Source organism: Misgurnus anguillicaudatus, chromosome 24 (genome assembly GCF_027580225.2).
Source record: "Misgurnus anguillicaudatus chromosome 24, ASM2758022v2, whole genome shotgun sequence".
In the NCBI taxonomy this organism is placed as follows: Eukaryota; Metazoa; Chordata; class Actinopteri; order Cypriniformes; family Cobitidae; genus Misgurnus; species Misgurnus anguillicaudatus.
In genome coordinates, this window is record NC_073360.2 from 30,103,201 (window position 1) to 30,229,125 (window position 125,925).

At 37.6% G+C, this 125,925-nt stretch overlaps 3 protein-coding genes across 5 annotated transcripts; 2 read left to right on the forward strand and 1 right to left on the reverse strand.

Annotated features, from left to right (window-relative positions):
- Positions 1-3,560: 3,560 nt before the first annotated feature.
- Positions 3,561-69,035, reverse strand: col4a4 (collagen, type IV, alpha 4). Of its 2 annotated transcripts, XM_073863549.1 has the most exons (49): positions 68,892-69,035; positions 64,941-65,081; positions 55,162-55,319; positions 50,030-50,072; positions 42,771-42,842; positions 30,059-30,193; positions 29,916-29,960; positions 29,622-29,738; positions 28,626-28,694; positions 28,094-28,129; positions 27,916-27,978; positions 27,663-27,698; positions 27,461-27,502; positions 26,312-26,392; positions 25,874-25,918; positions 25,678-25,740; positions 23,844-23,888; positions 23,692-23,745; positions 23,506-23,566; positions 23,041-23,145; positions 22,814-22,912; positions 21,617-21,679; positions 20,305-20,394; positions 19,834-19,994; positions 19,685-19,757; positions 19,494-19,600; positions 18,573-18,756; positions 18,134-18,202; positions 17,950-18,057; positions 17,626-17,844; positions 17,377-17,538; positions 17,059-17,226; positions 16,835-16,978; positions 16,642-16,749; positions 16,201-16,382; positions 16,005-16,068; positions 15,794-15,868; positions 15,511-15,618; positions 15,043-15,150; positions 14,880-14,951; positions 14,570-14,698; positions 8,761-8,868; positions 8,531-8,686; positions 7,868-7,975; positions 7,638-7,778; positions 6,029-6,145; positions 4,636-4,824; positions 4,273-4,556; positions 3,561-4,061 (listed from the first exon to the last, which is right to left on the reverse strand). In XM_073863549.1, the coding sequence occupies exons 3-49, from the start codon at positions 55,203-55,205 to the stop codon at positions 3,801-3,803; spliced, it is 5,013 nt and encodes a 1,670-aa protein (XP_073719650.1). In that variant the 5' UTR covers positions 55,206-55,319; positions 64,941-65,081; positions 68,892-69,035; the 3' UTR covers positions 3,561-3,800. The 2 variants fall into 2 exon arrangements, with proteins under 2 accessions (XP_073719650.1, XP_055053067.2); XM_055197092.2 differs by lacking the exons at positions 64,941-65,081; positions 68,892-69,035 and adding an exon at positions 56,237-56,391.
- On the forward strand, positions 56,471-94,942 carry col4a3 (collagen, type IV, alpha 3). 2 transcript variants are annotated; one of them, XM_073863550.1, is made up of 52 exons: positions 56,471-56,715; positions 70,163-70,219; positions 71,809-71,898; positions 72,245-72,289; positions 72,391-72,435; positions 72,785-72,847; positions 73,100-73,153; positions 73,566-73,592; positions 73,797-73,880; positions 73,967-74,029; positions 74,132-74,167; positions 74,241-74,288; positions 74,450-74,524; positions 74,609-74,653; positions 74,754-74,816; positions 76,377-76,421; positions 76,592-76,645; positions 77,071-77,112; positions 77,274-77,355; positions 77,542-77,577; positions 77,672-77,836; positions 78,311-78,400; positions 78,961-79,056; positions 79,152-79,222; positions 79,361-79,549; positions 79,649-79,817; positions 79,976-80,068; positions 80,162-80,266; positions 80,384-80,478; positions 80,692-80,842; positions 80,982-81,095; positions 82,964-83,131; positions 83,227-83,316; positions 83,548-83,682; positions 84,296-84,394; positions 84,483-84,572; positions 85,023-85,162; positions 85,334-85,460; positions 85,591-85,671; positions 85,818-85,919; positions 85,998-86,045; positions 86,126-86,311; positions 86,396-86,526; positions 89,039-89,111; positions 89,197-89,268; positions 91,262-91,387; positions 91,469-91,567; positions 91,799-92,008; positions 92,121-92,298; positions 93,495-93,609; positions 93,717-93,889; positions 93,984-94,942. In XM_073863550.1, exons 1-52 carry the CDS (start codon positions 56,632-56,634, stop codon positions 94,051-94,053), a joined length of 4,989 nt encoding a protein of 1,662 aa, XP_073719651.1. In that variant the 5' UTR covers positions 56,471-56,631; the 3' UTR covers positions 94,054-94,942. The 2 variants fall into 2 exon arrangements, with proteins under 2 accessions (XP_073719651.1, XP_073719652.1); XM_073863551.1 differs by lacking the exon at positions 56,471-56,715 and adding an exon at positions 69,256-69,486.
- A 6,315-nt stretch (positions 94,943-101,257) lies between these two features.
- On the forward strand, positions 101,258-102,418 carry sst1.2 (somatostatin 1, tandem duplicate 2). Its single transcript, XM_055197091.2, has 2 exons — positions 101,258-101,629; positions 102,101-102,418. Exons 1-2 carry the CDS (start codon positions 101,480-101,482, stop codon positions 102,308-102,310), a joined length of 360 nt encoding a protein of 119 aa, XP_055053066.2. The 5' UTR covers positions 101,258-101,479; the 3' UTR covers positions 102,311-102,418.
- Positions 102,419-125,925: the final 23,507 nt, after the last annotated feature.

The window sequence follows — 125,925 nt, forward strand, 5'->3', positions numbered from 1 at the left end:
TGGTAAAACTAGAATAATTAATATATAAAAATGATGTTTACCTTATGCAAATTGTCTTACTTTAGTGGATTATTATATGTATTTTTTTCAGAATAAACTTTTATTAGACATTTAATATACAGTAAAATTGAAACCTGATAGTTAAAAGTAAAAATCAGATATATCTATGCATCCTGTTTTATTGCTGTTTATATGCATGTCTTCAATATTAGTTGATGGTACAGTACTTCAGATATTTTTTTTCAAACACAATAAACTGGATTCCTAACCAGACCAATAATAATCTTTACGTTTAAAAGGGAACAAATTACTTATTGGTTGTTAAGTTAGTTTATCCTCAAAAAATAGCACCAAGATAATCTCTAACTAAATAAATACTCTTGAAATTTAGTAAAAAATATAAAGCAAAGCTGTTTTTCTAACAGTGCAATCATATTTACATACAAATGAATATCCAATGCTCAAAACAGTAAAGGACTTCAGTTTCCATGTTATATGGACATGGACATTGGAATACTGAGGGTGTTAGTTTTCCTTAAATGGCTTATGTTAGTTAAGATAGCAAGATCTATAAATGTTTATAGAAATAAAACAAACCAATAAAGATTATCCAGTGTTCAATACGAATGACTGGGAATTCACAAATAACAAAGAAAAATGAGTATAAAGGAAAACATTGCTTGCAAATTGCTTGTCCCACTACATTAAACAGTACTTACAGAATGCCCTTCAACCAACCACATTCACAACCATATCGCTTCACTAATGAAATCTTTGCTACCTCGATAAAAAGATTTGATTCCTTTGGCATTAAATACCTGAGATGATGGTTAAGAAAACCCACTTTTGTTTTGGCTCATCTACTGTTGAACATGATGGTAACAACTAGGGATGCACGATACTAAATTTTTGAGCCAATACCGATATTTGGTTTCTTAGAATGGCATCTACTGATACCGATAAATACGATACTAAATGGCTGAGCTGATTTGTTTTTGCTTAAAGGACATCTATCGATACCGATAGTTTTTTTTACTTTTTGTTTCAAATTATTGTCATGAATCCTAGAAGTGCCAAAGTGTACAAACTGCAATTCTGTTAATCACACATTATAAGTTCTGATGTGTTTTTGCCAGGATGTAATCTGTGCAATAGTTTGAACAATTGCTTTTATTTGCCGATACCGATTATAGGCTGATTATCGGTGCATCTCTCTAGTAGCAACTGCAGGTGCTTGTAAACACTGTGGTCAATTTGGATAAATGGTTGTGAAGTAGTAATGCAATGCTTGGGTTGAAAAAATAAAACACACATTTTGGGGATTTCGTAGACAGAGGCACTGAAAGCTGTCAAACAGCTATAAAGTAACACCTGTGTTCCTGTAGCTCACTTGGTAAGTGTATTAGCAGCTCAAAGGTCATAGGTTCAATCCCAGGGAACACACATAGTACATTTACATTTATGTATTTGGCACTTTTATCCAAAACGACTTGCAGTGCATTACAAGGTATACATTTAATCATTATGCATACGTGTGTACTCTGGGATGAACCTACCATCTTTTGCGCTGCTAACAAAATGCTTGAATGCACTACAAGTTACTTTGGATAAAAGTGTCTGCCAAATGCATAAAAACATACAAACGTGCTTTTATACTGACTGTGATTAACTGGCTGTGTCTGAATTGGCAACTCTTATGGGCTGTTTATACAATGGTGTTAAGATACGTTTTGGTCAATCGTATCAAAAGTGGAAAAAAGAGACACATTCACGTTTACACCTGGTATGTAAATCGTTCTCTTTTATCCACTTTCAACCGGGGGGGTCTGCAAAATGAAAAAAAAAAGATAGAGGAGACGGAGAGCAACACACTGCAAAAAATGACTTTCTTACTTAGTATTTTTGTCTTGTTTTCAGTAGAAATATCTAAAAATTCTTAAATCAAGATGTATTTTCTTGATGAGCAAATGACCCAAGAAAATAAGTTAAACATATAAAATTTAAGTGAATTTGTGCATAAAACAACCAAAAAAAAAAAAAATATCTGCCAATGGGGAAAGCAAAAAATCTTGAAACTTTTTCTTAAACACTAAATTCAAGAAAAATTAGCCTATCCCATTGGCAGATTTTTTTGCTTGTTTTATGCACAAAATCACTACTTATTTTCTTGGGTCGTTTTGAATTTTTAGACATTTCCACTGAAAACAAGACAAAAATACCAAGATTTTTTTTCTTGAAAATCATTTTTTGCAGTGCACTAGAAAATAAGAAAATAAGTCAATTTTTTAGACAAAACATATCAAATTTAGGCGAATTTGTGCTTAAAACAAGCCAAAAACCTGCCAATGGAATAAAACATTTTTTGCTGAATTTTTCTTCTAAGAAAGTCATTTTTTGTAGTGCACATTTTTGTCTTGTTTTCAGTAAAGATATCTAAAAATTCTTAAATTAAGATTTATCTTCCCGATGAGCAAAATGACCTAGGAAAATAAGTTTAAGTCTAGTTTTTATATAATTTATATTAATTTTATACAAATAATAATAAATTAAAGCAAATTTGTGCTTAAAACAAGCAAAAAAGTTTTTTTTTTTAAATTTACTTAAAGTTTATATTTTTTTCTCTAAAAACTAGACTTATTACATCTAAATACATCTTAATTTAAGAATTTTTAGATATTTTTATCTTGTTTTTAGTAAAAGTAAGTAAGAAAGTCGTTTTTTTTGCAGTGAACTGCTTGAGTTTTATCAATGAAAGCTTAAGATAGCGTTGTGCACTGTGGGTTTGTGCTAGAAGTCATGTCCGATGTAAGATCATTGTGCTCGGTACATCACATCAGATCAATAGGCAGAAAGAAAGGCATCTTTTGTGGCTGTTCGAACACGTTTGACCACATGCGCGTCTACACAAAAGCAATCTGGTCGAATGCATTTTCGGCAACCTCTGAATGTTGTCGAAAGTGGACGAGCTCAAAGTATTTCACACCCCGGCCCGTTTACACCTATCCACTTGTTATCTGATTGACAAAAATGCATCTTAATACCAAGTGTAAACAGGCTCTTTTGTAGGCAGAGCTTGCGGGGGGGTTAAAGGACCAGGCCCCTCATTGGCTAAGAGAATTTTTATAAATTAGTTATATTCCACAACAAATATACATTTTAATTTCACTGATTATAGTATTAATATTGTTAATAAAAATAGTACAAATAACGGTCCTGATTCTTTTCTTTTAACTGTGTGTTACACAGTTACAAAAATTACCATTATCTTGTTTCATTTTCATCTAACATTCAGGCTGTTTTTTAATGTAGTCAACGAAAATGTTATTACGTTTTCAGTTAAAATCGTAGCACATGTTCCAGTATAGAATTTATGATAGACCAGTCCGGCCGCCCCAAGCTCAAATGTCAAGCTACGCCTATGGGCTGCTAAGCACCATCTGTGTCAGCGTCCCTAAAGGAAATGTTATGCTTTCGATGTGCACACAGTGTAGACGATAAAAGACGACGGGATAGTTGATACAAGAAACCAACTGAGAAATGAACACTGGTGTATAGCAATCTGTGCAAATGATTTTCTTTGTCTTTCTAGCAACAAATGTAAAGAAAATAGATTTAAAGAAGAAAACACGTCTGACTCAGCTATGTGTGGGAATAAATTCAGATAAAAGTTCACAGCCTGTAGTTCAACAAAAATGGTTGAAAACTAGGTCAATTATTTTCCTTTCCGAATAACAGAATCTCAATCCCTTGACCTCTTGATGTGCATTCTCTGTGTAGTTGACTTGTCTGGTAAGGGGTCATCATCCGTCCCTCATGCAGACGTTGCATTGGCTGACGCTACTGCGCTGTTCCGCTTCATTGTTTAGTACAGTAGTGCGTCGAATAGGGTTGAAACGGTCCGTGCCCACTTTAGTCAGCCAGAAACTGTAGATTGTAGCAAAATAATGGCATGTGCCAAGCGGACCTTGACACTCCACGAACGGCTGGCTGCGAAAGTCCCGCAAACAGCTCCCTGGTGATGTCAGAGACTGTCCGCCACCCTGGTCCCCTGATCCGGTATGCTGGAACACAGAGATGATGTCACATCATGTGATCAGATTCAAGATTAAACAAAAGTGCTAAATTTAACACAACAGTCTTCATGTAGCTCAATGGTAGAGCATTGAGTTAGCAGCGCAAAAGGTTCTGGGTTTGATCCTAGGGAACACACATGGATTTGGCTGGAGTTGTAAGTGTGCCTATGATGCCAAAAAATGCCATCTAGATTCTTACCATAAGGAATGAATATCCCGTCCAGAGACTACTCCAGCTGGGTGGACACTGTGGTGCAGATGCGTCTTGACTGTGTATTGCAATGGCTGGCGATGAGGCTTCGCATACGACACATCTGCTAATGTGTGGCCGAATTTCTGGCCCCTCCAGAGGCATGGTGGGAATGGAAGCCGTTGTAGACAGCCAATAGGATTTGTCGTTGCGGCTCGCGTAGTCGCACGATTGCATATTGCAACAGGAGAACGGCATTGTGCTGAAAATGCGCACACATGAACCTGCCTGGCCTGAGGAAGACACGCAAAGTATTTGTGTAAACTTTTGTACATGTTGTTATTCTATAACGTGTGTGTGTTAACGCCATACCCAGATCTTGTGTGTGCGCCCTCTCTTGACCCTCCAGATAAAGCAGGCTGTATCCCTCCCACAACTGGGTCAGGCCGTTGGGACAAGTAGGCACGGATTCGGACTGGCTGTGCATCACCAGAAGGAATCCAGAAGTATACCTCGGACCTGAACTAGAAGGACCCGGATCACCAGGGGGTCCTTGGAGTCCTGGAAATTAAGAAATCAATCAGATTGTGTAATAATGCGTGAGTATGAGCCATCACATGTCTGGGAAGTAGCGATTTCGGGACCAGTCCTGCGCAGTAGTGACCAGGAAGTAAAGTCGCGAAATCAAGGCCCGTCCTCGCTCTCGTAGAATGTGCATGGCACAGCTGTCAATCATGACGTCACACCACAGTTTTTATAGCATTACATCAGCGAGGTAAAAACTATAGTAAATGACAGAAACCAGCTTTGGAAAAAAGATAACAGAAGTGTAAATAAATTTAGTTGGACTCAAGTCCCATTAAATAACATGTGGGAGGCGGGGTTTATGAACTACACTAGGACCAGTCACTGGGGGGCGATCAAGACGTTTTTGCTTCACTTTTCAGTGCTTTTTGTTCAAATTTGGTATTTTTAAAGAAATATACTAAGAATTTGATAGGTGATAAAATGGTAACAAATGAAGGGAGGATAAAACTTTTTTTAAAGCAAAGGGTCTGTTCTTTCATTTGATACAACAAGAAAAATAAGTATTTGACACATCAGCATTTTTATAAGTAAGAGGATTTTAAAGTGTGTTATTGACACAAAATTTCCACCAGATGTAAGGTAGCCATCAAGCCAAATATCGAAATCCATACAGAGAAATCAGAACATTTAAGTATACAAGTTGAGTCATAATAAATAAAGTGAAATGACACAGGGAATAAGTATTGAACACATGAAGAGAACAAGGTGCAAAATGGCGTAGAAACCCAGGAGATCAACTGAAATCTGTCAGTATTGAGAGAGAAACCCTGCCCCCTATCAGTACTAATTGATATCAGCTGCTTTAGTCCTAATTGATGGCCTATAAAGGATTCTCATTACCCAGGAGGCACACATGAAAGACTTCACTAATCCACTAAGCTTTTTTTCTTCTTTGACCACTATTGTACTTCTTCATGTTTTATTGGCTGGTATCATTTAAGAGATATGTTACAGATATACTGCCACCTGCTTTACCGGAGGTGAATGCAGCAAACGTTATATACTGCCAATGGGATTTTTTATAGAAAGATTAAAAATACGGGACAGATATGGGAAAATATTTAAACGGCATGATGGTGGGATAGAAAATAAAATACGGGAGAATCCTGGGAAAAACGGGAGGGATGACAGATATGCTTTATACAAAAATGTTAAAATGTCAATTTTCTATACAGACCCTGAAAGCCTACTGGTCCTCTTGGGCCTATATCTCCGTTGCCTCCAGGTGGTCCATTCAATCCTGGTTGACCGGGTGGTCCAGAGGATCCCTGAGCCCCTGCTGATCCCTTCAAACCTTTAGCAGAAACATGTCACTTAACACACCGCCCGTCATCACAATACTTTTTTTGTATTTTGTAATCAGAACCAGTGTTGGGGGTAACGCTTTACAAGTAACGTGCATTACGTAATAATATTATTTTTCTGAAGTAACGAGTAAAGTAACACATTTATTATTTTTTAAACGTACACATTTACATTTGAGTTACTTTTTCAAAAAAGTAATGCAAGTTACTTTTTTAGTTTAATTAATTTTATTTAAAAAAATATGTACTGAATTAAACTAAACGTCGTCACATTATGCATTCTTTGCGTACACGCCTGTGTCAGAAACTGAGATGGCAGGCCAGAGCTCAGCATTTTTGTGACGAAATATGCAATTTCTGAACTTTTCAGTCATAAAAAACACCTGCAAGGCCTGAAAGAGATCAAGCCTCAACCAAGAATAAAGTAACATAAGCATTAATTGCTATAAAAAGTAACTAAGTAACACAATACGTTACTTTTTTTTGGGAGTAACTTAAAGGAATAGTCTACTCATTTTCAATATTAAAATATGTTATTACCTTAACTAAGAATTGTTGATACATCCCTCTATCATCTGTGTGCGTGCACGTAAGCGCTGGAGCGCGCTGCGACGCTTCGATAGCATTTAGCTTAGCCCCATTCATTCAATGGTACCATTTAGAGATAAAGTTAGAAGTGACCAAACACATCAACGTTTTTCCTATTTAAGACGAATAGTTATACGAGCAAGTTTGGTGGTACAAAATAAAGCGTAGCACTTTTCTAAGCGGATTTAAAAGAGGAACTATATTTTATGGCGTAATAGCACTTTTGGGAGTACTTCGACTCGCCTGAAAAGTCCGCTCCCCTTTCCACTCTCATAATGGGAGAGGGAGGGTGTTACTGCGCCGAGTCGAAGTACTCCCATAAGTGCTATTACGCCATAAAATATAGTTCCTCTTTTAAATCCGCTTAGAAAAGTGCTACGCTTTATTTTGTACCACCAAACTTGCTCGTATAACTATTCGTCTTAAATAGGAAAAACGTTGATGTGTTTGGTCACTTCTAACTTTATCTCTAAATGGTACCATTGAATGAATGGGGCTAAGCTAAATGCTATCGAAGCGTCGCAGCGCGCTCCGGCGCTTACGTGCACGCACACAGATGATAGAGGGATGTATCAACAATTCTTAGTTAAGGTAATAACATATTTTAATATTGAAAATGAGTAGACTATTCCTTTAATATTGTAATGCATTACTTTTAAAAGTAACTTTCCCCAACACTGATCAGAACTGATGTACAATAACAAAACCGTACATAAAATCATTGTACATAATGTAAAGAACTTTTTGTGAAAATGTAACCTTCATATCTTTAATATGGACTGAGTAAGGTCATGTCAACGATTGAAATTAAAGTGCCAGTCACAAATTGTTTTGCACACACAAGTGTACAGTCAAACTTATTTGAAACATGTGCACATGTGAATGTGGTTATACCTTTCGGGCCCTCTCTGCCACTTAGTCCGGGCAGACCCTGTATACCAGGCGGGCCAGGAGGCCCACGGGGACCAGTAGGTCCGCGTGGAGCAGCACAAGGAGATGTAGGAGTTTTAACAGTCCCAGGGTCTCCTTTCTGACCTACAAATGTACAATGAGAGAGAAATACTTGAATCATAAGATGGCAGTGAAATAGTATAATCAAAAATGTTTTGAGGGGTCCCACTGACCTGCATCTCCCCTGTCTCCTTTTACACCACAGGGCCCGGGGGGACCACAGCTACCCATAGGGCCAGAGGGTCCTGGAATGCCCATAGGTCCAGATTGTCCTTTTTCACCTGTGTGATTACATATAGAATGATGTATGTAATAAAGTTGCTGGAAAGTGCATGTTACCACATACTGGATAGACTGCGAGTGTATATTTAACCTCTTTCCCTGTCAGCGTTTTTTTTAAAAAGTTGCCAGCACCAGCATTTTTATTGATCTTTTAGCAAAAGTTAAATGTCTTCGAAAGAACAGACTCTCTGCTGCTTAAAAAAAAAACTTTTCATCCTATCTTCATTTGTTCTCATTTTATAACCTATCAAATATGGGTAGATTTCTTTAAAAATACAAAATTTTTGAGCAAAAAGCTGAGACAATAGCATTTTTGTAAAGGAATTTAGTTAGAGATCAGATTCAAAACGATAATCAAAAAATACACAGAGTTTTTCCTGTTTTTGGATTAGTGGATGCGTTAGTTTTTTATTGTTAGGTAAGAGTGCCACCTGGTGGATTATAGCGGAAATATGGATTGCCATAAAAACTTTTCTCTTAATTGACGAGATGACTTGTCAATGGCAGGGAAAGAGTTAACATTGCATTTTATGTGTAATATTTTTTTTAATTACCTTTTGGACCTTCTGGGCCCTGATATCCTGGGCGGCCACTGAGTCCACTGTACCCTTTAGCTCCCTTATAACCCGGTGGCCCGGGGGGGCCTGGGTCACCTTCATCACCACGAATTGTGAACACGCTGCCTGGCTCTCCCATCTCTCCGATGAGCCCTGGAATCACAAAGCTAACGTAACGCAAACATTTATTTATTTATTATAAATAATTTTACAAAAAAAAAACACACCTGGTGGTCCATCTGTTCCAGGGTAACCCGGTTCTCCATATTGTCCAGGTACATGCTTTTTACATTCCTCGCCAAGTAAACCTGGAGGACCTGTTACACCAGGGTCTCCTGTAGACACAAAGAGAAAAGTAATTATTTATTTATACATATAAAGTACTGTGCAAAACCACCATGCAATGGAATAATTACAAAACAGACAACAGCTTTTGTATTTAATGTGAGCTCCCTTAACTCTTTCACCGCCAGCATTTTTCATGATTTTCACAAAAGTTTAATGCCTTCCAGAACATGCTCCTTTTTAAATATATAAACATACAATATATGAAATAAAAGAACAGACCCTCTGCTTTCAAACAAAAAAAAATCCGTTTCATCCTACCTTCATGTGTTCTGTTTTTATCACCTCTCAAAAATTGGTAGGTTTCATCAAAAGCACCAAATTTTGAGCAAAAAGCTGAGATAATTCCATTTTTGTGAAGGACTTTTGATAGAGATCAGATGCAGAGCGATCTTTAAAACATACACGGACATACAGCTGTTTGCCCTAAGGCAATACTTCCGGTTTTTATAAGTTGCGGAAGATAATAGCGGTATTGCAGATTAACGAGATAACTCGTCAATGGCGGGGAAAGAGTTAAAGGGGACATTTCACAAGACTTTTAAGATGTAAAATAAATCTTTGGTGTCGCCAGAGTACGTATGTGAAGTTTTAGCTCAAAATACCATCTAGATGATTTATTTTAACATGCTAAATTGGTCACTTTGTAGGTATGAGCAAAACGTGGCATTTTTGGGTGTGTCCTTTTAACTCATTCACCACCATTGACGAGTTATCTCGACAATTATGTGTTAATATTTAACTAATAAATATGCCTTTCTGGACGAATTTCAAAGTGAAAGTGTAATACCGCTTTTATCCACCAGATGGCGCCAAACCAAATTTATCAAAAACGGAATTTAAAAAGATTTAATGATTGATTTTAACTGCCTTTATGTTTGATAGTCATTCTGAGTCTGATCTCTAACATAAATTCCTTTACAAAAACGCAATTTTTAAAGCTTTTTGCTCAAAATGTTGTATTTTTGAAGAGAAATATCGATATTTCAGTGGTTAAATTAAGTGGAAAAAGTAAATATATAATGAAACGTTTTTTCCCCATTTTGTTTGTTTGTTTGTTTATTGTTTGTTTGAAAGCAGAGGGTGTGTTCTTTAATTTTATATATTTGTATGTTTATATATTTATAGAAGATAATTTTTCCTGCAAGGAATTTTGTGAAACTTTTGTTAAAATCACAAAAATGCAGATGGGCAACTTTTCTCAAAAAGGCTGGCGGTGAATGAGTTAAATGCAAATGAGCTGATAAAATGCAAACACTGATTGCCATAACGGTGGTTTATTAAGTGTGCTTGCAAAAGCACACTTATTGTTCTTCTTAAGTTTTATTATTATTTTTCCCGGGTAGATTTTTTTGGCCAGCTCTAGCGACCAGACCGTTTGACGCAGAGACACCGTTCAAACTTTAAAATGTTCGGGCAGTACCGGTGTAAGTTGCTTGAGAGGATGAAGTCACAGATCCATGTCGTTCGGCCGCCATATTGGAAAGAACACAAAACCTTAAAAAAGTTTCACAGGTCACAAATTTTGTCCAAACTTCATGAAATTCCACGTACGCGATCCTTGGACCGAGCCTCACAAAAGTTACTAGAAGGATTTTTGATTTTCGGAAGCGTTTGCGCGCCACAGCCCAAACTAAATGTGCGTCAACGCCGCCAAAACAGGAAGTAGTTCAAATCTCAATATGTCTGTAACATTTATTAACCAAAATTTTTATATGAACTCTTTACTCCAATGTGAAGATGCCCAAGATAAAAAAACATTGCAGTAACATGTCTATATTATGTTATTTTCACTTTAAAATGTCCAATTAAAACCTGTGTAAAAATAAAAATGTCATTAGCCTTTACCAGTAGAGGGCAGCCTTTACGTTCAAACGTGTTTTTTAGACAGAAAGTAAAGATAGCGGCAGCCATCTTTAGAAGCTAAGCTAACAGGCTATTGCTCCGTGGAAAAGTTTGAATAACAATGGCGGGATGTAGTTTTAAGGTTTAAATGGCAAAATGGAATTTAGAAGAGCTGTTGAGAGAATCGGGTGTTCCTTTAAGAGCCACAATACAGCGAAGAGCTGAGGAAGAGAAAGCAGAGAAGCCCGGAGAAGAGGCGGCAGCCTCAGACTCTGCTGCGAGCCCTGGAGGACTCAGTAACCTCGGCTGCCACCCAAGCTTCGTATCGTATATGGACAGATTCCTGGATACATATTTTTAGAATCGTAAACTTCATCTTATTCACTATACAGTATGCGGTTTCGGACGCAAAACTGCAAATGGATTTTATATTCTGAATGCTTGAATCAACGCGAGCTCTCTGGAGAACGTGCATTTTCACATACAGGTAGGAATTATATGATTCAGACATATTTTAATCCCTTTCTTTTATTTCAGTGATATATGGCACGACAAGTTTAATTCCCCTTTTCATCAATGTAATACATTGTAAACGTATTAGTTTCGCTCGCGTCAGTATCGCGTCCTCGCTCGCGTGATCGTTTGGCTTCGGCTATATGACAGCTGCATGATTTAAATGATTGTGAATTGACGCGAAAAAGTGTCACTTTACCTTAAATCATGCATGTGATGCCAAGTGTATTTAAACAGTCATGACTTTCAGAAATGTATGACACATTTAAAAACACAGCTTTTGCCAGAAGACTGCGTATATGCCATTTACATGATCTTCAGGTAAGAAGATACATATATCTAAATCGTATGCATAGCTACTGTTGAACGGGAACACGATTGATTGCATTATGCTGTCAATCACTGAGGGAAATATTTTCTTTTATCATTAATTTCACAGTCTGGGTCGACAGAGGCGCGGGCGCCGCAAAATCTTTATTTTTCAATCACTCCGCAAAGAGACTTAGATAACTCTGCTGATTTTGGACTTACAGATATGATTTATACATCATTTAAAACGTTAAAGTGTCTAGTGTTTTTTCTGTCCACTCCCATTAAAAACAGAATGTTGTGCTTTTCGCAAAATTAAGAAAATAAACATAATGCGCGTTTGTTCTCTCTCTTAGTGACGTCCTTTCAGAAACACGTCAGAAAAATGAGCTGTAACTTAACGAATTGTTTTCATAGAAACAAAAGATAAATGTCTACATAATGCTTGGAATGTCTGCTTTTAAATGGTGTAAGTGAAATCGAAAACAAATATTGTACTTCGTTGTTAACTGTATTAAAAGAGGGAGATGTACCGTCTCTCATGTTACTGCATTATTTATAAAGAGCCACGCCCCGCTCCATTGAAGAGAAGAACAGAGATCATCCATATTCATTAGTCAACGCCACAGTCAATGGAGACTCCGTCTCTGCAGCCATTCAGTGTTGAGTTTTAATCCGAGTGCTGAAAACATCACATCTACTTGTTTACTCGGGACTGTAACTACAGTTATCTCCAGACGCGAATGTTTTCTCTGTGCTTGCTCATACAGCAAAGGCTCAAATATTATGCAAGTCATCGTTCTCACAAAAGAATGCAATTTAAACGAGTAAGTTAATCGGCCATCGCTCACAGCCCAGCACCTGCACCACTGTATGCGTATCGCGCTGACAAACATACACCTGATTTTACTGCCCTGATGAAATCTAAAAGTATAATTTCTCTTATTAGAAGCTAGCCTAATGTTTGCCAGTTATTAAGATGGCGGTTGTAGTTTAAATAAAGGGTTGTGAAATAATAAGCTTTGACAAAAAACTGCATAAAACAATTTTATGTTCCATATTATAAACTTTTGGTTATGTGTACTTAAGTGAGTAGATATGGCTCTTATTTACAATGCACTGTTGTTATGCAGTTTTAAAATACAAAATACAAACATGTCTGGATGTAGATAAAGCCTACTTGGTCATATTACAATGCACAAGTTTTGTTGTATGCAGTTTGAAAATACATGTTTGTAGAAAAAGTATATTGTACAATGCACTTATTTTGTTGTTATGCAGTTTCAAAATACAACATGAGTATGTTTAAATGTATATGTAGTCATCATCACTGATATATCTCTGGCCCTCATGACAAACTAATTGAATAGCCCTGTCGTAGACGCTCAACACACAATCATATTCATAAATAGTAAAGAAATGAAACGATATTAGGCTATCAGTGCTGCTGTCGCTCTTTCCTATCGCTTATTTTAAAAATGAGCTTATGATCAATAAAATGCAGCTTATATCTGCTGCTTTTTGTGACGTGAACTCTGGCCTACATTAAAGGTGCAGTGTGTAATTTTTAGAAGGATCTCTTGACAGAAATGCAAAATAATATACAAAACTATATTATCAGGGGTGTATAAAGACCTTTCATATGGCCGTTATGTTTTTATTACTTTAGAATGAGATGTTTTTATCTACATACACAGAGGGTCCCCTTACATGGAAGTCGGCATTTTGTGCCACCATGTTTCTACAGTCTTAATGGACAAAATCACGACATGTTTGTCCTGTGGTGGCTACCGTAGCTTCTCTATGCATTTCAAAAGCGAGGGGTGAGCTGTGAACTGAGCTTTTGGTTGCAATTTGGAACCTCACCACTAGATGCCGCTAAAATTTACACACTGCACCTTTAAGTCTCATGTTTTTAAGATTATCTTAAGTACTAAAGGATTTTTGGTATATTATGTACAAAATTAGTGTGTGAAAATATGGCACTTTAAAGGGATTGTTCACTCAAAAATTAAAATTATTTAAATTACAATTCTAAAAAAAATGTAATAAGAAAACACTGAGGGCTTGACATTAACTTTTTGAGGAACTTGTCCTTCGGACAAGTAAATTTGTGTTTCACTTGTCCATGCACAAAAGTCACTTGTCCAGGTAAAGTTTTATAATATAATGTATTTTTTGTGTTTTGCTAATCAGTGGCAGAGCAAGGGATTTTTCATAGAGGAGTCGGACAACTAATTTTTTCTTACACTTGTACTACAAAAAATCCACTTGTCCCGGACAAGCCTTAATGTCGAACCCTGAACATGTGCAGCACAGCCGTTATAGTTGGTTCTAGGCTAGCTAGCTATCCCTGTATTTACATAAAATGGTCTGTGCTAAGCCCCGGATGTCCTTAAATGCTGGAAGCACCCCTGGTTACAAGCCTGTATACATTTCTGTGTGTGTGTGTGTGTCAGGAATGCTTTCACGTATTGAAACCAAACTTTGTACATGAACTTGGGACTCCAATGCGAGGATGCACAAGATAAAAAACATTCTAAAATTTTACATTTCACAAATCACGTTAGTGACCGCACCAGAGCAAGCACACTTTTGCGGTTCCTCCGGAAGTGCATTTTCTAGTTAAAATTGAAACTCATTTGTGTCAATTAGTTTTTCTCTCTCTCTCTGCACTAAATGGCAGTGCGGTGGTTGGACAGTGCAGATTAAGGGGCGGTATTATCCCCTTCTGACATCACAAGGGGAGCCAAATTTCAATTACCTATTTTTTCACATGCTTGCAGAGAATGGTTTACCAAAACTAAGTTACTGGGTTGATCTTTTTAACATTTTCTAAGTTGATAAAAGCACTGGGGACCCAATTATAGCACTTAAACATGGAAAAATCTGATTTTCACTATATGTCCCTTATCAGTAAAACAGGCTCTCCTAAACTTAAATGGAATAAAACCCTAATCTTTCGTTTTAATCAACTGCCCTCAGTCTCCTCAAAGAGTTCAGAAGTCTATGCGCTGGACGTACCTTGAACCCCATGCTGTCCTCTAGGACCAGGGATACCTGGTTGTGATGTGCCTTGCAACCCTGGATCCCCTCGAATACCCCTATCTCCTGTTGGCCCTGTAGGTCCTTCGTCACCCTTTAAACTTAACCCTAAAAGAGAACAAAAGAGAGAGAAATAGAAGCATGAATATATTTCAAACACGTTATAACAAAACTTTACACCCTGAGCCCTGACAACACAATGCAAATATCTTCCTAATCGCAGAAGGATGCTCTTCAGCTTAAACAAGTCCCTAACCTAAACCCCTTCTCCAATGGAAATTTTACTCACCCCGGGACCCAATTTCACCCTTGATCCCCTTCAGGCCATTTAGCCCATGGAGCCCCGGTTGCCCCGAAGGTCCTGTAAGTGAACAACAGACATACAGTATTTTTATATAGTTTTAAATTAGACGCATATACAATTTGGCTGTAAATTATTTAAGTATTCAAACCTCTGAGGCCAGGGTTTCCTATGTTTCCTTTAGGGCCTGGTGCACCAGGAGGCCCCGGAGGGCCTTCCGGACCATGCTTTCCGCATGGACCTGGGGGTCCAACCACACCTAAAAGAAGTGATACCATTTGAAAAAGTGTTTTTATGACAAATACTTTCCTATCTGTAGTAAGGAAGTCTAAAGAAATGATTTTTATCATTTATTTTTTAAGTTTTAAAGGTTTAAATCAAAACAAACCAACTGCAGTTGAATTGAAATTAATTGGAATGCACAACCAAAAAACGAGATTTCTGAACAATTAAAAAAACGGTGGTTATCTCGTTTTGCAACGAAACTCTTCATATATAGATATAGATAGATGGCTATTTCGGGGACAGACCTACCATTATTTTTAAATGGTATTTTAGATTGAACCCAATATGGCTATTATTAGAGCATGGACTATTTGGTTACTGATGAATATTTCACCTGGATATCCAGCCAGACCTGTACTACCAGGTGGTCCTGCCAGACCACAGGGTCCATTTGGCCCCTGATAGCCAGGGTCTCCCGGATCTCCCTTCAGACCAGATGATGCTTTGGAGAGAAAGGTGTTTCTATTACAATACATGAAGCTTAAATCTATGATGCTTGTTTCCAAATAAAAGTAGGACAGATGAACATCAGTGCTGACCTCTACACCAATTAAACAAAGACAAACGTAATACATAAGCCGACACACATGTATATATCAAAATTAAGAAATTCACACCTGGCGATCCGTCTTCTCCAGATGGGCCTCTCGCACCGGGTGGTCCTGGTTCACCGGTGGATTCACCTTTATCACCTGCTCAGGACAGCACAGAGAGGTGTTGTACATTAGAGATTTAACATGTGCATTATATTAAATATACAAACATTGTGCATATACTACACTCTGTAACTTGATTATATACAGGCCAGGTCAGATCTGAGTATTGTACCTTTAAGTCCATCGTTTCCTGGGAAACCGGGAGTTCCAGCCATACCAGTCAATCCAGGGTCACCCTACAACATTTACATTTATGGGCTTTTCACATCATTTATTTATTATATCCGTTTCATGTACGTTATTTATTTTGTATCCACTAAAAACTCGAAAAAATAACTGATGTGACTTAAAATAAGTTATCTACTCACTGGTTCGCCGCTTTGGCCAGAATATCCCACAATGCCCGCTGGCCCAGGACGCCCGCGTCTTCCAGGCTTACCTGGCTCTCCAGGGATACCTGGTGGTCCCCGACTGCCACTTTCAAACCCAGGAGGTCCATTAAGTCCTGGATAGCCTGGCTGTCCGGGGGGACCTGGTGTACCCTTATCACCTGAAATATAAAAAAATTAAGTTCTGGTGATGGTGTGGATTATAACAACAACTTCATTTATATCTGTTCATATTCTTCATTCAATGTAGGAACAGAAATGAAAAGATTTAAAGATGCTATGCTGGTGCATCAGACCAGAACAAAACTAGCATACAAAAGTGGAAATATTCTGCTTGATGTTTGCATTTGACATCTGCTTTAAACATGACTAATTCTGTCAGATTTAGATTTTTATTACAGGTGTGATTGGTTATTTGACCTCTTTCCCCAGTGAAACCAATCCCTCCATGACGTCCTGGTGGCCCAACCGGGCCCTTCACTGGAACTGTGATGGTTTCTCCCGGAGGTCCTGGAGGTCCTATGGATCCTGCAATACACAAAAATTCAAAACACATTTGGTATACACCCTAACTTATGATCTTGGCAAAATATGGTTTTATGTTTAAAAATACCTTTCTGGCCCTTGTATCCATTTTCCCCTGGGTAACCTGGATTCCCATCGAGCCCATTTAATCCTTTTGGTCCAGGGGGCCCTGGAGGGCCAGTCATTCCTGGGTTGCCAACACAGCCATTTTGTCCGGGATATCCAGGCAAACCTTACAAGAGAACATGATGTTTATTGATCGGAATCACGTGATCCTCGGAATTCTACTTTCTAGCATCCAAAACATTTTACCCTTTACTCCATTACTTCCAGGAATTCCATCGTTCCCTGTTGGTCCTGGAGGCCCCTGAAGTCCAGGGAATCCTGGAGAGCCTGGGGTACCAGGGCAACCTGGGCGTCCTTTGGCTCCAACACCTGCAGGTCCTAATTCACCAGGTGACCCTTTTTCTCCAGGAGAGCCTAACACATGTGCACACACATGCAAAGCAACTTTATAATCCATCTCAACCAAAATCTCCCCCTAGAGTTTTGTTATCAGAAAGTGCCCCTATACCAAATTTAATTTCTTCACAGGTAAAACATTTTAGTGTTAAAGCAGCTTCTACTCACCTTGCCTGCCAGCGTACCCAGGTGGTCCGGTCTGGCCAGGTGGACCAGGGTCTCCTCCATCACATCGCTCTGGTCTGGTGCCTGGGCGACCAGGTGATCCCATTTTACCATCTAATCCCCTTGGCCCTTTTTTACCAGGAGATCCAGGAATACCCAATATACCTGCAGAAATACAAGCATTGTTATATCAATGAATTATCACAAATACCAGCATCATTTTAAACTCTGCTGTTTGGTGAAATGTTGTACCCTCCAATCCAACTGGTCCTGGTGGTCCAGGGACACCTTTGGGGCCCGGTCTTCCATCAAGCCCACGGGACCCTATTGGTCCGGGAGCCCCAACAAGTGAGTCTCCTAAAGACCCTTTAAGACCCTGGGGTCCAGGATTGCCAGGTATACCATCTGAGCCGTCAAAACTGTCACCGTCAGAGCCGGTGTCACCTGGATCTCCAATGTATCCCACTGGACCTATGAAAAACAAGATCACAATATCGGAGCTTATTTCTGCGATACATCCTGCTGCCTATACATTATCCCTCACATAAAGCATTTTGTGTTTTTCTTTATATTTACCTCTTATACCATTACTGCTATAATCTCCAGGGTCCCCTTTCTCGCCCTTGGGACCATTTGGTCCCACTTGCCCTTTAAAACCCGGATCTCCAGGCCTTCCTTTACTACCTGCAAAAACATATAAATGTTTAAAGTTCTGCCTATGATTGTTTTAATAAAAAAACAAATATTTTAAACATTATACCTGGAAAACCAAGCTGTCCTTTGTTACCACGGATTCCAGGTGGGGCACGAGCACAGGGTAGTGTGCTGCCTATTTAAAAAAAAATAGTAAGTATCCTTCAAAACGTTTTGAACAAACATCTATGCATTATTAATATAGGGGTGGGCGGGGCAAAAACTAACACGGGATTAGTTGTAACACGGATTGTTTACATTGTTGCACAAGGTTGAGCATCCAAAAGATGATGCTGAAAAGACGATCTCCCGCAAATTATTGGAAATGTATAATGTTTTTCCAGAGAGCTATTGATGAACGAGTGTTTTGGTGGCATGTAAGTAATTTTTTTCATCATATGTTTTTTTTTTTGGTTTCTAAGTTGGGTGTGTAAGATACCAAATCTAATGCTACGTTATATTAATCAGTGTTATAAGGGTTATTAATATAGCATTGTGACCCTTACCACTGGTTCCTTTAGGACCAGGGGGCCCCATTTGGCCTTCGGGCCCCGGGTCTCCCTGTTGGCCTCGACGCCCAACCGACCCCATAATACCAGGGCCAGCAGGACCAGTTTGACCTCTGGCACCCTTTGCTCCAAATAAACCTTGAAATCCTCGATCACCCGGCAAACCAAAAAGATTATCTCCCTGGAAAACCAAACGTTTTAATGACTAAGTGAATAAACAGTCTGATGTGTACAACGCTACAAAAATAACTTCACTTTCAAACCATTTTACCCACAAAAAAATAAAAAAAATTTATGCTGACAGTTATGTAAGCAGCCACTAGATGGTGCAATGGTCCCTAAATGTTAGTTTACATTAATTTTGAGTATTAGGTCACGATTGTTGAATACAATCTGTACCAAATGTATTTAAAGGAACAATAAACAACATTGCCGATGCAAAACCTAAAAAGTAGTCAGCAATATTAGGATGCTGTGGGCATTGCTATGGTAATGTACACTAAGGCACTAGATATGTTTTTAGACAGAGCATTGAGTTAGCAACACAAAGGTCCTGGGTTCGATGCAAGGAACGCACATACTGATAAAAGATATGTATTGATTAAATGCACTGTAAATAACTTTAAATAAAAGCGTCTCTAAAATGCAAAAATGTAATGGAATTGCTACAGTATATATGCACAACCTGAAAAATTATGCCATCTAGTGGATGAAAGACCAAATTGCTCTAAACACACAAGCATGAATGAATAAACTTTTTAAAATCTCATGAATATGCAAACAATGACCATTCCCTGAATTTAGGATTTTTAATGTCATCTGCCTATCAGTTCAACCTTTTACAGTATGTGCCATCATCTGTAGCACACCCATATTTTAATGTCACTGAATAATACAGAGTAACATAAGGTGACTGACCACAGGTCCAGGATCTCCAGGACTGCCCATTTTCCCATCAGCCCCTGTCTTTCCGCTATATCCTGGGTTCCCAGGCGCTCCACTAGGACCAATGTTACCCTTCTCCCCTTCGAAAAACACGCAGAAAGAATAAGTTGGACTGATGGGTGAATTCATTCAAATATTTAAAAATAACAAAAAACACATCTGACCCTTTATGTTTATCATCACAAAATCCCCTTTCTCTCCTTTTAATCCTCTGGGACCTTGGACACCTCTGGGACCCTGTCACACAGAACGAAATTTTAAGAAACGCACATAAAATGGACATATGAGCGTGCACACAAAGGGGTTTACATACTGCTGCACCATTTACACCCCTCAAGCCAAAAGGACCCGGATCACCGGTAGGACCTTGGAGGCCCGGTCTCCCGGGATTACCAGGGAGACCTGGTAATCCTGAAGGGCCAGGATCGCCAGGTTGATCACCACTGGGTTCACAAGCACAACCCCCATCTGGACCTGAAGGAACACAAAGAGGAACATACAGTAGGCACATGTGCTTCAACTTGGAGAAGACGTTTTGCTGCCTCCTAAAGGACATCAATACACACTATGCACAGCTTTCTGGATAAAAAGACACCAAAGTAATCAGAACCACGGACAGCTCCAAGCAAGACATTCCTATTATTATGAGGATTTCCACAGAAAAAATACAAAAGAATAAAAAATATTAATAAAACCACATCATACCAATATAACAAAAAATAACTATAAAACATAAAGCATATGAATACTGTATAGGATGATGTGTTCATGTGTCAAAACTCACCTTTTCGTCCCTTGACACCTTTTATCCCCGCAGGTCCTCTGTCACCAGGCCCACCCAATTCTCCTCGCTCACCAGGAATGCAAAAATGTCCTGTGATAAAGACATACAGTCTCAGCACCATGTATTGATTGTAGATATATTGTAAATTATTGTTTATTGTATTGTAATAATGGCATAACCTCACACTTAGTTATACTGTATGAGTATTTAAACATTTTGTTACACATGCTGACACAGTAATGTGCTGTATAAAAATATATTGACAGGTAAAAAGTTGTGCTCACCACAACCTGTAGACTCGACACACATGATGAGACAAACAGTGATGACACCAAACAGGTCGGACAATGACAACATAAAAGCAGGCAAACAGAAAATGATGACATGCTTTGAAAAACATAGATTGACTTCATTGATATGGACACATATGTACATTATCAATAATGTCAACACAATTAAACTAAGTTAGTAGTTCTCTACTTAACATGCAAATTGTTTTACTAATACTAATGTCAATTACAAACCAACATAAAAGACAGACAATCATAAACAAGACATCTTAAAGGTTAACAAATGCACTATGGATTAGTAAACTATGTAAGTAGTTGCCAAATCTATGAATCTTTTCCATTGGTAATCAATGGTATAGTCTTTCAATTGGATGGACATAATTTTTTTTTCATAAGTACGTACTAAAGCAATTTTTTTTTTAATTATGCAAATATCAAATACATTTTTTACATTGTGTACAAGTGACTTACAGTGCATGCGTGTTCTCTGCGAATTGAACCCATAACATTTTGCACTGCTAATACGATGGTCTACCAATTGAGCTACAAAAATACTGTGTGATGCAGCCAAACAGAACACATTTAATGTTCAACTTAATAAAGTAAAGTGATTGTCAAGTATTTTCATACTCAAAATGTGACCTCCACATTTAACACAACCCAATGAGTAGTGAACACACGCACTGCAAGTCACACAAACACACACACCGGAGCAGTGGGCACCTATAACTGCAATGTCCAGAGAGCAATGGGGGACCTGTGCCTTGCTCAAGGGCATCACAGTCGCAACCTGCTGGCCATGAGACTCAAACTAGCAACCTCAAACTAGGACTTTCTAACCAATAGGCCACAACTGCCTTGCATATATAAATATTATGCAGATTTTGGACAAATGAGATTTCAGTGTGGGCAAGGTTATCCGGTGTGATGCAGCAAGACATTTACTGAAGCTCATATTTATTACTGGTTAGGACATGATGTAAAATAAAGGGAATAAATAAAATGTAAGAGAAACTCCTCACCAGGAGGGCCAGCATTTCCTCGATTTCCTTTAGGTCCCGGAGGACCCCGTTTCCCAGGTTCCCCTGGTAGAAAAATAATAAAAATAATATTTACTTTTATTATACTGTATTGTCCCAAATAATGCATTTCAATAAATAACCCCTGATATTAAGGATGCACCAATATGATTTTTAGATTATTTTACAGATTTAAACAGACAACTATTGGCCGATACCATTATTAAACACTTGTATGCAATACTATACAGTTGGCCTATTAGCTAGTTTATTTCTGCATCAAATAATTTTTACTGAACATGGATTGGATTTAACATTCAACTGACCTAACAACATAATAATAAGAGAGGCACAAAGTAAGACAAAAATGTGACGATTTTTTCCGAGAATTTGAAAAAAGCCCAGATTGCATACATTTTCTAAAATACTTTTACTCTGACCGCATAGCTCACATGATTGAGGAATCTCTCACGTGATTAACTATGTGATTTACTTTTTTCCGCATCGCACGTCTGACAAACTATAATGGTTACATATTTTATTTTGAGAAGTACCGTATATACCCGAATATAAGACAATCCTGAATATAAGACGACCCCCAATTTCCAGACTTAATTTTGTGGAAAAAAACTGTTTTTCAACAGAAACTATTTTTTTTTTGAAAATTCTAGTGATACTTCATTGGAAAAACATTTTAACACCATTCATTAAATATTTGGATTAATTTGTCACAAAATAAAGTGCACTCGGTCAATGAATTAGTTCAGAAATTAATAAATGAGTGACAAAAATGAATAACCTTTCAACAAAAATGCAATAATTATGTAGGCCCATGTATGTATGTAACTGTGGTACTGTGAAGATAGATAGAAAATAACCATTTTCTTTAAATCAAACACATCTAATCTATCCTGTTGGCGCCCTCTACTGTTTCCATGTGATTTTGTCTATATCGCGAATATCAGACAACCCCACCATTTTTCAGTCTATGTTTAACCTTGTCTTATATTCAGGTATATACGGTATTTAATTATTTTGATAATTATTATTTTTAAAAATGCTGGATTATGCAACTTATTGCCTTCACGCAGTTAATTAATAAACAATCTGTATTGGCCTTTCACGTGCGGTTGTCGTTATGCCAATCCGGGCCTGTTTGGATTTCACAGACAGGGTCACACATATGTAGCATCTACTTACCTGGAGTGCCATCTGGAGTGTCGGAGTATATTCTTCCTCTTTCCCCTTTTTCTCCTTTGAGCCCATTGAGACCCATGCGACCCGGTTCACCCATCCCACCTAACAACAGAACAATCAATGAGAGAGAGAGCTAAGAAAATACATGGTCTATGATGGTTCAAATGTGTATATGCGATGAAGACACAACATTATTTAAAGTTAGAACAAACACATGCACAGGCACACACCTATTCCAGACAATCCAAAAACACCAGGTGGGCCGGGTATACCCATCATTCCTCTGTCACCAGGTGGTCCGGCAACACCAGGAGGGCCTGGATCTCCAAACGGTCCTAGAGCATGAATGCAAATGTGCCACAAATTAAATGTCTACAAGAGAAACAAAACCCTTTGAATCAATGTCAATGTAAACTTAAAGGAACAGTATGTAGGATTGTGGCTAAAACTGGTACTGCAATCACACAACTGGTGGCCAATACACAACATGACAACATAAACATCAGTTGAGAGCTGCAACTCCACTTTTTAAATGCCAATATCCTGGCCGGGCCACTGCTGTCAGTGATATAAGGATTTGAATGAAAATGATTTCTTAATGTCTAGTGACATATCAGGGCCATTTTATGATTAATTGATGTAAATGTCTTACATACTGTTCCTTTAAATGTCAATTCAGTAACATCCCGTTGCACCTTTTTTATTGTTGGAAAGATACTCCGGATTTCCTTTAGGTCCGGGATCACCTGGGAATCCCTGTCACACATTTAAATAAGCAGTGCGTGTAAATGAATTACTATAGACTGCAGGTATCAATATATCACTTTATGCAATGGACAAGAGTCAAAAGGTGGTACATTTCACAGAAAATTGGGTCTGACCTTTAGTCCTGGGTTGCCATAAAGACCAGGAAGACCATTTTCTCCACGCTCGCCCTGTGTAAGCAGAAAACAATTGTTTAATATTTTTATGCACACACATAGACGAGCACATACATACATACATAGAAACACACACTTGAAATAAGATTTACCTTAGGTCCTGGAATGCCTATTTGACCAGGATAACCAGGAATGCCCTATGATCATTTCAGAAAAGAAATTGCATTACAATCCTTCTACAATGTCATTTTACATAAACAACACTGATGGTAACCAGTTATGATTGGTTGGTATGGGATGTCATGATCAGACGATTTGCAACGATATGATTGGCTGGTATGAGTTGTTATTATCAGATAACTTGCAATGTTATGGTTGGCTTGTATGAGATTATATGATCTGATGATTTGAAACTTTATGATTGGTTCGCATGGAAAGTTATGATCAGATGTTTTGGAATGTTATGATTGGTTTGTATGGGATGTCATGATCAGATCATTTGCAATGTTTTGATTGGCTGGTATGGGATGTTATGATCGGATGTGTGGAATGTTATGATCGGTGGGCATGGGATGTTATGATCAGATGTTTTGGAATGTTATGATTGGCTGGGATGAGATGTTATGATCAAATAATTTGGAATGTTATGATTGGTTGGCATGCAATGCTGTGATCAGATGATATAAATTGTTATGATTGTTTACATGGGATGTTATGATGCTGGTTTAGGGTGTTATGATCAGTTGCACCTAATTGAGCTCGTTTACATGCACACCAATAATGCGATTATTTCCAATAATGCGAGTAAGGTCTTAATCGTAGTAAGAATTTTACATGACCTCTTCACTCCTGTTTACATGCAGTTTTTATTTTCGGATTATTCACACATAGCCCAATGCAGAGTACACATGATGAACTCACATATATGGTCCACTGTTTTAATTTACTTACGTTAAATTACAAACACGTTGTTATGGATGTATTTCATTATCCGGTGCCGTGATCAATATAGAAATATGACAGTGCATGTAAAGGGCATTCACATTAAAACGATATAAAAATATAGTTTTAAAAATTGTTTTATATTAAAGATAATAGCAGAGTTCACACAACAACTATAACGATAGCGATTTTGGCACATGATAACCAATAAACCATTGACAGCCAATCAAATCTATTAGAAAAGCTCATTCATTGCTGAGGTCTATAACATAAAATTACCTCAGGTATCCAGAGCTGATGCAGTTGCTGTGAAATTCATACTTAATGCTTTTTCTACCACACTGACTACGCCAAAAGTTAGATATTATTACACAACCTACTATATTCATTGTTTAGTTACGCGAAATGCAGCGAGTTGAGGACATCTGCTGGTTTCCCGCTGTGTAAATGCAAGAACAGCATACTTACATATTCAGTGACAATTTTGCAAAAAAAGTTTTTATTACAAGAAATATCCAATATTAGGTAATGCCGCGCTCGTTGAGCGAATTAGCATGAAAGTTATCATTATGATGTGGTCACTAATATATTTATCGTTATATCGTTATAATGTCCCTTAAAGGTTTTATACACTGCTGTCGTGTTATTTGAGCTGTTTCTGGATGAAGGCAGACTGCTGACAGCGAGTCGTGTTGGCAGAGTTCATGTAAAACTTCCTAATGTCAAGTTTAAAACGAATTTGTGCTTAAGGCGCGTGACTAAAACACACACACGCACTTCAGTTAGTGCGGTATAAATGCGATTAAAGCGTTTACATGGACGCATACTGCGATTATAAACGGCGTATGCCATCTCTTTTACTGCGATTATGAGCTTAATCGCATTATTTTTATCGAATTATTGCGTTTACATGAGGTAAGGTATAATCGCAGTATTGCCAAAATCCCATTATAATCGCATTATTAGGGTGCATGTAAACGAGCTCATTGTTACAGCATTTGGTTTGGAGTGGATAAGTCGATATATAATGTTAAATATTCTTACTCTTTGTCCAGGCAAACCAATAATGCCTTTCTCTCCTTTCTGTGCTGGAGGCCCAATCAGTCCCTATAATACAGAGAAATTAATATCTTGCATTATATGTACCAACATATTATATGTGGCAGCATGAAAAAGCTTGAACCTGCAAGCCTTGGTTAAGGTTTAACAAACATAGATGCACGCACACACAGATACTCACTTCTACCCCAGGTGATCCACACATTCCTTTTACCCCTTTATTCCCCTACAAGAAAACAATGAAAATTGTTCTTCAAATGCACGTACAACATAAAGCTCACAATTTTAAACATACCAATACATACAAGCCACATCTCACAAATTTCCGTGAGATAGTCACAGAGATTTTTGCTTGTTTTTCCGTGGCATTCTTGCGGATCTCCGCATTTTTCCGTGGCCCTGCCACAGACTGTCTTTTTCCGTGGCATTCTCAAAAAATGAGAAAAAAATTCTGTGACTATCCCATGGAACTTTGTGAGATCATGTTGCTACATACACATGATTATTTTTAGATTAGTATACTAAAATTATTCTCCTAAACAGTGTAGTGCACACTGGTAAGGCTTTAGTAGGCAACATAGCACCATCGCCTGCAAATGAGGCAAGTAATTTTATTTACCTTTTCCCCTTTTACATAGTCTTCTGGGTTAGGCTCAACATACTCAAAAGGACCTGGATCACCCTTAGGACCTGCCTCCCCCTATAATAGAGACAGAATCAAGCACCACATCAAACATTCATTGTAAGATTAATACTTAAAGGAACAGTATGTAAGAAATGTATATCAATTAATCATAAAATGACCCTGATATGTCACTAGACATTAAGAAATCATTTTTATTTCAAATACTTATATCACTGACAACAGTGGTCCGGCCAGGATATTGTCATTTAAAAAGTGGAGTTGCAGCCCTCAACTGATGTTTATGTTGTCATGTTGTGTATTGGCCACCAGTTGTGTGATTGCAGTACCAGTTTTGGGCACAATCGTACATACTGTTCCTTTAAAGGAATAGTCTACTCATTTTCAATATTAAAATATGTTATTACCTTAACTAAGAATTGTTAATACATCCCTCTATCATCTGTGTGCGTGCACGTAACTGCTGGAGCGCGCTGCGACGCTTCGATAGCATTTAGCTTAGCCCCATTCATTCAATGGTACCATTTAGAGATAAAGTTAGAAGTGACCAAACACATCAACGTTTTTCCTATTTAAGACGAGTAGTTATACGAGCAAGTTTGGTGGTACAAAATAAAACGTAGCACTTTTCTAAGCGAATTTAAAAGAGGAACTATATTGTATGGCGTAATAGCACTTATGGGAGTACTTCGACTCGGCGCAGTAACACCCTCCCTCTCCAATTATGAGAGTGAGAAGGGGAGCGGACTTTTCAGGCGAGTCAAAGTACTCCCAAAAGTGCTATTACGCCATAAAATATAGTTCCTCTTTTAAATCCGCTTAGAAAAGCGCTACGTTTTATTTTGTACCACCAAACTTGCTCGTATAACTACTCGTCTTAAATAGGAAAAACGTTGATGTGTTTGGTCACTTCTAACTTTATCTCTAAATGGTACCATTGAATGAATGGGGCTAAGCTAAATGCTATCGAAGCGTCGCAGCGCGCTCCAGCGCTTACGTGCACGCACACAGATGATAGAGGGATGTATCAACAATTCTTAATTAAGGTAATAACATATTTTAATATTGAAAATGAGTAGACTATTCCTTTAAACTCACAGTATGATGTAAATGTGTGTTAAGTACCTCTTCTCCTTTAGGTCCAGCCAGTGATCTTCCTGGGTCTCCCTAGAGAAACAAATTATGATGTGAATTAAAATGAAATTCATAAAGTTCAAATGAAGCATCATTTAGGGATAAATGTTATGTTTTGGTCGCTCTACAGGCCGGTTTAGGAGTTCAATCAGTGTGTTTGAATAAGGAGGTTTAAATCAGCAGGTAAACTCACCGGTATACCTCTTGGACCAATTGGACCTTGTGGACCCTGAAAGAGAGAGAAATTAAATTTTCTTTGAAAAGTTCAACTCTCACCCCCTAAATGTGTTAGGATATCAATAAAAACACATTGTGCAAAAATTTTGAATTGTTCCTACAATATCTAGAGGTCGCTAAATTTTTTTAATTTATTTATTCAAACATATTGGTGGGGTGAGAGTATGAACTTTAAATTTGACAATCTGAGGAGGACATGCTCTGCTCACCATTAAGCCTGAAGCTCCCGACGGTCCTGGATAACCTTGTGGGCCGACAATTCCATCAAATCCCTTTAATCCACATGAAAACACAAACAAAACAAGCCTATGTAATAAATAAAACAGCATAAAGATTTACCTAGCAAATATTTATAGCTAATATTAGAAGCTGCTCTGTAGTACATACTGGAGGTCCAGTAAGTCCTGGTTGTCCATCAGGACCCTGAGAATGAAAAAAATTAGCAGATTTATAAAACATAAAAAGATAAATGTACACAAACTATATAACTACAAAATTAAAATGCTCTTTATTACTTTAACAAATGTGGAAATATACATACTATCGGTCAAAAGTAAAGTATAAAAGGTCATACCCAATTAATATTTTTATACAGTTTGGAATAATAGTATTATATTTAAATAACACAATTGTAACTTTAGGGATTATTTTGTGACTGAGGAGATTTAAAATAAATTAAATCTATGTTATATTTTAGCATCTTCAAAGTACAGCTCATTGACTATAATTTGCATGCTTGTTTACTTGTCAGTTTATTACCCAGCTTATTAAAGCCTCACCGTGATATGATTTCTAAAGAGTACTGAAGGAGTATGCTCACTTATATCATTTTAAACATATCTTCAAATAAAAAAAATTTGGGAACATGAGATCCTGTTACTGATAACATTAGTGCATTATTTAATTCCATTAAACATACAGGTAGTCCAGGCGCGTATTCATTTCTATAAGCGGTGCTTCCTTTGATTCCTTTTATTCCAGGCAGCCCCTGAAAATAAGACAAAATAAGATGTTGTGAGTTGCAATGTCTGCTCCACTATATTTAACACAATGTAAACATTCATCTTGACACTCCTTGCAGCACATCGCTTAAATATTTTTTTAATTTACATCATAATTTGTTTTCAAATGGCACCTTTAAAAATAGAGGTGCATCATGATGCCATAAAGAACCATTAACATTTAAAGCTGTCGCTTAAATGTGATAAAATATCAGTGGCGGCTCGTGACTGCTCATCCGAGGGGTGAAATTCAAAATATGTGTTTGTTGCATCATGTGCCTCACATGTTTTGTCAAAATAAGTGCCTGCTGCACACACATTAAAACCGTTTATGATAAAAGAGACAAAAAACACGCAAGACACTCCTTTAACAGTAAATTCTGATTACCCATAAGATTATGCGAGTATCTGGCAAACGCAAGCGTTTCTATTATCACAAACCCTGCAGCAGGCACTTATTTTGATAAAACACGTGATGCACATAAGATCTCTCAACACGCAGAACACATATTTTGAAAAAAGGAACCACACACATGACGGGCTACAAACATGTTGTGACGCCCTTGAAAAAAGAAGTCACCGGCCGCCACTGTAAAATATGACAGTTCACTTAGTTTAAAACAGTATAAGTGCACCTTATGGAACAAAGAAGATTTCATATGCAAAAGCCGCTATACGCCACATCAGTCAAAAATGATATGATTAATCACATACTATATGTTCATTAAATACTTTCAGGTCAAATCTGCTTAATCCCGCCCTCAGGTTATTCAGAAATACAGTTTTTTTTAGGCAGAATAGGGGTTTTTGCATATGAGCTCTTCAAATGACTCCTTTAAAAATATAGGTGCTTCACGATGCCATAAAGAACCTTTATGTTTCAAGATTCTAAAAACGTAAAAAAAGAATCGAACCATCGGTCCTGGTAGGCCGGGTTGCCCCCTGTAACCGCCAAACCCAGGATCTCCTCTAGTTCCGTTACAACCATCCTTTCCTGGAAGCCCAGGAGGACCAGAAGGCCCGGGATGACCCTGGAACGCATGAAGAGATCAGACTGCACGTATTCCCATATAAACAAATTATGTTGAATAGTATGATGAAATGTATAAAATGTTTATTTGATTAATTTCAGATCCTGGTATACAGGACTGCATTTTACTGATGCACAGTGATAAACTGTATTGTGTATTCAAAGTATTGTGACTCACTGGGACACCATCTAAACCAGTATGGCCTCGAACTCCTTGAACGCCCTGTAACAAAATATTTTTTGCAACAAAATAAATACATTTTGGGTAGAGATATGAGATATATAAGAAAAGTATGTGTGCATTTTTGTGATTGTATATACCCTGTCTCCTTGAGGGCCAGCCACCCCTGGAAATCCAATTGTTCCCCGCTGACCCTTCTGACCAGGCTGTCCTTGGATGCCAGGAAACCCCGAAGGGCCCTGAGGACCCTGCTGACCTAACAAACCAGGAGGCCCCTAGAAAAGATTATATTTATTTTCATCTCATGTTTTAAACAGGAGTATGAAATGTATTTTCATACAATCAACACAAGGGGGAGACACAACATAAAGAACGTACAAATGCACACCACCACTGTGTGTCACTAGACGCTAGAGTTTGGTGGATACACACACCCTGTCCCAAATGGCACACTCCGGACTTGTGAACTTCCTCAGAGTTCACACTTTGATGACATCATGTAGTGCAGACTTTAGGCACCATTGACGCGAGTCCACGAGGGTGCATCCGAGTTGTACTTTGGGGACAGACTCGCACTTTGGGACAGTCACGCCAGAAATAGGAAGAGTCTGACTGGTCTGATTGTTCTTTTGCAAGGACTTCTGGGTTGGTAAAGGGCATAAAGATCCGAAGACCGCATCAAGGGTGCAAAGGGGGTGCTGATGAGCACACTTCGGAGCGTAAAAATGGCAGACGAGACACTCTACGAAATCGACTAAGCAGCATGCACATTTTACCGTATATAAAATACTGTATATAACCGTATATAACATGAAGTGCCCCATTTGGGACAGAGCCACAGACTGCAGTTAATTCTAGGTAACTGAGTGTGATTGGTCAGTGATGTTAAATGCTCTAATGGTGCTTGAGTGTGATTGGTCAGGAAAGTGCACACAAAAGAAATGCTTAGAATGGCAAACTAGTGTACTTCCTAGTGAATACTGTCTATATTGATAAAAAAAAGTGAAACAGTCTGCATTGTGCAACAATAAATGCTACATTTCAATTACATGCATGTTTAATTCACACGGAAATAAAAATGATGATTTGTGTTACACACAATTTTATAAGCCTAGGTGGGAGGAAAGATTCACACTACTAAGAGGTTCTTCCCACAGCTGTTCTTTAATAGTTTAAGTTTCATAACACTTAATTAAAATACCAGGATCTCTCTCTCTCTCTCTCTCTCTCTCTCTCTTTATTGGAATATAGCAGTGTTCATTATGTAATTTTATTAAATACAATTGATCAGTGTGGGTCATTATTATTTTTTAATAAACTTTAAATAAAAAAATAAAAAAAATTATTCCGCCCTCTTGCGATCATTCCCTGATGACGTCAGCTATACCGCTTGGGAGCAGAGCCCTTAAGTAACATAGTCGCGCCAACTCTGTTCATTCCAATGGAACAGTTTTTTAACAGCAATGGTGGATCATGTAGTCTCTCAATATTTCCCGGAAGTTACTGTGTTAGCCCCATATAGAGCTGCAGCAGAAAAGACTGAATGTGATGAACTTGAAAAAAGTTTTAAGACTTAACATGTTTAAAAACTAAGATTGTATATTAGCAATACATGTGAATCAAATTACTTGGATGTGGATTATTTCTCATTAACTCTTTCCCTGCCATTGACGAGTTATCTCGTCACTACTGACGAGTTTTTACGGTGATCTGTAATTTCGCTATTATCCACTAGATGGTTAATTTTTCAACATTTTAAACTCTGGGTATGTTTTGATCATCATTCTGAATCTGATGTCTAACAAAATGTCTTTACAAAAATGCAATTATCTCAGCTTTTTGCTCAAAATGTGGTTATGAAATGACATTTAGGGTTAAGTTTGTGTTAATATGATTTTAAAAAAATCTTATTAAAGATACTTCAGATCTTTAGTTCAGTTTTGAGTGAGATTTTGTGAGTACGTTTCATTTGTTTCCTTTTGTTTAGACAAAATTAGCTTTGATTTTGGACAGTATATCCAAAACAGTGTATCCATAAATAGACTGTGTTTCCTTCTCATGTTAACAAAGTCCGTCCATACCTTTGGTTACACTTTTTGGCTGTTCTGGTAGCTTTCAGTAAATTCATTTGTTCTCGATAATGATTTATAAAAGTTAGTGAGAGATCTTCACCCTCAGATCTGACAAACAGAACATAGTCAAAGCCTGAAGTTTAACCTTGTTTTATGTCCCGGTTGGTATACACATTCAAGAGACCAAAAAGACAGAAAATGTGTGCGTTATTGAATGAGGGGCATTCTGGTAAAAAATGCCATGGCTGATTTTTTGTCCCAGTCTGCCCATGCACAGCACACAGTCAATTGTAGATTATAAACATGCATAAACATTATAAGCTTACATACTACACTGTTTTATGCAAGTTGTTGGAAGCAGCGCAAAACATGTTAACAAGGCAAATACCAGCAGACCATACTAATCTTCCCATATTATGGGGTTTTATTTGTCAAAAAACATCATTGATAAACTACATAAAAATACTATCTTTACATATTGGTGTGATTTATAAATATCGTAAATCAATGCATTTCTTGAATATTAATAATTAAGAAAAAACACAGCTTTTGCCTCTAACTCAATGTTAGAGAAAATAACTGAAGTCTACCATGAATCACGTGACGGCTCTAGGCGGGAGAATCTCTTAACTCCGCCCCCTCTACCTGTCAGTCTGCCACAAGTTCTATTTCTGAATGAAACACCATCTTTTCTATATCAAATCAATTCACAGCGGAAATGTGTGATATTCCATTTGACCCAGAAAAACATCACAATACGGAAATAAAGTCGATTGCGACTTCCTTTTTACGGGGATTAAAGATTAATTTAATTTGTAACCAATAACAGATGCAAAAAGAGATTGCTTGATATTGCGACATGAGAGAATTATGTGCATGGCTGTGTGTGTGTGTGTGTGTGTGTGTGTTAGCGGTGTACACTCGGGAGTGTCAGAGAAAGATCAGTCTGTTTTGAAGGTCTCTTTCAACAAAGGCACTGACTGTGATAATTACTAAAGACCCACTGGATACAGCTGTCCACATAACACACATACACAAATGGACAAGCTTTCACATGCAAGCTCATTCAAAAATCAACACAGCAAATGCAGGAATTTATAAATTATGTTAAAAAATGACAAACTTCCGAATGGTGGTGGTATGCATTTACCGTTTCTAAACACATTTACATGTTAGAAATGTATTGCTAAAACACATTACAAAGACTTTGTGAGCTGTGTAGTAATAAAATGTGGACTTAGATTGTTAAACAGTTTTCCTTCATCTTTGAGATAAGGTTTTTTTTGAGCAGTCCTAAAATCTTGACTCGATGACGCACTGGAGCCACCGAGCATGGCCCCGCCCCTAACACAGTCGCAAGCATCCATTCAGTTTGTAGCGGTATTTGAAAATTGAGAAAGACGGCAGCTTTCCCGCAGGTGGGCGTGGTTTAACTCTGATAGGGGACACGCCCCCAGAGTTTGAGAGTAGACAATCCTCCCTGGTTTGCCAAGATTTTGATGACTTATTTTATTTGGTGGTTTTGTTTATCATTCAAATTTGTCTGGGTGGTTAGTAGTAACACATTTTATCTGCAGTCTAGGGCTGGGCAAAAAAAAGATTTTTCACTTAATCGTTTTTTTACGGTGTCGATTCGAAATCGATTCTCAAAGGCCACGAATCGATTTTTAAAAATGAAATAACCTGATCCTGTTTGATCAAGGAATGCGACTTTTCTCACTTTTTTTAGCATACATTTTTCATCTTGCATCAAAATTGTATTGTATTTAACATAATTTTATGCATTTGAAAATTAGAGAGAGGTTCTGTTTTAATGTACCCAAGTGTACCTAAAATAAAAGAGTTTAATATACAGGTCTGTGGCTTTTAATTTCTTTTGATTAATTACCCACTTGTAAACTTATGTTCACTGTACTTTTTTATAAATATAGTATTTGTATTAAATCTATATTTATTGAGAAAAAAATCGACCAGAGAATCGAAAATCGAACCAAGAATCGATTCGATAGCTTGTGAATCGAATCTATCTGGAACCTCTGAATCAATACCCAGCCCTAATGCAGTACTAATGCGTTTTCAGGTAATTCATACCTTGCATACTTCTGGCTTTACATTTGAATAGTCTTGTTAGCATGCTGTAAGCATTAGAGCGCAGCACACTATCAGAGATCTAACAATTACCCACCTCAATCCCCAGCTCCACCTGTCTAGATCAGTTACGGGATATTGTGCCTAACATTGCAAAAGCAACACCTGAAAGAGTTGTTATGCCTGAAATACATTTTAAAGCGATGTTTCCAGTGATAATTTAAACACAAAGGCATTTTCCTCTATAAAGACAGAGATAAGTCCGGCTTTTACAAGAGCCAATAAGCTCCTTCATGCACACATTCCACGGCTCAAAACCCAATAATCTCCCACATACGACTTCAGCTGTTCGTGGGACACACAGACCCGGGGCACATACTCAGACAGAAACACAACAGTTTTAAAATGAAATTCAGAGACATAAATATTTGTGATTATTTGCCAATTTTATTGTGAAATTTACTCTAAATGTGTCCTCAGCAGGTGAAATCATGTACGGTATACACACAGGCAGACACTCTTACACCTTTAATTAGGGAAAGTGCAAAAGGTTATTAATCTCAGAACCTGTGATTACTAAAACCAGAGAAAGTGTTTCACAAACACTCGAGTTTGAATACTTCAGAGGTTAAACACTACACAAGCAGACGTGCGTCCTGAGGCATGTGAACTTGTGCCGCTAACCAGAGACAAATAACACAACACAGGACACAAATTATTCTTTGTTAGTCATTTAAATGCCTTGCCCTAGGTTAGAATGTAGATTACATATACGACTCAAGGTATGTGGATGCAGTAGTTCTCAAATTTTCTGGCGTGCCCCCCTTGTGTTGAGTTCATCCCTTCACGGCCCCCCAAAGAAAAATCTTAAAATACAAACTTTTGATACAATGCTGTTGACAGAATTTATGATAAATGTATGTATTTTAAAACAGTGTATAGGTTTAAAGGATGTTGTGCTTGTGGTCTAAATCTTTAGGAGCAGAACTGTGTGTAGGGTTTGTTGCGCTTATAAATGTTTAGGGAGGTTAAATGTACGCTCGGTTATTTGTTCTTATTAACAACGAACAAATGGTGCATTCACAAGATCATGTGATCTTATAATCCTGGTTCAAATAGGGTAAACAGATTTGGCGTGGGGTACATATCTGAAATCTCAAGCAAGACACAAACTAGATTTTAATTATATCAGTAGTCTGATAAAAACCTGATTTATTTATCAGAAACAGGACAGTATCAATTAGCGTATGTGTATAATTGGTAAATCAATGTCTGTTTACTGCTTTATGTGTGACGTTTTAATTATGGAGACAACACTTTAAGAGCCTTCATCCCACTTCATTCCAGGGATTTTTATTAAGTTTGTATGTAAATACAGAGCATGAGGAAAGAATGATTAAGGCGACAACAATAACATCTTCCTCTCATCACATACTGCCATTCCTCTCTACTGCCATCACACACAACTTTAAGCAATTTTAAAGTCTTAATATGTTTACTTGAAATAAAACAAATTCAAACTTCAAAATTCATAAAAGTTGTGTTCACCTGTGAAGATTTTCTTGTTGGACAAACATGCAAATGTCATAGACATACCTGCCAACTTTTCAAAAAAGCTTGGAGTGAGATTTTGTCAGGGGTGATGGCTTAGTTGGTGGCTTAGATATCAGAGAACTGGAATTAATTTGATGTTGTATCCTGCATTCTAGAGATTTGTAGGGAGGCCCAAAGCCATTGATAGGGGTAAGCTACTGGAAATGGACAATATTGGTTACATTCTGTGAGGCAGACATAGCTGAAGGTCCACCCCAAGGAAATTTTGGATTAAGAAGATGTGATTTCCGGCATTCTAGTGGCTTTTCCTGAACTTGTTCTGATTCATGTTTGGTATCATGACATGTTGGACCTTCTAGACTTTCAACAAGAAAACTATTGTTGTGCCTAAATGACTGCCTATGTACCACAATAAAGCCCAGTTTATAGACTAGTGTTTAAGATTTAGTAGGTTGATTTTTTTTTATTAAAATGGTAAGAGCTATGTCAGCTGAGTTTATATTCACCACACTAAATGTTCACAGACACATCATTTCTTTCAAGATTTAAAAAGTACTAAATTAGACTTAGGGGCAGATTTACTAAATTGGGCAAATTAGCACGAGAGCGCAATTCCAAAAAAGCGCAGACGGGAGTGGTAATATCTGCGGGTTATTTTATTAAATAACACAGGCGCAACAGCTGATTTCCAAAATAGTCAGTGTCACAAATAAGGAGAGCTGATGAGGTGCGGGTGATTTAACGCCTGATGAGCTTGAGTTCAGCACCACCAACATCTTAGCTGAAAATTCGGGGTGAAATCCCAGCTAACGAAGCCATAGTACAACAAAAAGAAGGGTTATTTCCTCCAGCTAATAAAAAAATATTGCTTTGCAAACAATATTTTTGAATAATATGCTCCTCAGACATTCCAAATAAACTGTTACATGTTAAAAAAATCCTCTGCCTTAAACCACGCGCTCTCTGATGTCTCTCTTATTAGCAACAATTGCAGCCATTTCAAGACCAAAATGACACGCTTTTTCAGCTTTAAAGGAACAGTATGTAAGAAATTTATATCAATTAATCATAAAATGTCCCTGATATGTCACTAGACATTAAGAAATAATTTTCATTTCAAATACTTATATCACTGACAACAGTGGTTCAGCCAGGATATTGTCATTTAAAAAGTGGAGTTGCAGCCCTCAACTGATGTTTATATTGTCATTTTGTGTATTGGCCACCAGTTGTATGATTGCAGTACCAGTTTTAGCCACTAGTTTTGTTATTGCAATACCAGTTTTGGCCACAATCCTACATACTGTTCCTTTAAATAATTGCTCATACCAGTAATATCACACGCGCAAACATAAGTAAATCGCATTGCCTGAATCATTTAAAATAAAATCCTCCTATAAATTTTGTGTCTGAAAGGGAAACTCCTAGAAATGCATATGCAATAAAGTCAGTCGCAAAAATAACTAGACCACACTTTTCAGCGCTAATTATCCACTGCGCGTCTTTAGTAAATCACGACAATCGTTATTGATTATTATTACACGGCTCTCTGGAATGCTTGATTCTGATTGGTCAGTTGAGACATTTGCAGGTTCGTTCTTTTCAAATAATAACCGCTCCAAATTAATAACGCATAGCCGGACTACTTGCATGAGTAAAATCGCTCCGCGCCAATAAAGATCAATAAAGATTACTGTCTATTTGGCGCCATCTTGTGACAAACACTCGACAACCACGACAAGACACAGACAGCTTACTGAGACTGAACTTGACAAAATAGAGCATGACAGCTACGAAGCCAACACACACAAAAATACAGAATGGGGATTAAAACTTCTCAAAGACTGGCTAAAAGAGAAAAAATGGAGACAGACAAGTATGAAGCAGCGGATCTTAATAAGGTATTACGATCATTTTATGCATCTGTGCAAAGTTTCGCGGAAGGATAAATATGTTAATTTGAAACAAATATGCCAATAAAATGTTTAAAATTCATATTCATGTCCAGTTTTTTTTCTTATGTGGCAAGTAGCCGTGTAATAAGCGGGATAATGTAGAGGCAGCCGGTAGTTATTGGGAAATAAGCCCCTTCAGTGTGATACAAGATCACACTGTCGGGGCTTATTTCCCAATAACTACCGGCTGCCTCTACATTATCCCTTACGTATTAAATCGCCATCAGCTGCTTTCAGATGGAGCAGCATTTACTACCTAGCCAAAACTAGGCTTTACCGATGAAACACGCATGAGAATCGCAGGCGATTTTTTTGCACAGCCCTACTTTGCGCTGGTGCAAGCTGTAAGTAAATGTGGCCCCTAATCATCAGACTTCTCTCGTTCGCTGCGTCTGAACCGCCTACTTCCATACCTTATAGTAGGCGAAAAGCACTATAAAAGCGTTTGTCTTTCGTGGGGTATCCCTTCTTCTTTTGTCGCTAACCTCTGGGTGCAGTCAGCTACAGACGCCATCAACGCCATCTAGTACCGTTGGGGAGTTTGAAAACGAACGAATGAGTCTCGGCCCAAGATCAGATTTTTTTTTGCGCGAGTAAACAGATTTTTTTATGTACTTGCTCAACAACTAAAAGATTTTGTTTATTTTTAACCAACGCAAGCTAACAGATTGCTGCTTTTAGGGCTGTTCACATTATAACGATAACTTTTCCAATAACATGGGCTTTCACTATAACAATAAAGATACAGGAACAATATCGTCGGGGTTACTTGCTGAGCTTTTTTCCCCGACTGATAAACGATAAACCAATGACAGTTAATGAAATCTGCTTGAATCTAAAGTGCACACACATTTAAAATGGCACTGTGGAGAAGCTCATTGCTGAGGCGAATTACATAAAATGACTTCAGGTGTCTAGCGCTGTTGCAGTTGCAGTGAAATTGAAGTCATAATGTTTTATTCAACTACACTGACCATTGCACGAAAAGGTAAGATATTAGATTACAAAAACTGTTTAGAGATAAGCAAAATGCAGTGTGTTGAAGACATTGGCTGGTTATAGCCGCTGTTAGTGCAACAAGAACAGCATATTTATACATTTAATGACATGTGAACAATTACAAGCGTTTTTGTTAAAGGAAATATGCAAAATTAGTTAATGCTTTATTGATGGTAAATGTGCCTTGCAAGTAAATCAGAATAAATTTATCATCCGGTGGTGTGGACGCTAATTAGGGATGCGACAATAAATGCCGATACACAATAATAATACGTGGCCAATAACTATTCTGAATCGCACAGCCAATATTATGCACAGCTATTTCATGTACTAGGACTTTTGATCAGTAAGTCCTTATCGATCTGAAATCACTGTTAGTTTGAGTCGTTTCTAACATGCATTTGAAAAAGCAACACTCGTCAAACATAATCATTATACATATTCTTTATTATCATGAAAATACCTGAAAAGGTAAGTAGTAAAACTACTTTCGGACCATAAGCACCGTTTTTTCATAACTTGGGTGGTGCTGCGTCTTATAGTCAGGTGCGCCTTGTAAGTCAGTATGAATTAATTTTGACATTTATGAGGCAAGAGACAACATTACCGTCTATAGCCGCAAGAGTCCGCTATATGCTGCTCCTGTATTTATGTAATTCAATGGATTTAGTGATGTGGAATGACGACTTTGCCAACTTCACCCTAGTTGGCTTGTTCGGTTAATTTAGCCTATTCAACCTTCCAGGTAAGTTCTGTATGCTATGGTTTATCATTTAAATAACTGATAATATGACTTTAACGTACAGACATCTATTCAGCCTGCTGTTCTGTCTGCTATTGTTTAGTTGAATAACTTGCCTTTTCAGATTAAATGTCTGTTCTTACGCTTGGATTTTGTGAAATAATTTTCTAAATAAATGCGACATTAGTCCACTGCGACTTATATATGAAGATTTATGTTGCAAAACGAGATAACCACCGTTTTTTTAATTGTTCAGAAATCTCTTTTTTTGGTTGTGCATTACAATTAATTTCAATGCAACTGCAGTTGGTTTGTTTTGATTTAAACCTTCATAACTTAAAAAATACAGCTAAGTAGCACCATAAAACAAAATAATAACATGATAACGTAATAATAAACATGTTTTGACAAAAATGTAAAAAAATGGATTTATCTCGTTTTGCAACAAAACTCTTAATATGTTATTTCCTCTTAAAGGAATAGTCTACTCATTTTCAATATTAAACTATGTTATTACCTTAACTAAGAATTGTTGAATCATCCCTCTATCATCTGTGTGCGTGCACGTAAACGCTGGAGCGCGCTGCGACGCTTCGATAGCATTTAGCTTAGCCCCATTCATTCAATGGTACCATTTAGAGATAAAGTTAGAAGTGACCAAACACATCAACGTTTTTCCTATTTAAGACGAGTAGTTATACGAGCAAGTTTGGTGGTACAAAATAAAACGTAGCGCTTTTCTAAGCGGATTTAAAAGAGGAATTATCGAAGCGTCGCAGCGCGCTCCAGCGCCTACGTGCACGCACACAGACGACAGAGGGACGCATCAACAATTCTTAGTTAAGGTAATAACATATTTTAATATTGAAAATGAGTATACTATTCCTTTAATAACGCATTTTTGAAGGATGCGGCTTATACTCTGGAGCGACTTACAGTCCGGAAAATACGGTATATTAAGTATCTGCACGAGAGCACCCTATGGCTTTTTGGATGTAGCATAACAAGCATCATCGTCCAATTTATCGGTGCACCCCTTCTGCTAATATAGTAATTGTTATAGTTAACGTTATCGTTATAACTTGAACAGCCCTTTAATGATTTGCCTGTTTAACAAACATTTATGTTATGATAGATATTTCCAATTTACAAAATTGTATGTGTGCTTGACTCTATAATTCAAAGCATTCCCGTGTATACTCCAGAATAATCCCTAAGCAGGTGTGCACACCCTTGTAACTGCACTCATAACTGTAATTGGGTTGCTGGTCTTTATGAGGCCGCCATAAACGTGTTGGTCTTCTTTTAAAGACTATTATTATTTTGACTGACTGATCTTCCAAACAGACCCACGTTCACTCTCTCTGCCACACAGACACACAAATCTACACATTCTTGACATATCTCTATAATTACTTTTCTTTTTATCTCTTACACATTCATTTTCTTTAATCATTCATTCTCTTACACATCTACATTAACCTCAGGCCCTATTGCTGTATATTTTTGATACACTATTTCCCAATTTTAGTGAAGCATGCATACTTTAAGTGCGTTTAATTGGCAAATTCCTCATTTGTGACCCTGCTTGTGAAATTCAGGATAAAGTCTCATAATCTAATGCTTTGAAGCATTTCACTCTTGATTGATATCAATCTTTGACATGAATATTTGTCAATATTAAAGATTTTAAGGTTATACTTTCTTTATACTATGTAGAAAACAGAAAATGACTTTAGCTGGGTGTTCATTTTATGTGAACATCTGTTTCAGTCTCAGCTAACATTTTACCTAACAGCTAATGATATAAAATACTGAAAATAACATAGCAAACACATAATTATACACTACATTAAATGACATTTTTATTGGGCATAAAATATTTAAACTAGTCAAAGACTTTTATTTGCTTTACTGCAGCAGATAATCATTATTATAATTTTTGATCGTAACTGTTTGGAAATTTGAAAATGTTTGTAGTTTTTTTTTTGCAAAAAAAAAGGGGAGGGGCTGACTGAGTGACAAAGCTTAAAACTGACAGTATAATAATATTGCTGAAACATTGCTGAAATACTGACTGCACACCTGATACACACACAGACACACAGGCACACACCCTGTGTACTTAATCTAAGTGAAGTTTGCGTGCCTCTGAAATAGCTACCCATTAACACATTTAACCTTTATCCCGTTGAAAGAACTGGTTTTTGAAACAACACGCGAAGAACTGGATTGTGCCCACCCCTGGATGAAGCTGCGTGGGTACAAACATGAACAGGCCTGTGCCACGGACATGAAACTGGGTCAGTGTGCCAGTGTGTGTCTGAGACGATATGTACTAAATGTCAAAAACACAGTAAACAGGGATAGCGTCACGCTTAGTTATGAGATTAAAAAGCTCCTGTAACAGGGGGAGACTCACACCAAACACACACAGTTTCCTTATATCGGTGTGGACATCTCTAGTGTTTTGATCAGGATGATATTGATATTTATAATCTCATACCTACTACCCTAGGATCACTTACACTGTCAGAAAAAATACCTTTATGGGTATACAACACATTGAAATGTTGTACTTTTTGGGGAACAATATTATACCCTAAGGACCAATTGTGTACTTTTAAGGAACAATTTGGGACCAGTGAACAGTAATGTACCACAAAAGGTACAACAGTGCATTATGTTATGTATGCGTGTAAAGGTACAAATCGGTACTTTAGGGTACCACCCCAGCGACAAAAAAAGGTACAGTTTTGTACCTTTTGTTCTGACAGTATAGTCACTTTACTAAAATGTCCTGACACAAGTCAGTTTTGGCATGTTTTACTCATTTCATTTTCAATGCGTGCACTTTTAATCTTTGTACAGCACTTCTTGAACGTGTTAGCATTTAGACTAGCCCCATTCATTCCTATGGCTCCAAACAAAAGTTTTATTTTGTGCCACCATACTTACTCATGTAACTGCTCATGTAACAGTCTTCAAATAGGAAATACATGGAAGTGTTTGGTGGCTTCTAAATTCATCCCTGTTTGGAGCCATAGGAATGAATGGGGCTAGCCTAAATGCTAAAACATTCACAAGGCGCTGTACAAAGATGAAAAGTGCACGTATTGAAAAAAGATAGGTAGGTATTAATTCGTCTTGAACATAGTAAAATATTGAAAAAAAGTGTGTTGTTTCCTTTAAGGGTTGTACAATATAATCATGCAGATCAAGGCATTAAAATGTCCTTTATAAGCACTAATAAACAGCCAATATGTAAGCTAATAAGAAACTAGTTAAAAGTGAGAATTGTTCCCTATACTAAAGTGTTACCGCGATATCAAACTAGTCCACTAATAATAATAATATCAAAAATTAGGAAACTATTACTGTATGTATATTGTGTTGTCACAGACTATGATGTCATCATGTCAAAATGCTTTCATCAACATACCCTTTCTCCTTTAGAGGGAAAACACTGACAGACACTGCAGTCACGACCACTGCACAATTCGTTCTTGTCGCCCTGAAAAAGAAACACAAGTGTCAGACATGAGCAGAAACACAGTCACACAACCTCATACACTCACGTCTCACCATTTCTCTTTAGGCTCATGTCTATAATTTAACTATGACAGTTTAACTAAGAAGTTTTCATGCCAAAGTTTCTTGCCTGTAACTATTTAACATTGTCCTCAGATGACACATAGCAAGCACGAAATTATGGCTTAAAGGTCATCTATTATGATTTTTTTTTGTGTGTGTTGCCTGTGTGTGTACACACAACTACCCTGTAAGAATAACAAGCTGCCCACTCCTTTTTTTAATTCATGTAAAACCTCAACAGTCTCATGGGACAAGCTCTTGGTGTTTTCTAAGCACTTTGCGCAGGCCCCGCCCACAACCATTTAAAGACCACAGTTAGGTCATGATTTCTATTTTAAATCTTCCTTACATAATTTATCACCGTACGATCATTATGAGCAATGAAGTAAGGTTATTGTCTTATTAAAAACGGTTTTCAGTATAGATAACAGTAGATGGGGAGGGAAGCATGAAGCTCATTTGCATTTAAAGACACACACACAAAAACAACTTCACAGGAACATTCACGTGACACCTAGGGGTGTAAATCATTTCATTGCAATATGATACAGTATCGATCGCCCCCGCCAGCTGTGCAATAGTTGCAAATAATTGTAACATTTCTTTGATGCAATTACTATTCTATTAATTTATTGATACTATAATATTATGTGCCTAGTTAAGCAGTTATTTTTTTTTAATAACTCACGAATGCAACCAAAATATCTAACATTGAATGTTTAATTAAACTCTTTCAAAAAGGCGCAATTTCTGTCCCAATTGGGACGTTTATGCTGCGTTCGGACCAGCCATGGTAGAGGCGTCAAGTGCAAGTCATTTCAATGTTAAGTCAATGTAAAGACGCGAATGAGGTGTTTAGACGGTAGATGAGATTCCACCTCATTTTTTTGCGCGAATGCTGCAAATTGAGCGTTGCCGCGACAAACGCCGTGAGTTGAAAAATTTGAGCTTTCTCTAGTAGTGACGTGAGTACAGGAAGCGAATGGAGTCGCAGAAGCCCCTCCCATGACGCAAATTTTCGCGTGAATTTCTCGATGACTAGAATTTCACACTTGGCTTTCACGCGCAAATGAAGCAAGTCAACTTAAAATGTTCAAGCAGCAAACTAGACACGTTAGACACGAAAACCTCTTCAAACCTCTATTTATTATTGTTTGTTCATGTTTGTTAATGCACTTTAATAATGTAAACAAATACAAACTTATTGTAAAGTATTAACATGTATTTTCATACTAAACAATTATTGTTACACTTTACAAGGTTTCATTTGCTTAAATTAGTGAACTACTTTAGGTTAACATTAACTAACAATGAATAATATTTGTACAGGATCAAAAAGATCAAAAGGTGTATTCAGTAACAAGGGCTTTGTAAATTGTATTTCCATTCTTTCACTGTCTGTGCCAAACAGACTTGATATTTGATATCGAGGCCATGGGAGATCGACAGACGTACACAGGAGCAAGTACAACAGGAGGAATGTAAACACACAGATAATGAAAAAGAGACATGGAGGGCAAGCGAGCGAGCGAGCGAGAGAGAGAGAGAGAGAGAGAGAGAGAGACAGAGAGAGAAACAGAGAGACAGAGAGACAAAGACAAAAAGATAGGAGGGTTGTGGTGAAATATGTGAGGACTGTATGTACAACAGCCTGAGGAAGTTTAGATCAAACATGTTATGTCTTTTGGAGGTACTGTACTTGGCCACAAAAAGGGAGAAAGAGAGAGATAAACTGTACTCGTAATCAGACGCCATTCTTTCACAAATGTACATTTATCACGTACACGTGTGCAGCGTCTGCACTGCCTCTGTTAGGTCATATCAAAAACATCCTCCTCTAAATTAATTTAAGGGTATGAGGAAATTGGCACACTTAGGCGGTCAGGCAGCATGTTAAACTTTATCCCGAGTACAGTCACGTAAAGGATTAAAGACCAGAACACCGTAAACAGGCATAGGCTGTATGATAACAAAGTTTATTGGCATAAAGCTTCATGTGCAGAAATACTGTATGCCACAAATTCATAATCAGTGTAAGGAAAAAAACACCTGTTGGCCCAATGGAGAAAACAAATCGGCATGGCGAAAAGTCCTTGATTACTGATGCATTAGCATTACGTAATTTAGGTCATTTTATCTGACTTCAAAACATAAAATCTCGTTATTTGTAATACGAATCAAATAGATAATTGTGGAATTTGGATACATGTTTGATCATTCTATTTTAACGTATTATTATAATGACTCGTTCAATTGGTTCTCAATTGACGCTTAGAATCCTTGCATTGGCCACTGCAGGTTCTCAATCACAAACTCGACCATGCAACTAAAGGGATACTCCTTTTTTTTTGAAAATATTCTCATTTTCCAGCTCCCCTAGAGTTAAAAATTTGATTTTTATCTTTTTGGAATCCATTCAGCTGATCTCTGGGTCTGGGGGTACCACTTTTAGCATAGCTTAGCATAATCCATTGAATCTGATTAGTTTGTCATGGTGGTTCGTCAAACCATGCCAAAAGGCAGACAATATGAGACATTTCAAATGATATCAAACAAGACCAGATTCAGATTTTTGGGTATGTAGAATGTATACAGTTTAGGGGTGAGTTTTGGGGTCCTCTGAGCTTATAGGGAAAAGGAGGGGAGGGAGGTGCAGACATATCGCGGCAATTCTGCAATTTGCATGAAGGTGTGATGTTTCAAAACCAAATGTATAATATATAGACAGAAAATCTATAGAAAGTTTTGGTTAATGAGATGAGTTTTTGTGGTGTAGAGGTTTCTCTTTAGGTCTCCTTGCTGCCCTGGGCACCCATGCTAAGTTCTTTGCGGAAGGGGCTAACTTTAGTCAGGATCTGACATTAGTCTTACATCAAACATACATCTATATATGGCAATAATGAAAAAACATTAACATTAAAAACACTTCAGCTCAATGAGCATGAATAACGATGAGCAGAACTGTATCACGTTTTGCATCAAACATGGTCAGTAAGTGCCAATATCATTCCCAACAACAACCAATGCCTGTAATACATCCGTACACTATAATAATAGTCTTTCTATAACAAATTACAATATTGGTTATTATGTGGTTATAAAGTGATAAACATTTTTAATGTCTGCTGGATGCACTACTCGTAAGTAAAACCATTAGCCTGCAGCCTGCATACCTATATCCTTTATGTTGGTGTTGTGTAATCGTATATAAGTGTTTCTTTAACGCTGTCAGTACTCATGACAGCTGTTTCGAAAGCACTGCGGCCTACAGGAAAGTTAATGGTTTTGAGTGCTGGGTGATGACATCAGCCCTGAAGAGTTAAGACGGTGCATGCTGACTGTTTGACGTGCATAAAACGGCACGCTTCACTCCAAGTCAATCTGATGCTTGAGATTAGGGTGTATGGTACGAGGGTCGCTGCATGACTGAGAGACATCCCTCATTCTCTCACGTTCTCAGTCCCACATGTTACCTGCATAGGAAGTTATCTTTTGGCAATCAAAATCCTAAATTATATGAGATTCGATTACACTTAGTGTTGGCTAATTTCTGCTGGATGTTGAGTTTACTTTTACTGCCTTAAAGGGTCTATGGGGTCATTCTGCATCTCTTGTGTTCCCAGCGTTGGGTCAAAAAGGGACGAATCCAGCCCATTGGGTTGAAATTTAACCTTTGCTGCATTGTTTCAACCCAAAATGCTGGGCTCTTCTAACTCACTGTTGGGTCAAATAGGGTTCATTTAACTCAATAAATTGGGTTTGGCCATTTTTGACCCAAAGCTGGACTGACAATAACCCAGAATTTTTTAAAATGTTGGTTGCTGACTTTTTTCTTCTCCTACTGCTCTGTCCTTTAAAGGGACACTCCACTGTTTTTGAAAATAGGCTTATTTTCCAGCTCCCCTAGAGTTAAACATTTGATTTTTACCATTTTGGAACCCATTCAGCTGATCTCCGGGTCTGCCAGTACCACTTTAAGCATAGCTTAGCATAATACATTGAATCTGATTAGACCATACATGGGCAATATACGGCCCGGGGGCCGGATCCGGCCCGCATAGTGCTTCAATCCGGCCCTCGCGATGCACTCGCAATTTTGATGAAACTGTCATGGTTGCGGTGTTTCCATACATTGATTTATCAGTGACAGAATCAACACTGGCTGCCACATAGATTTTTCATGATTCCCATTTACACTTTTTTTTACCATTTAAAACGTCTTAATTCATTGCAGCCAGCGCTCAGCGTGCCCGTTCTCTCTCTCTCTCTCTCTCTCTCTCTCTCTCTCTCTCTCTCTCTCTCTCGTTACGTGCAGCGCCTCAAAAGCGCATGCCCCCTCCCCTCTCTCATGTTGCATGCAGCGCAGCTCTCTCACATAACAGTGAAAAGTATTTTAACTCCACGTTCCTGCGTGTACTTTCTTTTTCGCGTTAACGTCAACAGTCACGGATGATATAACAGAGAAGACGGCTGATCATATTCATCATGACTTAACAAAAGGTTAGCAGTAGTGTTTCCCACAAATACCCGTTCTGGTGTGAGTCTGTGTCTGAGCTCTCTCCCTACCTGCGGTATGCCCGTGCACATGTTCTGTAGTAACAGCTACCGTGTATTCTCTCATATTTTTGAATTTGCAACAAATTGTTAATTAAAACTACCACTCGTATTTAAAATAAAAAAGCGCTCATAACACAACAACACTGATGAGAAGAGCAACATTAGTCCAGCCTCAATGTATGATGATTTTTTCAGACGATGTCGCGTTTTTAGCAGCAGTTAAAGAAAGAGCTGGTTTGATTAAACAAAAATTACTGGGTCCTGTTTAGTCACTATTTTAGACAACAGAACAGATAATATGTAAAAAAATAGCATTCAGTTGTGTTAAAATGCAATATAATGTGACAAATCAAAGAGTAAAACACGACGCAATGATGTCACATATATGCTAATCGGTGTGTGACGTCATCACCGCCACAGTCTCTCAAAATCCTGTGGTTGTCAATATAAAATAAAATATAAAAGAAATAATAATAATAATAATAATATATCGTGTGTGTGTTGCTGTAGTATGAATGACAGTCCCTAAGAAATTTAACCATGGTTTTATTGTGGTAAAAGTGTAGTAACCATGTTTTTTGGTCAATTGATTACTATGAGCAAAACCATGGTTTTACTACACTAACCATAGTTTAACTATGGTTTTTGAAAACCATGGTTGTCAAAACCATGGTTATTTTGTGGTAACCATGGTTTTACTACAGTAACCATGTTTATTTTTGTCTTAACTGTAGAAAAACCATGGTTAATTTTCATAAGGACAATATGCAGGGTAGGAAATGAATCCTTGAAATTGAATCCAGTTATTGTAATGTTAGAGTAGCCTAGGTCAGACAGGCCTAGCAAAAATAAATATCAGGCCTTGAAATAGGTTGTCAAAGTAACTGTAGAGTAGCCTTAATTAATTAATTTTTACCATTTAGTCATGTAACTATGTCTAATTGCAGTTTTCCCAAGTGTGGCCCTCCGCTAACTTTGCCAAAGTAAATGTGGCCCTCAGACTAAAACTGTTGCCCACCCCTGGATTAGACCATTAGCATCACGCTCAAAAATGACCAAAGAGTTTCGATATTTTTCCTATTTAAAACTTGACTCTTCTGTAGTTACATTGTGTACTAAGACCGACAGAAAATTAAAAGTTGCTGTTTTCTAGGCTGACATGGCTATGAACTATACTCTCATTCTGGCGTAATAATCAAGGACTTTGCTGCCGTAACATGGCTGCAGAACATTTTAAAGCCTGGAAATTTACGTTACAGTTGTGCATTTCTATTCAATGCATTCAAGCTATACATTGTAATCTTCCCAGGAAATCAAACCCATGACCTTTGCATTGCCAGCACATGCTTTATCAAATGAGCTATACAGGCACTTTATGCCTTCTGAATTTACAACTAAAAAACACAACCAGGCCGTATTTTTGCATGTCTGTTCTTCAGTAAAGTTATGCAATGTTATTGATGCACAGGCATTTTAATGGGACACCATGAAGGTGTTAAAATAGTTTTCTCACTCTTTCCCCCATCCATCTGCACTTCCCTCACCTGTGCACCCGCTTCACTCATTTAACAGGATGTAGCCCAGACAGCCAATCAGAGACGGCGCAACAGATTCTCGCATTGCCGCTTATTCATTTTTGACCCCGAGCGTGTGTACGTTGAGTCTCGGATACCTGAAAGGAAGAACTAAAGGGAATGTAAAGTGGTGAGGAAGTGCAGAAATGCACATTTTTTCGTTCTTTTATGTGTGCGTGAGGAAGCACCTGCTTTGTGACACCCGGTAATTTACGTTGAGGTTTACAACGTCCCCCTGACCCGTTGAACCAGACAACCACAGGCGAACACGCAAACGCTCCCTTACTTTCACTTGTACATTACCTCACTTCTCCTTTGTCCCCAAATCTCATTTTTAAGGCTTATAGTTGGATTGTTTACATTAGTAAGATGTCTGCATTCCTGACTTTTTGAATAGATGCAAGGAGGGGCAACGATGCAGACGATGCTCTCTTATCTTTTCAGAGACTGTACCCTGCTATCGGTCTATCTAACCCTCCTCATCTTCTTCCTCTCTTCGGTGCTAGTGAGGGAACGATGGCAATCTGCATGCATCTGCAATCATAAGAAATCTTCTGTATCCATCTGTGTCTGTGGTTTCTATCAAACAACCACAGCCAGAGAGATGAGGCCTGACAATAAACTTAATGTGTGGAAGAGACAGACTACAGTATGTACATCATAGCCCACAGTCAATGTCATAACCTTATGAATTCAGTCTTAAAAAAATCTGTCAATTAAATCTGTCAATACCACCACTGTTCACCTGAATCTGTAACCTTGTAAATAGTTTTTGGAGCCCTTATGCCACCGTTGCCCCTTTGGATCATCAACAGCCATGACATAAAGTCTAAAAATGAGTGTTTGTGAAAAAAATATTGGCTTTTTGGCTCAGATTTGTATTATTTTATAAGCATTTTACCAACCTCTGCAGAATACCTTAAACTCAGCCTAAAATTAACACATAGCTGTGGTCAAACTTAGATTTCCAACTCACCCCCAAAGTTGTTTGTATCGGCATGTACGCCAATAAAAGCCACCTGCAGGAAGATAGAATGGGAAAAAAAATGAAAAACAAAAATAATGCACAAGAAATATATACACAAATATATAAATAACATACACTTCATGTCAAAAATGTGTAAATACTTGAAATAATATAGTCATTTTGGCTAAAGAGTGAGGGATAAGCTGGTGTTCAGTGTTATGGGATGCACCTTGGTTGATTGATGGCGCTTGTCTCTACATCATATCTTTGCTCTCAGTTGTGTCATTTTCACAGACTTTAGTATTAGTGTGTGTTATGTCTGAATAAAATAGTAATTGTTACTTTAATATACGAGTAATGGGTGGAGTCACGTATCGAGGATGTAGCAGGAGGAAGTGTATTTTGCAATAAGTGTATAAGGACAATGTGAGCATTAAAAGACGTTCTTCTGTTCCTGAATTGTTATGCTTGGTTATTCTTTAAAGTCCTCTGTCTAACGCAAAAGACATGATAAAGTTGCAACAAGGATGTTTGAGCCTGTGTCATCGCAAAACATCTGAGAAATTTGGATATTACACTCCAGCGCCTAAAGGAATATGGCTTATGAGGTTTTCAAGCAATCTGTTGAATATCATGTGATCGATTCTGATGGACTGCAAAAGGCACTTTCAAAAGTAAGAGCCATACTAGAGCCGCCATTTACAATTAAACATGGAACTAAAACAGGATAAAATGAATGTGATTACTACTAAAAAAAGCAAACAAGTTGTAAACAAACCCTGTAAGTACAATTAATCTTTAACCTTAGAGTTACAATAGATGTGCAAGGATTTGCGTGCACCCTGCGTCGTTACAGTTAGTTTAACAGAATTACACGTTTGCTACGTTTATTGAAGATGTGACAAATGTAAAAAAGCAATTCTTTGAAGAAAATACGCACAAACAAACACTTAAGCTGCGCATTTGGTGATGTTTGTACGCAAAAGTTGACAAAATGCAGGAAAGGCAATAATCCATTCATAATAATAATTTTTTTTTTTTTTTTTTTTTTTTTTTTCAGGCTTTTATTTAGACAGAATAGTTGAGATTAGTCAGAAAAATGTTGGGTGGAGATAGGAGAGCGGGATCGCCAAAGGACCTGGGAATCGAACTTGGGTCGCCGTGAGCACACTGGTGCTATGTGTCGCGCACTAACCACGGGGCTATCGGCGCCGACGGCAATAATCCATTCATAAACATGACTGATGTCTACACATGAAACTTGACTTGTGAAAGAAGTTCATGTTTGCTCAAACAAATTTGAACATGTAGAATTAAACCAGATAAATCTCAATTTATATTAAAGAGAATATAGGTGATGGCATAATGCGCAGCAAATAAGACATGTAGACAACACATAATCGCCATTGACAAGTTCAAGATCATCATCCAAGCACTCAGTTACAGCAAATAAGTGGCATACCCCAAAACAGTCAAAATCCGTCTCACCTGCTCCCTGTAGTTTTGTGCGCCAACGTGGTTCTACATTAACGCATAAAATAAAACACCAAAGCAGGCGATGGTTCACTCCGAAAACTTTCACATGAAGAAGCACAACTTTCTCAGCGTTGGTAATGTGATAGATCCACCAGAGATCACAGCTTTGAATGACCTAATAAACCTCACGACACCACCTATCACAGCGCGTTCACTACGCCACACCGCAAACAGTCAGGTTTGCGCTTTATTTCTGAAATGGTTGCGGGGCTGCTAAGGGTATTGGAGGTTGATTTGGAGAGTTTGTGTTAGCATGCAGGACGAGTAAAAAAGGTTTTATCCAGAGGTGACAACGGATTGGACTGACGTGCACGAGTGCACGGGTGAGAAGTGTGCGTGGGTCCGAAATCGATATGAAAATGGTTCTTGCTTATTGCGAATGATGCTGGTCGGACTTTTGTTCGGACCTACACCCGCAATGATTGATGGGGTGAGTATTGTGAATATTGTCTAAAATGTAATTAGTGACATATGTCTCGCCATCCCGAATTTAATGTCCTATAATAAACAATTGCTTATGTCATAGAGCCTAATAAATAGTACCTGTTTAAGTATTTGTCAAAAAGAAGAAAAGAAAATCACTTTGTAACAAATTTGAATCCATATTTACTTTAAAACATTGAATAATGTGCACTGTTATTTTATATTTAATACTTAATTTAATTTTGCCAAACAAATTCCCAGTTTTGAAGTAGGTCATGGTGTTTCCTGAACAACCTTTATTAAAGTTTCTGTAGTAAACATTAGATCTTTTACTTAATTAACAGGCAGTTAATCAGTATAAGAAAAGAAAAGTTTAAAATGCGACCTTACATTATGTCTACATCTGTGCAAGTAATGAACACAGTGCAGTAATATAAAGTATTCAGAAATCATAATATTAATGCTTCTACCATGTTGGGGTTATTTTCTTTCATGGACTAGGGACCCCCTAAATAACCTTGCCACCCCATTTATAAAAGGTTTAGTTATATTGACAGAGTTTGCAACTCCTCAAGTTAACATGGGATTGTCGTGTATTGTGTAAAACACTGTCCCTGAATCATTATGTCACACAACTCGTTCCGTATTTTGTGCATGAAAAAGTTACGGTGGGTATAATAATGCTTTCTTCCTCACTTACCTGTAGCTAGAATAATCATGCGCGTCTTGTTAAGAGAGCTTTGGCGTGTTGTACAAAGACAATGCAGCCTACATCAAACGCTAGCGAGTAAAGACAAAGCCAATCATAAATCAATGTGAGTTAGAAAGGCGGGACTCATTGCAGACAACGAGAGCTGTTAATCGTTTGTGTACCACATAAAGCGTTATTTTTACAGAACGGGATTGATTGTAAAAGATGTCTAATCTCATTAAAATGATTCCTAAATAAATTCATGTTATATATAATAAATAATATAGAAAACAAAAGAAACAGACAAACATCTGTGGTTATTTAAGCAATATCGGCCTATATCGTGCCTCTGGCCTAATCACAGCCGTGATGATATAGAGCTATATCACACGACTCTGAGACAATATTGCTTTTATACAACAGTTCGACGGCACACGTTTGAAAAAAGAAAACTAGAAAACAACAACGGAGTTATTTTAAAAGCCTTTTTGTTTGGGAACTATTTTCTTCCGCCACGGATTTGAGGGCGGACATAATGACAGGTAACACTTTCGGCTGCTTTGAATCTCATAACAACTCAATGGACGGAAAAGCCGTTTCTTTATATTACCGTTTCTTGGTCACAAAGTGTAGTTTTAAGATAAGTTCAGTCGAGAATGCATATGTATTCAATTTAAATCTGCAGTTGATTAGTAAATATAGCGCCTGTTTGAACGTTTGCTTAGTGAGATTCGGTGCGTATGAGAACCAAAGCATGAGCGGACGTCAGTGTTCACTCGCCCCGCTGACCACCGCCCTCTCTGGGCTACATCTCTGACAGGGATTCCCTGGCTCTCATGTTGGCCTTGTTTGTTTTTGATGGTCAACAATGAGATCAAATCAGCAGTATTTGGTGTCATGATCAAACTACTACTTGTTTTTTTATTCATATTTAGTGTCTTTTGTGTTGTTATTGTTTTGGCGCGCGGTAAAAGTGAATAAAACTATACTTATGTTAATATTGCTTTCCCATTTACTTTTAACGTGATACGAGCACTCAATTATTAAACTTTGTTCTTGTCAGTACTACATAAAACTGTTTTTTATAAGTGTCAGAGAGATGTTTTTGCATGCTGCTTATAAATATATCAGTGGCGATATCTCATAACATGTTTTAAAAGTCACGTCACGATAAAATAAATGATCAATGTCCACATTTAAAAGCTGCGGTGCTTACCTGCAGTTCCACTGTGTTTTCGCGCTCTGAGAAGAGATATTGCTCCAGAAAAAAATAGTTTACATTCCTCTTTCCAAGTGTTAATCGTCCACACGATGTGACAAGACATAACTCCCATTAAGTTTAACGTAACATCCAAGAGCGCTGATCTTTGACGGAATAATAACTTCCGATTGGTATTCACAGACTGATTTACGAGCTAGTGAACTAATGAGACACACGGAGAGTTTTTTAACATAAAAAAAAACATAATATTTCTGTATATATACTGCATTTAAATATTTGTATTTTACATAATAATAAATATAAACTGTGCATTATAAATTATTTTATAACAGTAAGTAAATATTTTCTTAACCTTATCTCAAATAACTTTTTCTATTATATGTGTCTATCTTGTCAGATGTTGTGTACCATAAAACATTCAAACATGTCTGCCTAAAGCCCCCGAGAAGGGATTTTTACATTAAAGGGGCATGGCATCTTACGCACAGAAGCCAGTGGCACGTGCCACTATGTTTAGTGGCAGTTCCGGTTTCCATTGGCTCATACCACTGTGTTTAGTGGCTTGTCGAGTGGCACTTCCAGTGTCGAGTGGCTCATACCACTCCATTAAGTGGCTCGTCCACTAACACAGGTCAGTAAAACTTAGGTCTGTTGAATTAGGCATGTGGCACTGATAGTCACCGATCAATCATTACAGACTACATTTGTCTGACCCACTAAACGGAGTGGTATGAGCCACTGGACACCGGAAGTGCTACTCGACGAGCCACTAAACACAGTGGTACGACCCAATGGAAACTGCGTAAGATGCCATGCCACTTAATGTTTAAATGGTCAGTCAGCAACACTGCCGCTGTTTATGGTTAAAGGGGACTACCCAGCTTTACTTGGATGAGAACTATAGTGCACTGATTCTAAACATTTCGGGTCGGTTTGCCATATTAGGACATTTAAGTCGTTTTTACAAACAAACCTTACAAAAAACAATAGTGATGTGCATCTTGAAACAACGTGTACCCCTTTATCAGCATGTGTGTTCTCGAGGTCTAACACACAATCTTTGCATTGCTCTACAAATTGAGTTATACAGTAGGAACAATGATATACCTAAAAGTTAGCTGATATAGCTAAAACCTTTGGTTGGCAATAAAAAGAACGATATATAAGGAAAAAGATAATAATGGTAAGGAAGGACAAAACATTGCATATGAACTATAGGAGATGATGTGTTACTGAAAATTAGGATTAATGAGAACTGCACACTCTTACCAGAAATGTAGGCGGAGCCTGGTGATCTGGAGGGGGCGTGTCATTTCAGCCGCCACTTAGGGCGTGTGCTACCTGTTGATTTTCCTCCACTGTTTCAGATTGGTGTGTGTAGTAAATGTAGTTAAATGCTCCTGAACACCTGACTGTCAACTCGCCACCTGAGAGTGTACAAAAAAAATAATGGATCATAAATGCTGGAAATGACAGCTTGCTGAACGCAGTTGGTATCTTTACATAGTTTCTCATTGAACATTCCTGCTTGCTGAGACTGTGATGGGTGATGGACACGTGGAAGAGATGGGAAAACACAGACAGAATTAATAAAATAAATGAGGCTAAGACTAAGTTTTTCTTTCTTTTCACTAACACACCAAATCAATAATGGCAAAGATCTTAAGCAAACAAACTGACACTAAAAAAAGTGGTATCGAAGTCATAAGGTAATTCATCTTTCATGGTTAATTTTGACAGTTAAACGGAACCTATAAAATGTCTAAAACAGAATAAAATTATCTAAAACACTGAAAGTTTTTTTCATTACTACTAAAAAAACTGTATCATACAGACATGTTTTATATTCTAACAAACCCGATAAGCGTAACAAATGTTTAGCCTTAGAGTTGCAATAGATGTGCAAGGATTTGCGTGCACCCTGATTCGTTACAGTTAGTTTAACAGAATTACGCATTTACTACGTTTACTGAAGATGTGACACGTAAAAAAAAACAAGAGAAAATACGCACAAACAAGCAAACACTAAAGCTGCACATTTGGCGACGTTGCGCAAAAGGTGACAAAATGCAAGAAAAGGCACTAATCCATTGATAAACATGACTGATGTCTAAACATGAAACTTGACTTGTGGAAGAAGTTAATGTTTGCTCAACCAAATTTGAACATGTAGAATTAAACCAGAAAAATACCAATTTATATAAAAGAGAATATAGGTGATGGCATAACACACAGCAAGACCTCTAGAAGACAACACATAATCACCATTGACAAGTTCAAGATCATCATCCAAGCATAATTACAGCAAAGTGGCATACCCCAAAACAGTCAAAATCCGTCTCACCTGCTCCCTGTAGTTTCGTGCGCCAACGTGGTCCTACATAAACGCGTAAAATAAAACACCAAACGCAGGCGACGGTTCACTCCGAAAACTTTACATGAACAAGCACAACTTTTTCAGCGTTGGTAATGTGATAGATCCACCAGAGATCACAGCTTTCAATGACGTAATAAACCTCACGACACCACCTATCACAGCGCGTTCACTACGCCACACCGCAAACAGTCAGGTTTGCGCTTTATTTCTGAAATGGTTGCGGGGCTGCTAAGGGTATTGGAGGTTGATTTGCAGAGTTTGCATGCAGAGCGAGTAAAAAAGGTATGATCCAGAGGTGACAACAGATTGAACAGACGCGCACGAGTGCATGGGTGAGAAGCGTGAGTGGGTCCAATATCGATATGAAAATGGCTTCTTACTTATTGCGAATGATGCTGGTCGGACTGTTCTTGTTCGCACTTCCTACACCAGCAATGACTGATGGGGTGAGTTTTGTGAATATTGTCTAAAATTATAATGTGTCAATCAATGTTTTCCATCTAAATGTTTTTGGACCTCATTTTAACTTAAACACTAAATTGTTTATGTTAAATAAATGTGCAGAGAGGTGAATTAATAGTCATTCATAATTCAACTTGACTTGTTTAAGTCTTTAGTTTTTTTACCATAACAGTAACGAAACAAAAATAGTAGAACATTACATTAAAATAATATGGTATACTAAACTATGTGCTTTTAAAAATATCCATTCTGTGCGCTTGAAATCCTCATTTCTCTTTGACACTTGTAGTTCCCTGAGGTTCCTGTAGGGGCGCTCTAATAGTGGCTTCCAATAAATTAAAGGGAAAGTTCGCCCAAAAATAAAAAATATCAGCATATATTGTGGCATTTCCGGAAATATAGGATGATATTAAAGCAAAAGATAAGTCAGACAGGAAGAAAATGAAACCTTGATGGTGTTTTGGGAACAACAGGAGCAGGGGTTATGATACTCAGGATGCTCTAAGGAATTACTGACAATTGTCACACACAAGGGACTATTCAGATACCAACGTCTTTCATTTGGTATTACTTCAGCTCCTTCGCTTTTCCAGAGGGCTATGGATCAGGTGTTAAGTGGCCTGTCAGGGGGGCAGTGCTACCTAGATGACATATTAGTGACAGGAAAAACAGAAGCATCTTAGTATCTGGATTGTACACTCCAGCACCTAAAGGAATATGGCTTAAGAGAAAGGACAAATGTGAGTTGTTTTCAAGTAGTCTGTTGAATATCCTGGACATGTGATCGATTCTGATGGACTGCAAAATGCATCTTCAAAAGTAAGAGCCGTAATAGAGGCTCCAGCACCACAGAACATCAGCCAGCTCCGCCCATTCATTGGTCTACGGTTGATTCACCAACTTCTGTGTAGTAACCAGTCATGGGAGTGGACAGAGCAATGTGAGACCACTTTTCAAGAAGCAAAGAAAGCTCTTGTTAAAGTCTGGTGTGCTGACCCATTTTGATCTAAAACTTCCCCTGCAGTTAGCTTGTGATGCATCACATTATGGTGAGGGAGCCGTGATTATCATGCCTTCAGGAGAAGAGAGGCCAATAGCATTCGTCTTGAGCACCTTGAACAAAGCAGAGTGCAGGTACTGTGTGCGCAAATCGAGGGAGAAGTTTTAGGAATCATTTTTGATATCCAGAAATTTCACCAATACCTGTATGGCAGGCAGTTTATACTGTTGACTTTATAAACAAACCTTACAAAAAACAATAGTGATGTGCATCTTGAGACAAGGTGTACCCCTTTATCATCGTGTGTGTTTCGGGGGATCTAGCCCACAACTTTATATATTGCTCTACAAATTGAGATATACAGTAAGAACAATGATATACCTAAAAGTTAGCTGATATAGCTAAAACATAACTTACTGTTTTTAGGTGGTAATAAACAATTGTTTATGTAACATCGGCATAAAAACAAGCCTTTGGTTGGCAATAAAAAGAACAATAAGGGAAAAGATAATAATGGTAATGAAGGACAAAATATTGCATATGAACTATAGGAGATGCTGTATAACTCAAAATTAGGGTTAATGTGAACTGCAGGGCACTCTTGTTAAAGAGACTCTTACCAGAAATGTAGGCGGACCCTGGTGATCTGGAGGGGGCGTGACATTTCAGCCGCCACTTAGGGCGTGTGCTACCTGTTGATCTTCCTCCACTGTTTCAGATTGGTGTGTGTAGTAAATGTAGTTAAATGCTCCTGAACACCTGACTGTCAACTCGCCACCCGAGAGTGTTAAAGAAAATAATAGGTCATAAATGCTGGAAATGACAGCTGGCTGAACGCAGTTGGTATCTTTACATAGTTTCTCATTGAACATTCCTGCTTGCTGATACTGTGATGGGTGATGGAAATGTGCAAAAGATGGGAAAAGACAGACAGAATCAATAAAATAAATGAGGTTGAGAAGAAGTTTGTCTTACTGGATGGCTTCTTTTCCCTAACACACCAAATCAACATCCAAAAAAGCAACATCCAAGATAACATAACAACATCATGAAAGATGCACATTGTCATTAACCAAAAAATGTCATTGATCTTTCATTTCATAATCTTTTTTTTGACAGTCAAACTTGGAAACAAAACACAATAAAATCATCTTAACACTGATTTTTTTATGAATGTCATTACTACTAAACAAACTGTATCCTACAGCATGTTTTATATTTTAACAAACCCTGTAAGCACAATTAATCTTTAGCCTTAGAGTTGCAATAGATGTGCAAGTATTGCGCATACATGTTGTTATAGTTTGTTTAACAGAATTACGTGTCTGGACTGCAGGCTGGCCATTTCAGTACTCAGATCCTTCTTCTACGCAGTCTTGATGTTGTAATTGATGCAGTATGTGGTCTGACATTGTCATGTTGGAAAATGCAAGGTCTTCCCTGAAAGAGACGACATCTGAATTGGATCATATGTATCTAGAACTTGGATAAACCTTTCAGCATTGATGACACCTTTCCAGATGTGTAAGCTGCCCATGCCACACGCACTCATGCAACCCCAAACCATCAGAGATGCAGGCTTCTGAAATGAGTGCTAATAACAACTTGGGATTTCTTTGTCCTCTTTAGTCCGGATGAAATGGCGTACCAGTTTTCCAAAAAGAACTTCAAATGTTGATTCGTCTGACCACAGAACAGTTTTCCACGTTTCCCAAAGTCCATTTTAAATGACCCTTGGCCCAGAGAAAACGTCTGCGTTTAGATATGGCTTCTTGTTTGACCTATAGCGTTTTAGCCGGCAACGGCGAATGGCACGGTGGATTGTGTTCACCGACAATGTTTTCTGGAAGTAATCCTGAGCCCATGTTATGATTTCCATGTGATGCAGTGCCGTCTATGGGCCCGATGATCACGGGCATCCAGTATGTTTTCCAGCCTTGACCCTTACGCACAGAGACTGTTCCAGATTCTCTGAATCTTTGGATGATATTATGCACTGTAGATGATGATAACTTCAAACTCTTTGCAATTTTTCTCTTAGAAACTCAGAAAACTATTGGTGATTCTCTGCCCATCTTGACTTCTGAGAGACACTGCCACTCTGACAGGCTTTTTTATACCCAATCATGTTGCCAATTGACCTAAGTAGTTGCAAATTAGTCCTTAAGCTGTTTCTTATATGTACATTTAACTTTTCTGGCCTCTTATTGCTACCTGTCCCAACTTTTTTTGGAATGTGTAGATCTCATGAAATCCAAAATGAGCCAATATTTGGCATGACATTTCAAAATGTCTCACTTTCAACATTTGATATGTTATTTATATTCTATTTTAAATAAGTTTATGAGATTAGTAAATGATTCCAATCCTTTTTTACTCACAATTTCTACAGTGTCCCAACTTTTTCTGATTTGGGGTTGTATTTGATTTTTTTCTATTTTATGTTCATTTTGTAAAAGTAAGAGCTTCAAATCTGCCATATCCGTTATATGCATTTTTAGTGTTGCTTGAGGTTTAGACCACGATATTACATTGTCAGGAGAGTTAGTCAAAACATGACAATGTGTTTATGTTTCAAGCAACAACAAGCTGCTGGCAGAAGACACTAAAAAGATATGTTTTCTGTGCTGACATGGAAATTCAGGAAATAATATGAGAAAAATGCCAGGAATGTTATGAAAAAGGAAATAACCAAAAACATTTCCCTAAGGGTTAAGATATAAGGAAGGAGCGATATCACGCAAGAAGCTTCTCTCATCTCGCCTCCTCTTGTCTGTTCTCCTCTGCTAAACCCTAATCCCATATCCCGCTCTAACCTGTGTGTTTTTAGTTCCTGGATTCAGCTCATTGTCCAACCGGCTTGTTGATTCAGAATCTCTCTATTCACACAAAAGCCTGTAGGATTTACTCAGACAGCATGGACCCCGACGCGTTTATCTTTCTGCATGTTTGACCAATCAAAAGGCCACAGAGCGAGCTCAGCCATTTCAACCTGCAGGAAGTCAAAGCTAATAGTGTATGTTAGTGATGTGTGTGTAGACGGGGTTACATGGATGTTGGGAAGATGGAAATGTCAGGGAGTACACCCAGCAAGAAATAGCTGTCCTTTCACCATCTAGGTTAACTATAGACCCGATATAGACCGGCTATGAGTAACCCACTTCTTCTAGCCAAAATAAACTTGACGGTTTTGCAAAAATAACTAGCGACAGGTGGAAATCCATTACATAAGCAGAGTCAACAGTGATTACAAGCTGTTTGGTTTAATTTATTCATTTTTTATATTTCATTTATTTTAGACATTATTTAATTTTCACTGACAGCCCAAATTTTGCCTTGTTTTAGCCTAGATGTCTGGGCTGTGTTTGGATTGCTATTTTTTAAAGGGCTTGGTTCGTTGCTAAAAAACAACGTTGTTTTGTGTATTTTGTATAATACAATGTGTTTGCGTGGTTTATGGTTAAAAAAACATTAATTTCCACATACCGTACATTTTTCCATACTCTTCCTGAAACGCACTGATTCATGTACAAAACTCATCGATTTGAAAAGCACTGTGTCTCTGATTGGCCAGCTAATCTGTACCTTGTGATTGGCCTGAATACCTCTGACATCAGCTGAAAAGTGATGCTTCTTTCCATGTTTGAAAGATTCGCTCACAATGCCATGCTAACAGGAGCTAACTTACAGAGTCCGAAGCGGGATGAATTATTATATCGGTCTTTACTACATCACCAATCCCAGGAAGTAAACTGTTGCCTACAATCCGTGTGTTTGTTGTAGTCCAAGAAAAGAGATTTACGTTGGAGACGATAACTCACGTCATCATTTACTTTGGGGTTTGTACCTAATTTGCATATCGTTAACATGTACTAATACACACTTACACACCAAAGGAAATAAAAAAAAACGTGAATCGGATAATTGGTGCTTTAACGTCTTTTAAAAGCAAAATTGCTTGCTGCCTGGGTATGCATGTGTTCTCTAAAATAGCTATTAAAGTGAGGCATTGATACAACTAAAATTGTAGTAAAAGTGTAGTAATGAGCTCTCACTGAGATCTTATTTGTGGCCTTGTTTTTACCTTGTTTTTAACGGTTGCAATATTCTGGAAATTTTGGAAACTTTCCATGGAAATTACACAGGAATATATGGGAATTGTGGCACATGGATGAAGACAATTCAGATGTCGAGGAAGCTAATGTTTGCATGTGCAGTTTGAAAATTACTGAAATTTTACAAAAAATTCCAATAATTTCCAACTTGGAATATTTTCAAAATTCCAGAATGGATGATCTTTCCTAAAACCCCAGTATAGACGAGGATAGTTTTCATTTTAAAACGCTGTTTTAAAATGAAAATGCTCTAGTTTAAACAGCACTTAAAGTAACATTACAAACACATTAAATGGCAAACATTTCTACTAAAGTGATTAGCATGCGGGACGAATCGTGAAAACACAGCACAATGTAAGCTCTGCTAGTTCAGGCTAGCTGAACACACCTTAATGATTGTAGAGATAAGACGACATAAAACCTAAAAACCTTTCTTAAGTTTGCTCTGCGATGTTGTACTGCACATCCAGACAATTCTTCAAACATCAACTGTAACTTTGGGCATAAAACTCAGTTTTTCTCCACCTTAAATCTCCAATACTGAAAACTGAAGAGCAGTCTTGTGTCAGGCATGGAAGTTAAGCGTGCATAGAGCCCATTTACATTTAGCTGATGCTTTAATCCAAATCAACTTAGAAATGAGAGAGCTTTTAACATTTTGTCGCAGGGGGGTAAAAAATAAACGTCGCACTTTTAAAGGGACATTCCACTTTTAAAAAAAAAATATACAAATTTTCCAGCTCCCCTAGAGTTAGATTTTTACCATTTTTGAATCCATTCAGCTGATCTCCAGGTCTGGCCGTACCACTTTTAGCATAGCTTAGCATAATCCATTGAATCTGATTAGACCATTAGCATCGCGCTAAAAATTAACGAAAGAGTTTCAATATTTTCCTATTTAAAACTTGACTCTTCTGTAGTTACAGCGTTTACTAAGACTGACAGAAAATTAAAAGTGGCAATTTTCTAGGCAGAAATGGTTAGGAACTATACTCTCATTCTGGCGTAATAATCAAGGAGTTTGCTGATGTAACATGGCTGCAGCAGGCGTAGTGATTTTACGCACTGCCTGAAAATAGTCTCCTGCCATTGAAAGTGATGTGAGTAAGTTACTAAGGGGACTATTTTCGGCTGCTGAGTAATATCATTGCGCCTCCTGCAGTCATGTTACAGCTGCAAAGTCCTTCATTATTACGCCAGAAAGAGAGTATAGTTCCTAGCCATATCTGCATAGAAAATCGCAACTCTAAATTAACTGTCGGTCTTAGTACACAATGTAACTACAGAAGAGTCAAGTTTTAAATACGAAAATATCTTAACTCTTTGGTTATTTTTAGCGCGATGCTAATGGTCTAATCAGATTCAATGGATTGTGCTAAGCTATGCTAAAAGTGGTAGCGCCAGACCCGGAGATCAGCTGAATAGATTCCAAAATGGTAAAAATCAAATGTTTAACACTTGGGGAGATGGAAAATTTGTATATTTTTTTTTAAAAGTGAAATGTCCCCTTAAGAACGGTCAGGAACAAATTTACAGTTATGTTTCCACTTGAGCCTGGTTCGGCACGGCACAGCCTGGTTATCTAAAGGGTCACTGATCTCAAGATCCCCAACATCATAATAATGACTAAGTAACTTTTTCAAAATTAAAACTTAACATGCGTAATGTGACAGAACATTGCACACTGGCAACATCTACTGGTTAAAGCGGTGAGGTAAATGCAATAATTAAAAAAAAATTAATATAATATTATTATAAAAATTTTTTAATTAAGTTTATGTATAATTGGTAAGTTTTAGTAATCTGTCTTCTTTTAGAGACTTCTTAAATCATTTATATTAATTGTTTCATCAGAGCTGCTCCAAGGGTTAAACGCTTACAAGTTTTGTCCAACAGGTTGGACAAACAAACAGCTTATTTTTTGTGATAATCCAAAAGTCTATGGGAATTTGCATTGAATCAGTATCCCGTTAACTTCCAGGTTAGCTTACAAAAAATGTCATCCCTGCTGCACTCTATTATCAGCCCCACATTGGAAAATGAAACCATATCTGTGGTGGTTCGTTCGGATCAGCACGGGTTACACAATGAGAACGGTTTGGCACGGCGGAGGAAAAGCAGCTATAGTACTAATGGAGTTAAATGGCATAGTAGCTCAGTGGGTAGCCTTACAGTAAAAAGGTCCCCGGTTCGAGCCCCGGCTAGGTCTGGTGGTCTTTCTGTCTGGAGTTTGCATGTTCTCCCTGTGTCAGTGTGGGTTTACTTTGGGTACTCCGGTTTCCTCCCACAGGCCAAAAACATTCATGTTAGGCAAATTGGAGATGTCAAATTGTCCCTCCCACAACCTGTGTCTGGAGGATTAACTTGTCTGGATAAACTTGTGTATGAATTAACCAGTTCTTGCCATGATTATAGCCACATATTCTGGAATGGCGTAAAGAAAGAAAGAAAAGAAATGGCACAGAGGCAGCGAATAATGACTGAGCAACCATCTAGAACACCATAGTAACCCAAAACACCTTAACAAATACTCTGTAGTCTGACAGATCTTAATTGTGTTACATTCTGTGTAATTGTTTTTGTCTGACTGTCAGACACCATCAGACTGTGTCTTTTGTGGGCATGCAGACACACAGTTTTACTGACAGTCTCACTGTGAATTTTACATTGTTGTTAAAAGACATTTGGCTTCAAGCTTGATCATTTTAGACAGGTAATGGATAGGTGTTAAAGAATACAACTAAAGATGCATCTGAGTTCATGTTCGCAATTGTGTTTGTCAGGGCCTGTTTTGTGGGCTGAGCTTCTTATGAATATTTTCTTTTCATCGCTACATTGCTCTTATTTGGGCTTGATTCAACTATTGCAAAATAGGGCTTTGTCACGCTCACATTTCATTTCATTACATTACATTCTTTCTTTCTTTTTTACGCGCAACTCACCTACATACCCCACATTTACATGGAGTCATTATTGTTTTGGTTTTGAGACAAAAAGTGATTTTCTGAATGATTGATGAATCAATATCTAACATGAGACATGTTTTGAGTATTTCTGTGTTTACCTGGCAGAATTTGACTTCACCTGAGCTCACCTGCATAGAGGCGGTGTGCATCTGCGACATACTGCAGGGTCTTTGAAGCATTGTGAAGCCCACAGCATTTGTGCATTTGGACTCGGGGCCGTTCTCAATCTTCAGATCTCTCAGGAGCGGCATATTTCATTACATGTGGGCCTGTGTGTAAAAGTTTGTATCGTCATGAGATGTTAGCTTCAGCATAAGCAGAGTTTATAATTATAAATTCTAGGAGTGGCAAATTTAGGTTGAAACTGACAATTGATTTATATTCTTAATAGTACTTTCTTTTAAGTATGCTTTGGGTGATGGAAGTACGATTATCAAGTTTTTAATTCTCATTAAAGTACATGAATTATTATTCCTACAGTACAGTGACTTTTACAGTATCAGGTGGTAGTTTGAATGACTGCCAAATGTATTATGTGAGTAATAAATGAGTGCCGCAGGGGTAACATATTTTTGTAGGCCAAACCCCGGAAGTTAGAGAGACACTGGTTCCTTCGCTAAAAGCCATTCATTTTCCCATAGACTTTCAGATTATTGCAACAAATAAGCTCTGTGTTTAACAGAAGTTTATGACACTTATATGTTATAAGTTAATCTTCACAGATAAAAACAACTTTTAGGAATTTTAAAGTGTAAATGCATTTACTAGAAATAAAATAAACATAATTGGACTTCAAAATTAATAAAAGTTAAAAAACCTATTAAAGGGTACCTTGACTATAAACACATATGGCGCACTGGGATTGGCTTTATAAATGTGAAATTAAAAACAAACTAGGGCTGCAAAACGATTAATAGCAATCAATGTTTTTGTTTACATCAGATATATCTGTGTATACTTTAATGAAAATTTTATGCATGGATAATTTGAAGAAAAAAATCTATTTAAATATTATTTACAATTATATATAATATAAATTATATATAAATATAAAAATGTATATAAACATGTAAATATTTTTTAAGTATATACTTGTATCTGTGTGTATTTATATATATATATATATATATATATATATATATATATATATATATATATATATATATATATATATATATATATATATATATATATATATATATATATATATATATATATATATAAAAACAATAGGAGATGCTATAGTATTTACTTTAGTAAACTGTAATATTTTGCTACAACCATTACACGACCCAGAATGCACTATGCGCAATAATGAAAATATTTAATATATTTCTATCAATACATCTTTATAAAGCAAGTGTTCATTGTCAAGGACAGGTACCCTTTTAAAATCTTTTTTAAAGGGACACTCCACTTTTATTGAAAATATGCTAATTTTCTAGCTCCTCTAGACTTAAACATTTGATTTTTACCGTTTTGGAATCCATTCAGCTGATTTCCGGGTACCACTTTTAACATAGCTTAGCATAATCCATTGAATCTGATTAGACCATTAGCATCGCTCTCAAAAATAACCAAAGAGTTTCAATATTTTTTCCCATTTAAAACTTGACTCTTTTGTAGTTACATTGTGTACTAAGACTGAAAGAAAATTAAAAGTTGTGATTTTCTAGGCAGATATAAGAACTATACTCTCATTCTGGTGTAATAATCAAGGACTTTGCTGCTGTTACATGACTGCCGGAGGCGTAATGATATTATGCAGCAGCTGAAAATAGTCCCCTTAGTAACTTTCAATGGCAGGGGACTATTTTTGGGCACTACGTAATATCCAAAACGGTAAAAATAACTAAATGGATTCCAAAAGGGTAAAAAATCTAATGTTTAACTCTAGGGGAGCTGGAAATTGAGTATATTTTCAAAAAAAGTGTGTTGTCCCTTTAAGAGTGTGGCAACGATTATGACAAGCCAAATACTCATCACTTACTCTTGGTTTCCACATCCAGTATTACAGTAACTAATATCACATAGACCAGGGTTCCTCAAATCTTACCGTGGAGGGCCGGAGCACTGCAGAGTTTAGCTCCAACCCTGATAAGGGTTGAAGCTAAACTCTGTAGTGCTTCGGCCCTCCAGGATAAGATTTGGGGGACCCTGACATAGACTGTAAAAAAATTGGTTCAACTTAAAAAGTAAGTTACCTGGTTGCCTTAAAATTTTGATTTAATTTAACTTAAATATTAGTTGACACACATTCTTTTTTTTACAGTTTTTAGTTAACTTATATTCTTAACTAATATCTTTTTTACAATTTATGATATACCAGTAAAATTTTGTATAATTTTTGTCTGAACGTGTATGAAAGATAAAACATAAACAAACAATTAATGCACCCTCAAGATTCTTTTACTGCAGGCAAGTGCAGGTCTGTATCTGATTCTGGTTATCTTGCATCTGTGCTGCTATGGCATCTGGTTCAGGACTTGATTCCACAGCACTAACTACAGATTTGTCTCAGCTGATAAGATGAACATGCACACACACAACCTCACTTACTAAAGTTCATACTTATAAATTGGTATAAATCACATGTAAGTATATGTGCAAAGACAATCAATTTCAAATTGATAAACATTATAACCCCACGACCCAGTTCATCGCATGTACCATCTAAACAGGTGAGAGCATCAATATGGTAGCATGTGTACAGTATATCTCCCTCTTTTGTTATTGTGGCATACAGGGTAGAACCCAAACAACTCGTGTACAGATAGTCTGTCACAGCTAATCTGATCACACTGTGTCTGTCTGTGTACTGTACAGACTCTCTATTCATCACAATTGACCCTCCTTACCCCCACAATGCCAGCCTGATTTTGGGTGCCTCAGTGATACGACCTTACTGAACTAAAATCCTCAGGAGACTTGTTTAGTCTTATTGTGGCGAGGGTGGGTATTCTCACATCCTACGCCACTTTGGGAATTGTACCTAAAGATTAAATTAGAATAAGACACCACAAAGGCCGCCACAGGTTTGAGTCACTCAGGGAATCAGAGACGTACAAAAATAAATTATTATTAAGATTTGACTAAACTAAACAAAAACACTCATTCCAATAGGAACATCCACTTGGTTTGGACTATGACAGATAATTTGGGCTTAAGCACAGGGAGAGAATAGATCAAATCAGTGCATTCCACTGTGGAAAAGGGATGCAAAATATTTTGGGGGGTGACATTGGAATATATTGTCACTTTTTCCGATATGAGAACTGATGGATTACATCCCCTGATGACTTGATAAGCTCTTTTTGAGAGGAAGTAACTTCTGCCTTGCATTTCTTATAGCTCTTGCAGCATGATAAAAATACTTGCAATATGACCAGATTGTGTTATTAAAACCTTCTTTGAAACTGTATTAATTGGTACCACTATGTCTTTTGCAAGGTGATATTTTACTAAATATGTAATTTTCCTTTCTCACTTAGTGTAACACTGGCAAAGGCATCCAAAATAGTTTTCCTTTTGAAAAAAATTGCTTTGCATGTTCTGCAGATGTGACATCATGATTTTGGGTGAGGAATAAAGCAGAATAATTGCGCAAAGCTCCTACATTTACCCTCAGCATGTCTAACCATGAAATACCTGAACCTGGAGACAATGGAATCAATCATCATTAATATGATGTCTTCAACCATGTTTTGCCTTTGTCTTATTTTTTAATTATGGTGTAACAATCTGTAATCATGCATGTTAGTACAGAGTCAGTAAAACCTTGGCAGCTTCGTTCAATGCAAATTGTTGATCCCTGCTTGGGCACATCTTGTGCCTTTAACCAATCAACAGAGATTTATAAGAAATCTTAATGATAAGATAATCATTTTAAATTTGATCAAAATCTTTCACCCCACAGTGGTTTTATTCTATAATGTGTGCACGTTTTCTGTAAAGAATGCTCTATATTAGTTATGCTGGTTATGATCAGACCTACAGTAAGTTGAGCGTTCACAACTGATTCACAATGGATCAGGGTGGATTGTGGGTTTGATGCAAGTGCATAGAAAGTGAGTGCTCACCATGTTTGCGTCATAAAACTGCTTTCAGAGGATGCATTTCAAGGTAGAAATGTATCAAGGGACATCTTAATCCAATGTTTACTTCACTTCCTGTCTCCTGAGTTACCTTCATCTGATGGAAGTAGAAGATGGCATAGATGTAGGGGTGTACCTGTAGTTCAATTAATAGAGCATTGCATTAGAATTGAAAAGGTTTGATAGGAAAAACAAACTGTACTGATACAATGTATAGCTTGCCTTGCATGCACTATAAATGTGTTTGCCAAATGCATTAAAAATGTTAAAAAGTAAACTTTTTTGCCTTCACGGCCTTTCTTCTGAGTCCTTTTTATCTGCGTTCACGGGAAGTAAAATGCCATTCGAGAAAGCAGTCGGGGGATAGTTTCTGTATGCATATTAGCATCATTTTAACTTTTGATTTCTTTACTACCAACCATAATACTGTAGTTTTTAAATATAAGCTCGGTTATTGCCTTGCGTGGTGGTCAACTTAAAGCTGCGCAAATGAACATACGATGACATCAACGTACTGTGGTAGCGATTCGCTCTCGCGATACTATGATGTCATGTCTGACGAGGTCCAACACTACGTAAGGTAGCGACAAAAAATGTGTTTGTACTTCACGTATATCTTAAATCGGGTGTGAAATGTAAACGTTAGAGCGAATTTTAAAAAGAAATCAGTTTGTTTATAAAGAAACAAACCAAAAACGCAGCTTCCCGGGCAGTCCAGATCCAATATGGCGGACTAGTTGACGCAGCGAGTCAGGGCTTTACGACAAATATTCATCCATGGAACACCAAACAAATAAAGAAACAAACTAATAAATAAATATCATACCTAGCTTATACCACGGTAGTGTTAAATGTTTTATTCGGTTTGGTTGAGAAATGTTTAATGGGTGTTGATTTTTTTTCTATAAAAAGCACACCTAACCTGTGTTTGTGGTGTGGTATAAAGCCGAATAATTGAATTCTGAAAATAATGCACACTCGCGGTGTAGTGTACGAAAGGTGTGCCTTATTTTCGAATATTTCAACGGCCCGTGGCCAAATATACATATCTACCAGAATAAAATTGAGATTTGATCCTATTTTTACTTGCGTCAGTGATCCATAGTAACATCGTGTATCGAGTCGTCTTGATTTATATGTTAAGCTGCATATAACTGTCCAAATATGTGTGCCATGTTGTCAAGGTCAGACTGTATGTATTTTTGTTTACCTTTCTTTCTTTATTTCATTCAGGTATTTTGTTGTTTTTCTTACAGGATTGTGTTTGCAGTGGAAAATCCCAGTGTGACTGTCACGGAATCAAAGGCAATGCGGTAACAACAATACACGCACGCACACAATACATATAATACACAAACACACACACTGCTTGATAAAAAGTCTACTCAAAGGTATCTTAAAAATGCTAAATGTTAAAATATTTTTCATATGTCTTGTTTTTCCCACTATTTCTTATTTCATGAGTTTACTGTTATTCTAAAATGTATATACACACATGACAGTACAGTACACTTGAAATATGTAAGTGCTGCCCCCATCTGGTAGCATTTAAGAAGTGATCTCAACTTGATTGCAATTTTCATAGAAGATCAAGCATTTTCTTCTATAATATTCCCAAAACCAAATGATCTTATGACTCTTTATCCACACTGTATTGTCAACAATGCTATTAATGCATTTCTGCTATAGAGAAATTTTAAACAGAGATAAAGGTGATGATCTGTTTAAATAGGACATGTCTGAGAAATCCATTGAGTCTTCTGAGCTATTATTAAAGAGTCAGAACAGCTGAAATGATTGTCATGACAACTGAAATATTTGCTCCAGTGTATTAAAAAATGCTCTTTTATGGTGTTGGGTGGCCTTGTGATTATGTCTACTTAACCCAACCGATATGAATGAATTGGCCACCCAGGTGTCCATATCAGATTAACTGCTACACTCTTGATGCTCGATGTTACAGAACATTTATCAACAATAGTCACGCATCTGCTCCTCTCTATGTCAGTCCCTGTGTATTAGAGACTCTGTGTTCCAGTTTTCTCTATACATATATGTTTGGCATACCTGTCATGGTATGTTCACTGCAATGCAGACAAAGACAGTTATACATGCGATTAGATAAGGCCTGTAAAGATATTTGGCTGACCTTTCTCTTTTTGGTCCCTGCTGTTGATGGGTTTTAATCTTGAAAATCTGATATCAAATCTAAAAATTCCATCTAAGTTCAGTCAGTTGGGTTTGTTGAGGTCATTCGGTTCTAACATACTTTTTATTGTAAAATCTGTATCCATGTAGACTTCTTCAATCACTGCAGGATAATAATGGCTGTCATTTCTTTTAAAAAGGTGTACTATAGGTCTGAAATTATTTCTAATATCATCATCAATAAATGTCGGGTGTATTAATATATTTAGGCAAGACCCAAATTAAACTGGTCTCTTAAAGTAATAATGAGTTAATTGACCTCACACATGAAAAAGAGACCTAGCTAGCATAATCTAGATCAGGGTTTCCACGATCAAGCTATATTTGTTTAATCTGCATGTCATGTGACCATAAGACAACACTACAGTATATCAGAAAAGTAAGAACTATCAAATGAACAGATACATTTAAAAAAAGAAAATTACCAGGTGAAGGACTATAACAGGTAATTATTATGTAAAATGTTACTGGTAAAAACATAAACATGCAAATGTGTTTCAAATTCGATTATTGAAATATTTACTTATAAATCAATATGTAATTCAAGCAAATAATTTAGGTCAAGGGAGTTCAGTTGAATAAACAACAACAATGTAACTTTTATTGTGTATATTTTATTGTTGTGCTTGTATTAGCAGTTTTCTAATTGACCCCTGCTAAAACAAGGCTACGATTGCTTTATCTTTCTTCTTAGGGTGATCCTGGGTTTCCTGGAATAGATGGTTCACCAGGAATCCGAGGACATCAAGGAAATGAAGGCCCTCCTGGGGAATCCGGTCCAAAAGTGTGTTATACTTCACAAAAAAAAAAAACAGAAGAATTTTTGTCATTTAGTAAAGGTGCAATGTGGGACTTTTAGGAGGATCTCTTCACAGAAATGCAATATAATATACATAACTATATTATCAGTGGTTTATATTGACCTTACGTAATGAACTGTATTGTTTTTATTACTTTAAAATGTTTTATCTACATACATTGAGGTGTATGAGGTATTGAGGTGGTTGCAAATCATAATCTTACCACTAGATGCTGCTAAAAACCCACATTACACCTTTAAGTGATTATAATGTACTGTATAGTGTATGACATTGTTTAATATTATAAACATATTTATATTTATCACATAGGGAAGTATGGGATTTCCAGGTTACGCCGGACTTAAAGGCTCTAGGGTAAGGAGTGTGTATTTGTGTGATAATGTATTCCTTGGGGCCTTTGCAGAATAACCGAAATGTATCCGAGGTCTATCTATTCATTTTGTTCTCATTATTAGGGAACTCCAGGGATTGCAGGATACTTTGGTCCACCAGGACTTCCTGTAAGTCTAAATGATTGCTAAAACGGATTATATCTGTTAATGCAGGCCACATAATTCTGAATTATTTTCTTATTAAACATGCATAGGCTATAGGAAAAATTGCACCATTTATCTGGCCATTATTATAAGACAAATATGTTTAAAAAAGAAAGATGCTGCTTTTAGTGTTTGCAAATAGGATCTTAGGATATTAAATCAATACTTTTGAGAGTTGGTATACAGTTTTGTAAAGCAGAATAAGATTATAATACATACGTAAACCTGTTTGCAGAGATGTTCCTATATGAATAATATAACCCAGTATTTGTTTTTATATGTAATTGTACATATTGTGTTTTTTTTATTTTAGGGTCATCCTGGGAAACAGGGGCCTAGGGGTCGTTCTGGTTACCCTGGATGCAATGGCACAAAGGTAATGCAAGCACAGTACAAAACCCCATTTTTATTTGTGAATAATTTGTTATTTATCAGCACTGAAATAAATAATTCAAGTCATTATTACATTACTTCACTATTAATGAAGCAGTATACATCCCCATAATATACATGCTAGACCAGTCATTTTGTCTTACTCAGTGACCTTCTCATTTGTGACCTGCACAGATTTGTAACACAGTACAGTAAGATGATTTTATCATCTGTAACTCATAGTGACTTTTTTTAGGGTGATCCTGGTATCCCAGGGTATGGAGGATTAATGGGCGCTCCGGGGCAGCGGGTGAGTACTGGATAACACATATGTACTAAATGAATACTAGGCTATTCATGAAATGTAAATAATAATAATAATATTATTATTATTATAATGAAAGGTTCAGAAAAGTTCAGAAAAGTACAAAAAATGTCAAAATAAAAGTCACTTGACAAAATAAACAGAATTTAATTTAAGGGCTCATTTCAAGAGATTGTTGCACATACATTTTTTGTCTATATCTACAACCAGCTTTATTTCATCAAGGCAACAGTAAACCAAACTTATTAATTTAAAGAGATAAAAAATCAAAAGTTTCCACAGCTGGACTGCACCAACAGAAAACATAAATTATTAAAAAAAATAAGATACTAATTTCAATATGGGTCATTTTGCCAAATGTTTTGTACTTTAAACCCAACTTCAACTTTTGTTTCAGGGAATTCCTGGGATGCAAGGACCTGAGGTGGGTTTAATTTGAATCTTAAAAGTTTTATAAAGCCTTATAACAACATTAAATAAATACAGTAAAGTTGTATATTTATATTAGGGCTGCACCGATACAAAATGTCTGTGTCTATACCGATTTTTTTTTATTAAATAATATGACAGATGGAACAGAAGTCAATGAAAAAATATGTCATTCACCAAACAATATTGTAATTGTTAGGGACATACCTTTTACTTTCCAACTCCTGAGAAAATCAATGGACCTCGTGGACTTCCTGGACGTCCTGGCAGGGATGGAGAGAAAGTAAGATCATTAATTATAAGATTCATATTAAGAAACACCGCACCCCTAGTTTTGAATGAGTTATCTGATTAGTTATGGGTCTGCAGGGTCGGCGTGGATCACCGGGGTTACCAGGACCAATTGGACCAGAAGGCCCAAAAGGCGCATATGTAAGTTATTCAGTGTTTTGTTTTTATAACATGCTCACTTTACTTTTAGATTTATTTCACCGTTCTGTTACATTTATTTAACACACTTGCAAATATCTTTAGGGATTACCTGGAATTCCCGGGCCACAAGGAGTGAAGGTTAGTTCAGAGTCCTAAAGCCAACACAATGTAGTATATTTGTGTTTATTAAACAGAATTGTGTTATGTACAGGGTACCGAGGGTCGAAGCATGGGAATACCTGGGCCCAGTGGCCCGAAGGTCAGTTTTACCATTGAACACCTGCACTTTATAGCTTAAACTGTTGTAAAACACACATGTGTCTGTCTATTACTGTCTGTAAATGTTCAGAGCAAACTAGATGCTGGTATCTCTAAAAGATGATGTCATGAGCTCTTATGTATGCTGTGGCTCTTCTGCAGGGGAACAAGGGTTTGCCTGGTATACCAGGAGATAAAGGTGTAAAGTTATTTGTAAGAGGACCAAAAGAGCCTAAGGTAACCTATAGCTATTTTGTTTGTATATGTTGTTTTGTCTGTTCTGAGAAAAATTTAATTTTGAGAAATCTTTTTGGGGTACAGGGTGACCAGGGAGATCCTGGAGACGTTGGCTGCCTTGGATTATCTGTAAGTATACAAATACACATGTAAACTTTATGTTATCCTGTGCTTAATGATTGTTGCACAAATGAAACATTTACAAAATCTTTTTTGCTGTGCTCTGCAGGGTCGTCAGGGCCTTCCTGGTCCTAAGGGAATGAAGGGGGACAGAGGGGAGCCCGGGAATCCGGTAAATAACATTAGGTTAAACAAATCCACTTCACACCAAATACACTTTTTCTGGCATTAAAACATGCACAGTGAGAATTAAACAAAGATTTAAGGTTTATTTCTGGTTATATAATGCTTTTTGAGTCAAACATATGAATCTGATTATCCCTTCCTTTCATTTTTAAAAATAATGTTTATTTGGATGCCACTCAAATGTAGATATCCAGTTTTTCTTTGTAAAGGCTGAAATTCAATCAGTTTTGAATAATCAGTGTGAATAATATATAAATATTAAAATAAAAATGTTAAATTTGTCATGGATTTCTTATGGATATTTTTCTCCAAATATCTCATATATGAGCTCTAAGAGGTCCCATGAGATCTGTATGTTTATCTAGTCAGTCGTGCAATTTTATGCAAACGTCAACCTTTGCATGAAAAGTAACATTTTTACCTAAAGTTTTAAAGTTTTTAATGCATTTTTTCCCATTTTTTTCATAGTTAAGAAAGTGCACATTTTAAAATTGTCACGTCCATAACAGAGACATCCACAATGTTGTTTCTTCCTCAAAAATGCGCACAGAACAATTAAAATAAAAGAAATATAACATTTTCTTTGAAGAAAGTATTACTGTGGCTATTTTGGTGATGTTTAATTCTAAATATTATTTTGTTTCATATAATTATTGCGTTAAATGTAACAATGCATTAAATGATTTGATTTAAATATTAAAGATCGTTTTTTAAGTTACCTTTGTGGAAATCAGTAGTATGTTTTCTGTGGTTAAATACTACTGAAGAGGGCGGTATTCACCAAGAGAGAGCAATTATCATGCGTAATTATATTTTTTTACCTTCAATAAGAAGTTTGACCATAAGATTAGGGAGGCACGTTGTATCATCTGAGGGGGCACGGACCCCTGATGTCCCCCCCGTGGCAATGGGTCTGCCCATACCCACTCAAAAATGGTAAGAAAATAGGAAAAACAATTGAGTAACCAATACGTGAAACTGACACCAAAAGAAAGTCTGTGGTACGGACACGGAAAACTACGGAGATCCGTGACAGTGACACAGATAAATTAGCAAAAATTTCTGTGACTATTTGGCTACAAGGTATGTTGTCTCCCAAAAATTGTGTCCTTTTTTGTCACATGTCGCATGTATATTTCCCTTTCACTTTTAGAACAAAAGTACAAAAATGATCACTGGGACAGTACCTTTTAAACAGTTCCTAATATTTACCATTTTGGTACAGATATGTACCTTTGAGGTACCAATGTGTACAGTACCTTTGAGATAACAGTATGCACCTTTAGGGCATTTTTGTACCACCCTAGGTAGTGCCGTGAAAACGTTTGTACCTCCTTGTACCTTTTTTTCTGAGAGTGTAGGAAAATATAAACAGATGGTTTAATATATCAGTAATAAATGCATTTGTGATAATTTACATTTGAAGTTTTGACTGCAAAAGTAATATCCATGGTGCAATTTCTATAAAGATGCTTGAAAATGACATAGTTTGAACTGAAGCGGTGTCTGATTTATAGTGCTATGCTTTTGTGTGTTTTTTTTTCAGGGTAAAGATGGTAAGGATGGGCTGCGGGGCGAGGTCGGTCAACCGGTAAGAACTCAATTAATCATTTTACCTCACCTGACAAATGCACACAGCTCATTGACAAGATGTTTAACCAGCCAATGTAGGCATTCAATAAAAAAAGGAAAGAAAGAATAAGATTTAGATGAAGCAGAAGGTTTGCAAGACAATAAGATTTTGTGATTTGTTTTTTACAGGGTGAGCGTGGAGATGTGGGGTATCAAGGAATTACTGGAATAAATGGAGAATGGGTATATTGATTGTATACATTATATCTAGCTGCTTTTAAATGGAGTTTCTCTTAAAGAGATAGTTCACCCAAAAATGAAAATTCTGTCATCATTTACACACTTTCATTTTTTTACAAACCTGTTTATAATTCATTGTTCTGATGAACACAGAGGAAGATATTTTAAAGAATGTTTGTAAACAAACCGTTCATGAGCCCCAATCACTTCCGTAGTATTCTTTGTCCTACTATGGAAGGGAATGGGGCTCATGATCGGTTTGGTTACAAACATTACTCAAAATATCTTCATTCGTGTTCATCAAAACAAAGAAATTTATATAGGTTTGTAAAAAGTGAGAAAATGATGACAGAATTTTCATTTTTGGGTAAACTATCTCTTTAAACTTTCCATAATTTATTTATCTGTTCGTATGGGTTTGGTTTTAGGGTCAGAAAGGTGACCGCGGCCCCCCTGGTCTCCCAGGAGAGGTACATCTAATTTCTTAATTATTAAGTATAAACTTTTTTTTATTTTTCTGTGATTTAACTTTCCTGGCAGTATCAAGTAATACTGTGCTTTTAGTAGCAGTTTTGAAATGATAATATGTTATTAATTTATTTCTGTTTATGATGTTGATCCTCAATATTAGGTCATTATAACAAATGGGAACGTTAAAGGTCCTAAAGGTTTTCCAGGCCCACCAGGACCTCCTGGTCTCCAAGGTAGTGAAGGTCAGTAACTGAATTTAGATGTGCAGTACATTATACATAAAAACAAATGACAGAATTGGTTAAGGTGCAAACTAGTGAGTAGCTTTTGAATACGACAGCATCATTGATGTAACTAAAGCCTAAAACTACACAAACATGGTAGCATTTACTAGCTAATGTGATTCTTTTGAAATTGTCTTTTTTAAGGTTTCATCGGCTTTCCAGGAAGTCCAGGTCCACCAGGTAATTATGTCTCTGTTTCTCTCACAAACACACATGTATACACCCAAGCATACTGTATGTTTAATTACTGTGCCTATTTACTCAAATTTGTCAGGGCCGTCTATACCGGGACCTCAAGGAAGACCAGGACCTCCAGGGTTTAGGGGTATAAAAGGGGACATGGGGGAACCTGCAGCTTACATCAGTGGACCTAAAGGATTAGATGGACCACCAGGAGAACGGGGACCCCCGGGTGACCCCGGACCTCCAGGAACTCCAAGTAACTCTTCCACATTTACATTTATGTACATTTATGGATTTGGCAGATGCTTTTATCCAAAGTGAATCAGTTTGTTTTTGTCCCTGCCACAATCTTTGCATTGCTAAAGCAATGCTCTACCATTTAAACTTATTTAAAATAGGAACTATAACTCTATTTGGAGAATTATACTTTGCAAGTTCATTAAAGAGAGGAATGAGGATGATTGTGATGTAATTTTAAATGTGCACTAGATACGTTTATTTATAAGCAACATTCCTCTCAATATTGTTTAACCTTTTAACCTTTTAACCCTGTTTTCACTGAGCAAGTTGCAAATCATTGTGGGATTGCCTACTCTGTGAAGGATACACACCTTACAAATTGCATATTGTAGGGCATTCAGTAGTCATCAGATATTACAGCACAGAAATGTAGTACAGGACATCAACTTCTACAAACATGTTTTCCTGTTTGTCTTTTTCATTTTCTCAGATGTCAAAGGCCGGTTGGGACCAAGAGGGTTAAAGGGTGAGAAAGGCCTAATAGGTCTCGAGGGTTTCCGTGGAGATGCTGGAAAACCAGGTGAGATTCACCAGCTTCATCATATTGTCAAGGCTATATTTTCTTTATCTTTTTCTGCATTAGCCTAAATGTACTGCCTGCTCGACCAAATGGTTGAGCACATTTTGAGTCCCTATATTTTATTGGGAGGAGTACCTAACTTTACTCATGCTGATTGAGGCATCTCTACTATTTGGTTGAGCTATGTTATGCCCAAAAAATCCACTAGATGTCAGAGTGTCAATCAACAGCACTTGTCACAACGCATCTTCTTAGATGGATGTCAGAAAGATATCACTCCTGCCATGTGAACTGTTTCTAGTGACATTTCGCAAGGAAAGCTTATTTTTTGACACATTACACTGTAAGAGCCCTAACTTTACAAAATTATGTTACTTGGTGCCATGAGAAAACTTTTGAATGTTTTTAACAATTTTTCCAAAACGTGCTCAACCAAACAGTTGATTAGTCACTTTATGGTAAATGTAGAAAAGCTAATGTTTTCAGATCATTCATTTCATGAATTAACGTAATGCTCGACTGACACATTCATGCGTTCACATTCTTGAATTGCATCACAGGAGAGCAAGGAGATTTGTGCAGGTTGTGTTCTTTCTTTAATGCTGACCCTGGACCTCCAGGACTACGTGGAAATCCTGGCCAGCCTGGAGAGCCAGGTGACGTCATCATTCATCCACATTACAGATGACCATTGATTAAGATTGGCAGCAATAACATGAATTAAAACTAGTAAATGCTTATAATTGTGCAGGTGGTGAGGGTGGTCAAGGTTCCAAAGGATCCCAAGGCCTTCAAGGTCCACAAGGTGCTCCTGGTAATCAGGTGCGTTTACCTGCATGCCTTCCATACTACAACTGAAAAGGCTTTGAGAATATTGAAGTGTGCATTTGTGTCTGATATATGTTGCTACAGACAGGAAATATTGTATACGTGTATAATAGGAAATGTATCTTTCCAAAGGGTTCATCAGGTTGCCCTGGCGTTCCAGGGCCCCAAGGGTCCAAAGGAGACCCAGGTTCAGTAACTGCGATTGGGGAAAAGGGCCAGGAAGGAAACTCCGGTGCAGCTGGACCAGCAGGGATACATGGGAGGGATGGCAGACCTGGCAACCCTGGCCTCAAAGGACCACCAGGAGCTAAAGGAAACCCAGTTAGTTTTCTGACAGTTTATCTGTTTTCTAAGCAGATACTGATGTAGTTAGAGGTTTAGTAAAAGGAGGTAAGTTGATTTTGAATTTTGTTCTTCCAGGGTCCTCCAGGCCTTAAAGGAAACCGTGGAGACCCGGGACTTAATGGAGAGCCTGGTCGCACAGGTCCAATGGGCATCCAGGGGGCAATGGGTGTTGGCCAACCAGGGCCACCCGGAGCAAAAGGGAGTTTGGGTCCAGTCGGCCGACCTGGAAATCCAGGAGAACCAGGTATAAATTAAAATACCATAAAGTGAGCCATGTTTAAATAAAGACAGCCGGATTTTGAAGTTCACTAAGAAAGTTTGGATGCAAATAGGAACAAATACCATACCGATAGTGGTGTAAAGAAAAAATATGGACTCATGAATTATAGTCACATCCCACAGGTGAGAAAGGATCTTCTGGATCAGTAGAAATGATCCGTGGAGACCCAGGAGAGCCCGGCCGTCATGGTCCAACTGGTCAACCAGGACTTCCAGGTAAGCAGACAAGAGACTGAGCGGATGAACAACTAGACTGAGATCTGGATATAGAATTTGAAACATTTTTGTTCATATGTGTGTTTGTTATAGGCATTAAAGGCTATATTGGGGTTCCTGGATTCCCTGGAAAAACTGGGGTTAAAGGGGATAAAGGACTGTCAATACCAGGATCTCCTGGAGGTCCTGGTCCTAAAGGTACAGCAGGTTATGGGTTTGCCCCCTAACTTGGTTTTTACAGCACAATTTAATGTTGAATGGGTCTCGTCATAGGGTGGTCCCTCTCTCTTATCTCAATTTATCTTATTGTTTCAGGTGATAAAGGTTTGAAAGGGATGTCAGGTCCACCTGCTATTGGAAGTGTAGGGCGTCCTGGCCCCCCAGGACCACCAGGACTTCCAGGCCTAAAGGTCGGTGATCAGGGGGGCATATATGTGAAAACTCAGATTTGTGATTTAAGCTAGACACTTGCTAGAGTGAAATTAACTAAATGAATGAACAAAGTCAAAGAAGGAATATCTTTTCTACTTTTTTTATTTAATATTTGTAAACTAATGTAGTTTCGCTGAAAAAAGTAGAGCGCCACTTTTTTGAAAGACAATGAACTTAAATGATATCTTTAGGGGGATAAAACATTCGGCACTCCAGGGTCCGTGGGTCGGCAGGGGATGCCAGGAGATGAAGGAAACCTTGGGGAAACGGGAGCCTTTGGTGCACCTGGATCACGTGGATGTCCAGGTCAAGGAGGAAGGGACGGGCCACCAGGAGACCCTGGTTGGTGGCTTATATGCCAACACACACCTTATCACACAAGCACAACCCTTTAAAATGGATGTATTTTTATTAATAATGTATGTCTCTCATGTACAAATACACATAAACCTCCAACCACTTCGCTTCACATTGTTGTCAGGTCAGCGGGGTTTGGATGGTGCGCCTGGAGTCGACGGTGTTCCAGGATGCTGCTCTCCAGGGGCCAAAGGTGACCAAGGGCCTCCAGGATCCAACGGAGTAGATGGACCCCCAGGTTGGAAATTTCATATTTGTTACGTCACTCTCCTAAATGATGGAGGATGTAAAACAACTTGTGTATAAATAAATTTTGAAAAAAACTATTAAATGTAGAAATAAAGGAATAATAAAAAAACTGTTTTTTAAATGTAAAAATATTTAACTAATTGTAAAAATAAATAAATAATAATAAGTAAAAATGCACAAATAAATATAAGAATAAACAAAAAATTATTAAATGTTATAATATATAAATGACTGAAGAAATAAGTAAATAATTTAATAAAGAAATACATTATTAAATGTAGAAATAAATCAAGAAATTTACAAATACAGAGATTATACTTATTATTACCAGATTAATAAACGGATGCATGGAAATGTAGGAATAAATTCAAGCCATTTAACTTTTTATACCCTTTACCACCAAAGTGTTCATATTTATTTCTACATTTTTCCATTTAAGTATGAGCAAATTGTCAAGACTTTATGACATACTGTACACAGGTGCTGTTCATATAATTAAAATATCATCAAAAGGTTGATTTATTTAACTAATTCCATTCAAAAAGTGAAACTTGTATATTATATTCATTCATGTCACACAGAATGATATATTTCAAATGTTTATTTATTTTAATTTTGATCATTATAACTGACAACTAAGGAAAATCCCAAATTCAGTTTCTCAGAAAATTTGAATATTACTTAAGACCCATACAAAGGATTTTTTGAAATCTTAAAAAAACAATTTGAACCAATTGAAAAGTATGAACTTGAAAAGTATGAGCATGTACAGCACTCAATACTTAGTTGGGGCTCCTTTTGCCTGAATTAATGCAGCAATGCGGCGTGGCATGGAGTCCATCAGTTTATGGCACTGCTCAGGTGTTATGAGAGCCCAGGTTGCTCTGATAGTGGCCTTTAGACCTTCTGCATTGTTGGGTCTGGCATATCGCATCTTCCTCTTCACAATATCCCATAGATTTTCTATGGGGTTAAGGTCAGGCGAGTTTGCTGGCCAATTAAGTACAGGGATACCATGGTCCTTAAACCAGGTACTGGTAGCTTTGGCACTGTGTGCAGGTGTCAAGTCCTGTTGGAAAATGAAATCTGCATCTCCATAAAGTTTGTCAGCAGCAGGAAGCATGAAGTGCTCTTAAACTTCCTGGTATACAGCTGCGTTGACCTTGGACCTCAGAAAACACAGTGGACCAACACCAGCAGATGACATGGCACCCCAAACCATCACTGACTGTCGAAAATTTACACTGGACCTCAACGTGGCTTGTGTGCCTCTCCTCTCTTCCTCCAGATCTGGGGCACTGATTTTCAAAGGAAATGCAAAATTTACTTTCATCAGAGAACATAACTTTGGACCACTCAGCAGCAGTCTAGTCTTTTTTGTCTTCTGACGCTGTCTGTTGTTCAAGAGTGCCTTGTGCAACAACTGAAACCCATGTCTTGCATACGTCTGTGCTTAGTGGTTCTTGAAACACTGACTCCAGCTGCAGTTCACTCTTTCAGAATCTCACCCACATTTTTGAATAGGTTTTGTTTGACAATCCTCTCCAGGGTGCAGTTATCCCTTTTGCTTGTACACTTTTTTCTACCACATCTTTTCCTTCCCTTCGCCTCTCTATTAATGTGCTTGGACACAAAGCTCTGTGAACAGCCAGCCTCTTTGCAATGACCTTTTGTGTCTTGCCCTCCTTGTGCAAGGTGTCAATGGTCATCTTTTGGACAACGGTCAAGTCAGCAGTTTTCAGTTAATTAGCTGATTAAAGTGTGGCACCAGTGGTCTTCGATATTGGACCAACTTTTTGATGATATTCTAATATTATGACCAACACCTGTATGACAAATGTAATAACTTGTTTTCAGGGCTGAGGGGCCCGAAGGGGCCACAGGGTGAAACCGGATCACCTGGGCAAGGTTTACCCGGTCCAACGGGTATCGCTGGCATACCTGGGAAAAATGGAGAGACAGGTTCCAACGGCCAACAGGGACCAAAAGGTTTCAGAGGTCGAGATGGCTTAGCAGGTTTCCCAGGTACTCTGTGTTCCTAAATACTCAAGAATAGCATACAATACTTGCATACTTGTGCATCATAGTACTTGCTTTCATACCGCTTTGTTGTGTTTCAGGTACACGGGGAAATTCTGGAATTCCTGGAAGCATTGGTTCACCTGGAGCAACTGGAAACCGTGGACAACCTGGGCCCCCTGGATCTAAAGGTTTAATTAAACACTTTACTGTAGCTCGGTGTGTATAACATTTGGTTAGCAGTGCAAGGGTCATGGTTTTTGAACCCAGAAACTCACATACTGAGAAAAAGTAAGTTGCTTTAGATAAACATGTCTGCCGAATGTATACATGTGAAACACTTAAAAACAAACATACAAAAAAAATACATGGACCATTTTTATTTTCTTTTAACTATGATAATAAAAGTGATCCCTCATCAGGTTTCATGGGTAGCAACGGAGTGCCAGGTAATAGAGGAAAATCCGGAGAATTAGGAGACAGAGGAGCCATTGGTCCCAAAGGACAACCATCAAGCATTGTCGCTCAAGGGGATCCTGGTGACCCTGGCCTACCAGGTAATATTTCAGTCTCTGGCTTCCACTTTAAAACAAGCTGTTGTCTTGTGCTACGGTGCTAACTCAACCCGCAAGTTTTTTTTTACAGCCTATGGTCTGTTGTTGAGTCTTCAAAACCTTTTGTTTCATAAAAACACTTTGAACATAAAGCTGAGAATCACATTTTTTAGTTTAAAGCGATACTCCAGCAAAGTATAAAAATTACCCATACTTTTGATATTTGGCTGTATTATCCCTTTAAAGACTTAATCCAAATCATATTCAGAATGATGACCAAGACATAGAGTAGATCGAGTCAACACCCACAGCATGCAAAGTTGTATACCTCTTTGTGGGCTCATGATTTTATTTGGTAAAATTAGACAGTTTTAATTCCTGTGCCATTAAATGTCTGTTAGTGATGTTAGGTTAACCGTGCTTAAACAACTACCTTTTGGTTTACGCAGATCTTTACATTTGTGGGTTCAGAAATTCTGTGCTCTTTCAGAAGATAAGGAACAGCGCCCCCCTACTGTACAACAATGAAAAGCAATCAAACTCTGCAAAGACGTTCTGTCATAAATGGTAGTAAATGTCATCAATGATGTAAAATATATCATACTGTGTGTTTTAGGTCTTACTGGTTTTCCTGGTTCTAAAGGAGACAAGGGAATTCCGGGCAATTATGGTAATTTTGGGAAGAATGGACTTCCTGGAAATCCTGGCCCACCAGGTAAAGGTGTCTGACTCCAGAAACACTGCTTTAAACACTTGCTGTCTATATTACAACACAGTGCATAAGTGTACACCATCTTTTTAAGGTCCTCCGGGTGACCCTGGTTTGAGAGGCAGTCCTGGAAATCCAGGTTTTGAGGGCTGCATTGGGGATCCAGGAATTGTGGGATTTCCAGGTAGGAGCAACCTTCTGATCTCTCTGATGAAGCCAATACGGAATTGACTTAAACAGCAATTCGTCGACTGGCTCCTAAAGGGAGTCATTTCTCATAGACCCCAATGTACAACTGTGAGGGGGGTGAATTGTTTTGGAAACTCATCTGTTTAAATTATATTAAGCCTTAAAGTTCTGCAAACCCACGTCCCGCCTCTTTACCCATTTTTGGTTATCCGCGAGTGATGCGCAGTGACGCACGGCCAAAATGCCGACAGCAGGCACCGCCTACTTTAAGTTTCAAAAAAGCTCTTCACAAACCTATGGGTGACGTCATGGACACTAGGTCCATATTTTTTACAGTCTATGGTTTAAACACACTCGTGTATGTACGAATTTAAACTCCTTTCTATCAGCAATGCTGCTTTTTAAAATGATTTCTTTAAACAATTTTAGTATTTTTTCGCTGCAGGTGTAAAGGGCAACAAAGGATCACCTGGAGTTCGTGGGGGGTCCGGGACTCCTGGGAACCAGGGCCAAAACGGACCAAAGGGGCTGAAAGGTGAACCCAGCCTGCCTGGACCAGGGCCTCCAGGATCACCTGGTCCAAAGGTATTAATTCACATAATTTAGTTTCTAATTTGCCAATTGCTTTTTATGCCTACTCATGTTAGCTTCATTAAACCATTAAAATATAATTTATTGGACAAAATAATTTGGCAGTAAGGAAACCACACAGATATAGCACAATTGCTTGCAACTCTCCTCTCTCTGATTCTTCAGGGTGAGCCTGGACGTCCGGGGGATGCAGGTGATAAAGGTGAAAAGGGTATATCTGGGAATCAAGGTCCACCGGGTCCAGCAGGGCGTCCTGGGGACAGAGGAGAAGCTGGAGTACCAGGAGGTCCAGGTATTCATTTGGTTATTTATTATACTTGAATCCTCAAATAATTGATATATTTTTAAATGTGCGTTTTTATCTCTTCATTTAAATAGAGTTCCATCCTCTTAATGTTTGTCTTTCTCTATTTAATTATAAGGACCCTTAGGACCTCCTGGTGAAAAGGGTTTAGATGGGCTTTCAGGTCCAGCTGGATATCCAGGGCCCAGTGGTGCACCAGGTATGATCTGGCTTTTTGAATGTTTATTAATGTAAAACCAGAAAAAGTATGTATGTTTCTTATAAAATCTGAGATTTATAAAGAATTGATTCATGATATGACCTTACATGCAGACGTGTAAGTACCGTTTGTATGTCATTCTCAAGGTGGTCCTGGTTCGGCTGGGAATCCTGGACTTCCAGGACCCCGCGGAGAACAAGGCAGGGACGGTATTCCTGGGCCAGCTGGAACAAAAGGAGACAGAGGCCGTAAGATCTCACACGCAAACATACTCGCATACATATTCCAATTAATTCCAATTAAACAATCCTCGTTTTCTTTTATAGCAACAATAAATGGGATTCCTGGTCCACCTGGTATCAAGGGTGAGAAAGGTAAGTCTAACACTTTCACATAGAGATCTTCACCACGTAACTACGCTGTTATAGTACTGTATGTATATGTATCATTTTAGGTTCTAAAGGCAATCCTGGACCCCAAGGACCATGTGGGCCACCAGGACCCTACGGGCCACCTGGAGACATCGGTCCTCCTGGTCCACCTGGAGTATCTGGACCACGTGGATGTAAAGGTGCACCTGGAATCTGCGCTGATGGTCCAAAAGGGGAGCGAGGACCCTTAGGACAATCTGGCCTTCAAGGTGATTAGTCATTTTATTTGTGTCTTGAATTTTTAAAACCCATCACATATATTCTCTGTTGATCTTATGTATATTCCAATGTAGGCCTACCGGGTCCACGTGGCCCTCCTGGTAACCCAGGTCCAGGCCTGAAGGGAGATAAAGGCATTGTTGGACCACTGGGACTTGTAGGAGGGCCTGGGAATATCGGTGAACAAGGTGTTCCAGGTGAACCAGTAAGTGGACACAATGCAAGAAGACAAAGCACACACTGGTTAACTAGAGCAAAATGGTTAATAGATCTCAAAGTATATGACATCACCATGTAAGTTTTTAGAGAAACTTAGGGGCGGCACAGTGGCTCAGTGTTGCCTCACAGCAAGAAGGTCCCCGGTTCAAGCCCCGGCTAGGTCTGGATTCTCCCTGTGTAAGCGTGGGTTTACTCCGTGTACTCTGGTTTCATGCAAGTTAGGTGAATTAGGGAGATACCAAATTGCCCATCTCCCATCTTGTGTGGATCAACTTGTGTATGGATTAACCCGTTCTCGCCATGAATATAGCCATGAAGAATCAATAAAGAAAGACTTTTCCTTGTTACTGTACGCTTGTTGATTACAGTTTTTCTCGATTGCTAAAACACTATAACCAGGCTTTTGAACTAAAATTTCAAAACCATAACGCCATTTTTCAAGAAGCACAATCATTTTAAACACTATAAACCCTACTCCCCTGTTTTAACACATGAGTCAAATTTGGTTAACTGTTAAAGGCTCGTTATAGTCGTGCGTTGGTCCTACGGCGTAGCAGCGACGGCGTAGGTTCCGCATCGGTTTTCATTTATACTTTTGCGTCGTCGTCCGCGTGGACGTGCAAGCACACGCGTGGCCGCTGGTAGGCAGTATCCACGCGTGTAACCACAGTAGCAGCACAAACGTGAAAGAAAAGAAGCCTAGCAGTTAACCCACAAAGAAAGAAGAAACAGCAACTTGTTGTGTATAATTTGAGAAGACCAGCAATGATGGAAGTAAATAAACAACGACTTTTGATGCAGTTTGAGTTAAATCACTCTTCAACTTGGCTCATCTTTGTTTTCACAGTCACAAACAGAAATACCTATGACGCAGTTTTTTTACCTGACGGGAGGGGTTCTGGTGGACCAATCACAACGCTTGCGGTTCGCGTAGATCTAACGCGCTGTTAACATTTTTGCGAGGTGCACGTCAGACTACGCAGAGCTACGCACAGGCTACGGATAGCCTACGTCGTAGCTACGGCGTAGAACCTACGCACGACTATAAATCGCCCTTTACTGCAAAACTCTACACACAAATTCCTACATTTCTCAGTGCTTACACCATGTGTTCATATGGAAAGCACTAGCATTCAATACTCCTCACTCAAGTTAGCACAGCTTGGGCTCAATTAGCAAACAATAACCAAGGTGAAAACACTAAGAGTCAAAATTGAACACACATCAATCAGATGCTTTAATAGATAGATAAAAGGGCCTGAATCAGTTTGCTGAGCTTTGGAACAATGAATCCACAGAGAAAACTTGTGCAGAACCATAAACTAACTAACTAACTAACTAAATGAAGGAATAGGTTGAGGAGAAGGAAGAGGAGGAGGAAGAGGAGGAGGAAGAGGAGGAGGAAGAGGAGGAGGAAGAGGAGGAGGGAGAGGAGGAGGGAGAGGAGGAGGGAGAGGAGGAGGGGGAGGAGGAGGGAAAGGAGGAGGGAAAGGAGGAGGGAAAGGAGGAGGTCATGGTGAAGGAGTAGGAAGAGGAGGAGGACGTGGTGAAATAGGAGGAAGAGGACATGGTGAAGGAGGAGGAAGAGGAGGAGGACGTAGGGAAAGAGGAGGAGGGAGACGAAGGGCAAGGTGACAAGCAGTCTCAGATGAAATTCGAGCCACTCTAGCTGACCATGTCCTTGTCCATGGTATGACTTTGAGGGAGGCTGAGCAATGAGTAAAGCCTAATTTGAGTCGCTTCACTGTTGCCTCCATCTTGAGAGTCTTCAGGGAGGGAAACAGATAGATGTACTTACAGTAAGACTGCTCTATACAGTAACTTTAGTGCACATACACTGTTGGACTATTCTACTGGAATAAAGAAATGCATCAAATTGCCTTCCATACAGATAGACATATCAGTAGATGAATGCCAGGGGTGGATCATGTAAGATGATTTTACCTTCGCTGTTTGGCTAGAACCAATATAATCTGTGATGTGGACGAGATTCTCTGGCCTGACCCAGAACAAAGACGGGATGTTGAGGCTGAATATTTTTATTTATTTATTTTTACAGTTGTGCTGTGTAGCACATAAATGAATACAAATTTGCTAATGCATACATTGATTGTGTCTTATTTGGTCATATGAAAAGGTTTTTAAACGGGAGAACCACAAGCAACTTACCAGTTTTGGATATATTGTTTTGAATTTATTGCACCAGTGTGTAAGACTATGTTGTAGTGTGTGTGTTTTTGAAAGCTTGTGTGTGATGTCTGAGGGAAAGATGTTGGTTTTTCAGTAAGAGTGAATGGTTTTGAGTGTAGAGCTTCATTTTGACCTGAAAATAGTATGTTTGGAGAATTGTGTGAAGCGGTATGATATCGTGTTTACTGTTTTGAGAATATGAGGCATAGTTTCAAGAAATGTGTTTAAGCAACCAAGAAAAACTGTAAACTGTTATTGCGTTTTGAGTTTGACATAAGAAGACCTGAGATCAATGTGAATGTTTTCAGGGTAGAGATGGAGATCCTGGACGCAGGGGTGCCAAAGGAGACTATGGGCCTATGGGTTTCATGGGGCCAGTTGGTAAAGAATCTTAAATAGATGTAACTTTTGTGAAAAAAAATGTGTCATTATGTGAATGGGTGAATATTATGTGCTTGTCTTACAGGGCAGAAAGGAAATTTTGGTCCTAATGGCGCTCCAGGACTAAAAGGTCATAAAGGACCTCCTGGACGTGAAGGTGATATTTTGTATACCATTGATATTTCATAAAACTAGCATTTTGACTAAATTGTATTTGAAAAGCTGTGACACTGAAGATGTCTGCAATGCAAGGTTGCTAAAAGTTGACTTTTTTACTTGGTATTTTTGTCTTGTTTTCAGTAGAAATATCTAAAAATTCTTAAATTAAGATGCTTTTTCTTCATAAGCAAAACGACCCCAAAAAATAAGTCTAGTTTTTAGACCAAAAATATCAAATTTAAGTGATTTTGTGCATAAAACAAGCAAAAAAATCTGCCAATGGTGTAAGGAAAAGAATCTTGAAATTTTTTCTTAAACTAAATTCAAAGAAAATTCAAGAAATAATTGCTTACCCCATTGGCAGATTTTTTGCTTGTTTTATGCACAAAATCACTTAAATTTGATATTTTTGGTCTAAAACTAGACTTATTTTCTTGGGTCGTTTTGCTCATCAAGAAAATGAATCTTAAAGATACAATTTGTATTTATGTGCTGCTAGATGGCGCCAGATCAAACAAAAACAATGATGTTGTTTACTGACGCTCTGAAGCAGCGTGGAATTATGGGATTTGTAGTCTTTAACTCAACCGCTGATGGCCATCAATCATATGAGAACGAGAAATCACGTTAATGGATAAGGTAATCAAGTCTTATAAATTGCGTTTGATGACATCGTTTATTTCATTATGTAAGTTTATATGTGATGTTCAAAATGAAATTGTTAGCCATATATATTACAGTATTAGTCCAAATTCGATGGTAAACAAAGCACAGAATTAAGTTTTCAACTTACAATCTACAATTATTTTTCACATAATGTATTGACAGTACAAATCTTATTGTGAAGTGTCTTAAAATGACAATTTTTATTGCTGTACAATACCTTTTGATCTGCATATCATCCACGAGAAGACGCGCTGATTACAATCTACACACTAATGTTGTGATCAATATAATAGCATACGTTTTTTGAAGGGTTACGAATCAAAACAACTCACCCATCGCGTAAAACACAAGCAGGATCAGAATCTCGGTCTAGTTAAATGTTGTCGTGAAGCTCTCTCTATCCAGATAATGCAACACCAAATTGATCCTCCCTCGTTTTGTTCCAAACTCTTCTTGGGTCGTTTGGTTGGACCGTACGCTTACAGGAGCTGACACAACAAGCGGCAGACGGTAAAGAGTTATCCATAAGTCCATAAGCAAGCGTGTAGCCTGACAGGCGCTATCGCATAGTTCCGCATTTGTCCACGACACTGGCTGCGTCCGAAAACTCAAGGCAGTGAGGACTGTGAGGACTTGTTGCCTCGCTGCCTCATGAGGAAATGACTTCGGAGGCATGAAGGCAGCTCAGAGAAAGGCTTTCCGACGGACTTCAAAGGCAGCGTGTTTGAAATATAAACATAGAGCGCCTTTGTGATAACTAATCACATATTTGAAAACTACAATACTAATTTCTCGCTAGAAATGCAATTAAAATGTGTAAAAAGTGAAAATATACGTTTATTTTCACTAAATTTGTGCTCCAGTCGCTTCCTTGACCGCCATTTTATTTTTTCGAACTCGACCACTGTTATCATGTGGTTTACGTCAGTAAAGGCGGTGACAAAGGGTCACATGGATATTTACGTCATTGACAGGAGACTGCACTGCCCCGTAACAATGGTTTGAATGGAAATTTTCTCACGATTTACAAGTAGTTGAAAACATTACAGATATTGATAGTAATCAGCTGGACAAAATATATAACACTGGCCTAGTGGTTTTTGGACATTTTACTGCAAATATCTTACAAATTGCACCTTTAATTTAGGAATTTTTAGATATTTTTACTGAAAACAAGACATAAATACTAAGTAAGAAAGTCATCTTTTGCAGTGAATACTCACAGAGCAGATTTCACGTCATTTAAGAAATGCGTGAAAAACAAGCTAACTGCGTCACATTCAATTTGCATATACAGTTACATCTTCCTCATTGTAATTATTTAGGGCCCAAAGGTTGTGATGTTGTGGCCGAGGTCATCACTACCCCAGGAGACCCTGGTTTTCCCGGAGTAGTTGGTGAAAAGGGGAGACAAGGAGAACCTGGACCTCCAGGAGGACCAGGTCCACAAGGTATGACATGCATATGAACACAGAAAATCAGAAAATTTGGTATCCGGTGATGTTTTATTAATCTGATCTAAATCCTTTCAGGAACCCAAGGGCGGAAAGGAGCCATGGGTCCAGCTGGAGCTCCTGGAGGCTCTGGAGTCCCTGGCCCGAGAGGAGACATGGGTCCACTAGGAAAGCAAGGCAAGTAAAGGGACATTATCAAATATTACAGATAAAAACAAGTCACCACAGTTCTGTTACTATGAATGATGAATACCACAACACTCAATATAGAAGTCCTGCCTCTTAATAAATCAAAAGTCGTTAAATAATTAATGATTTTCATGAGAAGGAGCTCAAGTGTGTGAAGTGGAAAGGGAAAACTTAAATTTGATTTGGTTCCCCACATACAAAACTTGTCTGCTCCTTTAGGTGATCGTGGTTTGTCAGGTGAAGTGGGTCGTAAGGGTGCGCTTGGACCACCTGGGCCACTACTGGATGCCCAAACGGATTCAATCCTTTTTACCAAGCATAGTCAAAAGATAACTGTGCCAACCTGCCCCAGTGGATCGAGACTTCTGTATGAAGGATATTCGCTACTCTTCATCAACGGCAATAACCGTGGACATGGGCAAGACCTAGGTAAGAAAACAGACTAACATACAATAGCAGCAGACTTGCAGTGGAATAAAATTATCAAAAATTATACGATAGACAGACAGAAGCACATAATAATGTGTGTGTGTTTGTGTAGGAACTCTTGGAAGCTGTATGCAAAGATTTTCCACCATGCCTTTCGTGGTGTGTAATCCCGACGACACCTGCCGCTACGCCTCTCGAAACGATTACTCCTATTGGCTGTCTACAGACAAACCGGCATCAAGCGAGACAGATCTGATCTCTGGTGAGGTACTGGAACAGTACATCAGCAGGTAAACACATTTTGCCAGTCAGATTTTGTTTATGCCTGTTGTTATGTAAGCATGAGCTGTAGTAAGTGAAAATATATTAAAGGATTAGTCCATTTTATAAAAAAATCCAGATAATTTACTCACCACCATGTCATCCAAAATGTTGATGTCTTTCTTTGTTCACTCGAGAAGAAATTATGTTTTTTGAGGAAAACATTCTAGTATTTTTTCATTTTGATGGGCCCCAACACTTAACAGTTTTGATGTAGTTTAAAATTGCAGTTTCAAACGATCCCAAACGAGGCATAAGGTTCTTATCTAGCGAAACGATTGTCTTTTTTGGCAAGAAAAATAAAAAATATGCACTTTTAAACCACAACGTCTCGTCTTCCTCCATTCGTATGATGCGCTAGCGCGACCTCATGCAAAACCTCATCACGTCAAGAGGTCATGGATGACGTATGCGAAACTACACACCAGTGTTTGCCAGTGTGGATAAAGAGGACCGTTTCGACGTTGTTGTATGTCGAATGATACAAATTAATGTCCTTGTGTCAGTTTATTGTTTAAAATGGTCTGCAAATGTGCGTTTCATATATGTAACATGTGACCTTTCGACGTCATTACGCAATTCCTTAAGGTCGCGCTGGCGCTTCACACAGCCGGAGGAAGAAGAGAAGTTGTGGATTAAAAGTGCATATTTTTTGTTTTTCTTGCCAAGAATGACAGTCGTTTCGCTGGATAGGACCCTTGTGCCTCGTATGGGATCGTTTAGAGTTCTTTGAAACTGCAATTTAAAACTGCGTTGGAACTGTTAAGTGTTGGGGTCCATTGAAGTCCATTAAAATGAGAAAAATACTGGAATGTTTTCCTCAAAAAACATTATTTCTCCTCGACTGAACAAAGAAAGACATCAACATTTTGGATGACATGGTGGTGAGAAAACTATCTGGATTATTTTTTAAGAAAATGGACTAATCCTTTAATCTATAAGGCAGCGATGAAGAAAAATGTTTGTTCCTTTAGCTCAGTATTATAGGTGGAGTGTTGCATTAGGTGCATTTAATCCCCAGGGAACGTACATGCTGATAAAAATGTATACTTTGTAATGCACTGTAGTCACTTTAGATTAAAGGATCTGCAAATTCATAAATGTAAATGTAACTTTGCTGTTCATAGTAAGAGTTGAATAGTAAAGATTAATTTTTTTCTTGAAGATGTGCAGTGTGCGAGGCGCCAGGTAATGTAATAGCAGTTCACAGCCAGACAAATCAAATCCCACAGTGCCCTGGAGGATGGAGGTCTTTGTGGCAAGGTTACTCCTTTGTAATGGTAAGAGTCAGACATTATTTACAAGCTCTATACAACCGTGAATTATACCTTAATTTCATAAATTAAAAGGAAAAGAGCGTCTTAATAACCAAAATTGTGTTCCATAGCAAACAGCTGCAGGTGCGGAAGGATCCGGGCAGCCGCTGGTCTCTCCCGGTTCGTGTTTGGAAGAATTCCGGAGGATTCCGTTTATAGAGTGTCATGGGCGTGGCACCTGTAACTTCTTCCCTGATTCCTACAGCTACTGGCTGGCATCGCTCGACCCCGACAGAATGTTCAGGTGATATAACTTTACAAAGAAGAAAAAAATGCTGTATTTCTCAAATAAGATTTGACTCCCCATTTGTAACTTTGTTTTAATTCTCACTCCTCAGTATACCGGTCCCTCAGAGAACAATACAACCTACTCTCATCAGCCGCTGTCGGGTCTGTATGAAGCTGTAACACTGAGGTCAGAGTTCACATGGCCTTTTAAAGCAACACTGTTTCTCTCCTCGATCGATCATATGAACTATGACCATTTCATTTTCAGTGGCTTGTCATCATAAAGCCTTTTTATGTTATGATATTTTATCACGATTAGGGATAAAATAATTTGCTTTAATGAAAATTGATGGTTTTACATTGGCACTTAAAGATATCTGTACCTTGTATCTTTACTTATAACTAAAAAGGAGGTTAATGGTTTCGGGTGATTAATTTCCATTTATCTAATTTGCCATTAAGACTAATTATTTAACTTTTGAAATAGCATTCATATTTTTCTCATTCACAGTTATGAATGACCTCAGTATAATTTGTGTATATGAATAGTGATTAGAAAATCCCCCTCAGACCAGTAGATGTAGATGTTTTAACACAAATGATTTTGTTATCGTGCGTTCAGCGTTCCAACTTTATAAATAGGAGTTTGGCACTTTGAGCTTGGGTTGCTCATATTGAGTAAACACAGTATATTTCTACTGTAATTTAATGTTTTAAAATTAAAGTCAATTTTTAGAGACATACACTGCTGCAAATAGTTTAAATATGTGACCCTGGACCACAAAACCAGTCATGAGGGTCAATTTTTATACATCATCTGAAATCTGGCTGATTTACGACTATTTGAAAATCTGGAATCTGAGGGTGCAAAAAATCAAAATAATGAGAAAATTGGCCTTAAAGTTGTGTGTACACATATTACTAATGATAAATAAATGTATATATTTATGCTAGGAAATGACTTTACTTAATATTCTAATGATTTTTGGCATAAATAAAATGAATAATTTTGACCCATACAATGTATTTTTAGCTACATTGTAAAAAAAATCCGTAGAAATTGCAGCTGGGTTGCCGGTAACTTACCGTAGATTTAAATTTATGTTATTTCCTGGCAACATTTTGTTCAAAGTTCTTTGTCTTTCCAGACTAAAACTAAAAAAAACAGCATCAAGCAAAACATTCTGGGAAACAAAATCTGAAGCAAAAAACAGAAAAAGGTTGATGATGATTTCTGGTTCCCAGAATGCTTTCCATGAGGCTGTTATTGTATAGTTTTATTCTGTAAAGATAAAGACTTGTTAATATTTTAAATTTATTTAACTTTGAACAAAATGTTGCCAATAAATAACATAAATTTAAATCTACGGTAAATTACCGGCAACCCAGCTGCAATAACATTATGATTTCTACGGATTTTTTTTACAGTGAATTGCTACAAATGTGCTATTTATGACTGATGTAGGGTCACATATTTTTTAGCAACGTTCTTTATTAATTGTAAATAACTAACGCTTGTTCGGTGCTTATGTCTTTCTGATTAACAATCTGTGAACGATATTATTACAAAGTGTTACTAATTTTAAACAAATAATGATAAATGAGTTGTCAGATTCCCAGGTCACTTCTTATTTTAATGGATATCTTGTAATGAATGAATCAATCCTCTAACTGAAATTCAATAGATCCCTGCTGATGTCTCATATACACATTGTTAGAAATGATCAATATAATACATGGTTTCATTTAGTAACAATGTGTTTCCTTCCTATGAAGTCTGTGCTGTAGCTATACATGTAGCTATATGACTAGATTACAAGATTACGCCTGTTCATGTTTAACTCTAATTAATAAGAGTTAATGGTGCTATTTGTCGCATGAATTAAACAAGGAGAGACTTACATTTTAAGCCATGACTATAGTGTGTTTTAGCGTATGTATGTTTATAGTATATTTATGTATTCAAGAGACACTTTTCAGGTGACACTCAATCTAACCAGGTAATGTTAAGGTTTTAATTTCTTTTAGTTTGTTGTAATATAATTAATATAAGACAGCAAGGTACCACAGACAATATTTATTTAATAATTTGCTGTAGTAAAGATCTGTCACACTAATGATTTTAGCTGTTTGTACATTTCATGTTTTTATGACGTAATAATCATTAGCAATTGCAAGGGAAATCACATAAATTGTCTTTGGTGGTCCCTAAGTGCCATTAAAATATAGAAGTTAATGTTTATCACTGCAGTGTTTATAGTGGGACCCCCTCTGCCATTTGTTATGCAAATATTGTGCATTATTTGTTTTTTGTAATTACAAAATCACATTTATTTGTAGTGTAATGTACTGTATATGTGGAATTGTGTCAGTCTCAATACAGATTTGAATTAGCCAATTGAGAATGTGTTTGTTTTTATCTTTTAACACTCCACCAGTCCATACACATTGATCATTGTGTTTAATGTATTGCACTAATTCAGTGTATATTTTTGATAACATGTGTTTTGTTTAAAATCTAAAAGATCATTATTGCATTAAGACTAGGATATGAATTACATCAGGGACACTTCAGTTCAACAGTTGCTCAGCATTGTCGCCTCATAGCAAAAAGGTCCTTAGTTCGAGTTCGGGGGATTTGTAAGTGGACTTTGCATGTCTTCCTGTGTCACTTTCGATTTACTCCAGGTACTCCGGCAGTGGCGGTTCTACACGGAGGCCAAGGGTGGCCCGTGCCTCTGTAGACATGTCACTGGCCACCCCTGTGGCCACCCCGTGCTGACCATATAAAAAAGTATAAATTTATTTTGATTTTACACGCGAGCGCCAAAAGCGGAACTAATGCGACGCAACGTTTTACACTAGCAAATTAGAGCGACGCACCCAACCACTGCACTGTTGCTGGCTGCGGGTGCTGCTCGGCGAGTGTCTCAATTTGTTCCCAATCTCCCGATGTTGTGAATGTGTATGCAGGTTCGGGCACTGGTAAGGACTCTAGCTCACTTGACACTGGGACAGTGTTGCCAGATAGAGTTGATGGTTTCCAGCCCAAAAGTGTTCCAAAACCCGCCCAAACGCACAAAAAACCGCCCAAAATATTTAAATCATCATTTTGGTTTAATTTGATTAGCATTTAGTTATTTTAACTTACACAATTAATGCAACATACTATAGCTAGCGACATTAGAACAGAACCACACTAGCAAAATGACATAACTTGTTCACAACAGCTACATTATGCTCCCTCGCCCACACGCACAATGCACTTTTACAGCGTATATTTAAGTGTTTTATGATTATTCAAATACCCAATTCGTTAATAACGTTTTTTATCTATTTATATTATTATAATGTATCTTTACTCTTGATAAATAGGTGTGTGTGAGAGAGAGATCGTAAATAGGCTTACCTTAAGCAGTAAATGCAGAACAATAATAATAGGCTGTTGGTTGTGCGTTAACTTGCAAGGAAGCTGAAGAACACTGTGAACATCTGAACTTTTCAGAACTATGTACAGTCTGGCTGAAGTTCATGGTTCCACAATTGACTAAATGACAGCCGAACATTTGGTTCTGTTCACCTGAAATGCTCCGATAATTCATCCATGGCTCAAACACGTGTAATTGATGTCCGTTTCTCACTCCAGCTGCAGCCTGCGGAGGTCGCGTATGCATGGTGCATACGTCATCAAGCCTGGTTTATTTTAGTTAACTGACCATTACATTCGCAAGGTATAAGCATATTACAACAATTTACTATTAACTAAGAATAAAAGTCAACTTTATAACTGTTAATATTCTAAAACAAGACAGTCGATGACGTATATGGAGCCTAGAAATGCGACCTCCGGAGGCTGCAGCATTCGCATTGAGACACGGCCGATGTGTGACAAGCAACGTATACGTTGCAATCCGGAGTCCGTGTTGCAGAATTTGTAGTGTTATTTTCCGATTTAAAAGGCATTATCCATTTGCTTCAGGCCCGGGTCACTCTCCAACTCCTGTCTGTAACATCTTGATTTCCCGCTGAGAGAGCTGGCTGGCTGCTATCACTTGTGATTGGCTAAACGCGGACTCATCATCGGCGTGGCGTCAACATAAAAGCAGTGGGCGTGTGTTTAGTAACGTCATGAAATACATGCACATTTGGGTTTTTTGTTAAATAATTAGCCTATAAAATGCACGTTTCAAACCCGCCCAACTGATCCCAAACCAGCCCAATTTTTGCACAACCGCCCAAGCCCATTTTTACCCGCACAATCAAATTCAAAACCGCCCAATTGGGCGGGAACCCGCCCAATCTGGCAACACTGCACTGGGACACTACTTATTCTCCTGTGACGTGGCTGCGCGTTGTGATCATTCACAGCTGTTACTCATCAACAACCGGCAAAACCAACATCTCGATAACTTTTTAAAGTTTACACATTGTAAAAAGCGCTGTAATTATGTTCTTACATATACGTGCATAAAATTGGAGGAATATTTTTTTAATGTTACATAAAAAAATCTTTACAATTTAAAAGAAATTATTTTAAATATTGAGTAGATTGTGGTCCCTAACTGTCTAGCAATGTGTGTTTATATTTAAACTAAAAAAAACGTTTGTCTTTATAAAAGTTTGCATTTCATAAAGTTTATTGAGTAGGCTCGCGTGATTTTCGGTTGGAGGGCTTTAGAAAAGGTCACGTGATTTCCAGTAAGGGAACATAGGGACCATCAATGCTCACTGTTTTTTTGCGTTGCATGGAATTTTTAGGTAACTAACGTTTGGCATAATGGTAGACTACCTAACCACAGTGCCCTGACTACTGAACAAGGGAGCTGATGAGACCCCAGCTCCTCTTTTGCACCTGCACTCACTCTTGTATTAAATAAATATGTATATGATTGTAAAGTAAAATAAGTAAAAGTTTAAGGGGTGGTTTCCCGTACAGGGATTAGACTAGTCCTAGACTAAAATAAATGTAAGAGCTGTCCAACCTAAAAAAAACTAGCAATGCCATATCTTAAAATACATCAGTGTCCTTTGTTTTGCTTCAAAATGCACACAAGTAATGTTTTTAGTAAGGCATGTTTGTTAACTAGTTATATTTCCTAATTTAACTAAGGCCTAGTCCTGGCTTAAACTAATTCCTGTAACCACCCCTATAATCTTTAAATATCATTTCTTGCCATTTTTTAATGTGCCCCTCTGGTAAAACACTGGCCCCTCCTTGGCCCCCCTAGTGAAATTTGTCTAGAACCGCCACTGTACTCCGGTTTCCTCCTGCAGTCCAAAGACATGCAGTTTAGGTGAATTGCCCTTATGAAAATGAATATTTTTTTTACTATAGTTAAAACCATGGTTGCGCTGCAAAAACCAAGGTTAAGTGAAAATGACATAGTTGCCAATGTATTTTAACCCCTACTTGGAATGTTACCTATGCATTTAACACTTCCAGGAAATCGTCAATAGTAATCAATTCCTCAAAAATATGGTTATTTTCTTAAGGATGGAGGTGCCAAATTGTACTTACTCAGCTTATGTGTGGGTTAACCAGTTCACGCCATAAAAATATAGCCATGATGCTGAAAAAGCATAAAAAAAAACATAAAATTGGGTGAAAAATTAAGGTTTCGTTTTCCAAATGCATAATTTAATATTTTATATTTATGAAAACTGACCACAAGATGTCAGGATTGAGTCTTTTCAGAAGTTCAAGTGTTTTCGATCTTTTTTTTGTAAATAATTGTAATGTTAACATTGTAAAATTATTACTAAGAATTGAACTTAGAAGTGGCCCTATTTCAAATCTGTTAGTCCTCAAGAGATTGTGACCTCCTCTTAAAAGCCAACAGGTGGTAAAATTTTGATACACACCCAAGACACATTTTTGAAAGTCTTATAATGATAAAAGTTTTTTGGGGTGATTCCCAGGCCATTGCTTCTGAATGTGGTTGCTTACGGCCCCATGCAGTCAAAAAATCCAACAGGTTTATGATATTTTGGTTCCTATGACTTGAGTCCCTTTTTCAGGTATACACACAAAAAATAGATATGCTGGTTGTTTTGGACAGAACACACTGCTGGGTTATAAATCACCCAATGCTGGGTTGTTGTTACTCAACCGGTGTTTGGTTGAATCCCCTTATCTTAAAGGCAACATTTAAAAAAACTTTTTAAAGATGTAAGATAAATATTTGTTGTCCCCAAAGTATATGTGATGTTTTAGCTCAAAATATCATATAGATAATTTATTATAGCATGTTAACATTACCACTTTGTAGGTATGAGCAAAAATGTGCCATTTTGGGTGTGTCCTTCAAATGCAAATGAACTGATCTCTGCACTAAATGGCAGTGCTTTGGTTGGATAGGGCAGATTAAGGGGCGGTATTATCCCTTTCTGACATCACAAGGGGAGCCAACTTGCAAATTTTCACATGCTTGCATAGAATGGTTTACAAAAACTAAGTTACTGGCTTGATCTTTTTCACATTTTCTAGGTTAATACAAGCACTGGGGACCCAATTATAGCACTTAAACATGAAAAAAGTCAGATTTTCATGATATGTCCCCTTTAATAATTAAGGCTCTAAATATAATTGTACGGTTCCATAAAGAACCATCAACATCCACACGAACAAACTTTTTATATATAGTGAAAGAATGCTTTACAGCAGGGGTCACCAACCTTTTTGTGAGCAAGGGCTATACCCAAAAAGGATAAAACAATATAGATGGCTACTTTTTGATATAGTCTTTTGTTTTACTCATTGATTATATTTTATTTTATTTTTTGATATGTTTCAATATTGTTTAAAGTGTTAACATATAAGTAAACCAAGCCAAGCTAATATAAAAAATATGTAATAAATATTACAATAGAGATTATTAACTGACAGACTCTTTGCGGGCACATTGGAGACCCCTGAAGATAACAGTAATGTTCTTTCAGAAACCTTTGGAGAACCTGAAATGGTTTTAAAGCCTTTAAATTCTTTGAAAGCCTTTATTTTTATGAGTGTGTATGTCCCCTACTGATTATTCTGTCACTTTATGTCTCTTAGTTAGCAATGCTTTAAACTTTATTCAACATCTATTAATCATGTTTTCATTTTACATCTGAATGCAACTGTTACACCAGAGGTGCAGGTGTGGTGTAAATGCGTCCCCAGCACAAACACCCAACTTCCCACAAAACACACACACACACATTAGACTCAATTATGAAGTTCATAAAAGCTTTTATTCTTCACTTATGTCACCGTGCGCTTTCTTCTAAGAAAGAGAGACGCACATCCAGGCATTTCTTTGTTGTATTTGTTTTAGATTAGCTGAACAAACCCGAATCCATTCAGTCTAATGCTTTTATTGTAACTCATTGTCAAGTCAGGATTGGTTCACTTGCGTTATCTTAATGAGAGAGAATCCCATTAGTGGGGGACCAGAAGAATCGAAAAGCTTTATGACATCACAATCCACCATCACCCAGCAACCTAGGCAGCTGTCAGTCAACGGTGGGTACGGAGGGAGAGTTTAAAAAGAGCACCTCGGGTATTGGAGCTTCCAGAACCGTCGACTGGCAAGACGCAATTGAAGAGCGGACCGGATCAGAGTTTGAGATGAGACTGTGTGAGTTTCAGTGCTACTTGGTCCTGTTGGGTCTGTCTGTGCTATGTGACCGTGGCACCGATGCCCAGCTGGAACCAGACATAAATCTTCGCCATCACAGACTTCTTCAGAGGGCACGAGCCATTGGATTGGCCACACAGGTCAGTCCTACAATATACATTGAAAGAAATCTGTTTTATCACCCTTTTTTCATTATCTGTGTTCATATCTCCATCCAGTGTTCTTGTAGCTCATGGTTGAGCATGGCACTTGCAATGAAAGTTTTTCTGTATTGATGGATTTTGGTCCAAAATAAATTTGATTTACAGGATTTAAATCAAACCTATATGACATTTATGAATACACAACTTTAGTGGCAATTGTAAATCATGATGTTTGGTTGGATTATGACTCAAGTTGAATTTAAATTTAGTTTAAAGAAAAAATTACAATCCTCATGTAATACTTAATTCTCTCTCTCTCTCTCTCTCTCTCTCTCTCTTCAAAATCCCTTTCATCTTATTGAGTCCCCTTATGTGCTGTATAAGTTAATGAATTCTCACAATTACCATTATCAGACATTTTCACAGGTGTTTTTACAGGAAATGAATTTTAATGTCTCTCATTTTCAGGACTGGACAAGAAAAGATTTGGAGGAACTTCTGTCTGCTCTGTCTGTGCCTGAGATGGAGGTTCGTGAGAATGATGTCTCCCCAGCGGGCGCAAATGAGGATCTGCGTATGGAGCTGGAGCGTTCTGCAGAGAACACAAACGCCCTCCCGCCTCGCGAACGCAAAGCAGGATGCAAAAACTTCTACTGGAAAGGCTTTACTTCCTGCTGAGGCCATAATTCACATCAGATAACGATTAACTCGCTCTCAAATCTTTATGCTAAACCATAGTGGTCAAATCTGTGAGTTGATTGTAAGTTAATAAAATATACAATAATGTTTTATTGTTGGTGGTGTAGTTGTTCCACACTGTAAATAATAAAGGTGCTAACAGGGTTCTTCATATAGTGATGCTGTAGTAGAAGAATCAGTTTTGGTTGCTCAATGAACCTTAAAAGAACCATTTTTATCTTACCTTTTTATTGTCTGAAAAACCTTTTAACTTTTATACTTTTAAACATTTTTATGGAACCAAACAGACCCCCAAAAAAATCTTTCTTTTATGAGTGTATGTGGTTAAATATTAACTACATGCTTTTACATTTGAGCACGAAATCAGTGGCAGATTGTGACTGCTCATTCGAGGGGCGCTAATTCAAAATAAGTGTTCGGAGTGTCATGTGTGTTGCTTGCGTTTTCAAAATATGTGTTTGTTGCGTCATGTGAACCATGTGTATCACGTGTTTTGTCAAAATAAGTGCCTGCTGCACACGCGTCAAAACCGTTTATGATAAAAGAGATGCTCACGCTCACAAAATACACGCAAGACACTCACTTAACAGTAAACTCTGATTACGCATGAGATTATGCGAGTAACTGGCAAACACAAGCGTCTCTTTTATCATAAACCCTTTCGACGCGTCTGCAGCAGGCACTTATTTTGATAAGACACGTGATGCACATAGGTTCACTCGACGCGCCAAACACATATTTTGAAAAAGGGAACCACACACATGACGGCTACATACATGTTGCGTCGAACTTCACATCGAGCGTCCTCGAAAAAAGAAGTCACTGGCCGCCACTGTCGCAAATAATGGTCATAAACCTTGAACTTTTAAGAAGTGGTTTTCACTATTTTAAAGGTTTTTGCCATTAAAATAACCTTTAGTGCAGATCTGGCATTAAAAATCAAATAAAAATAATAATTGTTTGCTCTATCTACTAAAACTAATTAGTTTGTGTGAGGATTTTGTTTATAGAAATGGTTAGGTTTACGATACTAAAAAATAAATCATTAAATTTGCTAAATTTTTAAGTAATGTGGTAGCACGCAATTAAATTATCTAAATTTAGATATATGTAGTTAAACTTATTAAATTGTTTTTAGTTACCTTAGCACAATTAAATTGTAAGTAAAAATTTTAAGTAAATAAGTAAAATTTCCCAATGCTACTGTTAATCTAATCATGTTAGTTGATCATGTTCGAAATATAATACTACAGCAACAGCACACATTACCAAGCTATTAAAACCATAACAAACACTCAACTGAAACAAAAGCTGATTATGGAATAAAATTTTTGAATGTAAATGCTTTCAAATCAAGGCATATACACTTACAATGTAATGCTTTCTGATAAAAACAACACTAAATAACTGATACATGTCAATGAGACTTATTCTACGCAAATGCTACTCGTCTGAACAATGGTAACTATTTAAAAACAACAAAACAGAAACTGACTAATATAACAACATACTAAACATTAATCAGTCCCCTCTTTAATTATCTCATTAAAAATGCATAAATAACCCTTTATTTTGATATTTACTCTCATTATTAAGTCTCATACAAAGCATGCTGGGAAACCCAGTTTTGGCAATATTGCTTTAATGCAACACATTGTTTATGTAGTCCCAACTCATGTAGCCTAAGTCACATAGGTTTGTTTAAAACAGTGATTCTCAAACTTTTTCGGCATGCAGCCCCCCTTGGGTACTGTGCATCCCTTCGCCCCACCCATAAGAAAATGTATGACATAAAACATTATGAAACTTCAGAATTTTAATTAAACAAAACATATTAAATTATACAATGTATTGCTGTTGGTTAGTGGCCTTATTTTTCTGAGGTTTCATTACACAGAATTTATGATAAATTAATGTATTTTATAAAATGACATAAAACTGGGGCCCCCCTGGCACCATCTTGCAGCTACCAGTTTGAGAACCACTGGTTTATGTGATACAATCAGAAACCACTTAATATTTTTAATTAAAACAATATTGTAATGGATTAAATGAGCAAATTTTAATTCTGTTAAATTTAATTTGAGATTTTTTTCAGTGTAAAGTTTCAACCCTAATAGCTAATAAATTAATACCTTGCCCCATTGTGACTACATGTCTCTATTTTCCATGTACCTTGTTTTGTTTACTGTTGGTTACTAGGTTACCAATACCACCATCATTTACTCTAACAACTTGTTGGAAACGCACCTAATTCGCATTTCTTTGTTTTACTTTTTTTGCGAATTTTAGAAAAGATTCGGGCGCGTCACAGCGGAAGGAAGAACAGAAGTTGTGGTTTAAAAGTGCTTATTTTTTATTTTGCTTGCCAAAAATGACAATCGTTTCGCTACATAAAACTATGCCTCATTTGGGATCGTTTAGAGTCCTTTGAAACTGCAATTTCAAACTGCACCAAAACTGTTAAGTGGGTCCTGGAATGTTTTCCTCAAAAACATATTTTTTTCTCGACTGAACAAAGAAGGACATCAACATTTTGGATGACATGGTGGTGAGTAAATTAGCTGGATTTTTTTTAAGAAAATGAACAAATCCTTAATGTCCTGCAGTGCCTCCATCAAAAATGCTGCTTTTCCTTCTTCTGTGACCAGCATTCAGTTTGCCAATTACTGCACTGCTTAAAAATTAATAACTTGCCCCATATTGTGACTACATGCAGTCCTGTCTCAATTTTCCACGCGTACCTTGTTTTGTTTACTGTTGGTTTCTAGGTTACCACCATCATTTGCGCAAACAACTTCATGGAAACGCACCTTTGGCATATCTTTGTTTTTCTTTTTTTGCGAATTTTGAAAAGATTCGCTTCACGTTTGAATGGAAACCCAGCTAAGTTACTGTTGACAACCCAACACATGTTTCCATCACAATATTTTTATGCGCATTTTTTTGTATCACATTAAATACAAATGATGGAAACGCCAAATGTCGATTAAAAATCACAAAAAAGTTTTTACCCTGGCTTGAGGTGGTTTTTGATTTATGCGAAAAATATTAAATGCGAATAATGGCAGATAGAAACGCATTTGCCGAATTAATTCTAGCGAACACGAAAGCAGAGTTGTCATTACCATATATGGGGGGCGCGACATCGTCTTGCTGTCCTTGCTGCTAGTCCTTCCTTCATTGTTCTGTGTGTGCACAGCATTCAGTTTGGCAATTACAAGATGCACTGTTAATAAATTAATTAGTCTACTTGCCCCATCGTGACTACATGCAGTTCTGTTTCCTTTCTCCAAGCGTGACTTGTTTTGTTTACTGTTGGTTACTAGGTTACCACCGTCATTCGGTCTTTTGCGAATTTTGTAGGCTGCATACGTCATAAAATCTGTCTCATTTCAGAATATTAACAATTATGAAGTTGACTATTATTCTTAGTTAATCGTAAATTGTTGTAATATGCGTATGACTTGCGAATGTAATGCTTGGTTAACTGAAGTAAACCGAGCTTGATAACGTATGGAACCTGCAACCTCCGGAGGATGCAGCCACAGAACACCGTCTTTCATGAGGTAAAAATAAAACAACCTTGCTGCCAAATGTACAACTTATTTTTCAACTCTTAATAGCTTAAAAGTTTAATAATTGAACGCTGCTAACAGTACATGTACAAATTATAACTTTAATCAATAAAATCAAAGCTCATGAGAAAGCATACACGCACTTCCTGTATGGTTTTTAGAATATTTCCTGTTGAAAATTTTACTAGCTAACATTTTTCCAGGTTGAAAAAGTCAGACAGGCAACAGAATATATAGAAACATCTGAATAAAAAAAGTAGGTATGCAAAAAAAGAGCAGACACAGTAAGCGTTACTAAACAAGGAAAATGACAGAGGAACATAACAAGCAGTGAGGGAAATAAGAAAATCATCTGAAAAAAAAAAAAATTAACAAGACAACCACTATGAGGACAGAAAGACCAACAGTGCCGGTCCTAGATGCTGGGGGGCCCTAAGCAAAGCTTTGTGAGGGGCCCTCTGTCAGTGCATTCAGACCCTGATAGCATAGCACACAAACATCTCGGAGACGTCTATTTGATGTCTGCGTTTACATCTGCAAGATGTCTTATTTAAATTGTTTTCTCATCTGCAATACGTCTGTGAGACGTCTCCTAAAAGATGTCATATAGACATATTGAAGATGTCTGCAAGACGTTTTTGATTTAGAATGTATGTAAAGCAGCTCTTTTCCTTTATAAGATGTTTTTACACACCAGATGTATTCGAGATCTTTACCAGACATCTTACAGACGTACATGTGCTTTCTGGGTAAAACCCAGTCAATGTTGCTGTTAGTTAGTTATTAACTAACCACATAGTGTATTATCTTATAGCTGTATAATATTCCCATATGCACATTACTTTGAAACCCTGACTGATAAACTTGCTGATTATAATATGAAACATGTATTTGCTGATAAGTTGTTTTGATTTAAAATGTGTTGTGAGAAGCACTAAAAAATTAACCTGATCTAAATGAATGTAATGAATCAAATTAAATTACATATAAATACATACTGTTAATACACAGGGGTTAAATTGGGATTTGTTATGTGGGGGGGGGGCTCTGTGGGGAGGGGTACTTCGAGGGGTAACATGTTTAATAATGATGACAGCAAAGCCACTGGTGTGTTTCAATGACATTCTGGACCTCTGATAGGATTTGATAAGTTTCAGCTTTAAAAGAGCATTTCACCCGTAGAAACATTAATCTTTATTGAAAGTGTTATATTTGTAGTCGAAATGTAACATACATTTACAATTTGGTGCCTATTTTACAGAGAAAAGGGGTGTTTGTAGTCTCATTCCCTCAACAAAGACATTGCACTTCCTTCTTTCAATGACGCAAAATGATGATTTTTACATCATTGAAAGAAGGATGTGCAACACTGAAATCTGTATTTCTCCTGTCTCAGCGGCAACTGAGGAAATGATGCACGACCATTCAAAAACATGACTGGAGTTCTAACTATACAAAGCTTAATGCAAATGGGTGAAGTGTCCCTTTAAAGCTGTCACAGAGGTTGACCCCAAATATTTTAAAAATAGTGTCTGATTTTAAATATTGCAAATCTATGAGTTTGACACCCTATATCCATTTGTTGCACATGTCATTATGCACAACTGATCAAACTTTAAAGGAAGTTAAAAGAATCAAGCTCCTTGAATAATTCTAGGCATAAGATGCCCAAAAAGACTCAATTAACAAGATAAGGTACAACACAGAGTACTGTATCAACAACATGTCTTATAAATTAGCCATAGAGATTCCCTATGTTGGTCAGCAGCTACAATCATATAGTTAGGTTTGATTTGTGTAATCAAAATACATTATTTTATTATCTATACAATGAGTTATATCCAGTGTTATCCAGTTAACATACTGTAATTAAACGAGTGACATATACTTTAATCCTTTACAAATTTCAAGTCTTCTATTAAGTTTTCTCGACGTGGGCACCATTCTTACCTCTCTCTCTCTCTCTCTCTCTCTCTCTCTCTCTCATTGTGACCCCAAATTATCCTGCACGAGAGCGCGTTCTTGAAGTTCAAAGGAAAAAGCGCGTGTTTTCGCGGCAATTGCGTCACCCAATTCGCGTAATTTGAATCGCCCCATGCTAGGACGCGTGTCTTTACATTGACTTAATCTGCTTGCGCAAATCCTTTATCTTTTTCCCTTGCTTCACGTTTTTTTCCCTTTATTCTGCTCCAGACGGATAGCTTTGTCTTTGTTTTAAATCAATGGTGGGCATATAATATGCGCATCGTTACCAAATCACTCTTCTGCTTCATGCACGCGGCCGTTTCTAGATTTGAAGGCTGCAACCTCCGGATCATGTCGCATATGCGCGCTGCATACGTCATCAAGCCTGATTTATTTAAGTTAAATAAGCATTTCATTTCCAAGTCATAAGCATAATATAACAATTAACCATTAACTAAGAATAATAGTCAACATTATAATTGTTAATATTCTAAAATACGTTTTTATGACGCATATGCAGCCTACAAATGTGACCTCTGAAGGCTGCAGCCTTCGGATTGAGAAACTGCCTGCATGTTGTCCGAGTACATATCAGTGATTTAAGAAATCATTAAGTATTTTTAAAAACCCGCACAAATTCGGAAGTTTGCAAATTATTTAAATTATAGCGTCTTGTTTTCATTAAACATAATAATAATTTTTCTTTGATATAATGGTTTTAAATAATTCTGAGATCAAGGGGGCCCTCTAGTGGTGCGGGGCCCTATGCAAATTGCGTACTTTGCGTATAGGAAAGACCGGCACTGAAGACCAAACAGGCAATTTTTTCTTGCTTTTTTAAGTTTTATGTTCTATTACAATTAATATCATAATAATAAAAAATATCTGGTTGTGCGGTCCCCTACTGAAAAAAAGACCAGCAAAGACCTGTGAGCTGGTTTTAGCTGGTCTCCCAACTTGGTTTTCACTGGTGTAGCAAGTTGGTCCAGCTGTGTTTTGGTCAGTTTTTAAGCTGGTCTAGCTGGACTTAGCTGGTCAGGCTGGCAGACCAGCTGACCCGCCAGCTTGACCAGCTACTGCCACCTTAAACCAGCTAAAACCAGCTACCAGCTTATGTTGGTCTCAGCTGAATTTTTCAGTAGGGTAATCTTTTCAGGAGGCTAAGCCCCTCATCTCATCTGACCTTAGCAATGACCCTCACGACATTATGATTAAGAATGACAGAAAAGAAAGAAGCAAAGAAAACAAGTTTACCTTCTCACCATTCAATCATGATCATGATGTTTTAGACATGAAGTTAGTACACGCATGACTGATGAAACATCTATGTTCTGTTCTGATATGTTCTTCATTAGCGCGTTATTGGTTGTGAACACTCACGTCCCCTGAGACTCCTACACAAACAAACCAGCACGCGCCCAAACACACAGACAGGGTGGAAAAGACTGTTAGTCAGCTGTAATTGTTATTTAATTATAGTCCTGAAAGGAGCGCAAATATTTCGACACATCTGGACTGTTTGATTAGCAAGCTTGAGAGGAGACTTCATCAGGCATTATAAACGCCTCTCTGATGCTGTGTTTACTGAGTACACACATTTACTTTTTACTTCAGTGTGCTTGGTGTGTGTGTGTGTGTGTGTGTGTGTGTGTGCATTACTCTGCTGTGCTTTATTTCTGACACACTGCCAATTTATGTTTGGGTCATGACAAGTGAGCCTGCACAAGGGTAAGTGTGCATTTGTGTATGTGGAAAGGTTTACTTTTTAAAGGGGTACCACCATAAAAATAAAATACTTTGGTACTGTATAAGTGTCTGCCAAATGCATAAATTTAAATGTAAAATCCACATTAATTTCCTATAGCTCTACTATATAGGCTACTGATACTTAAATATAAACATTTCCGACATTGGGTGTTAATGCCAGTATGACGTTGGGTTTTGATATCAGTATGACGTTGGGTTTTGATGTCAGTATGACGTTGGGTTTTGATGTCAGTATGACGTTGGGTTTTGATGTAAGTATAACGTTAGGTTTTGATGTCAGTATTATGACGTTGGGTTTTGATGTCAGTTGAGTATGATGTTGTGTTTTGACCTCAGGTCGATGTTGGGTTTTGATCGCAGGCCGATGTTGGGTTTTGACCTCAGGACGATGTTGGATTTTGACCGCAGACCGATGTTGGGTTTTGACCGCAGGCCGATGTTGGGTTTTGACCTCAGGACGATGTTGGATTTTGACCGCAGACCGATGTTGGGTTTTGACCGCAGGCCGATGTTGGGTTTTGACCTCAGGACGATGTTGGGTTTTGACCGCAGACCGATGTTGGGTTTTGATCGCAGGCCGATGTTGGGTTTTGACCTCAGGACGATGTTGGATTTTGACCGCAGACCGATGTTGGGTTTTGACCGCAGGCCGATGTTGGGTTTTGACCTCAGGACGATGTTGGGTTTTGACCGCAGACTGATGTTGGGTTTTGACCTCAGGCCGATACTGGGTTTTGACCTCAGGCCGATGTTGGGTTTTGACATCAGGCCGATTGTTGGGTTTGACCGCAGGCCGATGTTGGGTTTTGCCCTCAGACCAATGTTGGATTTTGACTTCAGGCCGATGTTGGGTTTTTATGTCAGTATGATGTTGGGTTTTGATGTCAATATGACGTTGGGTTTTGATGTCAGTATGACGTTGGGTTTTGATGTCAATATGACGTTTGGTTTTGATGTCAGTATGACGTTGGGTTTTGATGTCAGTATGACGTTGGGTTTTGATGTCATTATGACGTTGGGTTTTGACTTCAGGCCGATGTTGCGTTTTAATGTCATTATGACAGTGGGTTTGATGTCAATATGACGTTGGGTTTAGATGTCAGTATGACGTTGGGTTTTGATGTCAGTATGACGTTGGGTTTTGATGTCAGTATGACGTTGGGTTTTGACCTCAGGCCGATGTTGGATTTTAATGTCAGTATGACGTTGGGTTTTGATGTCAGTATGACGTTGGGTTTTGATGTCAGTATGACGTTGGGTTTTGATGTCAGTATGACGTTGGGTTTTGACGTCAGTATGACGTTGGGATGGTGCCAGTATGTACTGCTGAGTTATTAATATGAACTTTTTGTGTGGAAAGATGTATTTTTAGAAAGGGTAACACCATAACACCTCGAAAATATTTTGGTGTCTGCCAAATGCATAAATGCAAATGTAAACTTATCTGAGCTACTGTATGCTATCCACATTAATTTCCTATAGCTCTACTATATACTGATAATTAAATATAAACATGGCTGACGTTGGGTTTTGATGTCAGTATGACGTTGGGTTTTGACCTTAGGCTGATGTTGGGTTTTGACCTCAGGTCAATGTTGGGTTTTGACCTTATGCTGATGTTGGGTTTTGACCTCAGGCCGATGTTGGGTTTTGACGTCAGTATGACGTTGGGAGGGTGCCAGTATGTACCTTTGAGGTATTAATATGAATTCTTTGTGTGGAAAGGTGTATTTTTGGAAGGGGTACCACCATAAAAATACCTTGAAAATACTTCAGTATAAATGTCTGCCAAATGCATAAATGTAAACTCTAATTTTTTATTAAATTTCTCCAAGTTCAAGCTATCTGAGCTACTGTATGCTATCCACATTAATTTCCTATAGCTCTACTATATACTGATAATTAAATATAAACATGGCTGACGTTGGGTTTTGATGTCAGTATGACGTTGGGTTTTGACCTTAGGCTGATGTTGGGTTTTGACCTCAGGTCAATGTTGGGTTTTGACCTTATGCTGATGTTGGGTTTTGACCTCAGGCCGATGTTGGGTTTTGACGTCAGTATGACGTTGGGATGGTGCCAGTATGTACCTTTGAGGTATTAATATGAATTCTTTGTGTGGAAAGGTGTATTTTTGGAAGGGGTACCACCATAAAAATACCTTGAAAATACTTCAGTATAAATGTCTGCCAAATGCATAAATGTAAACTCTAATTTTTTATTAAATTTCTCCAAGTTCAAGCTATCTGAGCTACTGTATGCTATCCACATTAATTTCCCATAGCTCTACTATATACTGATACTTAAATATAAACATGGCTGATGTTGGGTTTTGAAGTTAGTATGACGTTGGGTTTTCATGTCAGACCGATGTCGGGTTTTGACGTTGGGCCAGTGTTGGGTTTTGACATCAGTATGATGTTGGAATGGTTGCAATATGTACATTTGAGGTACTAATATGAACTCTTTATGTGGAAAGCTGTACTTTTTGAAGGGGTACCACCAGAATACCTTGAAAATCCTTTTGTATAAGTGTCGGCCAGATGCATTCATGTAAATGTAAACTGAATTTTTTATTAAATTCCTCCAAGTCCAAGTTATAGCTATGTTATCCATATTAATGTATAGCTCTACTATATACTGATACATAAATATAAACACAACTGATAATTCAAGGCTATGAAAAAGTCATACATTTTACCTTTGGGTGGGAGAAGAAAAGATTAGCCAGTTAGTAAGATAAAATTGAACCGTATCTCTCCCTCACACACGTTACCCATACAAACACGTGAATATTTGTTATGCAAGATTATTTTCTCATACTTTCCCTCATCCACCTAAAAACACAACACAAATATCCCACAATCCCTCTGTTAGGAGCAAAACAATAAGACCGAAAGCACGAATCGAGTGTATCTTCACTTTCCACACAGCTCTAGCAAAGCTCCTTAAGTGTCACGCTCTCAGAACAAAAGACTCATTATTACTGCCTTTCACGCTTTTTTATCACGTAATATAAATAATAGCAATAGGCACAAAGCCGAAGTAAATTCATTTAAACATTTATACTATAAGGTGTTTTGTTTCCCAACTCTTCTACAGTCTGGTCAGATGGAGATACACTGACCAATCCATCCTCAGCTGTCAATCAAACTGCCGATTAATCTGTATGAGTCACAGTTTCACAGCTTGGTTTCTCTATCAGCCCATGTTGCCCACCCACAAGCAGCTGTCTTTTCTCAGAGAGACATATTTCATTTGCTTCACGTTTAACACCAATGTTTGCTAACGTTGCAACATGAAGCTGCCAAACTGCTGTGCTGATGCAAACAAGCAATTTTATTGATAACATACTGTACACATACAAAAAAGTCTAAAAGCTATTACTGGGGTGGTACCGTTACAAAAGTTACACCTTTGTACCTAAAGGGTGCATATTATTCAAACGCACCTCAGAGGTACACATGTACCCAAATGATACATATCAGGACCTTTTTAAAGGGTCCCTAGTGACACACTTTTGAGAGACAAATATATATTGTATATTTACAATTTACAACAATTTTTTTGTAACATAACATAAATCATAACATAAAAATGTATACTTCATATATTAGGGCCAGATTTAATAATAATATGCCAGATTTATAGTGTTGCAAAGCATCCATGGGTTGCAGTAAGTTGATCTAAGCATTGTTTGTATCTAAAAAAAAAACAAAAACATTTTGGATGCCCCACTCACTGAAATATGGCTTTCTGCATACTGTGCAGTAGACAAGTATCCATTTTCAGACAAACTGTTTGTGAAGATCTGCATGCTGTCTCATGCACTGAGTTGGTCCATTAGCCTTTAAGGTCTTCTTAATAAACACTCCCTACCATTCATCCCATTAAACTCCATTTAACACTCTCCCCCACTGCTAGATCACCTATGAAGATCTCCCTAGCATGTGTGTTTGAGCATGTGGTGTATGTTTACATATCCTCTGATGATGATGATGAAGGCTGACTGAACTGATGACATTAAAAGCTATACGCAAGTGCATATACTCTTACATAATACAAAAAAACCACAGATATTAAAACCCAGTAAAAGTCATTTTTTTGATTTGCTGTTGAAAGGGACACAAATTAGTCAATTTTCTTAAAAAAAAAAAAATCCAGATAATTTACTCACCACCATGTCATCCAAAATGTTGATGTCTTCTTTCTTTGTGCAGTCGATAAGAAATGATGTTTTTTGAGGAAAAAATATGCACTTTTAATCCACAACTTCTTTTCTTCCTCCGGCTGTGTGACAAGCCAGCGCGACCTCACATAATTGCATAATGACGTAGGTCACGTTTACATATATGAAACGCACATTTGCGGACCATTTTAAACAATAAACTGACACAAAGACATTAATTAGTATTATTCGACATACAACAACGTCGGAACGGTCCTCTTTCTCCACACTTGTAAACACTGGGGCGAAGTTTCGCATACGTCATCCGTGACCCCTTGACGTGATGATGTATTGCGTGAGATTGCGCTGCCGCGTCACACGACCAGAGGAGGACGTTTAATAGTGCTTTTTTTTTGTCAAAAATGACAATCGTTTCGCTAGAAAAGACCCTTATGCCTCGTTTGGGATCTTTAGAGTCCTTTGAAACTGCAATTTTAAACTGCATTAAAACTGTTAAGTGTCGGGGTCCATTAAAGTCCATTAAAATGAGAAAGATTTTCCTCAAAACACATAATTTTTTCTCGACTGAACAAAGCATCGCGCTATTTAAAACTTGGCTCTTCTGTAGTTACATTGTGTTCTAAGACCGACGGAGGATTAAAAGTTGTGATTTTCAATGCAGATATGGCTAGGAACTATACTCTCATTCTGGCGTAATAATCTTTGCTGCCGTACCATGGCTCCAAAAGACGCAATGATATTACGCAACGCCCAAAAATAGTCCCCTGCTCTTGAAAGTAACTAAGGGGACTATTTTTGGGCACTTCAGGTGCTCCATATCGGCCTAAAAAATCACAACTTTTATTTTTCTGTCGTTCTTAGTACACGATATAACTACAAAAGAGTCAAGTTTTAAATAAGAAAAATATCAAAACTCTAGTCATTTTTGAGCGCGATGCTAACGGTCTAATCAGATTCAATAGATTATGCTAAGCTATGCTAAAAGTGGTACCGCCAGACCCGGAGATCGCCTGAATAGATTCCAAAACAGTAAAAATCAAATGTTTAACTGGGGAGCTGGAAAATGAGCCTATTTAAAAAAAAAATGGAGTGTCCCTCCGAATATGTGATCTCATCCTACATAATGTAAAGAGAGAGTAAGGTCGCACCCCTACAAAAAGTACATAGTAGCCTAATATTCTCAAAATACTATGGTATTATTCATATAAAAAGTATCTTGAAAAGCACTTAAAAGATTGTCAATTGCATTTATAAAAATATGGTTTTACCTTTACTGTACCACAGTAACATCACAGTTTTTTGTAAGTACAGTACAGTTTTGACTTGACTTGATGTCGAATAACATATTATGGCATAAAAGTACACATTGGTACCAGATATGCATCTGTATCTAAATGGTACATGTTAGGATCTCTTGAAAGAGTATTACCCCAATGATGCATGCATTGGACCATTTTTGCTGACAGTGTATTCAACTTTGTTTAACACACTTGGCCAGATTTTGCTGTATTTCTGCGCATAGCTCTAAAATACTCCTAGTAAAAAACCTTGCGAGGACATTTCCACAATGAAAGAATGTCACTAAATTGTTAAGGGTTAAGGTTTATCTAGTAATTATAACTTAAGAGCCATTTGTAAATGGGTAGTCAAAGGCGTACAAGCTTGTGCGCACATGTCGTATCTGCATTATATAAGGGTACCTTTAATTCCACCTTATATGAAAGTTAACTACCGCGGCAGCGTTCTTCAAATGAGGTCCTGCATCTAAGAAAACATTCAAAGCGTTGCCTCCCAGTCATTTTGCACCAACATTAACTTCATTACCAACACATCACTGCGCCATCAGCCGGAAAAGAACATTAGAGAAATGAGCCAGCACAAAAACGGCCAGCAAATCCCCATTTAAATTCACTTAAACTGATCACACAGCTTTAGTTCTGCCTTTTGTAAATCTCATACAGAGAATTACTGTAGGACAAACCAAAGCCGGACTGTATACTAAACTACTTCATCTAAGGCCATGTTGTGTTTTCCTCCATCATTAAAGCAATAATTTACGTCTTTTTGTGGAGGTCGTGGATGTAAGATTATTTGGCATTGAGAAATTACTTTGCATATATTTTGCCTATGCAAATGACTTTTACAATGACCCTAAAAGCATCTGAACACTGGTTGCACTTAAAATGAATTATTATTATTACATGGCATTACAAATATCAAACAAAGTGCATTTTTAAATATTGTAAACTGCTGAGCTGACACACACTGAATATTGCATTTCATTAAAACAAAAGTCTTAACTTAAAGAAAATTGTATCTTTTTTCAAGCAGTAAAATGCTGTACCCGTTGGCAATTTTGTTGTTTCCCATTTCACAGACACCAATAAAATGGCAGTAAAAGGCCCCCATTTTAGATAACAACTTGTGTTTACATGCGCTTTTGTTTTTTCCCGTTGTTCTGCTAATGTGATGTGATGCCAAATGACGAGACTACCTTCTGTAGTTTGACTACAGATGACTGTTGTTTTCTCACATGCTGATTTTGACATGTTGTTGCAAACATGACAATACTAATGTTATGCATGAAGTTGAACATTAATGAATGTGATCTTTATGGTCTTGCTATCTGACACATTTTTTTAAAATCTACAATTAATTTATAAATCAATATAACTGATTTCCATTATTCCAATGTAAAATTAATCTTGTAAATGTTAAAAGTAATGACTCACACATAAGTGTTAAATCTATATTTGATTGGCTAATTTGACCGGACCATTTATTTTACTTTGACACCGGTATTGTTTTGTTTGTACACTAGAGGGTGCAAACATTCATTTTTCCTGTTAAATATAGATTAAGTTTGAGCCTTATTTTACTCTCAATCATCACCCCAGTTTAAAAAGATAAACGTGTACTTTTATTTCTCAGAGAATTAAAAGCATTAAAATTCTGTGAAATAATGTGTTTGCATGCTTTTTCACCTTCACATCAAAGTGATGCATGCAGCAACACAAAACACAGAAGTCTGAAGTAGCATGTTTGAATTATTTAGATAATAGTGTAGTTATATTGTAGTGAGATTCTCATTTCCATTAAGCTCAGACATGTAATCTTCAAGTACAATCTTAGAAATATGGGTTACTTTAAAAAGGTCCTAACATTTATTGTAGGTACAGAAATGTACATTTGAGCTACTATTGTGTAGAAGTACCACTTTGTACCTTTGAGGTACTAATATGCATTTAAAAGTAAAGTAAAAAAAAACTTTTTAAGTGGGTACAACCACCTCAGTGACAGCTTTTGTACCTTTATTTCTAAACTGTAAACTGTAAACTGTAAAAAAAGTGATGAAAAATTGACCCAATATCTGTCACCTGGGCGGTACCCCTTGTAAAGAGTTTATATTAGTACCTTGGAACATTTTGGTGTAATGAGGGCATATTAGTACATCAAATAAATTGGTAACAATATATAGAGTACACTGTAAAAAATAATACGCTGAATTTAATAAAAAATATAGTGCATCATTTTTGAGTCCCTCTTTTTAAGCAAGTTTCACATGGAATTTTAAGCAATTGATTAACTTTTCTTTTTAGCTTAAACTGCTTAAAATTCCATGTAAAACTTACTTTAAAAATTGCAATTGCTTAAACTGCTTAAATTTCCATGCAAAACTTACTTTAAAAAGTGGGTGCAAAGATTGTGCACTACATATTACTATTTTTTAGTAAATCCAGCGTATTAGTTTTTTCAGTGTACATAAATGGTACATTTTAGGATGTTTATAAAGGGTACTGTCCCAGAGACAGCTTAAGACCTTTTTTTCTGACAGTACATACTGAAGACAAAGTTACACTTTGCTGGTCAGTGCACTGTCAATGTGGCTGTACCCTCATACACTGAATAAACAACTTGTATACTTGTAATAAGTACAACTTACCAACTAAAATCAAATAAAATCTACTTAATAATGCATGAAAAACATACATTAAATAATTATGTAAATGTTACATTATTATTTTTTAGAAGTTAGATTTATTTTAATCGTTTAGGTAAAGTCTATTAGTTTTTTTGAAAATTGAAGCATTGCTGTCCTAAAAATATTAAATAAATCGTATTTACTGTTTGTTATTTTCTTTAACATAGTTCTGTGGACTTATTTAGTTATTTAGATATTTTTAGTGATATAAATGGCATTATAACACAAAATTCATATAAGTCAGTCATTGAATAAACTTGATTCTGAACAGAAACGCACACAAACGGCGTTTTTTTACATGCATTGTCAGCACTGTGGAGAGAAATATAATATAATGTTCCGAACAGTATAAAAATATTCAGTCGCAAAGGATTGTGGGTATTCCTTACAACATGTGCATTTTACTTGAATGTTTTAGTTTAATGGATTTTATATTCTTAAGTTAAATGAACTAAGATTTTTTACTTGAATCTGCTAAAGTTTTTGATTAAAATTTAGGCCTAATTATTTTAGGATTGTGCAGTGACTATAAAACAGTTAAATAATACAAAAAAATATCTAATACGACTTACTATTCCCACACAGTTCATTTTCTACATGAACTAATTGTGTATTTATTATCATTTTACTTAGGAAAATCTAGTTCTCAATAAATGTTAATATTATTACGTAGAAATTATGAGAATTAATCTAATATATACTACACCAAAAAGTTTGTTTTTTTCATTGTAGGTTCATTTAAATATATACCTTAAAAATATTAAAGGAAAAATATTTTACCTTAAGGACCTATTGTGTACCTTAAAAGAATCTTGTACAGTTACATCTTAGGGGTACAAAACAGTTTACTGTACTGTACGGTACCCTTTAAAAAGGACCATTTAGGTACAGATATGTATACATGCATACTTTTTTTAAGGAACAAAGTTGTAGTTTTTGAAAGGGTACAGTCCCAGGGACAGATTTTGTATCTTTTTTTTCTGACAGTGTGGATGTCTGCACTGAAAAAAACAATTAATTTCTGTTATAAGATAAGATGTAAGTGTATACTCAAATTAAATTTGTGACATGCCTGACTGTCCATCTAGGTGTCATTCTATACTTTTAAAAATAAAGGTATTTAAAGGTTTATTGTCAGGCTGTACACAGTAAAAAATAAAGGTGCTTAAAGGGATATGTAGTTCACCCAAAAATGAAAATTGTGTCATAATTTTCTCACCCATATGTTACAAACCTGTATAAATTTCTTTGTTTTGATGAACACATTGTGAGGAATGTTTGTAACCAATACAATCAAGAGGCACATTCACTTCCACAGTAGGAAAAAATATATTATATATTATATAATATATTATACTAAAAATACTACGGAAATGAATGGGGCTCATGAACGGTTTGGTTACGAACATTCTTCAAAATATCTTCCTTCGTGTTCATCAAAACAAACAAAAGATGAACACAAACAGGTTTGTAACAACATGAGAGTGAGTAAATGATGACAGAATTTTCATTTTTAGGTGAATTAAAAGGTTTAGGGATGTCATAGAAGAACCATTTTGGTTCCTCAAAGTACCATTCAGTTAAAGGTCTTTAAAGAACCATTTCTTTCATACGTTTATAATCTAAAGAATCTTTTTTATTTTAAAGAACAGTGAAATTGTAAAAGCTTCTTCGGATGTCAAAGGTGGAACTATTCAGACAAAAATGGTTCTTCAATGGCATCATACAGCACCTATTTTTTAAGTGTGTGTGGTTGCATAAAGAACCAACATCAACAGAACCTTTCTGTTTCACAAAAGCTTCTTTGTAGAGGAATAAGTTTCTTTAAGCTATGAAAAAGAAAGAAATTGTTCTTTATAGAAAATCTTTGGGAAGGAAATCACTGTGAAGAACCCTTTTTATATTTTTTGGGATATTTTGGTAATGTATTTTGTGATACATTTTGTGATCTTTGGTACTTTTTCAATATGCCTGTCATAAATGGGAAATGAAATGTGGAGTGATGTCACTGTGACATTTCACAGTAAGAATTGTTCTAAAATTCCTGAATGTTCATAAATATGTAAATCACAGAAAGATGGCGGTTCGAGAAGACATCACAGTAAACCGTGTCTGATTGTACTGACGGCTTCAAAAAGGACCTAAATAAATTAAGCAATTAAAAAATGCTATGGCCGGTCAATGGAAAGCCGCAAATTGCATAATTTGCTCAACAAGCAAATTAGTTTAAGCTGGTGGTTCATTAGCATGAATTCAGCATATGCATGAATAGAAACGTCTTACATTTCCATATTCTCGACATTGGGAAAAAGAGATTTGACGTTATTTAAGCTCCATAAAAGAATCATGGCGGTTAAATAGGAGCCGATGAAAACTTTCAAAAGCAATTTATTTTGAGACGCTCAGGAGATGGTTTTGACCTGTTCAAAGACATTCATAAGCTCACACACACAGACTTGAGAGTGTGTTGAAGAGCTGATTAGCAACATGATGGTGGGTAGACGGGGTTCATCGAGGGATGTGTTTAAATATCAATGCTGAATGATTCTGCAGGTGCTCTTTTCTCTCGCCTCTGCCTGACTGATCTATCTCTAAATACCATTGATTCTGCTATTACACACTCCGGAGGACACACACTGGGTGTAACTTCTCACAGAAGCACCATTTGTTTGGGAGAATGTGAGTATGTTCACTTGAGTCCGATGAGAAATACAGTGAGTAATGTTGTATCATCGGGCAGGTGCCCGAGACTCAATGCATATGATAGATGAGAAAATGTTGAATCATGTTCTACATACTGGATTCTGACTGTTGCTTTATAGTTTACAAGACGCATCAGAAATAAATGGAGAAATAAAAAGCTGTATGTATGTATGTGAGAATGCAAGTTGATCTCAGTAGTGTTCAATGGTGCAAAAGTAAAAGTAAACATACTAATATGCACACATGCAGGTTGATGTGAAAAGTGCATATTTTCATGCATATTTGTACTTTATTTGCTTTTATTTTAATACTGATCGTATGCTTTATATACTTCAGTATATACTGATCATATACTTCAAATATAACAATATTTGAAATGTATAAAAGTTAGCCTAGATGTCAGATGGGGGTTGGGATCTGACATCAGACCGATGTTGGGTTCTGACATCAGGCCGACTTTGGGTTCTGACGTCAGGGCGACGTTGGGTTCTGACATCAGGCCGACGTTGGGTTCTGACGTCAGGCCGACGTTGGGTTCTGACGTCAGGCCGACGTTGGGTTCTGACGTCAGGCCGACGTTAGGTCCTGACGTCTGACCGATGTTGGGTTCTGACATCAGGCCGACTTTGGGTTCTGACGTCAGGGCGACGTTGGGTTCTGACGTCAGGCCGACGTTAGGTCCTGACGTCTGACCGATGTTTGGTTCTGACGTCAGGCCGACTTTGGGTTCTGACGTCAGGGCGACGTTGGGTTCTGACGTCAGGCCGACGTTGGGTTCTGACATCAGGCCGACTTTGGGTTCTGACGTCAGGCCGATGTTAGGTCCTGACGTCTGACCGATGTTGGGTTCTGACATCAGGCCGACTTTGGGTTCTGACGTCAGGGCGACGTTGGGTTCTGACGTCAGGCCGACTTTGGGTTCTGACGTCAGGCCGACGTTAGGTCCTGACGTCTGACCGATGTTGGGTTCTGACGTCTGACCGATGTTGGGTTCTGACATCAGGCTGACTTTGGGTTCTGACGTCAGGGCGACGTTGGGTTCTGACATCAGGCCGACGTTGGGTTCTGACATCAGGCCGACGTTGGGTTCTGACGTCAGGGCGACGTTGGGTTCTGACGTCAGGCCGACGTTGGGTTCTGACATCAGGCTGACGATGGGTTCTGACGTCTGACCGACGTTGGGTTCTGACATCAGGCCGACTTTGGGTTCTGACGTCAGGGCGACGTTGGGTTCTGACGTCAGGCCGACGTTGGGTTCTGACGTCAGGCCGACGTTAGGTCCTGACATCTGACCGATGTTGGGTTCTGACGTCAGGCTGACGTTGGGTTCTGATGTCCGACCAACGTTGGGTTCTGACTGTTGCTGTAGTTTACAAGATGCATCACAAGAGAGAGAAATTAAAAGCTTTATGTGTGTGTGTGAATGCAACTTGATCTCAGTAGTGTTCAAGGGTGCAAAAAAGTTGAGTTAAAGTTGAGTACTATGTGCACATGCATTGTGTGAATAGTTTGATGTGAGAAGTTTTTATGTGCATATTTATACTTTATTTGCCTTTTTTACTGACTGTATGCATTATATACTTAGTACTGACCATATACTTCAAATATAAAAATATTTGAAATTTATAAAAGTTAAGCGGCGTTGGGTTCTGACGTCAAAAGGACGTTGGGTTCGGACATCAGAAGGACGTGGGGTTCAGAAGGATGTCGAGTTTGGACGTCAGAAAGAAGTTGGGTTCTGATGTCTGACCGACGTTGGGTTTGACGTATGACTGACGAAATTTATAAAAGTTAGGCGAAGTTGGGTTCGGACGTCAGAGGGATGTTTCATTTGGTTCTGAAGTCAGAGTGACATCGAGTTCTTACGTCAGAAGGATGTTGGGTTCTGATGTCAGAAGGACGTAGGGTTCTGACGTCAGACCAGCGTCGGGTTCTGGTGTCAGGCCGACGTTGGATTCTGACATCTGACAGACGTTGGGTTAGGACATCAAGCCGACGTTGGGATTTGATGTCAGGCAAAGTTTAATTAAATTCTGCCCGATGTTACACCTTCAGGTTAGGCCATTCTGGCCTTTTCCACCTCACCCCTTAAAATATAGACATTTCTGTTGGTCCACATTATTTACGCACTGATACACAAAGATTTAATTAGAATTTAATTAGAATAAGATCTGAGTAATCCAAACACATGACAATTCACCTACCCTTGGGGCCCATCTTCATGATCGTGCCTAGGACCCCACAACCCCACGAGCCGGCATTGCAACTAAAAGTTAAAGTACAAATACTAATATCGGTACTAATATGTGCACATACATTGTGTGAATAGTTTGATGTGAGAAGTTTTTATGTGCATGTTTGTACTTTATTTGCCTTTTTTACTGACCACATTATATACTTAGTACTGACCATATACTTCAAATATAAAAAATATTTGAAATTTATCAAAGTTAAGCGACGTTGGGTTCTGATGTCAGAAGGAAGTGGAGTTCAGAAGGACGTCGAATTCGGACGTCAGAAAGAAGTCGGGTTCTGGCGGCAAACCAGCATCGGGTTCTGACGTCTGACCGACATTGGGTTTTGACGTATGACCGATGTTCTGTTCTGACGTCCGTATGCATTTTATAGTTAGTACTGACCATATACCTCAAATATAACAATATTTGAAATTTATAAAAGTTAGGACGTCGGGTTCTGACGTCAGAAATATGTTGGGTTCAGACGTCAAAAGGACGTCGGGTTCTGACGTCTGACTGATGTCGGGTTTTGACGTATAACCAACGTTCTGTTCTGACGTCTGTATGCATTATATACTTTGTACTGACCATATACTTCAGAAATAACAATATTTGAAATTTATAAAAGTTAGGCGACGTTGGGTTCGAACGTCAGAAGGACGTGGGGTTATGACGTCAAAAGGACGTTGGGTTCGGATGTCAGAAGGACGTCAAGTTCTGATGTCAGAAGGACTTCGAGTTCAGACGTCAGAAGGACGTCGGGTTCTGATGTCAGGTCCTGACGTCAGACCAGCGTCGGGTTCTGGTGTCAGGTGGACGTTTGGTTCTGACATCTGACCGACGTTGGGTTAGGACTTCAAGCCGGTGTTGGGCTTTGATGTCAGCAGAGATGTATAAAGTACTAGCGACCCAGACTTAAGTAAAAGTACAAGTGCTCTATCAAAAAAGTGACTTGAGTAGAAGTTGAAGTGCTCTTTAAGCACAGCACTTAAGTGGAAGTACTAAAGTATTAAACATGTTTTGTACTTAAGTATTGCAAGTAGTTTATTTTAAAATATACTACTCAAGTACTGAAAGTAAAAGTACAAGTATTGTGTAATGTAGTTATTAAAGAAAACAGTCAAAAGTTTGAATATGATATTGTTTATATTATTTCAAATGTTTAAGCTAAAGGACACTCACAATTCCTTTGGCTGTAGCAGGAGTACAAGGACATGAATGTTCAGATAATTCAGATTAATTTAACTGATATGGCGATAGAGAATTCAGAATTAATGAAATATTAGTCGATAAAATGGTAATAGGTAAAGGTACAAGGTGTTTCATTGAATTTAGGTTCCCTTCTTTCGCGCACACTCGCCCTTTCTTGCGCAGTCTCTCTCTCTCGGTCTTTCTCGCGCACTTTGGTTCTCTCGTCGCTTCACATTTGTCCACAACCCCGGCTCATATTTGTGAGTGAGAGGGAGGGAGGGGTCGCCCTTCACTATCTCCGATTGGTTCAGACCACCATGTGATCATGATTCGTAACATTTGAGAGTAACGAGTAACTATGCAGCACATAAAAAATGTATTGGAGTAAAAGTATTAAACTCAAAGAAAAAATGTACTGAAGTAAAAGTGGAAGTAGGAGAAAAAAATAATACTTCAGTAGAGTACAGATACTGTCTTTTAGTACTTAAGTACAGTAGTGAAGTAGTTCTACTTCGTTACTATACATCTCTGGATGTCAGGCAAAGTTTAATTTCCAATTGAAACCGAACATCTGCCTGATGTTACACCTTTAGGCTAGGCCTTTTCCACCTCAACCCTTAAAATATAGACATTTCTGTTGGTCCACATTATTTATGCAAAGATTTAATTAGAATTTAATTAGAATAAGATCTGAGTAATCCAAACACATGACAATTCACCCGTCTTCATGACAATGGGGCCCATCTTTATGATCTTGCCTAGGACCTACAACCCCACGAGCCGGCATTGCAACTAAAAGCAATGCCACAGCATACCATGTGTTACATAAATTGTACTATGTTTCGAAGTTGTTCTTTGGCATGATGACGTAATATAACACTAATATTCAATAAATAGACTGTAAAAAATGTGCCTTAAATTTTAATCAAATTGGCTCATTTCAGTCTTTTCATCACACTATTTTAAATCTTGACTAGTGGTCAGTTGCTGTAACTTAAAAAATGATGGTAAGCACACAGCTGACAGAACCCATTGACTTCCATAGTATTTCTTTTTCCTACTATGGAAAATCATACAAGTTAAGGAATAAGTGATGACAAAATTTTCATTTTTGGGTGAACTATCCCCTTAAGCTACAACCGGTGAGTACACATATGAATACTAAACCAAAAAATACAAAAAGAAAATTAGGTAATGGATTAAATGGAGAATGTTGACCTTTATCATAATTAAAAGACTTATGGGATGTTTCCTATTTGAAAAGCCCAATAATCGCTCTCATTTCATCTTCTAAATTCGTTTTAATTCCGCACATCTCTGTGTCATTTCCTTCAATTAGCTGGAGGCTTATTAAAAATCTTTAGATAATGATTCGAATGATAAGAATGGATGATGTAATCATCATAAGAAGAAACAAAGATGATTTTATCAACCAATGCAAACAGAACACCAACTCAGTGGGACATATCTCTCATTTTAGTCTAATAAAGATTAAAAACAGTTGTTTGATATTCCATTGTGCAGCCTATTGAAGAGATATTTTCTGTTACCCTTTCATATCATAATGCGTATTAATATTTGATTTTTAATCTTAAAGACTTACAATGAAAGACAAAATCTAAGTTGTGCTTTTTGTTGTTTATTAATGCATATGGCAGGTCTTCTGCTCACTTGCTTCTCGTGTGTGTTTGTGTATGTGCGCTGCAAGTCATTTCACACTTTCACATAGCAATTTTCATGCTTTAAGTGTGTGTGTGTGAAAGTGAGGATGGAGAAAATGCCAGCGGAGGAGGAAGAGACTGTGAGGTGGATGAAGGGCAGTGTAAGTAATTCCTCTGAGTCTCAGATGAGCCCGAATCTGACAGATGAATTTAAGTGCAACTCAAATCAAAACGCTTATATAGCTGATCAGCATCTTGTTTCTCTCTCTCTCTCTCTCTCTCTCTCTCTCTCTCCCTACCATCAGTGAGAAGACTGAATGA

Excerpts from the sequence above, each read along its gene's own strand:
- col4a3 (XM_073863550.1), top strand. The coding sequence starts at position 56,632 with ATGAAAATGGCTTCTTACTTATTGCGAATGATGCTGGTCGGACTGTTC. Across the intron at positions 74,168-74,240 it reads CCGGGCCACAAGGAGTGAAG|GGTACCGAGGGTCGAAGCAT; the intron begins GTTAGTTCAGAG and ends TGTTATGTACAG. Across the intron at positions 83,132-83,226 it reads TGGCTTAGCAGGTTTCCCAG|GTACACGGGGAAATTCTGGA; the intron begins GTACTCTGTGTT and ends GTTGTGTTTCAG.
- col4a4 (XM_073863549.1), bottom strand. The coding sequence starts at position 55,205 with ATGACACGCCCCCTCCAGATCACCAGGCTCCGCCTACATTTCTG. Across the intron at positions 25,919-26,311 it reads ACTATGTAAAAGGGGAAAAG|GGGAATAAAGGGGTAAAAGG; the intron begins GTAAATAAAATT and ends GTTTTCTTGTAG. Across the intron at positions 15,151-15,510 it reads AGGTCTGGCTGGATATCCAG|GTGTGGTTGGACCCCCAGGT; the intron begins GTGAAATATTCA and ends CACTTCTTTTAG.
- sst1.2 (XM_055197091.2), top strand. The coding sequence starts at position 101,480 with ATGAGACTGTGTGAGTTTCAGTGCTACTTGGTCCTGTTGGGTCTGTCT. Across the intron at positions 101,630-102,100 it reads CCATTGGATTGGCCACACAG|GACTGGACAAGAAAAGATTT; the intron begins GTCAGTCCTACA and ends TCTCATTTTCAG.